General features: G+C 41.8%; 5 protein-coding genes across 13 annotated transcripts; 3 read left to right on the top strand and 2 right to left on the bottom strand.

Annotated features, from left to right (window-relative positions):
• The first annotated feature begins 12,066 nt into the window (after nucleotides 1-12,066).
• Nucleotides 12,067-35,560, top strand: pde9aa (phosphodiesterase 9aa). 2 transcript variants are annotated; one of them, XM_086267388.1, is made up of 16 exons: nucleotides 12,067-12,103; nucleotides 12,507-12,573; nucleotides 14,621-14,691; nucleotides 22,295-22,379; nucleotides 23,465-23,519; nucleotides 23,922-23,996; nucleotides 24,569-24,655; nucleotides 24,805-24,909; nucleotides 25,543-25,625; nucleotides 27,477-27,633; nucleotides 28,509-28,622; nucleotides 28,974-29,078; nucleotides 29,296-29,424; nucleotides 34,864-34,959; nucleotides 35,065-35,126; nucleotides 35,210-35,558. In XM_086267388.1, exons 3-15 carry the CDS (start codon nucleotides 14,670-14,672, stop codon nucleotides 35,110-35,112), a joined length of 1,161 nt encoding a protein of 386 aa, XP_086123514.1. In that variant the 5' UTR covers nucleotides 12,067-12,103; nucleotides 12,507-12,573; nucleotides 14,621-14,669; the 3' UTR covers nucleotides 35,113-35,126; nucleotides 35,210-35,558. The 2 variants fall into 2 exon arrangements, with proteins under 2 accessions (XP_086123514.1, XP_086123513.1); XM_086267387.1 differs by lacking the exon at nucleotides 12,067-12,103 and having other exon boundaries at nucleotides 12,488-12,561; nucleotides 35,210-35,560.
• wdr4 (WD repeat domain 4) lies at nucleotides 35,488-48,923 on the bottom strand. The gene is made up of 11 exons (XM_086267390.1): nucleotides 48,770-48,923; nucleotides 46,209-46,277; nucleotides 45,883-46,029; nucleotides 45,643-45,799; nucleotides 45,263-45,375; nucleotides 45,101-45,161; nucleotides 43,406-43,510; nucleotides 41,537-41,601; nucleotides 39,488-39,674; nucleotides 38,983-39,052; nucleotides 35,488-37,588 (listed from the first exon to the last, which is right to left on the bottom strand). Exons 1-11 carry the CDS (start codon nucleotides 48,850-48,852, stop codon nucleotides 37,401-37,403), a joined length of 1,245 nt encoding a protein of 414 aa, XP_086123516.1. The 5' UTR covers nucleotides 48,853-48,923; the 3' UTR covers nucleotides 35,488-37,400.
• A 2,872-nt stretch (nucleotides 48,924-51,795) lies between these two features.
• On the top strand, nucleotides 51,796-61,490 carry LOC147310871 (uncharacterized). 2 transcript variants are annotated; one of them, XM_086267021.1, is made up of 4 exons: nucleotides 51,803-52,037; nucleotides 55,088-55,193; nucleotides 56,597-57,628; nucleotides 61,199-61,490. In XM_086267021.1, the coding sequence occupies exons 1-4, from the start codon at nucleotides 51,993-51,995 to the stop codon at nucleotides 61,363-61,365; spliced, it is 1,350 nt and encodes a 449-aa protein (XP_086123147.1). In that variant the 5' UTR covers nucleotides 51,803-51,992; the 3' UTR covers nucleotides 61,366-61,490. The 2 variants fall into 2 exon arrangements, with proteins under 2 accessions (XP_086123145.1, XP_086123147.1); XM_086267019.1 differs by lacking the exon at nucleotides 61,199-61,490 and having other exon boundaries at nucleotides 51,796-52,037; nucleotides 56,597-61,192.
• Nucleotides 61,491-61,942: 452 nt separating this feature from the next.
• pknox1.1 (pbx/knotted 1 homeobox 1.1) lies at nucleotides 61,943-77,707 on the top strand. Of its 7 annotated transcripts, none has more exons than XM_086267380.1 (11): nucleotides 61,955-62,016; nucleotides 63,374-63,486; nucleotides 69,946-70,076; nucleotides 70,977-71,148; nucleotides 71,809-72,009; nucleotides 72,202-72,352; nucleotides 72,462-72,559; nucleotides 72,980-73,108; nucleotides 73,197-73,273; nucleotides 73,798-73,949; nucleotides 75,889-77,707. In XM_086267380.1, the coding sequence occupies exons 2-11, from the start codon at nucleotides 63,436-63,438 to the stop codon at nucleotides 76,068-76,070; spliced, it is 1,344 nt and encodes a 447-aa protein (XP_086123506.1). In that variant the 5' UTR covers nucleotides 61,955-62,016; nucleotides 63,374-63,435; the 3' UTR covers nucleotides 76,071-77,707. The 7 variants fall into 7 exon arrangements, with proteins under 7 accessions (XP_086123509.1, XP_086123506.1, XP_086123508.1 ...); XM_086267382.1 differs by lacking the exon at nucleotides 61,955-62,016 and adding an exon at nucleotides 62,241-62,924; XM_086267381.1 differs by lacking the exon at nucleotides 61,955-62,016 and adding an exon at nucleotides 62,241-63,033.
• On the bottom strand, nucleotides 77,101-100,019 carry tmprss3a (transmembrane serine protease 3a). The gene is made up of 12 exons (XM_086267386.1): nucleotides 99,854-100,019; nucleotides 99,263-99,379; nucleotides 98,677-98,793; nucleotides 98,000-98,123; nucleotides 96,862-96,981; nucleotides 96,098-96,144; nucleotides 89,929-90,094; nucleotides 84,771-84,940; nucleotides 83,771-83,866; nucleotides 83,515-83,657; nucleotides 82,702-82,854; nucleotides 77,101-77,893 (listed from the first exon to the last, which is right to left on the bottom strand). The coding sequence occupies exons 1-12, from the start codon at nucleotides 99,885-99,887 to the stop codon at nucleotides 77,864-77,866; spliced, it is 1,317 nt and encodes a 438-aa protein (XP_086123512.1). The 5' UTR covers nucleotides 99,888-100,019; the 3' UTR covers nucleotides 77,101-77,863.
• Between the last annotated feature and the right edge of the window lie 7,431 nt (nucleotides 100,020-107,450).

Raw genomic sequence — 107,450 nt, 5'->3', positions numbered from 1 at the left:
CCTGATGGGACTCCTCCTTCAGCCTGATGGCTTATTTTATCTCTGGCGTCCACTATTTCATTCGGGTTTACCAGAGGTGTGGACTCGAGTCACATGACTTGGACTCGAGTCAGACTCGAGTCATTAATTTTATGACTTTAGACTTGACTTGAAAAAATGTTCTAAGACTTGTGACTTGACTTGGACTTTTACACCAATGACTTGGGACTTGAATTGGACTTGAACCGGTTTACTTGAAAAGACTTGATATTTTACCCCAAATATAAAATTTAACATGCATATTATATGGAGATTGAAAATGTGACGTCATTCACGGGTAGAACCGCAAAGGATTCTGGGAACTCGTGGCAAGCGGTACTAGCGCACGCAGGCTTTCAATTAAAATCAGTCACACAGCGATAAAAAGAAACACAAAAATGGCAAGAAGATGTTGTATTATTAACTGCAATAGCCGGTCGCATGACAGCCACGGGAAGCCGACGGGTAAAGAGATCGGTTGTTATCGGATTACGTCGTTGAAGAGAAATTGTTCGAGCCATGTTTCCGAAGTAACAAAGAGGCGACTGGATTGCAGCCATTCAAAGATCAAATATAACGTCCTAGAACACTCCAGCTCACAGGTTAGTCTGCTCCAAGCATTTACACAAAGGTCAGTCTGCTGTTGTAGTTAATGCGTCATTTTCATAACATAATTGGTGATATAGGTTACAAGCAAGTCTGGCGCTGAACAGAAATGGTCGCGCTATGCTCCTTTGTTTATTGTGCATAAATAGTGAATTGTCCTGACACAATATTGCGTTTCGCTTCTGTTATTATGGTACATTGACAAAAACATATACTTTTATTCACAGGATAAAACAGGTTTTTTGTATCACTAATTGCCCAGTACGATTACAGCATACAATATTATTGTCACTGCTACATTTCTGTGATGCTACCAGAAATTATTTCCACTACTAATTAATTACCGTTGAGCTCAAAGATCCTATTAATAAACGGTTAAGGAATGTGTATTTATGAAGACGATTTGTGAGACTGGTAAACTTATGATACGTACGATGGTCTTTCGTTCTACACGGTGCATTTCAAGGTCCTGCACCCATCCGTCGGTAAACTGTACCTGGGCTTGTTGCAGTGACCGGAAGTTACTAAACTTCATGAGTGTATGCACTCACTCCAAGAACCGTATAATTATAAATATGCATATAAATATGCTACGATGAGATAGCTGACTTCATCTAACTAGCAAATGTTGTCCAGGCTACGTTGGTGATACAGTTTTTTTTAATGTGTATGATATTTTTGTCATGCGATTTTAAAGCCGGTCCTACAACCGCATCCAAGAATAACATGCAGCTTATCTCAGAACTGTCGGTGAAAATTATTCTTGGAGCTAGGTTTAATTGAGCTGCATTTTAAAGAGGTGCAATTTCACAATTTGTGTATATTTTCTAAGTTCACTATTTTGTATGTGTTGAGAAAAACACAGATTTTAAAATTACATGGTCTAATATTTACATTTAGCATAACTGCAACATTATTTTTTCGTTTGTTTTTTTTAAAGACTCGAAAGGACTTGAAATTCAAAGTTTCAGACTTGTGACTTGACTCGGACTTTTACACCAGTGACTTGAGACTCGACTCTGACTTGCCTGACATTACTTGAGACTTGACTTGAGACTTGAGGATAAAGACTTGAGACTTACTTGAGACTTGCAAAACAATGACTTGGTCCCACCTCTGGGGTTTACCACCATAACAGACACCAACCACCTTGTGGCCGCAGTTCAGAGAAGCTTCTTGAGCAGCAGAGATGCTGAACATGGTCCCTTTGGACTCAGTGTCCCCAGTCTCCCTCAGAATGCTATCGAACCTCTGACAGAGGTGGACCGCGGACCGGGGCCTCTGCCAGGTGTCCCCAGGGCACCCTCACTATACATTTAGGTGCGCCAGGTCTGTGTCAACCATCCTCTCCTGCCACCTGATACAACTCACCACCAGAGCACCCCGCTCAGGGACTCCAAGAAGGCCAGTACTCGAACGCAAATAAGCTCAGATGACAGTCAGGACATGTTCCCTGATCTGAAGCCGCAGGGAACAAACCCTCTCATCCCCAAGTAGCTGCGTTAACAGGGTTGGGCCCTGATAACCCTATCCCGATCAGCATGAACTGTTCAGTTGATCGTCTTCTCGTAGGGGTTTTTTGAATCAGTCTTTGTCTGATCCCTCACCCAGGACCATGTGCCATGGGAGACCCTACCAGGGGGCAAAAGCCCCCAGACAACATAGCCCCTTGGATCTCTGAGACATACAAACACCTCCACCATTATAAGGTAGCGATTCACGCAGGGGGTATGACCAGCATTTGTTAAGTTAACCAGTTGGCTGATTGAAAGGCACATTCCCTAACTGACTATATTTCTCAGTCTGTCTCTTGCTCCTTCCTCTGGCTACAAATCACCATAAAATGCCATCAGCAGGTTTAGTAGCTGTGTTTATCAAGAGCGTTTTAATGAACATTTTCAGTTAATAATTTTAAGTACCGTATTTTCACGACCATAAGGCCCACTGTGCTAAAAGGCGCAGTCTCAGTTATGTGTGCCCTTACTGTATTTAACACACACATAAGGAGCACTGGACCATAGGGCGCTTACAAGTAGCGTATGCGTATTTAAAAATAAAGCGGGAGCAAACCTGAATTCGGTACCTTACTCACATTTCTATTGCCGGTAATCGTCATCATCAACAACACACAAGCATACAAGTGTGCGTATTTAAAAATAAAGCGGGAGCAAAACGAAGTTTGGTACTCACATTTTTATCATCAATCAAACCCATCGAAGTCCTCATCCTCTGTGTCTGAATTGAACAGCTGCGCTAAATCTCCATCAAACATGCCAGGTTCACTGTCTTCACCGTCAGAGTCACTTTCCGTGTCGTGCGGCTCCTCGGAAACGATGCCGGCTTTTGCGAAAGCTCGAACAACAGTGCCAGCAGACATGTTAGCCCAAGCATCTACAATCCATTGGCAAATTGTGGCGTAACTCGCCCGGCGCTGCCTTCCACTCTTAGTGAAACTGTGGTCTCCACCGGTCATCCATCGCTCCCAGGCCGCTCGCAGCCTTACTTTGAACGGGCGGTTCACACCGATGTCCAGCAGTTGGAGTTCCTTTGTCAGGCCTCCCGGAATGACAGCAAGCTCACAGTTCATTTGCTTCACAAGTTTTTTCACATCGGCTGTGAGATGGGCACGCATAGAGTCACAGATCAACAGCGATGGTGATGCGTGGAAAAAACCACCTGGTCTCCTTACATACACCTCCCTCAGCCACTCTTTCATCATTTCCTCATCCATCCAGCCCTTTTCATTTGCCTTAATGATGATTTCTGCTGGAAACTTCTCTTTAGGCAAAGTCTTTCGCTTAAAAATCACCATAGGCGGCAGTTTCTGTCCATTAGCATGGCAGCCAAGCACAACAGTAAAAGAAGACTTTTCATACCCCGTTGTGCGTATCGCTACCGTGCTGGTCCCCTTCTCCACAGTGTGACTCACCGGGATGTCAAAAGTGAGCGGGACCTCGTCCATGTTTGTGATGTGGCTGGGCTGGATGTTTTTGTCACCGATGTGTTTGCTGCAGTAGGAGCGGAAGATGGCCAGCTTTTCCTTATACCGGTAATCCGCTGGAAGTTGCTGCGCTACCGTAGTCCTGGTCCGGATGGAAAAATGGCACCGTTTCATAAAACGAAAGCACCAAGACGGACCTCCTTGGAAATGTTCAATGTTCATCTCTTCAGCTAGTGAAACTGCTTTTAGCCGAATGGTGACCGTCGAAACGCTTCTCCCGCTCGCTCTTTGCTCGATGATCCACCGCTCGAGTCTTTCCTCCAACTCGGGCCACCTCGCCTTATGTCCGTGGAAACTCAGCTGCGTTTTCTTGACCTGCCGGAGCTTGTTTTCCAGCTTCCTCCATTTGCGAACCATCGATTCGTTAATCTTAAATTCTCTCGCCGCTGCTCGATTTCCATGTTCCTCCGCGTAGCTGATGGCCTTCAGTTTAAACTGTGCTTCGTAAGCGTGTCTCTTTGCCATTTTCAGGGTTGTTAAAACAACGATGTCCTGCATAATGCACATACCTGTTCTTTTATACAGGTATGTGCGATTGTCCCGGTATATACGATCAACGCCCACACTTCACCCTTTAACGTTCTCATGGTGTTCTCTACTACGTCCTCCTTACAACACATAGGGCGCACCGCGCTATAGGGCGCGCCGCACTTTTTGAAGAAAATCTAAGACTTTTAAGTGCGCCTTATGGTTGTGAAAATACGGTAATTAAACTATTCAATTCACTGGATTTTTATTTATACAGCACTGAATCCAGGGTCACTTTTGCAGGAAAATTATGTAAAACACTTTATCCAACAACCACGTTATAGAGGTCCATCTCTTTCACTAGCTTTCCAGTAGTGAAAGTCTAGTCAGTTTCTTCATTACTCATGCAAATGATTTACTAGGAAGTGGAAAATCACAAGCTTCATCATAAAAGCGCTCATGAAACTTCTCTTTGCAGTGTTCTTTGTCAAAGTAAAGGAGAGCACCAATGATGGGTATGTGCATCCACACACTCTGATTTCAGTTGTGACTTGTTACCAAAGTAACTCAATCACTTACATTATGGTGGCAAATTCATACATTAGTCAGTTATAACCACAGGATCCAAGATTAGACTGCATGAGTAGTTCACCAAGTATACTTTACCTTCAGCTTCATGTTGAAATGGCTACTTGCAATCACTGGAGACTTTTAGGTTGGAATATTTTCTAATTTCTTAATCAGTGCGTTAGTTTGTAATGGTTCACTTAGCAAATCTTAAATATAAAATGACAGCTTTTTCTTTTCAGTTTGTTTTTGCATGTTATGCTCTAAAGATGAGTGGAGTATCTAAAGCAGAAAGTAATGAAATAACTAGATTATGCAAACTGAAAATATTGTAACTCTTCATTTGGAGGAGAAAATTGTTCTTTCTGGCATTTTATTATCTGGTTAAGAAACTCTTAAACTTCTTGGAAGTTCACTTCCTCAGTTCAAACACTTTTTGACCTTAGGAGCTCTCTTAAGGGCTGAGATGCTTTGAATAACTTCTACCCCAGGATTTATTGCTAAAGCTTGAGGGGAAATTCTTTTTCTAATTCTAAGAATTTTGTACTAGATTAACATCACTAAGCGCAGTTCTTCATACTAGGAAACTGCGTGATTATAGCCCTTGCTCGTGGAATTCACAGAGGTGATTCCTGGTAATGTGTTCATTTCTCATTTATTTTTATTGTGATGACATTTTATGCATGATATTATTTAACAATTCTAGGTGTCACCTGTGTCAGATGCTGCCGATAGCCCTGTCAAAAACAAAATAGGGTAGAAAAACCTTCACCTTTATTCTGCTGCATTTTTCATATGGTATACATATTATATAAATCCTTGTCTGGCACAGCTTTTTATAGTAAAACTACTGATTCACCTGCAAAGGTAATTTACTCCCATACTGTAAGATTGCTTGGACTGCACTCTGAGACCTAAATAAGATTCATTTATGGCTATGGCTTTAATTCATCTTAAGTCATCATGAAGTAAATAACTAGAGCAATAAATGTTTTTTCCTGCTTCCTGCTTTAATTCCTGCTTTAATTAAATAAAAATGTTATGCAATAAAAATGTACTTTATATAATTATATTCTGTTATAACAGTAGAAAATGTCATGCATAATGTATAATTAGAAAGCTGACACGAGCAGTTTGCTTTAATTATCTAAACACCTTATTTCTGTAAACAAAGGCCTCAGTTCAAGAAATAGAATTGAATTGAAATTGGAGTACAGGGTACAGAAACAGAAATCTATCACCAAATAACATGACATGAAGTGAATTGTCACTTCAAAGAAATGAAGAAATTCAATTTCTGAGAAAATCATACATCTCAAAGCAAGACACGTTAACACACATCAGGCTGGAAACGATTACAGAACCAAAACATTTGGACCCAACCAGTTCACAGTCAGAGGTTGAATAAACAAATGCAATTCAAGACCATTGTTACACTCGAAAGAAGAGGTAGACAAACAAAATCGCTCCAAGAAAGAAGACATGATCGTCTTGGAGGCTATATAACTTTTAAGAAGCTAAAAGCATTTGTCACATACTTTAAAAATCGCTAAACTTCAAGGGTCCATCATAATGAGAACAGGGAACAACCATCCTGTGCAAACTTGACCAGATGACACCTAAACTAGAACTGTCTGATTTGAGAAGCATTTCGTTTGGAGACAGTAATAACACTAACCCATGATTGGCCTCAGTGCCATAGATTTGATCTTTATCTTTCTAAGACTGCTCGCTATCACGGATGGAAATTGGTTCAGTAAGACAGCAATGCTCAGTATACAAGATATTCCATCAGGAATCCAAGAGGAATAAAGTCAGTGTTTTAGAACAGCCAAGTGCTGACCTTAATCCAAGAGAAATGTAGAAAAATGAAGCGAGCAGGTCATTTGAGGAGACCCTCCTCAATCCCAGAGTAAAAGCTTTTAAATTCCTCCAAGCCCAGGTTTAGGACTGCCCAGCGGTTACTATGAATGCTAGTTTCAGTTGTGCCTGCACCAGGATGTCTCACCAGATGCTAAAAGCAGATGTTCACATACCTTTGGCCCTCGGTGATATGGATAATTTTGATATGGTGATGTGGAAATGTCAGACAATTTTCAGCAATGAATAAAAACCACGTCTAAAATATAAGGTGGCGGTGATGCTTTGAATCACAATTTTGCAGAAATATTTGAGAAATGTAAAGAAACTTTAAACTTTTTAACAGTATATGTTAGAACAGAAGAGAGCAGGGAATACTATGGCATTAAAGCAAAGGAGAAGATAACCTGAAAATTATAAAGTCACCAGAGTGCACTTGAACTTTTTACTTAAGTGAGGAAATAAAATATTCACAGTTTGCTTTGCTTAATTGATGATGGGATTCCCTAAAACTTAAATGCTTATTAGATATGTACTCCTGGCTACATTATATCTTTCTGCCATTTTCTTAACTCCTAAGAAAAACTAAAAGTCCACTTCCTCACGCCTAACAGTTTTTAACCTTTCAGAGCTCTATTACAGACTGAGATACTTTGTGAATCACTTTTAGGCTTACCAGGATTTACTGCTAAATTTAGAAGGAAAATTATTCTAATTCTAGGAATTTTCTTAGAATCCATCACTGGGAGCAGTTCTTAGTACTACCTTACAGCCCTGGCTCATGGAATTTGCAACTATAGTTTCTCACAAGATAGTTCCTGGTAATGAGCTAATTTCCAATTTCCTTGTAGTGCGGTGACATTTTATGGAGTAAGTAAGCAAAGTTTATTTAATTACCACTTTTTGTAGACAGCCAGTCATAAAGCGCTGTACATGAAGGTTAAAATAAACAGAATGTTAAGTAACAAAATAGACAATATAAACAATACAAAAGGTTAAATGTAAATAAAAATTCAATGATTTTAAAAAAAGTATATTTAGCCATTTTCAGTGTCACCTGTGTCAGAAGCCACTAACAGAAGAAGAAAATCCCAAACTTTTATTCTTCTGCATGTTTCACATACGCACGATATAAATTCTGGTCTGGTGCAGCTTGTCACAGTTAAACTACTTATTCCCCCTCAGAGCTGCAAAGATTCCAGTGTACTGTAGTTTGTACTGTAATCTACTTGCATTTATTTAGTGTTTTTCTAGTCTTACTGACCATTGCTAAAGACTGAAAATCACATTTTAATCAGCACATTTTTTTATTTTAATTGTTTTACTTAATTCTACACACTTTAAGCATGTGACATCACATTTATAGCCAATTTAGAAAGACAAATCTACATATTGTGCATATTTTTGGACTGTGGATGGAAGCTCGAGTACTCGGAAGAAAGCCACATAGTCACAGGCAGAACATGCAAACTCCACACAGACAGGCCCCAGTCAGGCTTTAGGACTCTTCCTGCAGTGGGGCACTCCACCAATAATGGAGAAAATATGATGGGGTTTAGCAAATACATGTACAGCCAGTATGATAGGTGCCAAGACAGGAATGATGGTACTGCATAAGTCAGGAGTGGCAGAGAAATATGTAAGGGTGGTGCAAGACATGTATGAGGACAGCGAGACAATGTGAGGGTGTGGTAGGAATGAGAGGTGGGTTAAAGGTGGGGTTGGAATTATATCAGGAATCTCCTCTGAGTCACTCCTTAGGAAGGCTGGCTCTGTGGTCGACAGTGGCAGAGAAGAGGACACCAAAGAAACTGATGGAAATTATGGGCAATGCTGGGCATCCTCTGCATATGGTCATAATAAACAACCAGAGGAGTCTGTTCAGTGACAGGTTGCTTCTCCCAAAGTCTACTACCAACATACTTAAAAACTCCTTTGTCCCACACGCCATCAAACTGTTTACCTCCTCACTGGAGGGGAGGGGGACAGGAGGACAAAGGAGGGCGGGGACAACTAAGCTGTAGAGTTTGCACAACCAAACACTAAATAAGAACTAATCACTGTGCAGTGGACTGAAAAAATGTGCAGAAAATCTGAAAAAATACTAAATCAACACTTTAAGTCAACTTTGAATATTATGCCTGAGTCATTTTATGAATGTGTTTCAGCATTGCATTTCAGCCGGTGTTGTTGGGGATCTTCTCAAATTTGTATGAATTATGAGTGCAGAAGAGTGAAGTCAGATTTTGATCCATCATGCATTACTGCCTGGTAAACATTGTTTTTCCAACTGCTCTTTTGTCAGCATGACAGTGATCCCAAACACACCACAAATACAGAGAAAGCATAACTGAAGAGAAACATGCACGATGGAGCTCTACAAGCGATCTCCCCAAAGACCAACCTCAATACCATCGAACCAGTGTGGAATCGTTTTGACGAAGAACAGAACAAAACGACGTCATGTGTCAAAGAAGAGCTTTGAATGTCTCTCAGGAAGCCCGGAGAACGATTTCTGAAGACTACTCACATAAATTACAGTAAATTACACAAAGCTTGGTTGAGGTAGTTCAAGCTATGTTGAAGAATACAGCCGGTCGTACTAAACATTGACTTTTAAACTTTGTTGCCACAAACTCTGTTTTTGTATTCTATACACCATATCCCTGAATATTTGTGCATCCATCCATCTTCTTCCGCTTATCTGGGGCCAGGTCGTGGGGGCAGCAGCCCACGCATAGAAGCACAGACCTCCCTCCTCCAGCTTGTCCAGGGGAACACCAAGGACTTCCCAGGCCAGCCAAGAGATATAATATATGTCCATATATGTATATGTGCATGTTTCAATAAGTTGCTGAAAGTATTTCCCATTTTCCTGGCTAAATATAAAGACTTGAGACTTTTGCACAATGTCATAGATCAGTGATCAACAAACAAAAACAAATTCCACTGGAAATGGTCAGGTACAAGGACGGTCAGGTACTGGACTGAAAACAAGTGAAAAAGCAATATCGTTGTTTTTTCAAAGTTGCCCTTTACTCTAAAAGCTGCAAGGTCTGGTTGCTTGGAAACAAAAACTAAACAGAAAAGAGCAGTTTCAGAATTTTCCACAGGACTGTACATGCATAAATATCCGTCACACAGCGATACCGTCCGGTTTCTCTCCTAGCTGTTCCATACTTACCTATTAATTTCTTAATAATAAGAGGGTAAAAATGCACTCTTTGGAATTTCAATGTAGTGGTAATATCATAATAATGATCATTGCATTTACTGTGTTCATGGAAAAACAAGTGAAAAATCACCTTGACTGGTGAACTAATGCATCCACTCTATAACTGATCTTCATCACCATCGTTGAGCTCAGAAAGCCGTTCTTCCAATCCGATACCTTAGAGCGGGGCTGGCCCACCGAAGTATCCAAACTGGTCCACTGGATATCTTTGGAAAAACTGGGAATTTCAGACAAGAAGGGCATAAATATTAGACCTGTAAGTCTTCTTTCGGACAGAGTAAGTAACAGACAGATAATTCATTGACTTATGAATTATGACTGTTTTCCTCTCCTGAGTTAGTTTGCCAGAATCTCATCCAGGACGACTGCTGTGGTACCGGCCTGCTTCAAATCCACCTCCATCGTCCCGATACCCAAAAACTCCAACCCATCAAGCCTCAATGACTACCGCCCAGTAGCACTCACCCCCATCGTCACAAAGTGCTGAGAGCAGCTGGTCAACAACACCTACGCCAGAATGCTGTTTATAGACTTCAGCTCAGCGTTCAATACAATCCTCCCCTCACAACTCATCAGGAAACTGACAGGCCTGGGCATCAGTTCTCTCATCTGCAAATGGTTACTGGACTTCCTGACCAACCGGCCCCAACATGTCCGGCTGGATAACCGCTGCTCATCTACCATCACAATGAACAGTGTACCATAAGGCTGTGTGACGAGCCCTTTCCTCTACTCCCTCTTCACCCACGACTGCAGACCTGCTGATGGTTCCAACACCATCATTAAGTTTGCAGATGACACCACGGTGATTGGCCTCATCAATGACGAAGATGAGGCTTAGAAATGTGCTTAGAAATTTCCTCCTGCACCTCACCTCCATCATCAATAAAATCATCCATTTCTGAGTCATACTCATCTTCCTCATCCTCATATTTCCTCTTGTATGCAACACCGAGAAGACCAAGGAGCTCATCGTGGACTACAGGAGGAATGCTGACCCACATCCACCCATCCACATTAAGGGGACGGCTGTGGAGCGTGTGAGCAGCTTCAAGTTCCTGGGAGTCCACATCACATTTCTGTATAGTTTTCATATTTATATCCTTTTCATAGTCTGTACATAGCTTCTACACCACTACAGCCTGTACATACTTACAGTTATAGCATATTCATAACTTCCTACTGTGTACACTGTTACATACCATAATAGACCCATTTCTGTAATGTATTTATATATCTATACTATTGCTAATATATATTTGTAATATATCTATATCATGGCTAAAGCACTTTTGGATAGATGCGAACTGCATTTCTTTGCCTTGTACTTGTGACACGTGCAATGACAATAAAAAATTCAAAAGCATCATAAAATTCCTCTCACACCACAATTTTGCTTTAGCAACTGATACCTAAGAGGTATCTAGTACAAATACGTCCAGTTTCCTGTGCACATCAAAGTGATGTGTAACTTTCTAATAAAAACACTTAAAACTAAGGTTTCACTGCTAAAAAGCAGCTTCAGCTCAAAGTGTGCAATATGCTGTTGAAACTTGTGCATTCTGCCTGCAGATTTGATTTTTTTAAAAGCTGCTTTCAGCTATTTGTTGTGGTTTGGCAGAGTTTTATATGAGACGCCCTTCCTACCACAACACCTGGGGCTGGAATCAAACCACTGACTCTTTGCCTGTTAGGCAAATGTGCAAACCACTACAATATGGAGTCACACGTGTGTTATTCCTGTGTTAATAACTAACCACTTTAGTAGCACTTAAAAAAATAATAATAAGGCCACTAAGTCACATCTCTGCTGCTGTAGCTGACGAGTGTTTCGTGCTGTGGAGAGGTTGAGTCCCACAGCAGACGAGTGAAAAAAGTGTCAGTTTTGCTTTTCTTGTGCGACTTGAGCCCACGTGTGAAACTGTTGGAATAAACTACTGTTGTGCTCACACATGAGATGTTGATGAAACGTTACAGAAGATCTTTTCATTTAACATCTTTTGTCACCCCTGACATGGCGCGAGCTGTGACTGTCTCCACACGATGATGAAGCAGTGTGTTTGAGTTTTCGCTCACACACACTAAACACTGGGTTCATCTAGACACGCATGCTCCACCATGTTTCAGCTGAGGCGTCTTTCCAATCACTTCAGCTGAAACAGTTTAACTAAGCACACAGAGCAATGCTGTTAACAAGTCTCCTGTCTGCAATGACCTGAGTGGATTTTTTTACAATTTCTTGTAGCGCTTAGTTTATTGGCCTGTGGCTTTGAACTTTGCCCACAATGCTGGAGCTTTAAGGCAGTAACAGGACTCTGTTTGTACATCCTGCTTGTTCCCACTGTGCGGTAAGAGGAATCAGAAGTGGCTTGTTAACACATTAAGCTGTCAGTAAGTCTCTGTTGTCTTCAAACACTATGTTAGTCACCAACAGCTAAGCCAAAGGGAAGAGGACACACTTTATTTATCTGTTCTGCCCCTGCCTTTTGTTGCTTGGCCTCTGTGACTGGTTTACACAATCTCTGTGTGTTCGTGCCTGTATGACGCAAAGAGAGAGTGTGTATTTATCCTAAATATTCATGCACAGCTCTTCTCGCTGCATTTTGTATTCACAATGAAATATTCTCCCTGAGTGGACTGAAGTTGTTTACACTAAGCCCTCAGTCTGTGTGTGTGTGTGTGTGTGGGGGGGGGGGGCTGGGGTGGGAGGGGGTAGTACGTAACACCGCTCCATGCCTACTCTCTCTTCAGATAAAGAGGAACTCTTTCAGAATGTACTGACGCGAGCAGCAGAGCAGTTTTCAAAGTAAGCAGATAGGTGAGTGCGCATGTTTCAGTCTAAATTTACTGTAAATGGTTTCTTTACACTCTGTTCTAACACCGTCTTTTATATTCCTTCTTTCAATTAGCTTGGCTTGGGGGTTTTGTAGAGCATTGTCCAGAAAACAGAAAACCTTGTATCTCCAAAACCTGAAACAGAATGATGAAAATGTCGGTTTTATAACTGCTGTGGCTTTTCTTTCATGTTCTTCACTTTGTATTAATTCAACGAGGCTATAACCCCACCTCGAGTTAACAGCAGCTGCAACTTGTTAATGTTACTGCTAGTTATCTGTTGTTGTCGTCGTATCTCTTCATCCGTATCTGCCTCTTTGAACTTTCACTTGTTGTTCCACAGATGATTCTGCTGCTTTTGCTCTCATGTCATTTTCAAGCCAATGAAACATTTACGCAGTGTTGTTAGTGCTGTAATTCTGCAGTAGAGCAGAGCTTTGGTGGTTTGTCAAAGTCTGAAGCTGAAATAAAGGATCTTCATGTCTGAAAATAAATTTGCTGTGAGCAGTGAATTTGCACCTGCTGTGTTTTAAGACGAGCAGAAGAATATTTAACATTATTTGACTTACTGTCACATTTTTAATACAATAACATGTTTATGTATCTATGTAGCATTCTGCATGTGCTTCCTTATGACAGATGAGGTATGAAGACGGGCACCTGAAAGAGTTAAAATACAGCGACAGGCCAAAAATGAATAAACAACGGATATGGATTAATGTGAACACGTTCACAAGAATATAAATACTCTTGCTCTTACTAAGACAAAAACTATGTGTAAACATAACTGTTCATTGATCATTAAGCTTCTCCATGAGCTCCCTCGCTCCTTTATGAACTGTCAAGCTGGAGCAGTCATGCCAAATCTTGAAGCACCTTAATCTTTGAAGATATACTTACTGTAGACATTAGAAGTAAATATATGGAGTAGAGCAGTGCAGGAATGTGCAGTTCGGTATCAGTATTTGGACCATGACACAATTATTTGTCCTCATGACACCACAGTGTAATTTCAGGTTGAAAGGGAGACTTTGTCTCAGTGAGGAGACTGTGTGGAGTGGAGAATAGGGGACACAAAAGCAAACAATACAAAGCATGGAAATAAGCTTAATATTAACTGAAAGCGAGCCGTTTTATTACAGGCTGGTTTTAACTGTACAAAACAAGAGCCGAAAGCAAAACTAAACACTACATTAAACTGGGTGAACTAAGGATAAACATAAGAAACCCTGAAAGTGAATATGAAAACATGAACCGTGAAGACTTGGCATAAGTACATGAAATCCTGGAAAACATGGCGTGAGCATAGCAGGATAGCAGACAATCAGTCAAGGAATAAATGCAGACTCAAGGACACACAGGATGTGATCAGGGCAAACACATGTGGAAACAGCTGGGTGGAATGAACATAATGATGCCACAGGGGAAGTAGAACTAAACACAATGAACATGGGACACCAGACCTCTTCAAAATAAAAGAGGAAAGATGAACACATGACACATGACAGTCTAAGACACACAGACTTAACATAACAAACTGACGAGGAATACGCACATTATAAATACACACAGAGGAAAAAGGGAACTGGAGATGAGACATAGACATAAGCACGCACAAACTGAACATGATGGGTGCGGAAACACACACATGATGGATGGAAAGGGACTTGAGGGAAAACATGTAAACAAGAGGAGAAGACGGGAGACAAGGACATAAACACAAGGGCCGAAGACACAAGAGGAATCTAATAGAAAATAAACTATAACTGGGCAAACTAGGCAAAATAGATGAGATAAAGATAACTGCATGAACTTAAACATAAATATCAAAATAGATTAAAAAGCAAAGCGCTGGGTCAAATGAGCCAGGATGGTGGCAGATTTTCACCTTTAATTAGTGACTTTTTTAGAAGCTGTTAATTGTTGATTTGATTTTGATTGTTTGGTTTAGAGTCCCAGATGGTGGCCTTTCCATTTTCATTAACAACTTCTCCATTTCCTATTTCCCACCTACTTCCATGTGTCTGCAGGGCATTCAAAATCAACAAGCTGAAGACCGAGGTCACCAACCGTCTCACAATGTTGGAAAAGAGAGTAGAGCGTAAGTTCGTTCCCACCACTCTACAGTCACATTTACTGTCTTCCGTCATCAGCTGTTAATCTTGGATATAAAAGACACATTTGAAAAAGGAATGCAGTGTTTGATTAGTCATCACTATCCTCGTGACTTATAGCCAACTCACCGAAAAGTCAATGATCATATATGTCACATAGAAAGTGACACATTATGTGTTTATAGCCCCATTTTGGATTTGGGAGACAAACCTCCAACAGGTTCTGCTGAAGGGTTCTTCCTGTTAAAAGGAAGTTGTTCCTTTTCACTGTGCTTGCTTAAAGGGGGTCATATGATTGTTTGGGCTTTCTCTCTATTATTGTTGGTTCTCTGTCTTATAATATAAAGTGTTTTGCAGCACTCTTGTCATTTGGTGCTATATAAATTCAATTGAATGGCCGAGGCACCCAGGATCTCTCTTCTGGACTATACCCCTCCCAGTCCACGAGACAGGCCAAACATCCAGTAACCTCATCACAGAGTAGGCAGGTAGTGGCCAGAGGTCACAGACGGCTGGAACAGACTGGTTTAACCCTCGATACATTGCAAGACTTACAAATGTTCATATTTCTGGGTAATTTGAGATGCATGTGACGGGATTTATGACTGACTGAAACCAGTGAAACTGGGAGACAGTTCCCTTGACTGAGTGCGGAGAGGAATGTGTTTAGCAAATAACGAGACTTTCTGACCTGGAAAATATGTTGGAACAGGAAGACAGTGATGATCGATTTGTTGTCTGTTCTGGGAGGAAGTCCTGACCAGTGTGGTTCCAGTTAATTTTCCACAGACGTCTTCAGCGACAGAGATGAAGTTAAACAAATGGGACACTGAGATCAGCTTCTTGGGATGGGAACAGAGGTAGGCTGGAGCCTATTGCAGCTACTATAGTACAAGAGGCAAGGTACACCCTGAACAGGTCACCAACCTCACACAGGGCTAACACATAGAGAGAGACACACTTTAGAATCACCAGTTAACCTAATCTCACTACCTGCATTTGGACTGTACCCAGAGAAAACAAAACGGGGAGAACATGCCAACGCCACAGAGAAAGGCCCCGGCCAGATGGTGGAGTTGAACTGAGGACCTTCTCGCCCTCTCGGCAGGTGTGGCAGGGCATCTAGCATATCACCTACTTCAGAGGGCAGACCCATGCAGAAGAACTGTCTCATGCCTTGACATCCTGGTCAGGAAACTGTCTGAACTGGGATTCCCCCCTCCCACTTGCTCTTGGTTCTTTAGCAACCTTCCAAACTCAGTCCACACCTTTCCTCTGCTGAGCACTGGCTCCCCACAAAGGTGTATGTTGAGCCTATGGCTCTACAGCCTCTACACCTCTGTCTGCAGACCTGCTTACACCAGCAAGACCATAGGGAAGTTTGCAGGTGATGATGATGACTCTGCCACAGAGACGATGTAATGAATCTGTCTGCATTATGTTGAGTAGACAGTGAACACCACAATGACACAGGAGATGATCCTGGACTTCAGAAGACACAGAGCAGACCACCTTTACCTCTACATAAATGATGACCCTGTGGAGAGACTTCAGGATTTCACATTCCTGGGCACCGTGATCTCTTCCAACCTCTCCTGGACTGTAAACACCTCCTCCATAATCAGGAAGGCACAGCAGTGTCTGCAATACTTCACAGTGCACAGAAGAAATAGCATTTGTAAGAAGACCGTCTAACGCTCCACTCATCCTGCATCTCACCTGTTCAAACTGCAGCCCTCTAGGAGATGCTGCACATTCATCCAAACCAGGACCAGCTTCTTTTGACAAGCCGTCGCGGTACTGAACACACACACACACATCACCCCAGCACAAGACGAGTGCAATACTTCAGAGCAAACCTTGGACATCTGTATAGTCTGGTAGCCCAACTCCTCCAGGATCACAGAGCAAAACAGTCACCATCTACCGGAACCAAATTCCTTGTATGTGTCTGCACATATACTTGGCCAATAAACACAACTCTGATTCTGACTCTGATTCTTTCTGATTACCAGAAGGTTTGCTGTGTCTTTCAAAGTATTTTTGTTTATGTCTGCCAGCACAGCCTCAAGCAGATATCAAAACATGCCATTATCAGAAAATTTGCTGCATCTTTCCCAGCACAGTCTCAACAGCATGGAGGGAATTCCAGGAGACAGGCAGTTACTCTAGCACAGGAATGTCAAAGTCACTTTACATCACGGGCCAAGAACATGCTTTAGGTCATGGAAGATGAAGGCCCTAACACCGCTGGCTGGCACTCACACTTGACAAACTAAATCCAGTAAAACACCTCTGAGATATTAAATCAAACCATAACTGAGCCTCCACCGTGACAAAAGGCTGTAGACACTTACTATTTTGTAAGTGTACATATTTTATATTCACTTCTTAATCCCTGTTTAAGGCTCCGTCGTTTTTTTTCTCGATGTTTCCACTCCTAAAGAATGACGTCTTCTCAGTCACTCATCCACTGAGACAGGTTCTGATAAATCTATTCATGGATCCACAGGGGCGTAATTTCCAGGGGAGTTAGGGGGGTTGTGACCCCCGCAATAATCAGACCCAACCAATATAGCCCCCCCAATAAAATTATGAATTATCTTGTATAAATAGGCTGTTGGTTTTCTTTACTCATTTCAGTTATTATCAGCAAAATAGTTGCATGTTTAATCATCTGGAAATTTACCCAGATTTATTTATTTATTTATTTAGACAGAGACCTTGACTCCCCCAGTGTTCAGCACACCGTCATGGTTCTGGGTCTTCGTCCCAGAATTTTCAATTTATGTTGTGGTCTCATGATTTGGTTTCTTTTAGGATTTGAGATGATTTATGATCTATTTCTATATCTTGTACTTTGGAGGTTTAGATTGTTCCCTAGTTTTGTTTTCTGTGCTCTTCTGAAGATGATCTTAGTTTCTGTTTTTGTGTAGTCCATCTTAGTCTTGTCTCTGTGATTGTATCCCTTTCTGTCCCCATTGTTGTGTCCCTATGTCCCTGTGCTTTGGTTAGCTAGCACCCTGTCTCTGTGCTCACTGTTTAGTTCTGTCAGGTTAGTATGTTTTAGTCCTGGTGCCAGGGATTATTACTTCCTGTTTTATTTTGATAGGTCCTCTTGTGAGCTATTGTCTCCTTGTCTCATTAGTTAGACTGAGTTCAGCTGTAGTTCCCAGTTGTCTTCACTCTGCCCTCCTCTTGTGTATTGATGACCTCCATTTGCCTCTGTTCTGTCACATCCTTCTTCTTGCTGTGTGCCTTGTGTGTTCCTCCAAGTTCCATGGTTTCCATTAAAGTGTGAAAGTTTTTGGTGTCTATGTTTTGACCTTCATTATTTTGTACTCTATTTTTAACCAGATATGGACTTCTATTTATTTAGAAGCCCACATCTGGTTTGTTGTGTTTAATGATTATGATTTGAATCACCATTATGAGACTAAACACACAGAGAAATATCAGAACCTAATTGATATGGAGCTGGAAAAGTTGCTCATGAGGCTACACTTTTTACTGAGATTTACACCTCCATTGATGGAGTTGTCATGTCATTCTCTGTTACGAGATTATTAAAGTGTTTACTGTCCCTCTAATATGCTCAGAGAAAAAAAAGAAGAATCTGAAAATGTGCCCCTCCCCAGGCAAGTCATAACACACAGAAGGCATCTGTAACTGAAAGAAAAAAAATAATTGGGCAAGAGAAACGAATCACAGTCCTACCCCTACATTTTTTAGGGGCAGAAAATGGTGACAGAGGCTAGCAGACAGCTGTGAGGAGGACTGGCCTGGAAAAAATGTTAAAAACAACATGGAAGAATGAAAGATGTGGAAGCTTACTCATTGTTCATGTGACACGCTTTGCATTTCCACCTCAGATACTGAACATGGCTTTAATACACTATTGTCCAAGCTCAAAAACAGGCTAGATTTCTCTTACTAACCAAGAAAAAACCCTGAAAACACATGAAGTAAATAAACTACAAGTAACATGACTATAGCATTTTCTATAAAGTAGTCTTTGAAATGTTGCAAAAATATGCTCGTTTCTCACAACTCTTTTGGCGAATGTTGATTAAATACTAATAAAATGTTGATGTTATTACTACACCTACAGTATGTCTATTTACTAAATAAATATTAAGCAGAAACGAGTTTAGCTTATTAATGCGACTCCACAGGACTTGCAGTTTCTCATCTCTCGTCTGTTTCTCAAGGGAATTTCTCCCAAGACAATTGAGCAAAGAAACAATTTGAAATTATTTATTTAGGCACTTTGTTACTGACAGCCTTTTGCAAAAACACATTATTAGCATTAGTTTAAGAGTGCATATTTATGCAACCAGGTTTTTATACGTTTTTCATTTTTATTTTCCCCCTAAAACAGGGGTGTCAAACTCAAATACACAGTGGGCCAAAATTCAAAACTGGAACAAAGTCGCGGGCTAACGTTAATATTTATTGAAATATATTTATTGAAATATATTTATTCCTCCAGATATAAGAATGAATCTTTTCTTATTGACTCAAACACGTTTTGCTGAAAAACTGAATATGGAACAAGCAAAGCTTAATACTAAACAATATATACATTAGCTGTATAATACCAGTAGGCCAGCTCTAATAGTAATTTGGTATGGCTTCGCGGGCCAAATGTAATTAGGCTGCGGGCCAAATTTGGCCCGCGGGCCAGAGTTTGACACCTATGCCCTAAAAGATTGTTTTGCAAAATGAACTGTTTTCTCAAATGTCATAGCAATTCTCTGGAATTCTGTGGCTAAAAACAGGTTTGACATGAACCTCTTTCTGTATGGAGATTTATCAGATCATGGTGTTGTGTCAAATTATGTAGTTAGATTTTCTGAAATTCAACTTTCTGCAATAGAGGTATAAAACTATAGAAAAGACTTCACCATTAGATTACTGTAATGCTCAGCCTCATTCATGCACATTAGCGTACAGGTAACCGAGCACCTTCAATGCATTTTGTCTGAAGTTGTGTTCCTCTACAGTTAATGATACTGTGATTAGATAAGTTGATGCCCCACTGTGTGTGTGGTCTGCTAACCCACCTTGGGAGGCAGTTAACTTTGTGAGATCATTAGAGTCTATTGAACATTGACCTGTTCAGAGTATAAAAGTGTGTGCTGTCATTTTATACTTACACAACATCCAATGTAAGGTCATGCACCAATGCCATTTCCTCTAGCAAGCTTCTACCATTTTATTAAGTGCAAGCGGGAACTTTGCACTTCTGAGGCTGCCGAATTGTTCACCGTGCTGCTAGACTTAGTTTGACCAGCTTGTCTGATGGCGTCTTGGCAGGCAATACAAAGTTATGCAATATGATCAATGAATGTTGTGATCGTCTTACTTTTCTTATTCTTTTATCTTTTATAATATAGGAGTTTATTGTTAAAGTAATTACCAGCAGGAACATTTATTCTGTCGTTGTTTAGCAATGATTGCAGTGATTCAAGCAAGGCTATAATTATAGGCTATAATCTCCCGATAACAAACGTGCATTTTGTGTTTATTTGTGCTATCTTTGATATTTACATTTGTTTGATAATCTAAACATTTAAGTGCAACAAACATACAAAATAGTAGTAAATCAGGAAATGTAGTTATCACACCTGTTTTATTAACTGTGTGTTAACACTTTATATTAAGGTACCACCATAAAGTTCCACATGACTTATTAGCATAGCATGCAAAAAACACCAAAGAAAAAAACCATAAAAGCATAACTAGAACAGGGTTCAAGATTGCGTGATCCAGTAAGCTTGTAAGCTTTTCAAAAAAAGTACATTTGAAACTTAAAAAGTAAAGTTTAAAAGTAAAGACTGTGTCTGTTTTCTGAATCCAAGATGATCAAAGTGGTAGAAACACATTTTTTCTGTTGTATTGCAAATAAAGCTAAAGTAGTTATTCAGAGCAGCTAATGAAGCTCACTAACTCTGTGATGCATGATTTCTGCACTGTGAGGGCATCTTAGTGATGTAATCATGTGTTCAGAACAAAGTGAAGGTTTTTGCCATTTTTTGATGCAACAGCAGCAGAACAACTCAGCAGGGCGGACATCAAGAGCATACCATGAATTATGGCTTTAAACACAGCTGTTCAAACCTCATTAAATCCTGACTGTGATGACCTCTCAACATCACACTTTGGCAAAACACAACTCAAGATTTCTCCATGAAAGATATGAGAGTGCATCCTCTGCAAGTGCTCTGTCTCTATTCAATTCAATTCAATTCAATTTTATTTATATAGCGCTAAATCACAACATAAGTCGCCTCAAGGCGCTTCATAGAAAAACCCAACAATCACATGACCCCCTATGAGCAAGCACTTTGGCGACAGTGGGAAGGAAAAACTCACTTTTAACAGGAAGAAACCTCCGGCAGAACCAGGCTCAGGGAGGGGCGGGGCCATCTGCTGTGATTGGTTGGGGTGAGAGAAGGAAGACAGGATAAAGACATGCTGTGGAAGAGAGACAGAGGTTAATAACAGATATGATTCAATGCAGAGAGGTCTGTTAATACATAGTGAGTGAGAAAGGTGACTGGAAAGGAAAAACTCAATGCATCATGGGAATCCCCCGGCAGCCTACGTCTATTGCAGCATAACTAAGGGAGGATTCAGGGTCACCTGGTCCAGCCCTAACTATATGCTTTAGCAAAAAGGAAAGTTTGAAGCCTAATCTTGAAAGTAGAGATAGTGTCTGTCTCCTGAATCCAAACTGGAAGCTGGTTCCACAGAAGAGGGGCCTGAAAACTGAAGGCTCTGCCTCCCATTCTACTTTTAAATACTCTAGGAACAACAAGTAGGCCTGCAGAGCGAGAGCGAAGTGCTCTAATAGGCTGATATGGTACTACAAGGTCATTAAGATAAGATGGGGCCTGATTATTTAAGACCTTGTATGTAAGGAGCAGGATTTTGAATTCAATTCTGGATTTAACAGGAAGCCAATGAAGGGAAGCCAAAACAGGAGAAATCTGCTCTCTCTTTCTAGTCCCTGTCAGGACTCTTGCTGCAGCATTTTGGATTAGCTGAAGGCTTTTCAGGGAGTTTTTAGGACTTCCTGATAATAATGAATTACAGTCGTCCAGCCTGGAAGTAATAAATGCATGAACTAGTTTTTCAGCGTCACTCTGAGACAGGATATTTCTAATTTTAGAGATGTTGCGCAAATGGAAGAAAGCAGTCTTACATATTTGTTTAATATGTGCGTTGAAGGACATGTCCTGGTCAAAAATGACTCCAAGGTTCCTCACAGTGTTACTGGAGGCCAAGGTAATGCCATCCAGAGGAAGAATCTGGTTAGATACCATATTTCTAAGATTTTCAGGGCCGAGTACAATAACCTCAGTTTGTTATAAAGAGAGCGATACAGTTATTTCAGAAATGCTCTTCCTTTGCTCGTGCTCCCTCATATGAATAAAGGTCAGTGTAAACTATAGCATAGACTGAGCATGTTGCTGCAATCCTTCATAGCAAGAATGGTCACTGAAGTTAAGTGTTGTACACAATACCTTGCAAATGCTAACTTTACAGGTCTGGCATGGTTTTAACGAATAACTCTGTCTGCAGTGGAGGGGATGAAGGTGATGGAGATTGAGAAGTGTCGCAATGACATCAAGAAGCTCCGTGAGGAGATCGCATCCAGAAACAACAGGTAACAGCAACACAATGAATTCTCTGCTCCTTTGAGATGACACATTAGTATTAGTGTGCTAAGCCCAGTGATGGTGATAGTTAATGCACTATTGGAACAATTAAAAAAAATTAATCAGTCATTATAAAATCAGTCAACTACTATTTGTAATTTGTTTGGCTAATTTAACCTTAATAGTAGTACATGTAGTTCTTCTTTTAGCTGCTTTCTTCAGAGGTCAACACAGTGGATCATTTTCCTTCTCCCTACCCGATCCCTGGCATCCTCCATGGTCACACCAATCATCTGCATGTCCTCCTTCAGGACAAACCATCCAAACTTGCCTCTTTTGCTTAATATCCAATTTGCTCAACCTGAGCTTGTCATGGTCGGCTGTGTGGCAGGCAGGAGTGGTGGACCCAAAATGCAGGATTCTTAGGAAACGAGGTTTCAACTGAAAATGCAGCTTTATTGCTGGAACAAAACATCAAGATAAAAAAACTCACAAAAGCAAACAAAACTCTAAACTGAGATGCAGGAGGACTGGAAATCATGAACACAGAGCAAGTGAAGGTGAACAGACATTAACGACGCAACGCTGACACAAAGACACACTGGGCTTAAATACACTGAGGGAGTCATCAAGGAATTAGAGACAGAAGGGGGACAGAGCTGGGAGAAATAAGACCTAACGAGACAGGGAGAGCAAAGCTGGAACACTGACATCAGACAGGAACAAGAACCTTCAAAGTAAAACAGGAAACAAAACACACTTTACTAAGACACGGACTAGACAGAGAGAGACAGACTTGACACTGACCAAAGCCTACTAAATAATCATCATAATCAAAACAGTATCACTGATAAATCAAATCATAAATCATAATCTAGAAAAACACCAAAGCATGAAAAACAGAAAGCTGGGTCAACATGACCCAGAACCGTGACAGAGCTGTCCCTCTGACTTAATGTCATGGAGCAGCAACACTAACAGAAATAATTAGGAGTTCATGTAAATGATGAAGGTTATGCTTAATAAAATGGTCTTTTGTATTATGATTAATATTACAGACATAAACTGTTGTGATGTTTTTTTTCCTTTTCAGTAATTTTTTGGATGACAACAAGAAGCGGAGTCCTTGCATTCCCTCTGACCCCAAAGTAAGGCTTTTACTCCATTTTATGTCCGTCACACCTCCACAGTGCTCAAATCACAAATCCACAAATGGAGATGAAATTTGTCAAGACAAAATTTAATGTGTCTAATTTTCAGAGATTGGCCACCTTTATTAACACTGATCAGGATAGAGTCGCTGTCTCTTAGTTTGAATGTGTAAAGAGTATAATGAGTGTGGATCGTATTTATGATCCATGCTTACTTACTATGCACCCCAAGCCAGATAGATGTAAACAGGGTTAACTGCAAATCAGCTGCCTGCAGTGCATGCTGTCACAGCAGACCTGTGGAGGCAGTGAACCCACATCACCCACAATATGTGTCTCTCCTCTCTTCTTCTCTTTGTGACTCCTGTGTGTCCTGTTGTCCTTTGTGTGTGTGTCAAGTGCCATCTGTCTAAGGAGACAATGGAAGCTCTTACATTGCCTACGTTTGATGCTTGGCAGTGGGAGCCCAATGAGGTGAGATTAATACATTGATTATTTTATTTATCAATGACGGGTGATTAGCCAGTGAATGTGATTTTAACAGTTTTCTGACTGTTAACTAGTTAGCACTTGTTTTTGAGTCATGGCTTAAAGTAAGAAAGTAGACGGACATTATCACTTAAAGAGAAGTCCACAGAGTTATCACCACCTGACTAGAACTGTGCCTTACTTGGGATGAGCAGTTTAATAAATCTTTCTTGTTCCCATTTTGATTGTGATGTTCCCTATGTTTCCAACAATGTAACCTGCTTTACAGAAGTTTAGTCAGTTATGCTAGGACAGTAAACATCCCTGGATCAGGTCCAAAGCAGAAGATTTTATGGTAAAACTTGAGATCAAAATTCTTTCCTATGCCTGAAAACATAATAATAATAATAATAATAATAATAATAATAATATAAATGACTATATAATTATACATAATTATATATTTATACTTAGTTTTATGTTAAAATTGTTAAAGGACAGTAACATCTGTTGAATTTTAAGAATAAGCCAAAAATAACATCCTATACTCTGCACTAACAAACTCCTTTGCTGTCCAGATGCTGAGCTGTCTGGAACATATGTACCATGACCTGGGCTTGGTCAGAGACTTTAATATAAATCCCATCACACTGAAAAGATGGCTGGTGAGACCTTGACCCCGTACAGTTGGCTCTACCTTTTTTCTATAAAATAAACCTTACCTGAACAGAAAATAAAGAAATAATTTCCAAAAGCTAATATTTATGTTTAGGGAATTTCTGTGATGAAACTGCTGCTTTCTCTCTCACTGTAGCTGTGTATCCATGACAACTACAGGAATAACCCCTACCACAACTTCCGCCACTGTTTCTGTGTCACCCAGATGATGTACAGCATGATCTGCCTCTGCAGCCTTCAGGTAATGTGATTCTCAGAGACTTTACCACGAGTTTTCTTCCGCTGTACCCGTCATGGCCCTTGGGTCGTTGACCCAGGATTTAGAGTTTGGGGATATTTAGGGGTTCTCTGATTTTGTTTATATTTGTTTTATAGCTTTGTATTCTGAAATCTCGACATGTTGTCTTTTTGTTATGGTATTATGGTTATATTGCAGTTATCTAATTCAGTTAAGTTCAGTTGCATTTTATTTTTATAGCGCCAAATCGCAGCAACAGTTGCCCCAACAATCATATGAGCCCCTATGAGTAAGTGCTTTGGTGACGGGGGAAGGAAAAACTTCCTTTTAACAGGAAGAAACCTCTGGCAGAACCAGGCTCAGGGAGGCTGTGGAAGCCAGAGATTAATAATTATTAATTAAACACAGAGTGGTCTGTAAATAGACCCAGCAGCTTAGACCTACTGCAGTGTAACTAACTATATATATATATATATATATATATATATATGTGTGTGTGTGTGTGTGTGTGTCAGCCCTCCCTTGCCCTTAAGAATTTTATTTTTGGATTATGTACACCTTTTTCCCCAGTAATAAAGCTTTTTGGTGTTTTACTTTTTTAAAAAAAATAAAACCAATGTTTATATTATGTTTTAGGAGAAGTTTACTCAGATGGAGATTCTGGCTCTCATGACAGCTGCTGTGTGTCATGACCTCGATCATCCTGGATTCAACAACATGTAAGAAAAGACACAGAAATGCAGCAATAGATGGTGCTTCTCTGTGTCATCTGTCTTCTTTTTTGCCCGTTCTATTCTTGATCACATGGAGCAAATACATGCAGACACTGGAGTCATGCCGGTTACACAAACAACAGATCAATTCAATAGGACAAACAGAGGTGCAGTATTAAACTGAGAGGATAAGTCAAAGGGATAGAAATATAAAAAAAAAAAAAAAAACTACATCAAAATAGCACAAATAATTGTAGTAACAGGATAGAGGATGAAAAAAAGAATAACAGGTATGTGTACAAACAATTTGTAAAAGACAAGTCTACACACTGATAGAGAGCTGAGAAGGGAATGAGACATCCCATATGGAAAAGAAATAGTAAAAACATATATGATTAACTCATGAAAGTGGCCACTTTCTCATTACTTTCATATATTTTTTGTAAGTATCCAAAACATACAAGTTTCATTATATAATTTTTCAAGGGATCTTATATGTGTTTTCACTCTTGTATGCTTTTCATACAAGTTTCATACAAGACAGATAAAAACTTTATAAGATTTATATATATCTTTTTCATATGGGATAGGCTGTGTCCCAATTCAGGGTCTGCACGCTTGAAGTACGCGCACTACGTGTACTACGTACGGTGCGTACTATAAGTACGCACCTTAGGGTCCTAAGGCTAGACCCCCTATGCTAAGCAAGCCTACCGCAGACATGAGCGAGACATAAATATGAAGGCATGCCGGCTCGGACGTCGCCCGGATCAACAAGGTCCGCATCAGGTGTTGAGGAACCAGGGCACCCTGACGAAAAGTGGGCTACTGGAACAAGAAGGCATCGGTGGGCAAGAGACGAAAACAGGGCGTTGTTGGAATGCAACTACGCAAGTAACCCCGGCGGAAGGGGCTACATGAATAGGATGCGGGACCTATGGATTCTTCGATACCCAACATCCACAATGACGGCGAAACAACCAAGGGCTCAGAGAAGAGCTCGAGAGGATGTGGAGGGTGAAGGTGACGGTGGTCCCCGTGGTAATCGGAGCACTAGGTGCGGTGACTCCCAAGCTAGGCGAGTGGCTCCAGCAGATCCCGGGAACAACATCGGAGATCTCTGTCCAGAAGAGCGCAGTCCTGGGAACAGCTAAGATACTGCAGGACCCTCAAGCTCCCAGGCCTCTGGTAGAGGGCCCGAGTTTGAAAGATAAAACCGCCCGCAGGGGCGAGCTGGGTGTTTTCTTTTTCTTTTTTTTATATAAATATGTGTGTGTGTGTGTGTGTGTGTGTGTGTGTACAGTTAATGCTGAAAGTACAAACATCACTAATGTCACATAACTTTGCCGACATGTGGCCAACAGTAATGTTTTAATGTTCTTCGTTATTAAACATTCGCACATAAATAAGTGACATCATATTCAGTACTTACTTTTGACAGTTCACTCTTCAGCCGCTCCCGTCTGCCGTATTTTGCGGCAAAATTATCCACACCCACCGCCGCGCTATGAATTGTGGGATATATGGGACCACAAAGCGTGCACCGGACCACGCTTGATATTTGGGGAAATCGATGGCGCATTTGGAGTATGCATTTGAAGTACACTTCGAATTGGGACAGCCGTCGTCGCGTGGCGGTGACGTAATCACACTTAAAATGCGTACTTCAAGCGTGCAGACCCTGAATTGGGACACAGCCATAGAACATGAGACAATTACCTTTCAAACTAAAACAGGAAGTTCTTTGTGTTTTCAATTTTCTATTAACTCAGTCTTCAGTCTCTCTCCTCCTGTCACGTTTGTCCCTGTGCCTCTCACTCCTCTTATTGATCCTCTTTGTCATAATTCCCTCCGCAGGTATCAGATCAACGCTAGAACGGAGATGGCCCTTCGCTACAATGATATTTCTCCTCTGGAGAACCACCACTGTGCTGTGGCCTTCCAGATTTTCTCCCAGCCTGATTGCAACATATTCTTCAACTTTGACCCTGAGGCCTTTAAACAGATACGACAGGTACTTATGTGCAGCTGCAGAAACAGAAGTATTGTTTGGGTTAATACATGCACTACAATGGCAAAAATAATTATATTATTATTTGATGAGACCCTGCACAAAATATTTAACAGGTGCTTCAGGACTCTTTCTGCTTGGGACAGTGATGTACAAGGCCTTCATCTTTGTTCGATCTGGGTTTTATCCCTGCTTCTCTGACCTCATGTCTCTTGAGTCTCTGAAAGTCAAGATAACCTGATATTCTTTCCACTCAACCTTTCAGTGAGAGGGGTAGTTGTAGTTCTCTAGATCTAGATTCCCAGCCACCTGCTAAGGTACTTGTTGATCTTTTACTTCATTCCTTTCAGTACAGTAAATGGGACAGCATGCACTGTCATGGGCTACATTAACCTGGGGAACAGGCCATGTTGGCCTTAAACTCCCATGTAATCCACATCTATCAGTGTTCTTCAGCCATCCTTCTACTTGCTTCTCAGTGCTATGGACATTGTGGCTGTCCCTAGTGGCTGGGGTGACTGTAGCTCAGGGGGTAGTGCAGGTTACTGTATGTGCTAATAAGAAGGGCGGTGGTTTAAATCCTGGCTGCTCCAGTCTGCATGCTAAATAATCTTGAGCAAAATAGTAACCCCAAGTTGTCCTCTGATGCATCTATGAATATGTGTGAATGTTAGATTGTGGTAATATGACATTTACAATTTGCATTTTGTTTTAATTCACATTTTACATCCAACTGTTTCAAAATTAGATTTAAATGACTAATTAAGACTATTTCACACCATGCTCTTTATCTTAAACTACATCTACAGAAAATAGCATAAGACACTGAGTTCTCCGTGTCTATACTGATGATTTATTTCCTTTGTCTTGTTTATCAGGAAACTATCACATTGATCCTGGCCACAGACATGGCACGCCACAGTGAGATCCTAAAAACCTTCAAGCAGAAAGTTGACAACTTTGACTACACAAATAAGGAGCATGTTGCCTGCGTAAGGACACATTTATAAATAAATCTTGGTGCTGTCACCTACAGTTAGGATCAGCTAATCTCAACCAACAAATACATGAATTATAACACATGAATTAAAGATTAATGTGGAAAACTCAGTAACTGGACAGTTAGTAAATAAAGTATCAGTCTTGCAAGGACAGACAGTAAAATGAAAATAATGTGATTGGTAACTCCTGCTTCACTTTGCTGAGCAAACTGGAAGAGAGAGAGAAGATTAGTTCGTTCCCCAGCCTGTCCAATGGAAAAGATTACTGAAAAATATGCAAATGTGCTTAGCTACATCAGCATTCATGGTAGCCTTGATCCTCTGACCCTGTGTTGTTTGCAGCTGAAGATGGTACTTATCAAATGTTGTGACATCTCCAATGAAGTGCGGCCCATGGAGGTGGCTGAGCCTTGGGTCGATTGCCTGCTGGAGGAGTACTTCATGCAGGTAGGTATAGCAGTCAAGGAGCATTTGAATACAAGCAGGCAGCATTCCAAAGTCTGTTTCATTTGTACACAGAAAGTTCTGGTTAGCTGTGATGCTACACAAGGTTAATAAATAACAATGAGACACCTGCAGTCACTTGAAGTCTAGCCTCATTTACTTTAGTAGGAGGACAAAAAAAGTGAGCTGCTTATGGAAAATATGTGTTTGTGCTGCTCAGAGTGACAGGGAGAAGGCTGAGGGACTTCCTGTGGCTCCGTTCATGGACAGAGAAAAGGTCACCAAGTCAACAGCCCAGACTGGCTTCATCAAATTCGTCCTCCTCCCCATGTTTGAGACTGTGATGAAGGTGAGTGGACGGTGACAGTCAAGGACAGACAAAATAAGAGAGGTGTAAGATAGGAGTGGGTCCTTGCTCTCCTTTATAATTCTTCAAATTGGGTAAAGGGTTCAAACTGAAAGGAAACTAGCTGCTGCTTTAGGCTAACTGCTTTCCTATTACACCTGAAGCGAGACGGCTATCTACTTTGAATTCCTGAATTTTCAGTATTACCCTGCTAATTTTAAGAATGTAGCAAACAGAGATACATGTGAAGGTCTACCGTGTTTATTCCTCTGCATATTATTAGAGCTTTTTTATAATTTCATGTTTTGCATTACAATACCACAGAGACACAACAACTGACATATTTAAACTGTACAGTCTGAGGCAGAAATATTTCAGTAGCTAACACATTTATTCAAACTGCATGTCACTGCTGTTGTACATTAAAATCATTTGTGGAAATAGTGTCCTGGACTTTTACAAACAATTCTACAAGTTTAGCAGGTTCATTTGAGAGTGATGATGATAGACCTGAAAAGACTCAGCTTAATGATTCCTCTGCAGAAATGAAGCTCTTGTTCCTGCTGGAAAATGTTAACTGCTAAAAGGAAGATGTTTCAGATGAATCGAAGCAATATGTCCCAGGGGTGTTCTGTTGGATTTTGGTCAGGGGTCCAGTCAATGGTATCAAATCTTTGATCTTTACTGGCCTACCACCAAACCAGTCATGCAGACCGTGTCACCACTGTCACATATGCCCGGGTGAACCTGCCAGTGGCTGACCTGCCAATTCTGGTATTCTATGGCAAAGTGCTGCGCAGTGAGCGCGGAGCCCAGTAGAGGATATCGGACCTTACCTTATGAATTCTGTTTGTGATCGTTTGGTCAGAGACATTCACAGCACTGGCAACGCTAAGCCTGTTCTTCCTTCCACAAGCAAATCCTGTTTAGGCACTAGGGACCTTGTGTTGCCCTGCCCAGCTTTCAGAGAGTAACTACCTGTGCCCTCAATTATTATTATTATTACTGTATGTGAAATCCAACAGGAGTTGGACTACCTCCTGTCCAGCTTTGTGGAGTCTTTTATAAACTGTTTACGATCAGTCTGGAGAGGGTCCCAGTGCTGTGGAAGCTGTTATTGCTTGTTCCTGTACCAAAGATGCCACGCAGCAGGTTTACAGATCTGTGGAGTTAATTTAAGACATCATGCAGACCCTGGATAGGCTGATCCTCGATCAGCTCTGACCTATGGTCAGGCCACATCTGCTTACCAACCCCACCTCGGAGTTCAGAACTCCATTACTTGCTCAATCATGTCTATGCCACTTGGAACAGCAGGTGAGCACTGTGAAGGTCATTTTTTCTTTTGTACTTTTCCAGTGCATTCAACATCATCAGACCAGTCCTCCTGAGTGATAAACTAACAGCCATGCCTGTCTCATGCGCTGGATTATAGATTACCTGGCAGAAAGACCACACTATGTGTCTGACAAGTTGATCAACAACACCGGGGCACCACAAGGGGCCGTCCTCCCCCGTTACCCTATCCCCTGTTCACCCTCTACACCAGGGGTGTCGAACTCCAGGCCTCGAGGGCCGGTGTCCTGCAGGTTTTAGATCTCACCCTGGGTCAGCACACCTGAATCAAATGATTAGTTCATTATCAGGCCTCTGGAGAACTTCAAGACACTTGAGGAGGTAGTTTAGCCATTTAAATCAGCCGTGTTGGATCAAGGACACATCTAAAACCTGCAGGACACCGGCCCTCGAGGACTGGCGTTCAAGACCCCTGCTCTACACCTTGGACTTCAGCCACTGTACAGAGACCTGCCATCTACAAAGATTTTCTGATGTGGTGGATGGATGCATTAGTGGGTTTGGTGAGATGATGCACCAACCTGTGGTGGACTCCTTTGTCATGTGGAGTGAGTGGAATCACTTGCAGTAACAAAGAACAAGGAAATGACTGTGGACTTTAGGAGGATCAGGAAACCAGTGACCCATATTTCAGTTCAGCGGGTCAACACGGTGTGACAGACGTTCCTGCGGTGGAGTGGGTGCTGGGGGCTGCTGCTTTTGGGGGAGGCACAGATGGGGGCTCTGAGCCTAGCGCTAGTCAGGGGAGCTTTGCAGATACCTCCAGGGATGTCTTGGACTGGGCAGGCCTCTCACCAGAAGAACATTGCCAGTGGTTCAGGAGAAGCCAGATGGCAGTGGAAGATTGGCCTTTGGGATGGGGCTACACGACAGCGGAGGCCACACGACTCAGGGGCAAGGTGGCTACGACCTGAGCGACCAAGAGAGAAGCGCAGGTGTTAGGGCAGGTGGTCCTTGAGCAGTTCGTGGAAGGGCTCCCCTGGGAGACAGCACGGTGGCTTTGCTGCCACCAGCCGGAAGAGGAGGACCACCTGGCCATGCAGCCAGAGGAGGCAGAGGGTCACTGGAACTGGTCTCGTCCCACTGGCCGGCTGGCTCCCCAGCCCTGCCCTGGCAGAACCGCCACTGCAGCTACAGCCCACTAACCCCTTTCTCCCCGATCTGCCTCCCCAGGACCTGGCAGCGACAAACACCACGCAGGGCGGCACCGATGCCAAGGCAGGGGTGTTGGGGTTATGGGCGGCAGGGACACCTGTGGTGGGAGTGTGCCCACTGATAGACATGGAGCAGGTGTTCAGCGTCGCAGGGGCTCCAACACCCTCCTCCGGTCCAGGAGGGCCACACAGTGTTCCGGTAAGGTGCCCAGGGGATATATGCCAAGCTTTGGTGGAAATGGGCTTCACAGGCATTGTTGGACGCAGAGTGGGTGGAGGTCAGGTGTGTGCATGGAGACATTCACAAATATCCCCTGGTGGCGCTGGCTGCAGATAAAGTTTCAGGGCAAAACACATAGAGTAAAGGCTTCAGTTCTGGGGACAGATTGGCCGGGGTTTAAGAATCTATTGGGTCAGTGTGTGGGGATGCATCTACAACCTGTCTCGCACACTAAAAGAACTGTACAAATTAACTGGCATTAAATCTGTTCGGACCAGTGTCTACCACCCTAGATCGACGGTTTAGTGGAGCGACTGAATAGGACTTTAAGGTCCATGATTCGTAAGTTCATTCACAAGAATGAACACAACTGGGATCACTGGATAGAGCCTCTGTTGTTTTCAGTGCGAGAGGTTCACCAGGCATCCATGGGATTTTCTCCCTTTGAGTTACTGTTCGGCAGGAAGCCAGCAGATCCAAGCCCAGCTAAGAATGAAATTCAATTTTGGACCTGAGAGCAAAGCTGCACACTTTGGGGAGGTTATCATGAGAAAAGGTGTGGATATGAACCGAGTCTCACAGGCGGTTTGATACATCAGCATTTATGGTAGCCTCGACCCTCTGACCCTGTGTTGTGTGCAGCTGAAGATGGTACTTATCAAATGTTGTGACATCTCCAATGAAGTGAGGGCCATGGAGGTGGCTGAGCCTTGGGTCGATTGCCTGCTGGCAATAATACAAAGAAAACTGAGAAAACCCTAACAATGATATGATCTCCTGTGAGCAAGTGAATTGGCAACATCATGGCAAGATTCGTCCAGATGCTTGGCTACAAGATGAACAGCCACAAGAAGCAGTATCCTCCATGGAGAAGGAGACTAGAGGCCACACAGAGGGAATGCTGGAGATGGAGATAGAGCAATATTGGAAGAGCACAAGGAAGGAGGCCAGACTTAAAGCCAATTGCACAAGTTGCCATCAAGTGTGGGATTTACCAAAAGAGATGCTTTTTCCCCACTTCTGTTCTGCATAAGTCTGAATCCACTCATTCAAATAGAATGGCTACAGATACCAACTACAGAATGGGATCTGTAGTTGGTATCTGGGATCCTCTTTATATATATAAAAGAGATGGCCGCAACCACCAAATACCTGCAGAGGGTCAGCCAAGTCCTGAAGAGCAGCTGAATGGGAAAAACAAGATCTGGGCAATCAACACCTATGCCCTGCCGGTGATTAGATACCCTGCTGGGATATATACCCTGCTGGGATATATACCCAGCTGGCCAAAGAAGGAGATAGACGGCAATGTATGCTAAGCGAAAGGAAGGAGGCCAACCACCGATGAAACAACGAACATCCATAAGTACATCGGGAAGATGGAAACAACTGACATGTGCTTAGTGAATACCTCAAGCAGCAGAAACCCAAGAAAGAGGAGGAACAAGGAGAGGAACCATCATGGAAGGACAGTATGACCACTGACAGAAGCGACTGACATTGAGAGATCTTACCAAAGATGGACTGAAAGACAGCACAGATAGCACGGGCACTAACCGCGGCAGCACAGGAACAAACTCTGAGCACAAGATTGTGTCTAAAATTTTGAAGTGACCTAACATGAAAAATGTGGACTAAATGAAGCGCTGTGAATACTTCCCAGGTGTTCTGTATGTGCTGTATGTTCTTCCTCAGATGTTACACTAAATTTCTTAGATAAAGTGAGTGTTTTCTGACCAAGCGTCTTGTTCAAACAACAAACAACATTTCCCTCAGATACGATAATGTCTTTTATTTAAACTGATGTTTGGTCTCTGAATTGTAAGTGGAGACCCAACTCCAATAACACTAATCAGAGAAGTGTTTTGATGCATGCTAAATCATCCCAAAACATTGATTCTGTTCATCTAGAATCAACATTTTCAGTGGGAGAAACATTTCATCACTCATCCAAGTGACTTCTTAAGTCAAAGTTGGTTAAAGTTGGAAACTAGAACCACTGGTGAGGTCAGTTTCTTGATCATAAATATGCAAATTGTCATGACCACTGATCAGTGACCATTGATCAATAACAAACACATTTTCCCTAAACACGGTGTCTCTGTGGCTTTCAAACGCCAAATCACACTGCGCCAGAATCGAGGAATTGTTCACCAGTGGTGCTAGTTTCAGTCATCATGTAAATGTATCCTTTATACCCTTTATAGTCAGAGAAGTTAACACTTGCTCTCTGTGTAAGTGTGCAAGAATGGGAGAACAGGAAGTGGTGCAGAGGTCCAGTAGCAGATGGCCTTAAAGGGAGATTAGCCAAAATAGATTTTTTTTTGGTGATGGTGCAGAACTTTTTGATCACCTATAAGAATGAGTATATAAAGCAGTTTAAACTAGTTCCACCTCAAGCACCTGTTACCGTAAATGTGTGCTTTAGCAGTGACACATCAGCAATAATGATAAAATGGAGGATAATGCATAAACTGTCAAAGCAATAATTATAAATTCCAACCAGGAAGTTCCTGCTAAAATTCCAAAGTGTTACATTTTACAAGTGTAAACCTGTCTGTGCTAAGGATCTAAATGGACTGCTTATTGTTATACACTGTTACACTGTCTCTTGACTTCACACATTTTGACTCTTAAGAGTTACATAAACACAAAATAATGAGGCGTTTGCAGCTTTAATACTGACTGCATGTGTGTGTGTGCATCTGTTAGCTGTTCCCACAGATTGAGGAGGTGATGGTAAAGCCACTCAGAGAGTCAAGAGACCGGTACGAAGAGCTCAAACAGACTGATGATGCCGTGAACGAGGTTGGATGATTTTTACAAGTGTGTGTGTTTTTAAATGCGGCTGCATTTAATTTATCCGATTGGTCCTGAGTGTACTTTGTAACTGAGAAAGTGTGTTTCCTTCAGGTGCAGAAAAAGAAAAGTGAGAATTTAACAATGGATGGTGAGAAGTGAAAAGTTCTGAAAAGGTAGGAACCAAACACAAGTGTTTGCTGCAATGTTTCAGTCAGACTATGCATGAACCACTTTCTTTGTGATCCGTGTGTTTCAGGACCAGTGAGCACAGAGCACAAGTACAGTGGAATAATGAGATGTGTTGTTCCACTGGGAGCTGTAAGACCTTCCATCACCCTGTCCACTCCTCACATGGAGCAGCATGAAGGGTGTTGTTGTTTCCAGTGTGCCACAGGAAGATGATGGCCGATGTTTAAGAGCAGCTTCTTGAGCTGCTACAGGACTTGAGGACCAGAGGGACTCTGAATTGAGTGGTTTTAGCTGAATGCTAGCATTCGAATACCACAGACTACTTCAGTGAACAATATTTAGATATAATTTGTGTATTGTGTTTGTTTTTACATATTTTTATTGGCTTTTGTTATTTTATACAAAAATTAAAAGTATAATCTTAATAGCAAAGTTCTGTCTAGACTGTTTCTTTTATTTTCACACAAAATAGCCAATTATTCGTCATGGAAAGGCAGCAAAAGAGAAGAGGAAAAAAGGAGGGCAAAGATAGACAAGGACAAAATACAAGAGAGGGAGAAGCCAAAAGTTAACGAAATGCAGTGAAATGAAATGCTTCCTAATTCTTCTTGTGATTGCTCCCTCTCACTGGATCATCTGCATCCATCTTACCCTATCCTCCTCTGTCACACCCTCTGCATATCCTCCTTAACTTCATGGGTCATTGTGGCGCCAGTGTGTATGGCATGCCATCTGCTGCATCTTTTGCTCTCCACTTTGTTTTTGTTGTTGTGTGTCAAGCAAAATGTCAAGTGTCTACCGATGTATGATCACCAGACAGTTCTAAAGCTTTTTTCTACCAACTTCCGTGCTCACCTCACTGGAAGCGGCACAGACGTCAGGGTAAGTGAGGTGGGCGGTTAGCTAAAACGCCTGTTTGGCCTGCTGTCCCAAACTTTTCCTGGCCCAAAAGGAATCGGCTCCTCACCTCTTTGCTTTGTTGCGCTCGTTGGATCAGGTCTATCACATCGATCATATCTTGTGTTGTACAATGTGTGGTACAACACAAGTCTGTGGGGGGTGTGGTGACAGTGTGGGTACCTTTGATGGTGTGATGAAGCCCTGGGAATGTGACGAATCTTTCTGACCAACTGTGAAGTACTGACATCAGCTCATTTGATTTACAGCAGCCCTGCTGTGATAATACATGTGGGCTACGTACCAGTGGATATGTAAACGTAATGATGTATCAATAGCAGAATACCCATATGAGGTCCCGTATAATCTAAATATATACACACACACACACATAACTAACCATCCACTCTGAGTTGATTTAAGTCTTATGTACATGTACATGAAGTACACGGACACACTGCACAGGTGGTTTCATGTCTGCGCAGCTGCTTTATACGTGTGCTGTGGGGAGTGGGCAGGCTAGGCAGAGTGTCTTAAAGAAGTATCTACACATCCAACCAATGGGGATCATTCCCTGTACATATGGAATATGTAACGGAGTGGAGAGAGAGTCTCGATGTGATAGAGAATAAATTATTTGACCAAAAAAACCCCAAAACACACACAGCACAAGAGCAAAAAGCATCTCAGCAGCTGTCTGCACTGTGGTGCACAGGTAATGATGTGAGCTTCTTTTCTCGCCGCCTGACCTGGGAAAGGAGGTGTTGCAGTAACTCAAACTCCAGGCCTCAACCCTACAGTGTCAGGACAGCTATGCATAAACCATGTAAAACAGAAGAGGCCCAATTTCCTTCACAATTATATGAAACAGTCATTGAGAAAATGATTACTTCAATTTATTGCTGAGAGGCTGTGAAGCCCAGAGTGTTTAATTAAATCCTAGTCTCATATTCTTTTTAAGCTGTGGAACACATTTTCCTGTTTCATTCATTCTCATAACTCACTCAGCTTTTCCTACACGTCAGAATCCTGCTCTGGAAAAACTCTGAGGAAGTTTAGTAGTCACTTCCTCAGCTGCTGCTAACACACACTGCAATCGCATGCAATCAGAAATGTGAACAGAGAGCAACTCTAACCCGAAGACAGTGTGAGTGCATATGGTTCCGTGAACAGCATGTTTCCTTCACTGGTGATGGTGGAAACATAGGGCAGACTTTAATGATAATGTTTCTACAACATTCTTCTTTAAAAATAAGAGAAATTTGAGTCAAACATAAGAACCCCTCATCGGGCCTGTGTGGTGAAGCTCACACATTTTATCAATGCATCAAAACAAGGAAATAAATGTTCTTCAAGTGTCTTCAGGCAAATGGCTGAGTCACCGACTCAGTTTCCTTCTTGACCTTCTTGTTGCCCTTTGCTCTTTGACCCCCGCTCCTCTTCAGGTGCTGCTCCTCCAGCCTTTGTTGTTTCCTCTGGAGGTACACCGCCACATTGTCAAAGGTCACCTTGTGCAGCTGCTCAAACCGGTTATTAGTCCTTAAGGAGGCTGGTATTTAAGAGAAGGTACAGTAAGTATATGTCTGCGTCAGTATATGAAAAATATAATCATACAGACAGATGTCCTGATGCAGGCTCAATCATCCAGGTAAGGAAATCCCAAAAGGTTGATTCTGTTCAACCCAACGTAGCGTTTTCAGCAGGAGAAACATATTGTCACTCATCCAGGTGACGTCTTCAGTCTCAGCTGACTGAAGGTTTCCAACTTTATAAACAGTACATTTGCACAATGACTGGAACCGGCCCACTGAATGAACAATGGGCTGGGAGGTCAGTTTCTTCATCAATAATTTGCAAATTTTAGGCAATTTGCAAATTGCCTAAAAATCTTAGAAATATGGTACCAGCCAGATGTTTACTCTGGGTTGTTTTGCCTTTGAGGAACCTTGGAGTCCTTTTTGACCAGGACATGTCCTTCAACGCACATATTAAACAAATATGTAAGACTGCGTTCTTCCATTTGTGCAACATCTCTAAAATTAGAAATATCCTGTCTCAGAGTGACGCTGAAAAACTAGTTCATGCATTTATTACTTCCAGGCTGGACGACTGTAATTCATTATTATCAGGAAGTCCTAAAAACTCCCTGAAAAGCCTTCAGCTAATCCAAAATGCTGCAGCAAGAGTCCTGACAGGGACTAGAAAGAGAGAGATTTCTCCTGTTTTGGCTTCCTGTTAAATCCAGAATTCAAAATCCTGCTCCTCACATACAAGGTCTTAAATAATCAGGCCCCATCTTATCTTAATGACCTTGTAGTACCATATCACCCTATTAGAGCGCTTCGCTCTCGCTCTGCAGGCCTACTTGTTGTTCCTAGAGTATTTAAAAGTAGAATGGGAGGCAGAGCCTTCAGTTTTCAGGCCCCTCTTCTGTGGAACCAGCTTCCAGTTTGGATTCAGGAGACAGACACTATCTCTACTTTCAAGATTAGGCTTCAAACTTTCATTTTTGCTAAAGCATATAGTTAGGGCTGGACCAGGTGACCCTGAATCCTCTCTTAGTTATGCTGCAACAGGTGTAGGCTGCCGGGGGATGATGCACTGAATGTTTCTTCACTCACCACGTGTGTTCATACACCTCTCTGCATGTAATCATTAGCTATTATTAAACTGTGGCTCTCCTGCACTGCGTGTCTTTTTGTCTTCCGCCCTTCACCCTAAAATGGTCGCAGCAGATGGCCCCGCCCCTCCCTGACCCAGGGTCTGCCGGAGGTTTCTTCCTGCTAAAAGGGAGTTTTTCCTTCCTACCGTCGCCAAATCGTTTGCTCAGTCTGACTGTTGGGGTTTCTTTCTATTACTGTAGGGTCTTTAACAATATAAAGCACCTTCAGGAGATTTGTGTTGTGATTTGGCGCTAAATAAATAAAACTGAATTAAACTCACCTTCAAGTGTCTCCCAGTGTGGCCTGAAGGCTTTAGTCACTCTGTTAAGTTCAGGTACATGAACAACACACTAGAGAGACCCAGAGAGCAGACACGTCAGCCAGAGTCAACACACCCATACACATTTATGGGAGAGAATTAAACAGGGAATTAAACGATAGCAGCAGACTATATTTATGACTATATACACTGAAACACTGGCCAACATCCCTGGAAGAGAGAACAATACCATGGCAACCATAAAGGTACAGCTGTACTGCCCCATGTCATAGGATCTGATTCGCTGAGCCTGTGTTTCATCAGAGTTAGTGTATCACAAAGAACAAACTCGTTTTCAATACTTAAAACTATTGTCATATATCCAATATGGACCCTGGATGTGTCCAGTCTCCAATCTTGTGTATCCAGTGTATGAATGTAACCAATACAGAGACTCCAATCATCTGAAAATATCTGAGTGCAGTTTCTTCTCTACATATATTCATTATGAATTATGGCATTGTACCTCCCAGGAGCTGTGTGTCAGTGAGTAGATTTGAAGTGGTGCATCACTAGAGTCCATCAGCACCCACAGTCGTCCTTCGGGGTCAAAGTTCACGTCCAGGGGACAGCAGGGCAGGGAGATCCTGCTGTGTGGCACAAGCTTCTCCTTGCCCTTCTGAGTCAGTGTGAAAAGCTGGAGTATGGGCACGCTGAGAACACACGGGGCGCAAGCAAATCATCAGTGGGACCCCTCCGTAAGACTCTAGCTTTAATTCTGAAACTGGATTAACTACTACAGAGACTTGGCTTAGTCTCTGTAGACCACATTTTTTCCTGACAAAAGCCAGATGCTAACTAAATAAAAAGTAAAGCACAAGGATAGAAACTGTGATGAAATATACTGACACTTTTTGTCAATGTTTAGAAACGAGATCGAATCAGAACTAATGTGTAGCTGTGTAGAAAGGCGGCCATTCTTATATTTTGCTTGTTTTTATGTTATTGTATTTTTGCACACGTCTGTTGCTTGTGAAGCTCGCACAAGAATTTCACTCACATGTACTGTACCAGTGTACCTGCACATGTGATGTGACAATCAAAGTGATTTGATTTGAAGTGCTTGGTGTTGGCTCTGCAGTAACATTTCCTGTTACAAAGCACAGCAGTGTTTTATGTAGCTTACGTGTGTAGCCCATTTAATTAAACACTTTTACATAACGTCTTATTTGATAGTGCAATTCACATTGGTGCCCTGCGCGAATGCACAGGATGGGTTTAAAGTTGCTGTAGGTGGGAGCTGGCAGCTAAACATAGACAGTGGGTCCCAGGACTGTCAGCAGGATGGAGAGTGCAACTGATTCTGATAACAAAACTAAAGGTGAAGAATGTTTGATCTAATGTTTGGAGAAATCGTTATAAACAAAGAAAGTAAAGGTAAAGAGCTGGACTTTGCTGCACTTCTCACAACACACAAAGTGCTTGTGTTTAGTTTTCAGTCTTGTGACTGACCCTGGTGGGCAAAACATTACTCCATTGTGACCACAGTACCACAGTCGGTGGTACTGCAGGACAAAATGTTTTGTTATTTCCTCATCTGTCTTGAGCCCAGACTACTTGGATTATCTATCAATGGAGGAAAAAACGAACACATGCATAGAAACTACGACTTTTGGGGAAGTGTGATCCATATTCTTCCCCAGCAGCTTTATTTAAATCCCTGAAAATGGCATCTCTCACAGAGTGACATATACAGCCATGATAGCAGCCTTCAAAGTAAGGACAGCAACATGTAATTTTGATCTGGATGGTTAAATAGTGCCATCATGTAGGAGGTGAAGAAGAAATGTTTCATCGTTAAAGCAAAGGTAAGCCTTACATAACTAGCTTAAACCAACTACCACACATAAGCTAGCTACTCCTCAGCCTCTTCCTCGGAAGCCTAAACAGAATCGCTCAGTGCACCACTCCACACGTCCATCTGGCCTTTACTTGGAGTTTCTATCAGATTTCTCAGGTTTTTTTTAAATCCGATTTAGTGCTTAGATTAAATTAAAGAATTATTGTGGGTGATTTTAAAATCCATCTCAACACAGCATTTAATCTATTAAAATATAAGAAATAGCTGTAATATATACAAATAGCTTAATTATAAATATCAAGACTATAACGGAGGTGAAAGAGATTTTACTCCAACCTGTAAAACTTCATTTGTTATTTTACTGTAGAGCAAAAGGGTAAAACTGCTGCACTGTGTATTATATAGAAGAGTTGTACAGAGAGACACAGGCAGGAATCATTTCCTGTGTCGCTCAGTGGTGCATTATGGGTAATCTGTCTCACTGAATGTGCTCCTGTGACTGGCCAGCACGTCACAGAGTGGGTGGGAGGTATAGTCCAGCATTGTCCTTATCTTAGATGACCTCCGCCTGCCACTGAGCATGATGATAAATGATAACTGTATTTGTTGTTCCATTACTCATTTTTCCTTTAATTTGGCGCTCATCTGGTTAAATTTGTAAAGTTGTATATAGTGCACAGTCCAACAACAACAGAGTCACACACGGGGACTCACCTGTCACACTGCACAGCTACATACTGACCGTCACTCGAGCTGGTAATTCGGCACACTGTTGTATCCTGAGCATTGAAATGAAAAAAACAGACAAACATACGTTGGATTGGTTCACTCTGACTACTTGGCCTTTTAACAAAGCGACTTGTTTCGACAGTCCCAGGATTTCTAATATGAAAATGTTTGGTTGGTGAGATAAATCCACAGGTCTTTTTCAGCAGTTTCCCCAACGCCTCGTGACAACTGTCATGATGATCCATGGATTTAACTGTAAAAACGTTCAGATGCCTCCTAAAGCTGTACAGCAGCAAACAGACAACTGTCAAGAAGTAAGAAATGTTTCAGACTTGGATGTCTCTGAATAGGTTTCAGTGATGTGCTACACTGACACCTGTGTCTGAAACGGAGAGAAAAGTGCTACAAATGTCTACCGTATGATCCATCAGCAAAAACTAGGAAGTGTGCAATGATTTGTGTGTAATGTCTAAGGACTCACAAGCGTGTGCTTTAATCTGCATGCAAATACTAACCAATTTGAGCACACACAAACCAATTTTACAAATGCGTGTACCCAAAGTGATCACAGTTCAAGTTCAGCTTCATAAATCGGATCATTTTTCTCTGAAAAAGCCGTCTGTGCGTGCACATATGTAAAACTACACACACTTCCCTTTCGCTCACAACATCTTAAATGCAAGTGGACGAATCGCCTCACACGCACAGATCACTTTGCACGCCCATGTAGGGTTGTGAGACACACTGCCAGCTTCGCACAGATCCACACAAATGTGTTCAAGTCCCAGTGTGAAGCTCGGCCTTCTGCTTTCTTTTTCCAAAAAAGTGGACATTTCTTTCTCTAAATAAACAAAAAAGCTCTACTAGAAAACAGATTTGCCAATTACAGACACTACACCAGGGGTAGGCAACTCCAGGCCTCGAGTGCCGGTGTCCTGCAGGTTTTAGATGTGTCCATGACCCATCACAGCTGATTTAAAGGGCTAAATCACTCCTCAGCATTTCTGAAGTTCTCCAGAGGCCTGGTAATGAACTAATCATTTGATTCAGGTGTGTTAACCCAGGGTGCAATCTAAAACCTGCAGGACACCGGCACCCGAGGCCTGGAGTTGCCTACCCCTGCACTACACAGTTCAAAGATTAACAAATGGCTCAGCTGCTTCTACATGCTGGGCGTTTTTCTGCAGGGAAAAGTGCACAGCTGCAGAGGGAACATCATATCTATACAGAACATCACTGTGGCTCAACTGGAAGAGTACGTGTATATTTTCAATATAGATATAATCCAGGTAATGTGTGATAGCACTTTGAAATTAGGTTACCATTTTCTGATAAAAGCAGGCTACCATTGATATTAGCTTAATATAAATCCCAAACACTTCAGGATGTAGCAGCAGGTTATTCAAACCATATATTAATCTTTAAAGTTTACTGTCTACAGTCTGTAATATGTAAACCTATGCTTTCTAGTAGAAGGATCATTATAGGCCACTTTATGGCCATATACAAAATACAGGTATGAGTGGAAGCCCAGATGTCCCAGTTTTACACCGGGACTTGAACGCAGGTTACATTTATGTGCACAGGAAGCTTTTTGAAAGAAAATGATGATTCATGAAGCTGAACTTAATAAATCCTGTGTAAATCATCACCAACAGAACTGAAACACATGCAGTCCTCAGATGTCACACACATCACTGCACACTTTAGTTTATATGCTATGCATTTTTAACACTTCTGAGGCAATTTCTCTCCATCCAGCTACATCGTGCAGCTTTAGAGAAGCCACACAGGTTAGGTTAGGCTGAACCTGTGTTGTAGCCTCAGTGTTACAGGATGAAACACACTGGATACCTTGTCTTTGTCAGCCTCAGAGCTTGTGGTCTCGTCAAGCTGTCTGAGGTCCAAACTCTGCAGCTCAGAACCAGATTCATAGTCCCACAGCTTCAACGTCCCATCCTGGTGAAGAAGCACACTGACACTCAAACTGCACAGTCAAAGTACTTCAATAAAATCCAACCCCAGCAAATGTGCATTTTTGCTGTTTTGACTTGTTATTTTTTCCAATCTCATTCACATGATTTGTTCATCAGTAGAGTACAGTGTGTCAAAAGACACAAAACAAGACATTGTTTCAATAAAACACATTTATGACCCTTCTATTCTATGACCACTCTTTTTTTTAATGTTGATGTAGAGTGAAGCTCATGGAGAACTGCCCATGACAGGTAACAATGGCCTGACATGCTTTACAACAGTGGGACAAACTGTGAGAAAACTCATACATAGGGGTGGGCGATAGAAACGATATAAATTTGGCCAACGATAGAGATTTTAACTATACCGCTCTATCACCATAGCGCATGTTGATGATGTCATCAAGCTGCGCCTGTTTTGGTCGAAAGCATCGCAGCGGCTACAACCATCATCATCTGCAAATTATGCCGACAGTCACAGCAAAGAGATGAAGCACTTTTGAAATATGGGGAAAGCCAAAAACTGCGCTTCCTCCACTTCCGTAACATTGATTCATTAATGTTGAATTCTCTTGCAGCTGCTCTATTCCCATGTTGCTGCAGTATATTAATAACTAACCTCGTATTGTGGATGAATAATCTTAGTTGTCCAGACTGAAGTTTGGCCCGTGTACAGCATCCTGCTATGCGACTGCATTTGTCCCTGACCACCAGAATCCCTCACGTTAACTTTTATCAGTGGAAAAAAAGTTGGCGTTCAGCCTCCAGCTTCACTGTGCTAATGTTATGCTAACATAGCTGTGTCGCTAGCAATCAGGTAGCACAACATTATATACCAGGTAGTCCAACTTCAGTAACCCTGCAAACGCCACTGCTGTTTAGTTTTCTGTCTTCATTTATGTTGGAAGTGGTAGCAGAGCTGTACGTTTGAATTAGTTTCAGAAATCTCTCAGTCAGAACATGCTATGTCATGTTTAGGTGTAAACTAGCGAGCTAACTTCCTGTTAACTTCTACAGTTAACAGGAAGTGAAAACAGAAATTTAATAAATTCTGTTTTCATGGATGCCTGGATGTTAAACTTAATTGTTACACCCGATAAAGCAGCAACGCTGATGATTTTATTAAAGATGAAAGAATTTAGACCATTTTTAACTCTCAGTGTTTGTTTGACTTTGGGACCTGAATCGGACGGAGTTTTGGACCCAGCTTACTCCACGAAGCTCCTCACTACGGCAGCCGTAATGCTCTGACAATCCATCAAGCAGTGCGGCTTACCAAAGTTGTACTAAAACATTTTTTAACAGATTTCTGCAGCCAAAATCTGTTCAAGGTCAGTAAGCACAACCGGAATTCATACATAAGGAACACTCTTGATTTTTGAGAAAATTAAAGGATTTTAAGTCCTTACAGTGTGGAAAATACGTTATACAGAAGAAGAGAATATATCGCGTTACATATCGTTACTGCACATGCTTCAAATTATATCACGATATGAATTTTAGGCCATATCGCCCAGCCCTACTCATACATATACTGGGAGAACACGCAGACTTCATGTTAGATGTCACGTACCCCTGATCCAGACAGAAGCCAGTGTGGATGTGCTGACAGGATCTGCAGGGCGCTGACAAACCTGAGAGAACACATAAAAAACACTGAAGCAAACCTCACCTACACGCTGCTACAGTGAAACCGTGCACAGACAGTGTTCTCCCTTTCTGTTAACACACTCACTGACGATGTCCCAGGCAGAAGGACTGGATGTTGTATGGAGACCTGAGATGGCTCACTCTGATCTTCTCATCACGGTCAGCTGTGATGATGTACTTGTCATCCAGCGCCACTGTCTGAAAGACGGCACAAGAGCATCTTTAGCAGACATTCTGATAAAAAATACACTGATGACTACCCAACGGCAGATTTCAGTGCAGTATGTTGTCAGACAGCTGCCACTAAAGGCAAGAGCAACATGCTATAAATGACTGATGGAAACGCATACATAAAACACACATACTGCTAACATGTTTGTTTATCCACCGTGAGGAATCAGCAGCCAAAACACTTCTTTTGATAGACTTATTTATAAGGCACTGAATGATAGTGGTGTTTCTTACTAGAGCTAGCAGCATAGATAGGTGGCCCATCTTCAGCTCGCCTTCTTTCTGTGGCTCAACCACCGAGAACACGTACACATCTCCTGATTTGTCCGCCACCAGCAGCTCCTCCTCAGCCTGGGTGAACACCAGGGACGTGCACCTCCTCACCACCCACCTGTTAGACACACAGCGCCGTTCTGAACACTTCCGTGCAGTAGATGAAGCTACTGAAACTGAGTGACAGAGGTGAAGTCATACCTGATGCTGATGTAGTGCCATGAAGGCTCACAGCGAAACAGAACTAGTCTCTTGTTGTCATCAGTCAGTGCCAGGAGCTTTCCAGATGGAGATACAGCAAAGGCGAGGACTTTATCACTTCCTGTTTCTTCTGAGGAACCACCATCACTGATGAACAGAGCAGATACGTTATAGCTATATCCTAAAGCCTGACGGAAACTTCTGTGAGATTTCCCACAGCAGTCTAAATGCTGCATAAATCTGCTTCTACTCTGCGTCTATTTTTCTCTTGTTCATATTCTTATTTTCATTTGCACAATACAAACACATTACCAGCCCATTTATACCTGTTCTTCTCATCCTTTGTATTCTTAGGCTTCTTCTCAGCAGTGCTGCAGTCAAACACAAATGGATCTCTGTGATCAAGGAGAGTAAATCAGTTACAATTCCATCTGAAATTTTACTGCCCGTTATCCACTCAACAATCATATATTTCAGCAGCAATAAAGTAACAGGACAGCTGGCAGATGACTTGTTTCTGTGTTCCTATTATTTAAAAGTGTCACATTTGGATTTAGTTCATGTTAATTTGTCCCAACACAAGTTGCTGATGCAAATGAAATAATACTTTCATTAGGCTGGTAAAGAAAAAAAAGCTTATAGGAGAGCAAACACCTAAACATCCATCCATCCATCCATCCATCTTCATCCGCTTTGTCCGGGGCCGGGTCGCGGGGGCAGCAGCCTAAGCAAAGAGGCCCAGACCTCCCTCTCCCCAGCCACCTCCTCCAGCTTGTCCGGGGGAATACCAAGGCGTTCCCAGGCCAGCCGAGAGATATAATCTCTCCAGCGTGTCCTGGGTCTGCCCCGGGGCCTCCTCCCAGTGGGACATGCCTGGAACACCTCACCCAGGAGGCGCCCAGGGGGCATCCTCGCCAGATGCCCGAACCACCTCAGCTGGCTCCTTTCGATGTGGAGCAGCTGCTCTACTCTGAGCCCCTCCCGGATGGTCGAACTTCTCACCCTATCTCTAAGGGAGAGGCCAGCCACCCTTCGGAGGAAGCTCATTTCTGCCGCTTGTATCCACGATCTCGTTCTTTCGGTCACTACCCACAGCTCGTGGCCATAGGTGAGGGTAGGGACGTAGATCGACCGGTAAATTGAGAGCTTCGCTTTTACACTCAGCTCCCTCTTCACCACGACGGACCGGTGCAGCGTCCGCATTACTGCAGCTGCAGCCCCAATCAGTCTGTCGATCTCCGGCTCCCTTCTCCCATCACTCGCGAACAAGACCCCGAGATACTTGAACTCCTCCACTTGTGGCAGGAACTCATCCCCGACCCGGAGTGGGCACTCCACCCTTTTCCGGCTGAGAACCATGGCCTCAGATTTGGAGGTGCTGATCCTCATTCCCGCTGCTTCACACTTGGCTGCGAACCGTTCCAGTGCGGGCAGTGGCTGAAGCAAAAACTTGGGTGTGGGAGGAGTTCGGAGAGGCCATGGAAAAAGACTTTTGGACTGCCTCGAAGAGATTCTGGCAAACCGTCAGGCATCTCAGGAGGGGAAAGCGGTGCTCTACCTGCACTGTGTATAGTGCTGGCGGAGCGCTGCTGACGTCGACTGAGAAAATTGTCAGGCGGTGGAAGGAATACTTCGAGGACCTCCTTAATCCCACTGACACGTCTTCCGAGGAGGAAGCAGAGTCTGGGGATGAGGGGAATGACCCGCCAATTTCCGGGGGCGAGGTCACTGAGGCAGTTAAACAACTCCTTGGTGGCAGAGCTCCTGGTGTTGATGAGGTCCGCCCCGAGTTCCTGAAGGCTCTGGATGTTGTAGGGCTGTCCTGGTTGACACGCCTCTGCAATGTTGCGTGGAGATCAGGGGCAGTACCTGTGGACTGGAAGACCGGGGTGGTGGTCCCCATCTTTAAGAAAGGGGACCGGAGGGTGTGTTCCAACTACAGGGGGATCACACTCCTCAGCCTCCCTGGGAAAGTCTATGCCAGGGTGCTGGAAAGGAGAGTTCGTCCGTTAGTCGAACCTCGGATACAGGAGGAACACCTAAACATGTACCAACAATTTGTTACTTTTTAGCATTTTATCTGTAGATAGCAACACTTAAAGAGGAGCAGAAAGAAATCACAGGCTGCCAGATACCAAGCAAACCTAGGCCTCTGTAACAAGAGCTCAGTGTTTCATATACAGACAGCTCAACCAGGAGAGCTACAGCAGTATTTTCCAGATGTCCAAAGTCAAAAGATGCCATCATGAATGTACTCAGAGGTTTGAAGCAGCTGAAGGTGGTGGCAGGCGGCAGAGCATCTCAGAGGAGGAAACTATTCGCTAATGTTCATCGGTTCCAGACTTCAAGCAGTCTTTGACGCAGAGGATGTTAATCTAATGTTCAAATAACCCTCATAACTTTGCCGGCTCAGTTTCTGTTGAGCCTGTGGAAATGGAGGAACCCCTTTAATTAAAGCTGAGAGCTTTCAGCTTGTTTTACATCACTTCCCCTGTTGGTGTTTGCAGGAGCAACACTGCAAAAATGTGATCCCCGTACACGTTTTTGTGGAACCAAGTGTAATTCGTAAGTGGCGGTTTTTATCATTTGAAACCATCGTTGTGTCATGATTTATATATCTCTACACAATAAACAAGAGTTACCCCATATTCACAGATTTTCTTGTATGATTATCCACAAGTATAGATTGAGCAAGGAGAGCGCTTGGTTGGGTGGGGTGTAAGGGTAACAGCACTTTCTTTAAACAGTATAATTAAGTATGACCTCCTATTTTAGAAAGCCCTAAAAGCAAGCTAACCATACGTCCATGTCCCAGTGTATTCGCTCTAACGTGAAGAGCTGCGAGCATTTCTAACACGGAGCCAATGAAAGAGATTTAAAGTCAAACCTGGTTTCCTTTGTATGCACTGCAAACAGTTTTTTGTCGCAGGTGATAATAATCCAGTTTCCACAAAAACCTACAGCACTCATGATGCTTAACGCGACTGGGCACCCATGTGTGCGACGGGAAACTGCCGTATTTTGTCGCGTACGAAATACGTCACGGAACGCCCCTTGAGTACGGGACGCACATAAGAAGCGCGGCCGTGTCCACAGGAGAAGAAGTACGAGTAAAAATAACTTTAAAATCGGAGCAAAACCTTGAAAATTAAGATTTAAAGACTGCTCATACTTCCAGCACAGGTAGCGCTTAGCTTGAAAGGCGGGGAAGTTTATTATTGATGTATTTTAACATTGCTGTGATGCAGCTGTTCAGGTTTAGGGTCTGTTGTTTTAGTGAATGGCTCATTGTGCCCAGCGCACGCAGGCTGTACAGAAATATGTACAACAGCTCGAGCACTGGGGCCTGGCAGCATGGCAGCCCCACCCTGTCAACATGGCATCTGTTGTTACAGTTTTGCTCATATCCATCATACCCACGGGGATACCCACAGTGAATACTTTTTTAAACGGCATTTGTGGGAAACTTGCACCATGTCACTGAGATGGCATCCAGCCACAGGGAGGGATACACGGGGCAACGCAAGCAAGCTCTAAATGAAACAGTTTCCCTTGTGAAATAGAGCAAGGTGCTGGTGAAATTTCTCCATAAGACCCAGTGACAGAGAAGCCTCATAAGAAACTGGGTCTGTTGTCAGCTGTGGCTGTGGCTCAAATAGTAAAGCAAGCTGGAAGGTTGGTGGATGAATCCCTTGCCCCTCCTGTCCTGTGTCAAAGTATCTTTGAGCAAGATGCTGAACCCTGAGTTGCCCCCAGTATGTCCAAAAGAGTATATGTATGTGAATGTTAGGGTATGAGTGACTGTGTTACTCCCTCTCCATGGCAACCAAGGGACCCGGGGGATTGCATCCAAAGCTGGTACAGCTCCACCCTCGCTGGGAGACAGACTGACCTGTACTTTGATTTTTCCCCCTTTTTTGAACATACTGCACCCTTTTATTTATGTCTGTGACAGCGTTGTTCTGCACCTCTTTGTGCAGGATGGCTTGACACATCGGCGCAGTTGGCAACAACTGAGGCAAAACACTTTTTATCGTAATGTCTCTGTGGACCCTGTTGGTGGGACACCTGGTCCTCAGATGCCTGGAAAGGAGGACCCTTAAAGCCTACATTAGCTTTTTCTCAATTCAGGAGCTGCATCCTTCGGGGGACCCGGCCTTCACAGTCTACGTGGGCCAAGTCCTCCGAAGACTGAGAATGCTGGAAGTGAGTGGCTGTGAAAGGGGACGGTCTAGCCTTCAGATTTGTGTCACCAGCTGTCTCAGTGGAGTTTAATAGACTCAGCCGTCTGCTCCTTGTTACTTAAAATATAACAGGACACTGGAGTAAATTCTCTACCAACTCCAAAAGTAGAAAAGTTGTAACACTGTGTAAAATATAAATAAAAACAGAATACAGTAATTCATGATTATAATTTCTCATTTTGAATTTGATGGCAGCGTCAGCTCTTCGAAGTTGGGGTGGGGAGAACAAAAAGCTGGAAAAGTAAGTGACATCAAAAGAAATATCTTTTGCCATTGATTATGTTAACTGGCCAGGTCAGTGACATGATTGGGTATAAAAAGAGCAGCTAATGCATAATTTATGGTCCCAGAAACACGTCTGTCTACATACATGTTCTAACAGCAAGAGCAAGCTGTTCACCCACTTCAGATGTGCTCCCATGAAAGCCTTTAAGATCCTAATTGTACATCGCTGGGAGCAGATGTAAAACTAAATACAGCAAGAAAAGCATAGACAGCATCTGTCGTGGACATTTTTTCATTACAATTAACAGTCAGTTTCACTTCAGCTCTCCAGGTACTTTCGTATATCTTCCCTCTTCACCGCCCTGGCTGCTTACTTTGTACAGCACAAGCAACAGTGGCCCACAGACTATTCATACAAATTGTCATATACAGATAACATTGTAGCAACATTTAGTCCTATTGAAATTCTTAGATGCGTGTCCCCCAACTTTACATGAACATATATAAAGTAAACAGGTATATTAAAGAAAAAATAATAATACTAAAATTAAAAATGTAATAAAAATACTAAAAGTGTTAAAAATTATGGAGAATTTAAAACAAATAGTTTAGCATTTACAGTTTGTGCAAAACTGTGCAGTGAGCATTCAAAGTGGCATTGTTTAAAGTGACAGTGTGTAGAGTCCAGTAACTGTAGTGAGTGTGTACAACACAGTAAAGCACTGTGTTGTACGGATACACAGTGGCTGTGGTGCTCATGCTCAGATTTAGGTTTTATCAAGTCTGGCAGAGATGAATTTGTATTTAAGCTGATGATGCTTAGATTAATTCACTGAACTCCAGCTGTACACTGTCAAGTGTAAAGACAGTATAAACTGTATAGTGTCAGTGTGGGGGATGAAACTGCTGACATCTTGTTAAATTCAGTTGTTTAAGGACACAGAGAGCAGCAGGTCAGCAGATTACAGCATGTGCATAAAGAAAATCTACAGAAGCCCACAGTAGAAATTGCTGGGAGTCGATCCTTCTCCCTATGTGGAGCCATTACAGCCAGTGTTAGGGTTTTCTGACCTGCTGAATCCTACTTGGAAATGCAGCTGGAAACCTGTGTGCTTATTGCAGCAAACACAGCAGTCTCCTCTCTGTGTGTTTTACTTTATAAACTGATTTATTGTAAAGAGCAGCACGATTGTTAACAGAGGGAGAATCCATTACAGTCACAGCTTGTTGTCTTTAACAGTCTCAATATTTTTGTTTGTTGTTTGTGTGGATTTCTCCGAAATTTGTGTTGAGTTATTCACAGTCACAGTATAATAAGCAGTTGTGACCACAGCCAAATTGGCCAGCAGGTGTCACTGTGGAGATGGGTTTCATCTCCACGGGGATAGATGGAGGCAGGTGATCCGCTGTGGCGCCGCCACAAGAGTGAGTCTCGCTTATTTACACGAGGAGAAGCCTCCAAATGTCTGTACTGACACAACCTAAATCACTATATAGTAAAAGTAAAAAGAAGGCCTATCGAATCACGTCGCTTTTAAATCCTTTAAAATCAAAACATTGTTTTTCAAAGTTCCATTGGTATCACGGAACTCTTGTATTTAAGCCCAGTTTCCGACCGGAGAATAATATTGGGAACACGAAATGGCGACTTTCTTGTTTCGCATAGGACGATTGGGTCCTCTCAAGGTAACAAGAACTGTACTAGCTCTCAGTGTTTTACTGTATCGGTGTCGTGTTTAGTTGTACTAGTACAGATACAACACTTGGACTCAGTCACATCAACGCTGGCGTCTGTAGTACAGACCAGACGGCAACTGTCGGAACAGGACAGGCCAACCGCAGCACCGACACATGACCCTGAAACTGTCACAGTTACAGGTCACATCGTTTGTTCCTGTTGTTATTGGAAAGAGGCGAACCACTTTGAAAAAGGGGAAATAAATGATCTCTGTGCTCTGATAGTTTAAGCCGGTTTTTATCACGGTTAGGACTGATTTTTTTTCTTAGGGGGGATGGATTGCACAGCATACAGGCACAAAACTGAATTGTTGGTGGCTGATGGCTCCTGTCAGATGATGATGATGATGATGGTCCTCACGTACTTTTTGTCCCTTGGTCCAAAATGTGAACATCGGCATCCTTTATGTGCAGGTGTACAACTGAGTCTTACGCTGTGGTGGCTCTTCCATGTTGTGGGATGGCTGTTTGGTTTCTCCTTTGTAGAGGTCCCAGCATTCCCTGCTGCACTTGACTGTATACATGTTTTATACATGTTTTTAGCTTGTGTTTGGGAGTGTTGGCCTTGGGACCGACTTTTAGAACCCTTCCCAGGCGTGTCAGCCCCAACTCACACCTTTCCTCGGTGACTTGATAAAATAGGTGATAAACGAACATAATAAAGCTAAAATGTCTTCACAGTCTGATTTTATGAATAGATGAATTTACTCATCAGGCATAACATTATGATCATTGACATGTGAAGTAAAATTTTGATTTGCTGACCTGATTTGGAATATATTTGGGAGTAAGTGGACATTTTCTCCCCAAGGATCATGTGTTAGAAGCAGGAAGAAACGGGGAAGCATGAGGATTTGACTGTTTGATAAGGGCCAAAGTGGGATGGCTAGACGACGGGGTCAGAGCATCTCCTAGTGTGACGGCAATGTGATGCTTTGGGTAAAGTTCTGCTGGGAAAACGTGAATCTTTGTGGGTATTCTCTGATGGCCGAGGTAATGCATGCTGCCACGGAGCAAAAAGGTTCAGAAATGGTTCATGGTTCACAACAATGATTTTGAGGCGCTCACTTGGCCTCCAAATCCCAAGATCTCAGTTCAGTCGAGCATCTGTGAGACGTGTAGGACAAAAAAGTCAGATCTATGGAGGTCCCAGCTCGCAGCTTACAGGACCTGAAGGATCTGACATGTTGGTGCCAGATTCCACTGCGCACCATCAGGAGTCTGGTGTAGTCCATGCCTCGGCCTGAAGTCAGGGTTGTTTTGGCAGCTGAAGGAGGACCAACACTATGTTAGGAAGATGATTATAATGTTACAGTTGATCAGTCTAAGTAAGAGCGCTCAAAACGAGCAGTGTGTACAGTTTAGGTCAGAAGTTTATATACGCTCATCACTGGGCATGAATGTCACGCTAATTTGACTTGTTCTTTTTTCCAGGGTGGAATGATTGTACAGCATATATCTTTAATGGCTTTAAAGTTTGAATTTATTTTGGATTTTCCATACACAGTCAAAAATATACATACTGGCTTGAATATATGCAAACACTGACACCTCAACCAGATGCTTTTGGTAGTCACCAGTAAACCTCTGGCATAATTCTGGCTGGTTATATGACCAATCTTTCTGGTACAATTGGTAGAGTTTATTTAAATTGGTTGGATTCCTGGGATGGATCCAACTTTTAAGTGTAGTCCACAAATTTTCAATAAGGTTGAAGTTGGGATCTTTGGGAAGGACATTCAGTAAGGCTGCGTTCACACTGCAGGCGAAAGCGCATCAAATCCGATTTTTTTTTTTTTTGTGACCCTATTCGACCCATCTATCCGATCATGGTGTGACAGTGTGAACGGCACAAATCCAATCTGGGTCACTTTCGTATGTGGTCCTGAATCCGATACATATCTGATGTTTTAGAAAGCGACTGCTGTTTGATGGTCATGTCGCATTAAATCCGTCTTTTACGTCACTGACACAAGACAGACACTAATTATCAGCTCCGGAGAAGACATCACGAACGCTTCCTGGCCATCCAGCGTAGATGTCAGTGAAACTGTTGGGAAGACAGCGTTGGAGAAACGTGAACATTTTATTTGTACTGTATAATCTGCAGATTCTGACAGAAATCTGCAGCTATCCTTTGAAGCACCGCTCCTCTAAAACAGCAATAAGGATCATTATTAGGTTATTTACATTATTATGTCAATAACAAAATAACTTAAAGCAAAAATTGGAAAACGTAAAGTCTGAAGTCTTTACATTAAGGCCATCAGTCAAACATGCTGTTGTTCTGGGTCTGAACAGAGCGCGTTGTGTGTGACGTCTTCTTTTGCGCATGCGGCCGCTTTGAGCGTTCACACTAGAGCGCGTTTGCTGTCGCATTTTATTTGTAGTGTGAACGAGCAGACAAAAAAATCGGATTTGGTCAAAAAATCTGAATTGAGCATTAAGACCTGCAGAGTGAACGTAGCCTCAGTGTGATGTTAGCCTGCTCTATCCATTCTAAAAACACTTTTGATGTGTGTTAAGGATCATAGTTTATTCAGACGTGTTGCAGCAGGGACACATTTAAACGTTTCAGGACTCCGGCCCTCGAGGGCTGCAGTTTGACACCCGTGCCCTAGTGTGTCCAAGTTTCAGGTGGTTTGAGGTGAAGTCGGAGAATTTGGAGGTAGACCAGAGGTTTCTTAATAGGTCAGCACCCTCTCAGACCATGACAATGTAAAACTCACTTCACGGTGGACAGTGTTGATGGTGTTCAGGCAGTTTCCTCTTCGTGGCAGACTTTAAAATTGGTCAGATAAATAAATGCTTAGTGGTGGTGGATGCAAAAATGGTGCAGATAGACTTAAAGTGACTATAAAGAAGTTAATGTGTGTCAGGTCTTTTCAGACAGGATTAAGAAAATAGGACACTGCGAGAACCAGTGAAATGATCACAAAAACGAGCCTGAATGTGTGGTTCTGTACTCTCACTGGACAATGTTTTGTTCTCTTCTGCAGCGTCTCCAGTTGGAGAACTTGGGAATCCTGAGGACTTCTCCAGCTGCTTCGTTCTGCACCAAGACTGAAAAACCAGCAAAACCTGGGAAGAAGACCAAGAGTGCAGGCAAGAAAAAGACCTTTGGGTTCTGTTAACTGCTTTACGCTGTGGCTTTTTAAGTTGTGCTGGGTGGTTGCTTTTGTTCATTCATACAATAATGCATATGTGCATGATGAGTATATGTGTACTTTCAGTTATGATGCCTTTAAAGCGTAACATGCACCTCTTTCCACAGTGAAGCTAATGTGCCATATGGTCAAAGGAGCTTGCAAAGAAAAGCGTCTGGACTTCTTTAAGTTGCTTGAAGACGTTTCACCTCTCATCCGAGAAGCTTCTTCAGTTCTAAGGTCAAATGGTGGAGAGTCCCAGATATAAACCTAGTGGGAGTTTCCCCCCACAGAGGGACAAAAGGACCCCCTGATGATCCTCTAATCGCCTGAGCCAAGGTGTGAAACTGGGTGTGGGTCCCAATCAGCCAGAGTTTCGGGTGAAGAAGCTTCTCGGATGAGAGGTGAAACGTCTTCAAGTAACTCAAAGAGGTCCAGACGCTTTTCTTTGCAAGCTCCTTTGACTACGATGACCTGGATGACTGAGAACCTTCACAGACAATGTGCCATATGATTTTTACATTTTAGAGCATGTGGTACATTTGAATCATTTTAATTGAATTCACTAGAAGTCTGTAAGGGAGAAAGCTGCTGCTGTTTTACTCTGTGACATGTTGTTAGTTTTGTGGTCCTTCTGTCTAATAGCCAATTTTCTAAATTTGTACGACGCTATTCTGAATGATCTTAAACATGTTATTTCTTGATAATCAAAATTCCCCTTCTCCTATTTTAGTGTAGAGATGCAGACTTTGGGTCGTCCCTCTTCTCTTCAGTGTTCATGCCCGTTTTAATGTTGTGGAGCTTGAAGCCCTAAAAATCCAGTATTTGTTTGCAGCACGTACCTGCTTAGAGATTCTCTTAATTCTGATTCTTTTGATGATACCATGAACTGACGCGATTTCAAAGTCTCCATAATTTTACGTTATACTGAAATCGTTCCACAGTTTGCAGAGGCAGTTTTTAGAAGTTGGTGATCATCTGTTCATCTTTGCTTCTTTAGAAATTCGACCTCATTAAGATGCTCTCTTCAATCATGTCACTGACCTGTTGCCTGTTAAACTAATCGGTTACAAAATATTTTCCCTGCCATTTCTTTTTTTAGTAACACTTTTCAAAAAAGCTTATATTGTTCATAAAATTGTAAGATGTGTCGGAAAACATCAAATGTTTAAACGATGTTCTGTTACGTATACAATAGGTTTGTGAGGTAACAGTTCCAGATTCTGGGATTGGGGAAGTACATTTGATTCGAAGTGGGATTTAAAAGTATCTAAGAGGAGTTGTGAATGCACACCCACAAATCAAATTGAATATATTATTTTATTATTTAACTGTTCATGTTATATTTACCATTTTCTTCAGCAACAGAGGCTCCAGATGAGAGAGCAAACCTGTTAGCCTACAAGACAGCAGTTGCCTTCCCAGTTAGACTTTCAGGGCCTGGATGTTTCCCAGCACAGTCTGTGGATGGAACGGGACCAGCGGTTGTCTCCACTGCAGAAAGCATTGTAGCTGCACAAGCCATCACTCCTGTTACTGCTGCCAGTGAGCAAGTAGCTGCTGAACCAGCAGCCGACTCCGATTCGGACTCTACCGACTCCGATTCGGACTCTACCGACTCCGATTCGGACTCTGACTCTGAGGATGAGAAGAAGAAAGAAATCAAGGGCTTTGCACCAGAGGCAGAACCCCAGAGGATCACAGTCACAGGAGTAAAGGCAGGCACTATCGAAGCTCAGAATGAATATGGGGCTCCTATCACACCTGGTGTAGAAACACCAGCACCCTTAGGAGCAGCTCAAGCTACAGTGACTGTACCCAGTGTTGGTTTTGAGAAGCTGGTGAAGTCAGGCCCAGAAATCATCACTCGAGAGGTGACTGGGTCTGACGTTTCAGCCAAAACTGCTGCAGGAGTGACAAAAGATGCTGCATTTCCTGTTGATGCTCAAATAGAAGCCATTGGTGAGGCTCTAAAAGACCCAAGGTCTTCCTCTGCTGAAGCTGCTCCTGTGGCTGGAGGCGAAGCTGCTGAAGCTGGAGCAGAAGACGCCCGTCCTGCTGAAGCTGTTGACGCTGCTGCTGAAGCTGGAGCAGAAGACGCCCGTCCTGCTGAAGCTGTTGACGCTGCTGCTGAAGCTGGAGCAGAAGACGCCCGTCCTGCTGAAGCTGTTGACGCTGCTGCTGAAGCTGGAGCAGAAGACGCCCGTCCTGCTGAAGCTGTTGACGCTGCTGCTGAAGCTGGAGCAGAAGACGCCCGTCCTGCTGAAGTTGCTGCTGCGGCTGAAGCTTCAGTCTGTGCAGGGAGCACCGAGGAGCAGATGGACCTTGCTCCTATTGTAACTGAAACTGCAGGAGAGGAACTGCAGACAGAGGCCACAGCTGAACACTCTAAGGGTACACACTACACTACCCTGACCCTTAAATCTTTACCTCCCTCTCTTTTTATTTATGGCTCTTCTAGAAATGACCATTGTTTTTCTGCCTGTGCCTCCAAACACAGTCTGAGTGCTGTTGCTCTGTTAACCAGGCGGCAGCTTCCCTCACATGTAACAGTTCATGTTGTATTTTAAAAGTATCGTCCGTGTTTTCTATTTAATGGCCTCCTTTAAGCGTCTCTAGGTGTTGGTTTTATTATCAGAATGCTACTATGTTTAGCACCGTTTGTCCAAGACAAATTTCCCATGTGGGACAAGAGGATAAGAATAAACATTATTAACTTAGAAGTTACAGCAACTAAAGCAATATCTCTGATCCCAACATAAATAAGGGAGATGCAGTAGTTTAAACTTGTCTGTAATATTAGAGAGTACTTTGGGATATGCAACTTGTTTTTCTCTGACAAACCCCAAAACACTGGCAACAATGATGTTCAGGTTAAAGACAAACGTCGGAGGTTTGTTGTTCCTGACATTAGAATATGCCAACTTTACACTGATGTTGATTGTTTTAAGTTCCCTGAAAGTTCTGCTCATCCACATAAGAGAACTGAAAAAGTAAACGGGATGAAAACCTCTATGGAGGTCATCTTTGCAGATTGAACTGCTTGCCAATTTAGTGCTGGCAAACAATAACGGGACTAGAAAGTAGACTGAAATCATCTCAGGAACATACTGTAGGCACATGAAAACTGGCACAATATCATGTTTGTGACAGAAACAAGCTTCATTGAGTTTTCTTCGTTCTTTCTGGGATCGATTATATTGGAGTGCATGATGCCAGATAGTGTTTTCTGCAGCTCCTGACCCCTCCCACACCCTCTAGTCACAGAATGGCTAAAATGCTTATTTCCTGCTAATAACATTGAAGCGATCATATAGTGGACATATAGGGAACACAGGTTGAGCTGATTTCAGTTGTGCTACAGTGGTTACTGTACTCTAATGTGGAACACTTCTTTTTTTCTTTTTTTAATATACACTGCCGGTCAAACGTTTTAGAGCACCACAGTTCTTCCAGTTGTTTGTTGCAGTTCAAGTCATTCAGGTCCAATGAACAGCTTGAAAATGTACAAAGGTAAGTGGTGAACTGCCAGAGGTTTACAAAAAAAAAGTTACCCAAAACTGTAAAATAATGTACAGAATTATACACAAAGGCCTTTTTCAGGGAACACAACATAGGTTAACAATTTAAGGCTGTTGTGCAGCAAAGGAGGTTGATCAAGCCTTGAAAGCTGCTGCTACTAATTCCTACAGGTGTTCCAACCTTTCTGGATTACTTCCCCCTCTGCCTGCATAAAAGCAGTGTTGGAACACACTGTGGTACCATACCCTCGTGAGCATCAGTTGAACTGTATTGTACTGCTGAAAGTAGAGTGTTGCTACAAAAATAGCGAGAAACAGGCAGTTAAAAATGGAAGAGAGATGGACCATCATAACACTTAAAAATTTCTTCTACAGAGAAACTGCAAAGAAAGTCCAGGTGTCAGTGAGTAGTTTCTTTCACCATCCAAAGGCTCAGAAACAAACTGTGACAGGAAGAGGTCTGCAGACCCAAAGACACAACTGAATCAGAGGACAAGTTTCTGAGAGTTAACAGCTTGTGTGATGGCGGCTCACGGGACAACAGCTCAATAGTAGTCGTAGTAAGCCCCAAACCCCATCGAGCTGGTTTGGGATGAACTGGAGAGAAGAGTGGAAGCAAAGCAACCTACAGGTGCGACATTTATGGGAACTTCTGCAACAGATATTGGAAGAACTTTGTGAAGAATATTTGATTTCTATTGTAGAGAGAATGCCACGGGTGTGTGCTGCTGTTATATCTGCCAAAGTGGCTACTTTGAGTCAAAAGTTTAGAATACATTTTACTCTGTAAATTGATTCTATGATTTGTTTTTTAACTCAAATTGCTCATTTGTACCGTTGTTTCATTTCAGAGTGCAATGAGACATTGAACTGCATAATTTCCACTGAAAATTGGGATGTTCTAAAACTGTTGACCGGTAGTGTATATCACGAGGTGGAATCTTTTAACTTCCTGTTAATCATGATAGAATCATTTTAAATTGGAATAAGTAGTTCTTCTCCAGTTGTGCTTTCTACTGTACACACTGTGGGTCGATGCTTGTAGAGCTTTTGGGCTCTTTTCATCCATACTCTGTTATGCTACTGTTGGAGGATTTACTTGACTTGTATACTCAAACTGAAGTTAATTGTTGTGGAGGATCAAGGGCAAAGGTGTATGTGATTAAAGGTTTGTCATCAGATGAACTTACTTCTTGCATACTGCTACACTAAACCTGCTTGTGCAGTCTTCCTTTTGACTTTGTGACCAACTGAACTCTTTCACAGTTTGAGTGTTCTTGTCCTAGGACTGCTAACAGTGTCTGTTTTCCCTCACAGAGTAGTTGACTGCTATTTTCTCATGTTAACGTCTGTTCACATGGGCTCATTTGCACCCTTATCTTTGTGTGTATGGAATGTGAGTTACAGGTGCCTGAGGTAATGTTGAGGTCACAGATCATTAACCCTGGTGCATCAGTGGCTCATGATTGTAGTGTAGATGAATATACTGCTCTTCCCTAACAGCAGCTGGACGAGGAGAAGCTGGGAGTGGCTGCAGTTGGTGGGAGTACTCCAGGAATCAGGATTGCAGGCCCTTTTTTAAAAACTGAGTCCCAAAAAAGAAGAGTGCAAATCCTTTCAGATGATCCAACTACACAGCTGTTAGATGTGTTTGAAGTTGGAAGTGTCCCACACATCCCAAGACTGTATTCCTGCTTCCTGAAGTAACCTTCCTTCCCCACTCCTCACCTTGCACCACTTGTTTATTTCACATTTTGAAATCTTAGCTTTTGGTTTATCTGGAATCATATTCGTTAAGTGTAGGTGGAAAAAAGTTTTTAATGTGTTTTCATTTAAAAAAGAAAAACAAAACTTTACTGTCACAGCATGCTGGCAGATTTACAGGAAATCCCTCTCTCTTGTATCTCTGTTTAAGAGTAACATAGCGCTGTGCGGGTGTCGGACATCCCCCCCCCCCCCCCCTTTTTTTTTTGGACTTGTTCCATTTCTTTTCTTACCTCTGCAGTATCACTCTTTCTCTATGATGGGCTGTTTTACTCTCTGGAAACATGTTTTTCTTGACATCCTTTTTCCAGTCACAAACATGATCCTTGATGCTCCTTATGCTAGTGTCTCCATACTCCATTGGGGGTTGCTGCCACTGTAAAATGTGGCCACAAACCTCCTTGGGTTGGCATGAGTAATGTGGAAATGTGCAGTCCCCTCAAAAAACTCTTACAAAACTGCATCTTTGTTCTCATTTTTAGAAATTATCAAATGTGGTGTGATGAATCCCTTCAAGCAGCAGTTACTACTTTAAAATCAGTAACAGGGACACAGGACTAAACCTAGTACTGCATTAACTGACCTGGTTTTATTTCTGTTCCCAGACAAGACATTTTGTAAAGCTCACCCTTCTACCAGTTTTCTTACATCTTTCTTTCCCTCCCCCTCCTTACTGCAGAAGCTGCAGCTGTGCCTTCGGAGCCAGAAGAACTGTTTGATAACAGCACTTACAAAAACTACCAGCACCACAGCTACAACCCCTACACATTTGCAGACCTGGATATGCAGATGGCCAAGTTTCGTCTCCCTCAGCCCTCCTCTGGCAAGCCTTCACCCAGGCACTAAAAAGAGCTGATATGACCATAAGTTATGGCTTAAAGATGACAGTGATGGCAGTGTCTCTTTTTTCATTGTCCCCCTACTTCTGTTGTTTTTAAAGTAAATCATTAAAGTCCACACATAAGAATTGAGGTCTGTTTTTTGCCTGACTTGGTTGTTTTGTCTTGTATAAAGCAATTGGTGTATAAAGAAATGGGAAAGATCAAACAGTTCTTTTATCGTGCTTTTCTGCCTTAGGGGCATCATTTGAATAGAGCTGAGTGTGCAAGTGGTTTATCTGTGGTTCTATTTTAATGATTACAATTTTGACTCGTTTAGCATGCCTGCATGCACATAATGTTCAAATTATCCATACGCATTCGTTTAGGAATAAGCACTCAGCAGTCTGTTGTCTTTCACGCATTAGTATGTTGATGATTAAAACGCGTGTATATAAAGGAACGAAGCATAAAGCGAGGGAAGTGAATCGCTTTTGCTAAGACAAAAAAAAACAGCAGGGCGCAGGACTCGCAGGCAGCAGAACGTCATGTCTCCGCCCACCTAATACATAATCATGAGTCCTGCGCCCCTGCGTGCCCTTGCGCGATGACGTAACGCAACAACTGCGGGTCCCGATTGCTGCAGCCGCTTGTCAGTGTGACGAAGATTGGCACTCAGGTAAGCTGTCACTCAAAGTCCCTCTTTTTCCGTTCCCTATCAATCAAACAATCTGGGCCGCACGCAAAAATGTCCCGGGGCGAGGAGCGCGGACTTAGTCAGGGCAGCAGAGGGTGTTTTTTAGAGGAAACAGAAGCGGCAGAGCTCTGTGAAGGATAAAAAAAACTGTATACATGGGAGGGGGGGTTAAAAAATATGTCGGCGTTTTGGGGGCTGAGGAGGATTGTGGAAAAGCAAAGGGCGAGCGCTAGAAACGAGGCCCAACACTTTACCACGTAGGGGAGGGGAAGTAGAGGGCAGCTGTCCCCGCTTGATTGATTGACTGAAAAGGGGAGGAATTTAGGATCAACCGGGCTAGCAATCCAATACTTAATAATTTCTTTGCTGCCCAATTATTTCATATAGCTGACAAGAAATATAATTTAATTTTAAATGCATACTGTTAAGCGACCGACGCTGTCTTATTATTTGGTAAAATGGCTTACTTCGTATCAATCCGCAGGAGGGTCTTTTTCTGTACCTGGCTAGATTGGTCAGCTAGCTTGTTTTTTGGCCGCGATTACCTTCGCTAAATATGGCGCTTTGCGTTTTGGTTGCACTACCAACACGAATACACTTTGAAGTTAATACTTAGCTACGTCGAAGACGTTAGCTCGGCCATATGGTTGCTTATTTGACTGAAGCCTAGGTTGGCTTCGTGAACTAGCGCAAATGTGTCGTTTACGTTACTGGATAATTGTTAGCTGTACGAAAACGACCGTTTTTCCAGTCGGGCTGCTTTGTTTACGAGTAACGTTAGTCGGGTTATAGGAGAGTAGGCTAATATTAGCCCAAAGGATTTATTTCACTTTAATGTCCCCTTGCCGCCACGGTTGCCACAGCTAACACGAGCTAAAGGCTAAATCGTGGTGGGTGTGTTAACATCAATTGCAAGACACGCTAAGATATAACATCAGCATTATTATTTGTACAACACCCCTTAGGTTCATGATACCAGCTTCTTCTTGGCTTTTAGAGGTGAGCTGGATAAGCTATATGCAAAGAAGAGTAACGTTGGACCCCGTAGTGTGCTTTCGCTACTAGCACGTATGAAGACAACATTCATATTCAACATATCATTAGCCCCTCTCCATTTCTGTTCTAATATTGACATTTTGTATATATTTTGCATCTTGGTGTTACAAAGGGGAACGGTATTATGTCCATACTTCTGTATTTTACCGTAACAATGCCAACCTAATTAACAAAGCCAGTAACACTGATAATAGTTTAATAATGAAATCAGAACAGTTCTGTCATTTGAAGCTTATGTGCAAACACCTGAGGCAGTCTAACTGAAACTGTGTGTACTGTGTAGGTTGGCCACCAGTCCCTGCACTCTATAATGCCCCAGTGTTTGCAGCATCTGCAGTGAACGTGATGGCAGCCCACTCAGTCTCCATAGATAAGTACCCAAAGGGAGAGCAGCAGGTGGGTGAGAGGGACAAACTTTGCTTGGACCTGCAGGGAGCTATAGTCTGCTCTTTTGAGATACTAGTTAACTAAAGAGAATAAGCACAACAGCAGGACGGGATACTGTTTATAATTGGGACAGCTAAACATTCTAGGCTAAAACTTTGAGTGTTCTGGACTCTGCCTAATAGATAATTTATTTTTAGTGGTGAGAAGTCAGCCTTGGTAGCAGAATAACGTGAACACGCAATCGGTGTCAATGCTGTTACACCAGTTTGAGTAATATATAGACTGTGAGTTTGTCTCTGAAACGCAGTATGGGAGACATCAGTAATGCATTGTAAGCCTCATTTCCTCCTAGTATTTATCTGTATGCATATTTGTAAATTGCTTAAAAAACATCTTTATTTAGGTGCTAAAATTTGTGGGTGTTGAGAGCTAAGAATGAACTATGACTAAGAAGAAATGTTCCTCCCTACGCAGGCAATCATTTTTGGTCTATTTGTGTTCAATCTAAGTCATTGTTGGCTGCAGTCACATGGTTGGGGATGCTCCTTGAAGGGACTGTGTTGCCGGTAGGCAGGCACAGTGTAAAAAGGGAGAAAGACTTTGCTCAATAAAGTATTTTGCAGAGCCTCTGCTCACATTTCAATTCAATTCAGTTTTATTTATAAAGCACCAAATCACAACTACAGTCGCCTCAAGGTGCTTCATATTGTAAGGTAGACCCTACAGTAATACAGAGAAAAACCCAACAATCATATGACCCCCTGTGAGCAAGCACTTTGGTGACAGTGGGAAGGAAAAACTCCCTTTTAACAGGAAGAAACCTCCGGCAGAACCAGGCTCAGGGAGGGGCGGGGCCATCTGCTGTGACTGGTTGGGGTGAGAGAAGGAAGACAGGATAAAGGCATGCTGTGGAAGAGAGACAGATTAATAACAAGTATGATTCGGTGCAGAGAGGTCTGTTAACACAGGTGTATAGAAGTTGGGGGAGTGTATTCTCAGTTGTTATTCTTTGGACACCAGAGATGGTAGTGTTTCACTTTCTGGATCATGAGGGTTCTGCCAGACCTATGCACTGGGGACTTAAAAAAATATTTCAGAAAAGGGTTACAACCTAATGAATCTTAATAGCTTTCCATTTCTTTTAACAGTTTGTTTGAAAAAAGTATGGAGATGTTAACAAAGGGAATGGAAGTAGTGACTCTTAGTGGAGGAGTTGTTGATCTCCTGTCTACAGCCCCACAGGATGTAAACGTGAGCATATCCCATGTGCTTTTTATGTAGCCGGGGTTGTTCAGTTTTAACATCTCTGCTGGTGGTTTTACTGCTCCTCAAGACTCAGGAAATTAAGGCAAATAAAGCCATGTTGGTTTAATTAAAAAGGCACACATCTTACCATACTATAGTTGTATACAACATCTAACATCCTCCTCCTTCATCCTTGCTAATTTGTTAGTTGGATTAGCAGTTAGCACACACACTGTTAGAAGCTTGTTGTTATACACCAGTGTTGCTCATAGTCGAGATGTTTGACTTATTAGTCAGTGTAACTTTGTTATCCTGACTTTAGACAAGAGAAATGACAGCTACATACACACCTCAGAAACACAGTGTTACTGTAATTATCTAAAGATTCAATGTTGCCTTTTGAGATTTTAACATAAAGAGAACTGGAGACTTGCACTCTCTGAGCAGTATAATTTTTTTCTTTTCATTTAACAACATGACCCAGAGTAGTAGTAGTTTGTTTTTTAAATCAACAGCTGCATTTACTCAGCTAAAAACAAGTGAGGGAGACTATCAGAGCCAACTGGGTCTGGATTCTTGGGTCCAGTGATTTGTAGAAACCTACTATTCTTACAACACAGCTGTCCTGTGCCAGATGTTCGTTTGACCCACTGAGGCAGACATCGTGTCAGAAACATCAGGAGGACTGAGGTTCATTAGAGGGATCAAGAAGAGCTCAGGCTTCAGCATCAGCTCCCTCAAAGGGAAATCTTCAGATCTCCACCGTAGGCCTAAAAGGAGGACAAACCCAGCACTTAAACAGTGTTTCTCAACTTTTACACAATGGTGTTACATTTAGTTCAGTAGAAAATTATTTAAAATCTAAACATATAGTAATCACAGAAGTGTTGCCCTAATATGTACAGAAGCTGAGCACAGCGGACATCATCAGTTTTCTTGAATCCCAAACTGAGTAACTGTTTATGCGCCTAAAGGTAAAGAGGATAACGGTACATATGATACCAATTACATGGATATATAATCCCTTTGACTTTCTTTCATGAACTTCCTCAGTAAGACAGCTGCAGCCTTCACTGACGGTAAATAATCTGGCAGTTTAGCCTTTGTTCTTTTTTAATCAGGTCATTTTTGAGTTACTATAATTTTGCTCCAAAGTTAAATAAGTGAATTTAGCATAAAGAGTGGGCTTATTGGATGATTCGTCTGTCACTGGGTGGTGCTGAGAGCAACTCCTGTAATCAAAGAATCATTGCAGTCAAATGTGAAGTTTATCCTTTAAAGCTCATCCTTTCATTATCCTGACACACTTTGGTTCTGAACGTCTTATATATTTTACAGTCTGCAATTCTGATGACAGCTGACATGCAAAGTGTTTGTTAAAAAACAAAGCTTTATATAGAGCAATACAATAAGCATTAGTTCTTTCCATGGATTTTTAAATTGGATTCAGGTCGTGTGATTGGCTGGCCCTGATGGCAGTTGATTTTTATCAGGAGTGTCGGTATATTTTTCCATTCATCCTTCCTTCAGATATATGAAGTGTGCGAGTGCCGTATGCTGGAAAAATGGCCCCACACCATGATGTTCTCACCTCCAAACTTCACTCTCGGTTTGGGGTGTTTGACTTCCAAACATGGTGTGTATTACAGCCAGTGTTGGTCAAGTTACTTGAAAAAAGTAATCAGTAACTAATTACTGATTACAATTCTACTTTTTCTGCATAATCCATCATGCAAAATGTAATCAAATGGAAAAGTCTCTTTTTTTTTTAACTTGTTTTATCAGTTTTAATCTTTTAACTTTATGCATCAAGCAAAAATTAAATTATATGCAACATTCTCTGACTGGAAGAAATTAGTTTAACATTTAAACCTATTTTCTGCACATTCCAGCGCATAAAATAAAATATTTTTTGTGTCTACACTCAGTCTTTCAAAGTAAGTAAGTAAAACACAGCAGAAAATAAATAAAGTCAAAGACTAGTGGTCCTGTTGCTCTATTTTCACCTGTAAAGTAGGAGTGGGGCAGGCGGAGGTTTACCCTGGTGCAGGTGTGCCGCAGCGGCCAGTGGAAGAATCCGCGAGTTTTTGTGAATTTCCCATTACGTCGTTGTGCACTCGGTGCTTGTTTAGGGGTTTTTTTCGCTGTAAAAAGAAGTTTTCTTCCCACGCACAACTGACACTAATGTTTTTGTCACTTTTTATGGAATCAAACTCAAAGTAAGGTCAGTACTTCCACGCTTTAAACGCTGCACGCTCATACTCTCTCCCGCACTCGATATATTATCCACTGTTGATCTGCACACAGCTGTTGTCACGAACGTCGCACTCGCTTACGTCACTGTCTTGAGACATTCTAACGCATTACTGCCCATCTCTGATTACAGCATCCAAAGGTTTCAGTTTTGGTCTCGCCTGACCAGAATATGTTCTCCCAGTATTTGACAGGCTTGTCTAAATGTTGTTTAGTCAGGCTTAAAACACACTTCAACATGCTTTTTCTTCAGCGGTGGAGTCTTGTGTGGTCATTGTGCATACAGGCCAGTCGTACCTGCTAATTCCAGATCTCTTCTCATAATTCTTTTGACTCCTCTATGGGCTCAAATTGTGGCCATAAATATTTTGTACTTGTAAATCAGTTTTGTATGTGTAAAAAAAGATTTGTGTGTGGACTTAGCCAAAGAATACATGTGAAACTCTGCACTCAAGTTTCAAGTTACAAGTACGAATTTTGATCCTATTTTTCTTCCTTTCATCTGATTGGTCAATGTCATGTCAATCACAAATGTAACTATTCAATCAGAAAACAGATGGGTTTGGCTGTCGGAGGGGCGCTTTTTTGAACTGCAGGTCCTTGAAGGGTGATACAGTTTGAAGCTGGAGGATCTCTATATAAATTAGAGATGGCACGATACCACTTTTTTATGTCCGATACCGATATCATAAATTTGGATATCTGCCGATACCGATATGAATCCGATATAGTGTGTTTTTTAATCAATAAAACTGTTTTTTTAATATCTTGCTGCTTTTTGTATAAGTTCATACTCAAGTTAAAAAAAACCCCAAAAAGCACTAAAGCTATTCTGTTATACCTGTATGCCAAAAATACACTGCACCCAAAATATTTCATAGTTCAGCAACACTGATCAATCTAACAAACTTAAACCTGCTCCATCCTCCCTATTCTGGTATTTTAAAGAGTAAGCAAGCTAACTAATAGGGTCCTAAAACTCCCAGCAAAAAAAAAAAAAAAAAGGGAACCACCCCCCACCTCATGATGCTTAATCGACGTAATCAACTTTAATTTGATGCAGTGTGAAAAAAAAAAATGCACATAAATCAATTATTCTTTTCAAGAATAATTAAATAGATTCAATAGATAAAGTACTATAGCTTACTGGGGTATATTAGACTTAACAGTTACTATATACAGTAATGGACTTCTATACATTTTACATCAGATTAAAACTTTGGGTGTAAGATTCAGATAATTATTTATTAAAAGCTCGACATTTTAAATGAGAATAAGAAAGAAAAGTATGTCTTTGTGCCCCCTTTTCCCTGTTCATGCCCTATCGGCCCCCCTGACTAAACTTTTCTAGATCCGCCCCTGCACAGTTACCAGCCGTCAGCTGTAGAAAAAGATCCTGGTGTAGAAAGTAATATTAAATACATTCTAACAGCAGCTGATCAAGCTTAAACGTGCTGCGGTTGTTCAGCCGCTGGTTTCCTCTTTCTGGCGCGAAGTGGGCCAAAAACAAAGAAGAGAGACGGACTCGCGACAGAAAAGCCGATCAGCTGATCATTGATCAGTGTCACGATTGAAGTAGCAGCAGGAGAGGGAGGGAGAGAGAGGCAGTCGCTCCATATCGGTTGTTAAGCTTAACACAGGAATGCTTTACAAACATTCAGAGATGAACTTACACACTTGCTTTACTTCTCTCTGGGAAAACTTCCTCGGAGATAAAATGCTGGTTTGGTAGCGAGGCTACAAATACACACAGTCTCTCTATCACGTGAGCATACTGCTCCAACGTTCTAAGGTTATGAGCCGAGTTACGCCATGTCGCAAGTTTTGTGAGGTGCTTTTTTGATATTTAATGGATCGGATTACATTTTTTATTTCTCTCAAATATCCGATCCAGGAATTTACGTCAGTATCAGACCGATACGTAATATCGGATCGGTCCATCTCTAATATAAATATCTAGCAGCTAGGTCCCCTAACTTTCAGCAGCTGTTGAAAGGATAAAGTTGTGGTATATCTAGTGGTTAGAAATACCATCATTAATTTTGGATTAGTTTAACACAAAGTCAGGGCTGACCCGGGACCATTGCTGTGAATCACAGTGCGCAGCATAAAAGTCCTTTCACATCAGAGGCAGCATGTGCTGCTAATGCTAACTAAAAGCAAAGGATCCAGAATTTGTTACGCTGGCTGGTGAGCTCTGTGGGGTTTTGCAGCAGCTCTACCTGTATTAGATGCACCTGCTCCTTGTCGCTTCTATCTCTGACTTCATGTCCTCTACAAGAGTTTGGTTTTTTTGCTGGTTCTTCAAATGTTCAATAAAACCATGTATGCTAATTCATAACGAAGAAAGCTTTGTAACTATCCCCACCAGTGAAGACTGTCATTTCAAAGCACTTGAATTAATATGTGTAACTGGGTGTAGAAACATGTTCTTTCTGTTAGTCCAGTTTCCTTATTGTCAGTTTGAAACAGCAGGTTGTGGTTATGGAAGGTAAACAGACCTTCTCTCAGTATCTAGACTCTGCCTCCAGTTCCCAAGCAGATACACCCAAATTTCTCTAACTGTTGCTGCTAATCAGACTTCTAAGAAAGGTGACTCCTTGAACCCAAATCAACATGAGTAGTAGTAATGGCAGTACTAGTACTAGTAATCTGAGGTGAACTTCTTTTGTTTTTGTTTGAGCCCTGCCCCATTTGCTAACAGAGAGGGTGGGCTTTATGACCTGTACTGCAGCCTCACACCAGGGGGCAGTAGATACTTTTTGAGGAGCTGTCAGGTCGTCCAGGTTTTCTGTAGTCATTTGTTAGTAACTTGTGGATCTCAGAAAGTAGTCTTTTTGCTTGAAAATTCCTATGACTTTGAAAAGGAGTGCTATTAAAATGAAGCCACACGCTGTCACATGTCATCTTTGTCTTGAACGCTTCGTGCTGTAATTGTCTGTTTCTTGTCTGTTCTCACCTTCCTTGCAGATGCAAGGCATCATAAAGGTAGACAGTGATTCGGAGCAGAAGTTTATGGAGGGTACGTTGGGAGAGGTGCCCAGCCCGGCACCAACAGAGCCACAGACACCCATGGACGCTGACAAGGCATCCATATATCGGTAGGAGTGTATGTTTGTTTAAATAGAAATAGAAAATCAGACATTCTCAACAGTAACAGTATATGCAAGCTGTTTAATTAAAATTAAATCAAACTATATATGAACAAAAGTTTGCACATGCATATTTCCTCTGGAGAAGGAAGCTTCTCCACCACTGCTCTCTCTCACACCTCTTTTTCTCTTCATCCTCACCTCCAAACTGACTTCCTGAACTGAAGTCAAATCTTTAATACATGAAAACGTGCATAGACATGATTATTTATTCCAAATGTTGTCCTAATTACATATCGTCAGCAGATTAGACTTGTAACCCTGCTGCCCCCTGATCGCTTACAATGAGCATCATGTTAGCTTATAACCATTGTTGTTTAGGCAGCAACAGTTGGTTATAAGCTAACATTATGTCAGCTGATGTTAGGCTAGTGTCCTAAAAGGGTCCAGACAAAGAGTTTGGTTACATCCTCACATCAAATGAGAGTTTATTTTCCAAGTGTTAGAGTCCAACAACGTGAGCTCCACTTCGAAGAAAGTTTCACCAAGTTCAGGATATCCTCCACACCTCACCTGAGGAGGGAAGCAGGTTGAACGGTTGAAAGAGTTTAGGACTGTGTGTGTATGTATTTGTGTGTGTAAATATACATATATTAAATGTCTGATGTCAACACAGAGTTCTGATTCATTTAGGTCTCATGTCCTGCTGCTAATACTTTCTTTGTTTTTCCCCGTCCTTGTGGATTTTCCAAGTTCTTAATGATGAAGCTTGAAGTGATCCTTTTTCTGTGTGTGTGTGTGTGTGTGTGTGTGTGTGTGTGTGTGTGTGTGTGTGTGTGTGTGTGTGTGTGTGTGTGTGTGTGTGTGTGTGTGTGTGTGTGTGTGTGTGTGTGTGTGTGTCTTTCGTAGGCATCCTCTGTTCCCTCTGTTGGCCCTGCTGTTTGAGAAGTGTGAGCAGTCCACGCTGAGCTCTGATTGCATCACCTCAGCGAGCTTTGATGTGGACATTGAGAATTTTGTCCGTAATCAAGAGAAGGAGGGGAAGCCTTTCTTCAGTGAAGACCCTGAACTTGACAACTTGGTGAGACATTGTTGCTTCAGAAAGCTAAACCTTATTTCACAGCATTTATGTTTGTACATGCAGAGGGCTGTGTAACCTATCCGAACACGCTTGCATATTGTCTTCCAAACAACCAACAACTTGGAGCTCAGCAGGGATGTCGATACACCGATTGGTTGAAAAGAAAGGGAGTGACAGAAGGTCAACACAAACCACAAAAACTAAACTATAATAAAAGATAATCAAGAACAGCATGAAAGGCTTTAGTGGACACTTTTCATTGTTTTCACTTCAGCTCTTTGTTTGTTGATTTCACTTCTCTCTGAAGGGCCAGCAACAGTAGAAGCCCACAGACTTTTGTGACAGTAAACGGCTACAGGGGCCAGAATCGGCCTGTTAAAGACAGCCCACGGGATGGCTTTGGAAATGTGAAGGAGGGCATAAATTTGAGACTTTTTTAGGTGTATTTTCCTTCTGAGAAAGACCTTGTGCTACAACAAATAAGTAGTAATTAAATCTTCACAGGGTGGCATCGTGCTGTATTGTAATTCTGTGCTGTGATCGGAAGCGACTGTCATAACTGGACCTGACCTTTGACCTCCCTGTAATACCCTCAGGTAAACATTTGTTAAACAGAAAGATGTTGAGCCTAAGAACTCTTTCCATTCCTTCTATCTGAAGATGGTGAAAGCCATCCAGGTGCTGCGGATCCACCTGCTGGAGCTGGAGAAGGTGAGCGACCTGTGCAAGGACTTTTGCAGTCGCTACATCGCCTGCCTCAAGACTAAGATGAACAGTGAGACTCTGCTGAGTGGTGACCCGGGAAGCCCATACTCGCCTGTACAAGGCCAGGCCCAGAGCTTCTCACCCACCAAGTCTCAGGTATGCAGTGTAGGTGAACTGCAGGCGTCACCACCAAATGCCTCAGGTGAAGAGTTAGCTACCACTGATCAGTGCCCCTGCTGGGGTATATTAGCCAGCTAAATGGGAATACTTTAAAAATGGCGTTATAAGAGTTAGTAGCATGGAAGACATACATGCGCCTACTTTATGTATGCATGCTCTATTACACAGACCCCCAGCTCCATATCAGGGACCATTAGTCCCCAGGGTCAAATTGTAGTTCCAGCATCGGCCCTGCAGCAAGGAAACGTTACTGTGACAACTGTCAACCCCACCCAGGTGGTCGCAGGTATGTCATCTTGGCGTACGACCCCTTCCTCAGGTACTGCACTAATGACTGTAGCCCAGATATTCACATGTACCAACAGGACTCTGATTGAGTCTTCTGCACTCAGCTGAGCAGGTTAGAAAATTGTGTGTTTGTATTTCAGGCGGGACTGTGTACCAGCCAGTCACAGTTGTAACTCCTCAGGGCCAGGTGGTAACACAGGCTCTTTCTCCCGGGACAATACGCGTCCAGAACAATCAGGTAATACATCTGTCTATGTTGCTGCCGTGCTATTAAGTGGAATCCCTGTCATTGAATTTTACTGCTCCCACTTGTGGTTCCTAGAGTATTTAAAAGTAGAATGAGAGGCAGAGTAAAAGTTAATTGAACTAAATGAAGACAAGCTTAGAGGTGTTGGAGGGCTTCATGTTGTAACTTTGTTCTATAACAATGTAACAACAACCTTTGCTGCGTATTGACTATGGCAGATAATGTGTTGTCTGCTCCTAATATCAAATGGTGTAGCTTTTTAAGATCGGTGCTCTGTCATTAAGGGCAAATAATTCAAAATTAGAGCTGAGGTCCTTGGTTAAATGATGTGGAACAGTATTGTAATTTAACATAACCTTTCATTCTGTTGAGATAATTAAAAGATGGCTAAACAAACATCTGTGTACTCAGCTTCAGCTGCAGTTTCACCAGGACTTGAACCTCTTTAGTCATGAGGACAACTCAACCAAGAACAAGCGCGGCGTTCTTCCAAAGCATGCCACAAATGTCATGCGCTCATGGCTCTTCCAGCACATCGGGGTGAGTCTCTGTGCATAAATCATCTGCCTGTATAGAACTCAAGTCCTTACAAAATAGTGATGCATTTCAACCCTGTTCTGTTGTGCAGCATCCGTATCCCACAGAGGATGAAAAGAAGCAGATTGCTACTCAAACAAACCTGACACTTCTGCAGGTCAACAACTGGTGAGTTGCTCTTTACCCAAGAAAATACTAACTACATCACTATTTACAGTCATGTTTGTGATGGCAGGCAATTTTCCACTAATTGTTGTAGTATAATTGGTCAGCCAGGTAATTGTGCAGGGCTTCCTGCGATCAGCTGAGGGTTTCTTCTTTGCTCATCTCGTTTCACTTTTCACTGATGAAACTCTGACTTGTTCCCATAGTTTGCCATTTGACCTCTCTGCTTTTTTGCCTAATGAAAACAAAACAAAAAAGATGATATTTAACTTTGCCCTAAGTTAATAACTGCAACTTCTTTAAGTAAAGGTGGGAAGTGTCACCTTTTTAGCTAAGTTTAAGGAGGTTACGGTGTATTTAATATGTACAGGACATCAGACAGTTCCTATTCTTTGTGTCCTTTGAGTCAGGGTGTGTAAAATCCAGCTAACCATACAGCTGTCCATACCTGACAGTGAGCCTAATCAGCACCTGTTAGCATTTGAAGTGCAAAGGTCTGTACAGCCAGCATCACCCTGTGTCTGCAGGTTTATAAATGCACGGAGACGGATCCTGCAGCCCATGTTGGATGCCAGCTCTTCAGAGACACCCAAAGCCAAGAAAAAGACACCTCAAAACCGGCCACTGCAGCGCTTCTGGCCTGATTCCATCGCAGCAGGAGGAGGGGCCATGCCTGATGGTAGGCAGCACAACACCGTATCGAGATGCTTTCGTTGTTGTACTTGGCCCATATATTAGAGTTAATGCAGAGAAACAAACACTAGTCAATGTAGTGATACCAGCAGACTTCCTGTCCGCTGCTGCTGCTGCTGCTTAACAAACTGTTGTTCTAGTTTGGCAACAAATGTCATCACTGTATCACAAATGTTGCTGCTTTTAACAAATTGCTGACAATGTCACTAGGACTGCAACATTTCACAACTTGATTGTTTAAAAATCCTCGACACAAATGGTTTGATTCAATGCTTTAATGTACAGCTCTGTAGCACTCAGGTGTCACTATTAAGTAGCTTAATGTGGAAAGCACAGAGGAGTTGGTACTGTTACAGAGACGGTGCACTCAGGTAGAGAAAAAAAGATTTTTCCATCATCCAAAACAACAGTGCTGTCGCTATGACAGGAAGTTTTACTAGGAAAAAGCTGGCAGGAGTTCTTGAACAAACCACCTGATCAACAAGCTCCAGCATGAAGAACAGCGAACTTTGTAAGCTGCTCTGGCCACCCCCGTTTGTTTTACACAGAAAAAAAATCTGGACTACAGACATTAAACAGATGAACTAAAGACTCACTGCTGCTCTAATTTGGTGGTCCAACTTAAAACCAAGGTCAGTAACAACAGGTTTAAAATAGATTTCCAGAGGTCCCAAATCTACAGAGGACGACTTGCAGGGACCACTAGGTCCAAACACCAACAACTCTGTTTTATTTTCATTAAAATTTAAAAAGTTTAGAGCCAACCAAGCTTTAATGTCATCTAGACATGTCAAGAGAGGTTTTATGGAGATGCCACCTTTCTGCTTCAGTGGCAAATAAATTTGGCAGTCATCGGCATAACAATGAACTGCGATCCCATGCCTTCTAAGGGTGGAACCCAGAGGCAATAGATACAATAAAAAGAGCAGAGGCCCTAAGATTGAACCCTGTGTCCCACAGGCCGCATGACAGAGGAGCAGAAGATGATTCGGAACCGAGAAGGCTGACAGAGAAAGTTTCTCTAAAACCTTGGAGACTAAAGGCAGCTTGGAAATAGGCCTATAGTTCACTTAAACTGTGTGATCAAGGCCAGGTTTCTTAAGCAGTGGCTGCACTACTGCATGCTTGAAATTTGCAGGAACCACACCAGAAGGCAGACTGCTATTAATAATTTCAAGGACATACTGTCATATACTAGGAAAAATTTCTTTAAAAAATTGTGGAGGAAAAGGATCCCGAGGGGAACCTGTGGGCTTAATATGGCGAACCACAGCCTCTAAAGTGGAGAGCGTCACAAGCTCAAACTGAGTGAAAACAGCAGCGCGAGGGACAGAGACAGAGGGTCAGAGTCAGGAGCTGTGATAAGAACCCTGGTGGTGACAACCTTTACAATAAAAAAGTTAAAAAATCATTGCAAATATCAGGAGAAACTTCCAAACAGACATTCAATGGAGTATTTAGAACAGTGTCAATGGTCCTAAATAACACACGTGGGTTATGACCGTTGTAGCAGGAACAAACTTGGCAATGACAGACGAGCAGCCACACACACCGGCGCCATCTTGTCAATCCCAACTTAGTCTGATACAGTTTGAGTTTAAACAAAGATGCTGAAGGCTCACAGCAGCTCTTCTACTTCATGTAGTGAGATGAAAGAGGACATGAGGTGTAACAGACCATATTTATTTCAAGGCTGCAAGGCAGATTGAAACAAATACAGTTTTAATTCAACAAAAACAAAACTGTAAGATCATATGTGTGTTTTACATGATACAGCAGAATAAAAGCACACAAAGCAAACGTTTGTCATTTCCTGGAAAACAACGAGACATGTTCGTGACTCGTGTCGGGAGTTTCCAGCCACAGCTTTTCCCTTCTGACTTTTTTGGTAATAAGCTTTTAAAAAAACTGTCTCAATATTTTAGGTACAATGGTGACGATGAACGTGGAGGGTCTGCAGAGCCTGACATCAGACGGTGCCACGCTGGCAGTACAGCAGGTGATGCTGGGAGGCCACAGTGAAGACGAGTCGGGGGACAGCGGAGATGAGGACAATGACGCGGACATGGCGGGCCTGGGCCTGGACAATAGCAACTCATTGCAGTAGAGGACAAGCACCGCCCACACGCAGAGGACACACAAAATGAGTTCGACAGAACAGAGGTGCGTCCGTTTGATTTCCACAGAGCACAGGACACACTGGGATGGACCCTGCACTCTTCCAAGCCTCCACCCTGCTGAACGGCGGTTGTTGCTGCACGTGTATGTCAGGAGTGTCATTTCACAAACAGTTTTTTATTGTATAAATGATGTAGGTGAGTGCACTTTTTGTATATTTAAGCTCAAAAAGATGAAATCAAACTGAAAAAAACAAGTGTTAAAAACACCTGAGACAAGTTTGTATACTCCGTTAATAAACGTTGACTTTTTTTGTCCCCGCCCCCGTCCCCCCCTGCTCCCAGCTAGATTGTCATTTTGGATGAGACCACTTCTGTCTTGTTCTTGTGTCTCTGGTTTGTCTTGACTTTTGCATGCTTGTGTTTTAAGTAGACGTGTGTGCTCTTATGACTGACTCCATGGCTCACACTGCCCCCTGCAGGCAGAGTAGAGCACAGGTGGAGAGATTAAAAGTAAATTAGAGGAGAGATGCTTATTTTTCTATACAAACATATGAAATGAGTGTTTTTTTTTGTTTGTTTGTTTTTTGGTTTCATTTTTGTGTTCTCCTGTTTTGTAAGAAATATTTATGTACAGATTCATAATAAATGCTGTGACCCTGTTTTCCAGGGTTCTTTTGAAGTTTTCTAAAAAACAGAAAAAGGAATTGAATGCTGATGAAAATTACTATTTAAATTGGTTTTAAGCTTAAAATATTAACAAGGCCTTATCTGTGTTCTTTTCTAAAATAAATCTTACCAAGAAGCACAAAAAGGAAGTATGACCCTTGGAGAAATTGGCCAAAAAGACACTAAACAGTGGAACACTTGTGGCTCCTTAAAGCATATTTTTACTTTGTGTACTGCAGTATCACAGGAACCCTCTCCAGCAGCAAAGCGACTGCAGCGTTCCCGTCTTTGTTTGGCCCACAATGTGTATACCATACATTGTCTTTTAACCATTTTACAGTAGTAGCATAGGTGTCACTTTCTAAAATGCACAATCCAGAACACTATGCTAACCACACAATCAGGAGGGGTTACGGACTCCATCAATAAGAAGCAGTGGACTTTTTGCACGCATTTAGCTTTTATTTTATGTACACGCTACATACATGCTGTTGCATTGAAAACAGAGCAGCTGGAAACTTGGAGTCATTGCCCTCCTGAAGGAATGATCCCCAAGGGCTGCAGCTGCGACCATGACCCCCCACCCCACTACACACACACACACACACACACACACACACACACACACACACACACACACACACAGTGAAGGATCTGAAAGCTCCATCAGTTTGACATTACTGCACATAATGGGGTGCCTCTTGTTTAAATAACTGTAATGCTGTACTGTAAAACAGTTGTTTGTAAGTAGTTGCAGTAACTTGGTTTTTATCCTTCTTGTAAAGTTAACTTTGTTCATTTGATTCAGCCTGAGGGTTTAATGGCTACGCGTTGCCCTCGCTGAACTCTGTCACCTCTGTCTAGCTTTTTATGAAGCATTCACTTTTCTCTTGTACTTCTCGCTCGTCTGTTTTGCCTTAGAGCTTTCTATTTTGGAATAAATGATGCCTAACTCTGCTGTCCACTGTCTCTTTACTCCTTTTCCGTCATGTTCTCCACCAGACAGGACTGCTTCAAAGTCTCTGTGATAATGTGTACAGTTTGTCTCTACAGGTACTTGTTGCCAAATGTGGAGACATGTGGATAGTCCGGTGAGAAGTCACTGTGGGGGGATTCAGTTTCCTGTTTTCAGAGCCTCTTCTTTCTGAAATGTACAGAGGCGCTTATTAATACATAAAATGCACTCGATATGTTTTAAAACATGCAGTTTTATCTTTACTCCAGGCTGCAGTGCTCAATTTGAAATCCTTGTGGCTTTGCACAAATGTTAACCATGTTCCTAAACACCAAGGATCACAGACCTTAATGGCTGTTGCTCTGAGGTCTGTACTCGTGAAGACATTTGAGCGTCTGGTACTATATCATCTCAGATCTATCACTGACCCTCATGTGGACCTCCTTTTCACTTACAGAGCCAGCAGGTCAGTAGGTGATGCTGTTAACATGGGACTGCACTGGAACCTATGCAAGTGACATTTCTTAGTACTGCTTTGAATACAATCATCCCGCCTCTGCTGCAGGACAAGCTCCCCAGCTGATTCTTCCTGCTCCCACCTGCACTTCCTGTCTGACAGCAGGCAGCATACGAGACTGGGCAGGCACGTCTCAGACTTCCAGTGCATCAGGGCTGTGTACTTTCTCCTCTGCTATTCTGCCTGTACACAGGGTTCGTACGGGTGCTTGAAATCCTTGAAAATGCTTGAATTTTAATGTTGTCTTTTCAAGGTGGAAGTATAGCTGTATTTCATTCACCACAAATAACTATCTGATTGAATAGTTTTCTTATCAGATAGAGAAATAAAATGAGTCGCAAAATGTAAAAGCAAATTTTCCCCGCCTGGCTGCCTTGCGTCTGTTTCAACGTGTGACCCCGCCCCTCCCTCGGACAGTCGGGGATGAGTGCGCTAACATACCTGTAGGCCGCTGTTTTAATGAGTGTTTGATGGAAAACAACAATGGTGGAGTTTGCGCTCTCCAGTCGCATGATAGGTGAGTCCTAGTAAATAATTTTCCAGTACGTGTACGTTACACATGCTATTTTTTAAAATTATGATTATTATTACTATTAATACAACAGTGGCGTTTACTCCGGGAAGAAACGGTAAAAACGGCGTTTTCTAAGGAGAGCGCTAGCAGACACGCTTTGCTTGTGAGTGAAAAAAGAAAAGGAAAATACACACTACTTCCCTATTGGTGGAAAAATATACCACGTCGACCAATCAAAAAATGATATGGCAACATGTGGCATCTGGTTTGGGAAGAGGGGGAAGTTTTAGGAGTGACCGGCAAGAGAGAGTTTTGATACATGAGACATTTGTGACGTTTACCGTGTTTGGAGTCTCAAGTTAGTGTGTTGTCTTGTGTAGTTAGTGTGTAGTGTAGTCGTTGTTTTGTTTTGTGTGTCAGTTCTACAAGTGATTGTCACAGTTGCTGCAAAAAAGGCAGATTGCAGTGTAAACGCTGAGTGACACACCTGCTGTCAGACCTGCAGGTTTATCCCTGTGCTGTTCTCATCTGTGTTATAGTGACACAAACTATTTTTTGGAGTTGCATAAATAATTTGTGTGCCTTCTTCTTTGATGCAGAACAGCTGATTGTTCTGTAAATAGTTTTAAAGGGTTATATAAAAAACGTCTGAGCCTTGGCTGCATTTTTAGGTAAATACTTTGTTTGCAAAACTTGTGCATATTTTTTAAAAATGTACAATTTCTATTTGCATTTCAAGTTATGAAAATGATTCATTAAACATGCTTCTGGTTTTTACAGTCAAAAATATCACTTTCTACTCTTATTTTAAATTTTGTCTGAATTTAGATAAATTGTGCTGATACAGTTTGTCAAAATGAGTAAACAACAGATTGGCAAGATAAACAGTTTTTAAAGGTGAAATATAGAGGCCAAATCAAAAGTAGTCATAAACGGCCAATTGTACCCTGGACCCCAGAGGGTTAGAGGCTAAAAGCAAAGTTGTCACCAAGTACTGTTTATATTTGTGTGTATAGCTGCAGCTTTTTTGAGTATTAACTTGGTGCCTTTGGGTGAAATAATGGTAATATGAGTGATCCATATGGTCACAAAGAATAGCCTCTTGTTTCTGTGCCACCAAAGTTCCCCGGCTTTCATTCAAAATGTGTTTATCGTCAGCACCGACACATTAAACTACTTAAACATTATAAATGTCTTCAAGCTCACACTGAGGCCTGTGGGGCACAATCAGCCACTGAGACAGTTCACACATTTATATGTGTATTTGTATATGAATATTTCATATTTTAAGGCTGCCTGTTTAAGGCAGATGAACAAAATACACTGGATTTGTACAAAATAATATCACAGATGATAAATTAAATAGATTTTAAGTGGATGCTTGTGCATCCTTAAAGTCTTATATGTTGAATTGAACTATGTGATCTGTTCAAAGCCTCCCAGTCAGTGCTGTTCTCCATGCCTGTCTGACTGTGCATGATGTTATTAGCACAAACACTTTAAAGGTGACGTTTAGGACTTCAGCAATAATACAGACAGCAATGTAGTTAGCAGTAAAACAGTTAGTTTTATTGGGAATTACCTTAAAAAACAAACAAACATCTGTCTCCTATTTTTTTGTCGCACAGGAAAGAAGCATCAATATCTGATGAGAAGACTTATTTATTCTTTTTTTGGGGGGGGGGTCAACAGGAGATGAATATCTCTAACAAGTTGATTTGTTCACATTTTCACATCTTAATTTTTAAGTGAAATGTGCATTTTGAGTTTATACACGATGTATATAAGGCGACCGTTTCCATTTGCAGTATTTTTGTGTGGTGCGTTTTTCTATGTCTTAACAAAAGGGGAACAAAGGTGTTTAAGTTCACCTAGGATGATTTGTCTTAATTTTCACATGGTCTTTATGAGGTGATGTGAATTGAAACATGCATTCTTTTTTTTTGGCGGGGAGGGGGGGAATGTGCTGCAAAAGTTTGAAAAGGGACCTTGAAAGTGCTTGAATTTGACCCTGAAAAAGGCGTATGAACCCTGTGTAAGACAGTGAAGTCCTTACACTTACACTTTAATTGGCTGCAATCTGCCTTCCCTACAAGACCTATTTAGGGATTTATCTACCTTTAAAAGCAGGGTCAGACCATCCGCAGCTCTTATTACGCTGCCTTGACGATGTCAAAAAGTGGTTGTCATTAAATTTTTTAAAGCTAAATGAAAATAAAACTGAGGTTGTCATTTTTGGAAACTTAATCATATCGACAGCACTCTGGGCCTCCTTTCCTCGTATTGTAAAACACATGTAAAAAACCTCGGTGTCTATATTGATGGTTCTTTTAAATTGAATAAGCAGGTGAGTGCAGTAGTTCAGTCCTGCTTCTTTCAGTTAACGCAGCTAGCCAAGGTAAAGCCATACCTCCCGGCTAACATCTTTGAGCGTGTTATTCACCTTTTCCTTACTTGCAGATTAGACTACTGCAATTCATTGTATTATGGTCTAGATCAGGCCTCCATCCATCGTCTTCAGATGGTTCAAAATGCAGCTGCTCGCCTGCTAACTGGTACCAAACGGAGAGAGCATATAACCCCAGTTTTAGCTTCTTTACACTGGCTTCCTGTCTCCTACAGGATCCAATTTAAACTTTTACTTTTTGTTTTTAAGTCACTTAACGCCCGAGCCCCTCCTTACCTGTCTGAGCTCCTCTGTGCTTATGCTCGAGGAAAAACCATGAGGTCTAGCTCAGAATTAATGTTGTCCATCCCACAGACTAATCTCAAATCTCGTGGTGATAGATCCTTCTCTGTGGCAGGTCCCAGACTTTGGAATAGTCTCCCCTTAAATATTAGATCTGCACAAACACTTGAGCAATTTAAATCATTAATAAAGACACATTTTTATGCCCTGGCTTTTAACACACTATGACCCAAGCATTTTGATCTTATTTGAAATAGTTTTAGTTATTGTTTTAATTCTTTTATAGTCCTATTATTCTTTTATATTGTTATTGTATTACATTGCTGCTTTTTAATGCTACTTTTATATTGTTAAGCACTCTGTGCAGCATCGGCTTTTTGAAATGTGCTCTATAAATAAATTTGACCTTGACCTTGACCTGCACACCTCCAGGACACTGAAACGGGCGAAGAAGATTGCTGCCACTTTGCATATCATGCCGTACCTTATATATACCTTGCATACATATTTCTTCATTTCTAATTTGTGATCTATATCTGTAGGTAGTTAGTATATATTCTCTTTGTGTGTATTTCTTTTTCATATTTGTAATATTTACATAGAAATGTACCATATATTCTATCTCTGTACCACAACAAACAGTGGTACAGAGATAGAATATAACAACGACAAATTCCTTGCTTGTGTTCAAACTTCGCAATAATAGTGATTCAGTTTCTAAATATAGCGTTGTGGTGGAATTAAGGCACGACGGGACCACAGATCCATGTTTTCTTTATTTAACATTTGCATCACACCACCACAACCACCACCAACCCCTGAGTCCCCGTGTTTTAACACGGCGGGCGTGATTGCGGATGCCGTGCAGGTGCGTCCGCACAGCACCGCAGACCACGCCCCACCACAAGCGTCTTAAACATTAACATGAGAAGTAATTGCATCTTTGTATATGCATGTTGCAAACTTTGAATAAGTTATGTGGATGATGACATCTGATGCATACATTTTTGCATTTTCATTGCATAATAAAACGCTTTGTGTATCTGCTCACAAGCTAATCAAAACGCACGGACTAAACCCGCTATGTGTGTAAAGACATTTAAACCAGTTGCGCGTAGATGAGCCTCAAGAATGCTGCATGTGCATTAATAGTAATATTACATTCATAATCAGTCTGAATCCATTTTTAGACATTGTCTGCTGGATGTGACAGACAGGATTAGTACTTGACTCAAGTCAAGATTTGCTACATCGGGACCTTAAATATGGACACTGACCTCCATCTGTTTGTGGATCCAGCTGAGAGCGAGTGTGATGCGGGTGTAAACGCCCGGCTTGTTTATGTGAGCACAGCCAATGCCCCAACTGGTTGCTCCCACTAGCTTCCACACAGACGAGTCCTCACAGGCAAGCGGACCGCCGCTGTCCCCCTGGAAACACCAGATAGGTGAAAACATACATACGCCCCTTTTCCATTATTACCTAATCATGTCAACTTGCCACGGATTGTGTCATGTATTTAATATATAATCTTAGTGCTTATTGTCTGATTATATTGTTTTATGTATGCCAGACCCAGATGAGAACTATGTTAAGGGTGACAGGTTGCCCTGGCAACAGACTTTAGAAAGAGGAAGTGCAAAGCTGCACCGGAAATTTGACACAAAGAAAAGAGGAACTATATAATGTTTGTATCGAAACTGGGTGTGACGTGCTGCAAAATATAGCAAGACGGGGTGCTGATGCCTCAGACTTGGGCTGGCGTGTTTGTGTGTCTGCTCAGTCTCCATTTTCCGGAAAATGTAAAATTAAAGATCATTTTTTGAGTTAGACCACTTTGAGCCGTGTCTTTCTTTGCCGTTAGAGAATACAAAGAACGGAATTTAATAATAGACTCGACTCGACTCGGATCGACTGGTTTGCCATTACAACCCTTGTACCTTGTTTGCGTGCTTGTGGTCATAGCAACGCGTACAGTAGTTTAAATCTGTGCTCTGTCATTCTCCCTTTCAGACTCTCATCTGTGCAATCCACCTCCTCCCCATAAAACTAATATATCTCATTTTAGTGCAAAAGGAAACTAGCTCTACCTGACAGGAGTCAATTCCACCTTCCAGGTATCCTGCACAGATCATCCAGGAGGAGATTAAGCCCTTGTAAACCTCTGGTTTGTTGCAGTTCTGGTTGGAGATAAGTGGTACCACAGCTGAGCGCAGAACAACACTAGTGTCTCCTGTTAAAAAGAAGAATTTCAACCATATAAATGTGGCCCCATCCCCACAAAAACACCCTAAACAACACCTAACTAAACAGAATACAAAATAAGCTTTAGATGTCTACACTCACCATCTTCCTCTGTTGCACCCCAACCAGAGATCCAGCACAAGGTGCCCTCCTTAAACTCCTCTCCATGGCTGGGCAGGCAGATGGGCTGCACAGAGCCTGCAGGGAAAAGTGTTACTGATACATGTCAGACTTATTCATACAATCTGATCTATGGGACTCCAAGGTCAGGAAGAAAATATCCTAGGAGAGAAAGTAAAGCAGAATGGTAAATGGTAAATGGCCTGTATTTATATAGCGCTTTACTAGTCCCTAAGGACCCCAAAGCGCTTTACATATCCAGTCATCCACCCATTCACACACACATTCGCACACTGGTGATGGCAAGCTACATTGTAACCACAGCCACCCTGGGGCGCACTGACAGAGGCGCCCCAGGGTGGCTGTGGTTAGGGAAGAGAGTGGAAGAGAGTGAAAGATCCCTAAACAGGACTGAAAGGAAGATTATCTGATAGCTGTCACGTATTTTAAGTTTGCCAGACACGGAACGATCTTTGATGCAGTGCACTATGCAGTTTATAGGTCTAAAAGTACAATATGGGAAAAAAATAAGGCCGTCAATAATTTAGATTTACCAGTGAACAGAGAACGTACACCAACTCATGGGGCAACTGGTGTTCAGTGTGCAATCACTGTTGGGAACCCATTTGAAGTGGGATGTGTTCTGATATGTGCTTTTCTATGTAGTAAAATCTATACTAATAAGGATGCATTTACTGTTGTATGTAGTAAAATGTATTTGCATAGCCATGCTCATTGTTCGCTTGCAGTATGTGCTGAAGACATTCTAACAAAGATGCACTTACAGGAATATGAAGTAAACTACAAAGAATGTGAATAACAAAAGTAGTAAATCTGCCTGGTCTGGGGATTGAACTGCATCCTGTGAGTCTGCCAATGAAGACACCTGGATCACTCTAGCTTTGGCTATAAATAATGAGTGTTAGGGAGTGTTGTCAAGGAAAAAAGTTGTAGCGAATGAGAGGTTGAAGGATACTAATACCATTAACTTCAAGTTGCTTGGCCAGTTTCATCAGTGCGATGTCATAGTCGAGTCCTTTTTGTCGGTAACGATTATGGTATACGATTTTCTCAACAGCCAAAGCCTGGGCCCCGTGAAGCGGCTGCTCTGTCAGTCCCACATAGACCGCCCACATGGAGGAGTTTACAAACCTGAGCACAAACAGCAAGAAAAGATCCGGGGGGTGGGGGGGACAAAACGGAAAAAAGACATGAGCACACAACAAATAGGGTAGGCTCAGTCTGTCCCAGTCGTTCCATCAGCCTCAGTGTGATCTTATAAGTGCGGCAAAGTGTGAACAATAACAGATGATAACTGAGAAAAGCTTACGTCAATCTAAAATGTTCCTGATGTTTGCATTTAATAAATAAACATACTGAACGTGACCTCAGCCGTTGTTGGCCAGCAGCGTGGTACATTGACTTGTTCTTATAGAGCCTTTCTGCTCTACCTGTACACTCAAAGCATTTTAGACAACATCAGTCATACTCTGATGGCTTCATCAGAGAGCAACTTTGGAAATGATCAGTAGCTTGCCCACAAGTTTTTGGCAAGCAGGCTGGAACAGTCACCAAAATAGCAACCCTCTGATTAGCAGATGAGCTGCTCTACCTCCTGAGCTACAGCCACTCAGCGTGGAAATTATGTTACTGAAAACAGAGTAGAAGGAGAGGAGGAAAACCTGTTTGAGATAGAGAAAGAAAAGGAAACATTGGAGAAAGGAGGAAAGAATCAGGGCTATGACTGGTAAATAGAGCGAGCTGGCTGATATGGTTTTCAGGCGCCTCTTCCGTGGGACCAGCTTCCAGTTTGGATTCAGGAGACAGACACTATCTCTACTTTTAAGATCAGGCTTCAAACTTTCCTTTTTGCTAAAGCATATAGTTAGGGCTGGACCAGGTGACCCTGAATCCTCTGGAAAAGGAAAAAGTTTTTCCTTTCCAGTCACCTTTCTCACTCACTATGTATTAACAGACCTCTCTGCATTCAATCATATCTGTTATTAACCTCTGTGTCTCTTCCGCAGCATGTCTTTATCCTGTCTTCCTTCTCTCACCCCAACCAATCACAGCAGATGGCCCCGCCCCTCCCTGAGCCTGGTTCTGCTGGAGGTTTCTTCCTGTTAAAAGGGAGTTTTTCCTTCCCACTGTCGCCAAAGTGCTTCCTCATATGATTGTTGGGTTTTTCTCTGTATACATTATTGTACGATCTACTGTACAATGTATGGCGCTTTGAGGTGACTGTTGTGATTTGGTGCTGTATAAATAAAATTGAATTGAAATTGAATATTGTTGTTTTGGAATGCCAGGAGACATCTTTTTCCAATGTCTACTGAACATCTAGTGTTGTTGTCTGTACGACCTCCATGTATGGGCCAAAATGTGGTTGTTGTGGACGTCTTTTCACTGTCAAACTTCAACTCATTACAGACATGTTTTTATACTGCTTTGATAGGCTCTGTAGTCTCATGTTTCGAGAGGGTGGAGGGCATGTTTTATGTACCGAAACAGTTATGTGTGAAGGAATGCAGAGTGATTAGCGGACAACTCCAAGATGCTAAAACAAAAGTGAGCAGCTGCACTGTGGATTTCGAGCTTCTCACAGGCGGTTTGCAAAATGTGTGCATGGACACGGACTATCAAGCAGTCTGGTTCATACAAATACAAATCTTCTTGTAATTTCCGTTGCAACTTCTCTCAATCCTGCTACCGATCACAACCACATTCACTTCTTCTTACAAAGCTCTTCACAATAAAACAGGATGCTTGTAAAATTGAACCATGATACAAATGCTCTTTTAAACGTATTAAACACAGTGTACTCCATGTTTTGTGCTCTATATTTCCCCCCTGGTCCAAATCATTAGGCATTACAACAATATTTCCTATCATCTCTATGCTGATGACATTCAGTTACACTGTTCTTTCAAAGTCTGAGTTTTAAATGGTCTCGTTTAAGTAATTGCCCGGCAGATATCAAGCAATGGTTAAACAACAACTTCCTTGCCAGGAAACTTTAGGTTTCACTTTAAAATGTTGGTTTTAACCTTAAGGGCCCTGCATGGTCAAGCTCCCCATTTTATATCTGATCTGCTGAAACCTCATCCCTCTTCCCGAGCGCTGAGGTCATCAGGTCAGAGGCTGCTGTGGATAGTAGTGATGTGCAGATTGATATTGAAATATCGATTCTTCCAATACCAGTAATTTATGTTCTAGAATCGATTCTCATCGATATTTTAGTACTTTGGGGTAAATTTGTAGTTTATCATTAACAGGAACACAGTGGAAAGAAACTATATCATTCGGATCGTCTAAATCGGAAGGAACTACTTCCTCTTCCGCCTTTCATAGTCATGTGCGAAACACGGCTGTATAAATGTGTTGCAGCCACTGGCGTGCGCACTCACAACAATGGCTGAGTGAAACGGAGTCATGTGTGGACGTATTTTATCTCCACAAACGGCCACGACACGGTTTGCGATACATGTGGCAAGAAAGTGAGATGCTGTGGCAACACCACTAACCTCGTCAAACACCTCAGAGTAAATCATATCACAGAATAGGATGAAATATGTTGAGGCAAAGTGAAGAGGAGGACAGGGACAGGTGCTGCTAGGGCGAGACAGACGTCTCTCACAGAGTCCTTCAGTGCTGCAGGCAGGCAACGTGTTCAAATAGCCACAACTTCAGTTTTTTATTTCCATATCACAATTCTGCATTATTAAGCTATTATTATTATTATTATTACGCGATTACCAGTTTGTGGTTTTCTTTTTTACAGACACAAAGAGTGAGAGAGATCATGTTCTACATTACTTTAAAAGAAGAAGAAGGGATTTTCAGAGCTGTACATATTTGAAGCAGACATCATAGAAACATGGGTCAACCCTGTTTTTGGCATTGAGTGTTAAATTGTGAGAGTTTGAAAAAAACTTGCAAGTTCCTACATTTACACTGTAGAGCAAAGAAAAGTTAGACGATGCGTGTACTATTGAGAATAACTATATACATAAAAACCACGTAAACAGACATGAAAAAGGATGTGTCTGTAAAACTGTCTGTAACCTCTGAGAGCTGTAAGATAGACCGTTTCTGCTATCAAAACAGTTTGTGTTGTTTAATCCTGAACCATTCTTGGTCAGGACACTTACATCATCAGAGAAAGCTCATGTTACTCCACACACAGTTAGGAAATCACAATGTTTGACCATAAAATCCCAGAATCATTCTGGGACAATCATTTCTGCAGCAGCAGAAAAATCTTTTTCCATGCCACTGTGCTTTGAAAACAGAAAATGTTGAAACTTTTTTAAAATGTAAAACATAAAAACAACAAAGACTTAAAATGTTGAAGATGTACTGATGAAATCTGTGAATGTTTAGATTCATTGGTGTTTCTACAGAGCAAACACAGAAGTTGGGTTTTAGAAATACAAGATGGGAACACGAGGCCGGAGAAGTAAATGCATCACAGAAGCTCCCTGCATGTGTTCAAATAAAGTACAAGTGATTTGCAATAAATAAAAAAGAAGCTCCATGAGACTGTTCACATCATCTAAGAAAGACTCGAACAGAACCTCGAATGTTAAAGTTCACTTCCTGTCTGTGTGGTCATTGTATTTTTATCACCTGAGCTAATGTGAATGCTGTAAAAGCACCCTGGCTTAAAAAGAAGCACACATTTGGAGAAATTGTGCTGTAACTTCAAGTTTTCCATCTTTTCTTTGATAAAAGAAAAACAAGTCATAAACTCCTTGGTATGTTGATATCATGTCAGTAATTCACACAGACATGGTGTCATAAAGGCGAGCTTAACAGATAAGGTACGGTCCTCCATACAGCCTGTACTTCAACATAACCCTGACTGCCGTTTGGAAATTTAAATGACATTACAATTATTGTACATTACTCTAAAATCAGTGCTGTGAGAGTGACTTTAAGATCACATCCAGCTTTAAAACTGAATCTAACATCAGCATTCTTGGAAATAGCTCGAAGATATTAAGAGAATATGGCAAATGCAATCACAGGATGGCAAAAAAAAAGGACTTTAAAATGAGATCTTCTTGTTTCATTGGAACAGAAAAGTACCACAACAAAGAATATGTGCAGCTATGTAAGAACAAGCATCTGCTTTGGAGTTTTTCATGTTTTGCATGCAGACTCAGGGCTGCTGGTCTCCTCTTGGCATTTTCTTATTTAAACGTTAGAACCTCAACACTGCATTGCCTTTTGCCATCAAACATTTCTTTCAGCCATCTGAAACACTGGGTTGTGGGGCAGCTGGTAAGGACTTGTGTGTTTCTGGAGAGTCTGCAAAGCTGTTTTGGTTGAAAAAAACTCTGCACGCTTCACTCGTCAGAAGGCCGTAAATTCGGCTCATTGGTCAGATCAAAACCATCTCCAACTCTCTTAGTGGCCGAAGCGAGAGCCCGCCTCTCTGAAAGGACTTTTCAGGTAGGCCTGGTGGGCGTGTCCTGTCTAGAGGATGGCCACACCTGAAGTAGATGATCACATACACCTGCAGCTAATGAAGCGTCGTTGGGGAGCTTCTTAAGACTGTGGCTGAGTGCTCCTCCTTGTTGTGTGAGACTCCATGTTAGTGGTGATAAATGTTAAGTCCGGTGAGTGCATGCCTGCGGTAGTCGAGTGTCCTGACAAGTTGCCTCTTTGTTATTTTCTCCAGCAAGGAGCAGGGAAGACAAGAGCAGCGAGCACAGGGTGCGAGGGCACACAGGAGAGGAAGAGCACGGACTTGTGGGTGAAGAGACGACACGGAAGTCAAGGGGAAAACACGGGGATTTATTCTGTGAACTATTACACCACTGTAAATAAACACACTGCCTTCATCATTAAGTCCTGCATCTTGGGTCCTCATTCCTCTCATCCCCACGGTCTGCCACACAGACCGTGACAACCTGAAGTGGTTTGGACATGTGCAGAAGAGGGATAGTGGATACATTAGGCAAAGTTGGAGCTGCCAGGCATTAGGAGAAGAACCCTTGGATACAACAAGGACTTAACAGACATAAGCATAATAGTGGTTTTATGCCCGCTCAACAAACAGGCCTTTGTTGTCAGTATTAAGAAGAACCAGATGTTTGTAGAGAATGTAAAATATCTACATCTGATTGACTCACCCATACACACAATGTGCTGCAGTGATGACCCAGTATGGTGATATGATGGAGCCTCCACACAGGTGTTCATTCCTAAAATGGAGGCTAACTTGCCAGGGGAACTGGCCTTGTTTCGTGATGTTACCTCCAACAATACGTGTCCTGTACTGAGGCCTGAGACCGCAATCTGAGGGCACAGAGAAACAAAGTGTCAAGCAGTTATAGTGTCACCACCAGAAGGTTAGTACTGTCCTATAGTGACAGTGTGTCGGCTGGGAACGAAATTTCTTTTAGAGCTTTAGTTTTTTCTTTCTTTCCTTTCTGTTTTTTTTCTGTTCAAGTTGTCTGTGTGATTGGTCGACTACAGGACATCAAATAGTCATTGCTATGCACTGAGCAGGAAGGGGAAGGGCGGGGGGAGGGGTTACAGACTCAGCACACACAAAATAAAAAGGGGGGGGGGGGGGCTGAGACAGAGAAAGAGTATAGCACTACAAAGATAACAAGCTGGAAAGGTGAGGAAATAAGTGATACACTTCAGTTGTTAAAATTGTTACATGGATGCTTTTTTTGAGTTTTACATATTTTAATTTATGTTATGTTGTTTGATCTTCTGTGTTGTTTCACTGTAAATAGTTCAAAGTTTATGCATATTGTACATACAATCAGTGAATGGATCTTTTCGTCCACCTGATTATAAACTGGTTTGGTATTTATTTTTGTACTTGAAAATTAATTTTTTTGCAGCATTGTCGTATGTTGAGGTTAATAAGCCAAATAAATAATAAACATTTGATATAATGTCTCCTGGGCTTATCCATTTCAGGGTCACGGGGATCCTGGAGCCCATCTCAGCTGCCATATGGCAGGAGGAGGGGCTTACCCTGCCCAGGCAGTTGCAGGGCTGACACAGAGAGACAGACAGCCAATCACACTTACATAACCCAGGACTTTCTTCTGTGCTGACCACTGCATCTTGAAATAATGCGTGTTTTGTAAATTAGTAATTTTACAGAGTAACGACAAACTAATGCAACAAGTAGCGTAAAGAATTTGTTTTTCCAGTGAAGAATTAAGGAATGTAATGGATTACTTTTAAGAAAATGTTACTTTTAGTAAATGTAATTAGTAGCAATGAAAGTGATGAGTAATGTGTAATACCTTACATTTGTGGGGTAACGACTTCAATACTGCTGACCAAAAAAAAGCCACTACTACTGCTACTTTGATGAAACCTTGCTCTGTACTAAACATTCTTGAAGGAGAAGGTCTCGCCTTCAGTTTAGGCCCTGAATCTTAAGCCCTTAGGCCTTGATTATGCAGCAGGTATGATCTGAAACATGCAGCAACTCCACTGCTTAAAGCCTAAAAGAAGGGGAAAAGAAGCAGATTTTGGAATGCCTGGCCTGCTGAAAAAACAAATTTCTACCATTTATACCGATTTAAGCATCACATTTAAGCATTTAAACAATGCTTAAATCGCAGCAAAACAGTTAAATTTGGTTTATTAAACATTAGGTCTCTCTCTTCTAGGTCCCTATCAATAAATGATTGGGCAGATATAGAGAGATAAAAGTCAGAAGGATAAACCAGATGTTCTCCATTAAACCATCCAAGATGTTCTTTCAGTGCCAGAGGAACAGTCTGAGAACATCATCACCAGGGCAGGAGGTGCAGCACTACTGGAAGAGCATATGGGAGAAGGATTGCATAACAATAATGCTCAGTGGTTGGTGGATCTAAGAGCAGACCATGGTAATCTCCACCCTGAACATGCTTCAGTCACAGTCACAATGGGAGACATCCAAGAAACAGCATGAAGAGTTGGACAGGACCAGGGCCTGCTCTCCAACTTGCTCAATAAGTTAACTGCACTCAATGAGTGTCTGGCAGCACAAACTAACCAGCTGCTAATGCATTTGATGCACCCAGAATGACCAGCTGCAGGCCAGATAGTCCTGATCCTCAAGAATCTCCAAAAGGGACTGGTCCCATCCAACTACTGGCCAAAAATCTGCCTCAGCACAACACGGATGCTCCTGGCATCATAGCGGCTAACATGAATAGGCACATGGTTCATATTCTAATATCTAGAACTGTACAAGATTAACAGGACCCTAAGAGCCGTCATCAAGAATAAAATGAAGATGGGCGGAAAAACACAAGAGGTTAACTGTTCGGTGTAGGCCTAAACCCCCCCCAGCCAGATCATCAGCAAGTCTGGCTACAGATACCGAATTCCGAATGGAGCAAACACCCTCTACATGGATGACATCAATCTTTTCGCCAGGAGTGAACGAGACATCAGTTCACTGATCCACACCACTAAGATCTAACAGAAGTGACATTGAAACTTCATCCGGTCCGGAGAAGTGTAGTCAGATGGTAACAAAGAGTGGGAGAAGACAACATTACAGACATCAAGGACCTCAGAATCCCAAAGGCAAATATGAACCATGAAGAGGCTGCTAGAAAAGCTGTAACCACCAAATACCTGCAGAGTAAGGTAAGTCCTGAGGACTCAGATGAATGGGAAGAAAAAGATCCGGCCAACACCTGTGCCCTGCTGTTTGTCAGATACCCTGCTGATACAATAATTGGTCAAAGGAGAAGACAGAAGACACTTACATCAGGTCAAGAAAGCTCCTTACCATGCCACGAGGGTTTCACCCCAAGTCCAGCAGAAGCAGAAGAAAGGAGGCCAAGGACTAGTGTGTGTCTAAACCACTCTCCATCAGCAGAAACCCAAGAAAGAAGAGGGGCAAGAAGAGAAACCATTATAGAAGGACGTGCCCTTGTACAACATGTACTGGCAGATAGAAGAAGTAACTAATATTGAGAAATCCTAACAATGGCCGGACAAAGCTGGACTGAAAGACAGGACAGAGGCAATAATCATGGCAGCACAGGAACAAGCTCTAAGCACAAGATTGAAAGGAGCTGGAGTTTACCACACCAGGCAGGGCATACATGGAGCGCCATAACCTAGTGGCTAGAATAGTACACAGTGACATCTGTGTCAAGTATGGCTAGGAAGCCCCTTGGAAGTGAAAATGGGATATGCCCCCCAGGGTGGTTGAGAATGACCAAGCTGAGATCCCGGGGGACTTCCAGATACAGACAGCCAATCTGGCATTGACACTGCATGAAGAGTAGGCTAAGTATCAGGTTATGCTTTATAAGCAGGCAGTATATGAGAAGGGATTTGTACTCTTCTGGATTTGTTTGTACCCTGGAAGCAGCAATGTTTGGGTTTTAGCATGACATGTAGAGGAGGTCAATTGATCCTCTGACTCGTGTGTTGTAAAAATATGGCTAAATAGATTCCTTTATTAAGGCTTTTATCTCATTAATAGTGATGATCAATAGTAGATCATTATGAGACTGAGATTTGACAAGAGGTTTATGGACACGTTTAAAGTATCCAAGCAAATTTAAGTGAAATGGCTGTTTTGATTCATGTACAAGGGAACTTGGTTCAGCTGTTCCTAGTTCTTCTCTGCCAGGTGTCAGAACGAGTTGCAGTAAAATGAGTTGCTTAAATTACTGCTAGAACATGATGCAAGGAAACAAAATGCAGAAAATGAGAAGCAGTTAGCAATGGAGAGAATGTGTTTTGAAAGCTGCGGAGAGATATAGGCTATATTTGATTAAAAGTGGAAAACTGAAATCTTGTTGAGCTGCGGTATTCTTTATTTTACCATTGGACTGAAAAGTATTATATTTTGTGCAACCTGACACTGTTGTCAAAATTTAATGAAAATGATTCAGAAAACTTTTTTCTCCTTGCTCGAACATGTTTCACATCAATGACAGTAGTTCGATACTGCTGACACTAATGCTACAGTTTGCACTGGAAGTTTACTAGAAAGACAAAGTTCAAGGTTCTTTATTCTAAGTTATTATATTGTAAAAGCAGCTTTCTCTACGCTTACAGGGAACGATTTGGGACTTGGAAAAAAAGGAGGACAAACAATCTTGAGTTTATCTGTTCACATCAAACCCTGTAGGCTGGGTTAGGCTTACGGGGTTATAGTCTTGGATCAGTTTAAAATTTGGATTCTTGAGGCTATAGTTGCACATCAACAATTAAAAAGCAAACACTGCTACTGAAGCTGCTGCTCTAGCAGAAGATTATATGGTGGCTCATGAGTGTGTTTTGGGGGATTCTCATAACCCTGGTACTACACTTGAAGCTAGTGCTGATTCTGTTAGTGTTTCTGACCAGTCAGGTGGATCAGAGGTCAACTTGTACAACCTGGACAAAGTCTGTAACTTTTGTCATAAAAAGGGCCACTGGAAGGCTGCTTGCTATGCTCTTAAAGCTAAATCTAGACAAAATAGTTTTTGTCTAGAGTAGTTTGTTTAGACTAGTTTTCAAAGGAGAGTGACACAGGTTCCTCTCTCCTAATTGTAGGGGATATATATATTTGCTCTATATATATATATTTTATAGCTTTATTTCAAAAAAAGCAATGAAGGATTAAAATCGATTAAATTTAAGTTTTCACCTCACGCCTTTCTACATACAATAAACTCAAAATTCTTGCAAATTTATTGAAAATAAAAAACATAAAATGCACAGGATTGTATTGAGGGATAGATCAGGGAGAGGGTAAAGAAAATGTTCCACAACAAAGAGCACAGCAGCCACCATCATTCATAAATGAAAGAAAGACCATGACTCTTCCTACAGCTGGCCAACCAGCCAATCTGATCAATAAGGGTAGAAGACCATTAGTCATAGAGGTGACCAAGAGCGTTGCTCTGTAGAGAAGGACTGCAGCTCTTCACCACTACTCAACTACTCTTTCAAGGATGTTTGATATAAAGGAAGGTTGGAGATTGGCCTATAATTAGCTAAGACTGCTGGGTCTAGAGATGCTTTTTGAGTAAAGGTTTAACTACAGCCAGCTTGAAGGCCTGTGGTACATAGCCGATCATTAGAGATAGGTTGATCATATTTAAGATCGAAGCATTAATTAATGGCAGGACTTCTTTGAGCAGTTTTGTAGGAATGGGGTCTAAAAGACACGTTGATGGTTTGGAGGAAGTAATTATTGAAGTTAACTCAGAAAGATCAATTGGAGAAAAAGAGTCTAACTTAACATCAATGGTACTGAAAGTAGCTGTAGATAATATTACATCTGTGGGATGATTACTGGTAATTTTTTCTCTAATGATTAAAATTTTATTTGTGAAGAAGTTCATGAAGTCATTACTAGTTAACATTAAAGGGATTGTTGGCTCAGCAGAGCTCTGACTGTTTGTCAGCCTGGCTACAGAGCTGAAGAGAAACCTGGGGTTGTTCTTATTTTCTTCAATCAGTGATGAATAGTAAGATGTTCTGGCTTTGTGGAGGGCTTTCTTATAAAGCAGCAAACTATTTCTCCAGGCTAAATGATGATCCTCTAAATTTGTGACACGCCATTTCCTCTCCAGGTTACGAGTCATCTGCTTTAGGGTACGTGTTTGAGAATTATACCACGGAGTCAGGTACTTCTGATTAGAGACCTTTGAGCTACAGTATCCAGAGTCGTACGTTGTTAAAACAAGATCTAGAGTGTGATTAAAGTGGTGGGTGGGTTCTTTTACATTTTGAGAGAAGCCAATTGAGTCTAATAACAGATTAAATGCCATGTTGAGGCTGTCATTTTTAGCATCTACATGGATGTTAAAATCACCCACAATAATTATTTTATCTGAGCTCAGAACTAAATTAGATATAAAGTCTGAGAAATCAGACAGAAACTCTGTGTAAGGCCCAGGTGGACGATAGATGATAACAAGTAAGACTGGTTTCTGAGTTTCACAGCTGGGTTGGACAATGTTAAGCATCAGGCTTTCAAATGAATTAAAGTCTGTCTTGGTCTGTGGTTGATTAATAGAGGAAAATAGGTGTGGCAAGCTTGTAGCATCATACTTGAAAAGATGTAAAACTGTAAATCCTGTCCAAGGTGCTTCAACAAAGCATTGAGCAAACACTGTGAATACTTAAATACGCATGTTATATTTTTTCCCTTTTTTTGTCATGATGGGGTATTGTTTGCAGAATTTGGAAGTGAAAAGCTAATTTAATCCATTTTGAAATAAGGCTGTAATATGACAAAACACAGAACAAGCAAAGTGTGTGGAAAACTTTCTTATATAATAAAAACATCAATAAAACAAATGCTGCATGCTTTCTCACCTAGACATTTTAGAGTTGTCACCAGCCCTGAGCTGCACTGTGTCTTACTGTGGTGAAATAGAAACCATAGGTCAAATGACACGGAAGCTCAGCCGAACTGAACACGTACAACAAGTTAAAACACTCTTATACCTTAAAACGAAAGCTTCAAAATACTTTGATGGTGTACTGGACTAAAAGATCTTTTATTAATCTCGTTCCCTCTAAGCTTTAATATGACCTCTTCTACTTCTTCTCTTTAAATGCTCAGCCACTGGACAGCTGTAGATCACGAGGTAATTGGTGGGTTGTAATTTGATGTCTGGCTCCTCTGGTCTGTATAGTAAAGTGTTCTTGATACTAAAGCCAGTGAAGTGTATGTTTGCACACTGTTTTACCCAAAGTATTTGCTTTGGTTGGGTGAGTGAATACTTTGGCAGAATTGATTTCAATAGTGTTCTGTAGCAGTCTGTGGTCATCAGAAGTCTTTGATGTTTTCATGCAGGGTACGTCTATAGAGTTCAGATGTGGCTGATATAGTAACAGTTTGTCTCTTTTGAATTTGTAATGTTTTCATAGTTTCGTGAAAATATTTATAGCGCTCATTGCTGTGTAACAGACCGTTTTTGGAGAGTATTTTGTTTGACTGGTTAATATTGAGGCGCAATTTCTTCTTTTCTTTTTTTTAAATTCTGATTGGCTAATTGGATGACAACAGCAGTGTTATCACTTTGGGGCAAATACACACTTTCCATTTACTCAAACAGGACAAAAGGTGTGTACACCTGATAGATGGGGCGTTCTGAAGCTTGATTATCTGTGACTTGTTCCAGTGAAAAGACATCAGGTCAGTCTGAAGGTCCTTCTCAATGTAGGTCAGAGAGATGAAGAAAGACTCTAAATAACTGAAAAACAAAAGGGTCAGGGTTATGTTCATATATCTTCATATATCTATCCTTCATAGTCTGACATCCTGTGAGACTTTCATGTCTTGGATCTGTTACGGCTCACACAGATACATTTCAGGGTTTGACAGTCCTGTTTGTCTTTTCCCCTGAAGGTGATGCACGTTGCAAAATTGTCTCTGTTAAACCAACGGTTACTGTTGTTTCAAAACCATAATTACTCTGTGACCTAAACCATCTATTTCTTACTGTAGTTGGAATGATAAAAGCCCTGTAAACACAGTTGTTTTCAGCTCCAACTAAACTCTAACTGTACTCTCTTATGTGCAGTAAGAGTTTAGTTTCATGACACTTAATGTCTTTTAAACGTGCTATACAATTAAAGCTGACTTGACTCTTACTTTCATTTTTAAATACATTTTTGGTTCAGCAGTCTTTATAATTTATCTTCTGCTGCCAGCATAAACCAAACTAGCCAAATTCATTTTGCAGCATAATAACAAGCCCGAACATCGAACCACCGTCACAGAGAATCACTGATGTGAACAGAGCAGGGACACAAGGAGGGAGGGTTCAAGGTAACAGCCATTTAACCAAGTAAGCAATCCTTTCCTTCAAGCATTATTTTGAAGTGATGTCAGTTGCAGATGACGTTGGACACAACGTCACTGAATAAGTTTTCTTCATATTTTTGGACATATAGTATCTCTAGTACTATATTATCAGTATCTCAGATGTTACAGTATTCATGGATGTTCCATCTTCCACAAGTTAATAAATAAAATACATCCCAGACAGTTTCCCAGTCTATTGCAGTAACTGTACTGTAATTTAATTGGAGATAGTTTACTCTGGTCAAATGGACCACTGGTCCACCACCTTTGGAGCAGTGGTCCACTTTTTAAAAGTCCATCCAAAACAAGAAAATGTGCTAAACAAAAAAAGGACACGAATAAGAAATGTATCATCTCAGCCTGACAACTAGACACTGCAGAAATGAATGAAACATTGGTGTAACCTGGAGTATCCAAGCTGCTTGCAGGCAGCTCTGCCCAGCCTGTTGTTCCAATCTTCTGAGCAGACTGTCCTCCATTTTCCCTGGATCTGAACCTGCAGGACTGAACTTCTGCCACTCAGACGCACTGAGAGACAGACACATGCGATACAGACAGGAAATTACAAGAAGGGAGACGGTACACTATCCTGTTTTCTAAAACATAGAACTGCTGTTCTGGCATCTTCAGTTAATGCCAACTGAGCACATCTGAGCTCAGGAGCTAAGCAGAGCCAGGCCTGGTTGTATGGGAGTCCACCTGAGATCCCCCAGATCCTGTGTGTTTGTCCTGCAGGCTGGCATTGCTGTGAGCTGACCACACGGAGAAACTCACACAGTAATATGAAAACAGTGTCATCCCACAGCCTGTTTACACCCTCAACACATCCTTTTTTCTTCTCATGCTTGTGGTGCTGTAGATGTCACTAAAGTTATGGCCACTTCATTTCAAACTGTTAAAAAATCCCAGCAGAAGCACAAATATTTCTGCACAGTTTGCACAAAATGTGTCTGCTAGCTAAACGTACAGTTGCTGTATTTCCACATGTGGAAATATTAAAAAACTAGTATGGCTGTGTGTGTGTGTGTGTGTGTGTGTGTGTGTGTGTGTGTGTGTGTGTGTGTGTGTGTGTGTGTTTTACCACAGCCAAGCTCGTCTTCCCCATTTTTGCAGTGAAGTTTTCCGTCACACAGGTAAATGCTGTTGATGCACTGAGACGAGGAGCCACACTGAAACCTCCCCGAACAGCTCAGGCCCACTGTAGGCACAGATGAAACTGTCGATAAGGAAGGTTCTAGAAGTACTGAATGATCTTGTTCAGTGTTCGGTAATACTGCAGACATAAAGAGAAAAGATGGGCAACCTGCATTGTTTCCTGTGGGCACCAGGCAGGAACACCTCTGCTGGTCTGTAATAAGTTGCTTGTGTGGAGTAAATGTTATTTTTGTTTCAGTATTTTTTGTATTTATTGATTATTTACTGAACATTTTATTAATTTGTGTGATTCTGTCTGAGTTGCCATGTTAAGTTTTGTGAATTAGAGCTTTGATAAATAAAAATAATGCTCCACTAAATTCTGCCTCTGTCATTCTTGGTCATTCTTCACACAGTCCTATTAAGGTTGTGACCACCAACCACGTGACATATCGAACGTGCAACAATCCTGACACTTCAGTGGCTCCATTTTTGCAAAATGTAGAGAGTTACCACAGCACTGAGCTCCTTACATCCAAGGCCAACGCTGAGCAGGACAGCCACCCCGAGGATGCAGCAAACAGCGAATATCAGAACGGCAAAGCGATGGGCTAAGATTCTGCTCTTCCAGCTTTTATCCATGTCATCTTCTGTGGACAGACGGGGTTAGTGAAAATTCGCTGTGCCAACAATATACAATATGAGCACCTGAGTTTCAAAAGTTTTTCATCTCCAACACTAAATGGCTCTTAAGTTTAGGCTTTATTACACTGACTGTGTGCTTTATTTAGTCATCGCATTTTACATCCGAGGAAACACACTGTGTCCCTTTGCAAACACTGATCTAGCAGCAAGATTATTTTGACATTTTTCAAGACGATTGTCAAAATAATTTTCTTCAATATTACTCAGACCTTTTTGGTAGAAAGCAAATTGTAAAAGTCATTTTAAAAAGGGAGACGTAAAGACGTTCATGTAAGAAAGAGCTGAATCTGTAAAAGATCTTTTGCATTGTATTTAGTTGGATTTTGTGCTGATCTCCTTTTAGTTTTAGCCTTGAACAGTAATATTTCCATTATGTCATGCAAGTACATATTCACCCCTGGAGTATCACAGCATCTCACCATGCATAAATGGCTGCACTTTGGTAATGGGCATGGCTGGACTGGGTGGAGGTTGGGGATCTGCGGGTTTAGTGCAATAGTTCCCTGACTGTGGCTCAATGACAAAGCTGCCCAGGGGGCTGATGTTCAGACTGGTGGGGGTCTCGACAGTAGGGAGGTCTTCTTCTGTCACCGAGACCACATCTATCGTGGAGGAGCCTGGTTGCTCCGGTGCGTCTTTCTTTGGTTCCTACGTGTAAGATTGAAAAACAAAAAGGGCAAATCAGATACAATACAACTATAACAATGTTCAGTTTATTTGATAAACTATGTGACATTTACAGCCAACACAAGACTTGCTAGAAAAATGTTTGTGTTATGTGTGACTGTCAAACTAAAACGTCTAAATACCCAAATTTGCTGTAAACCAGAACTAGCTTGGGCTAGCAGCAACATCTGGGCCTGATGATTAAATAGTTGAATTGTTTTCCTAATTGAACTATAAGTCATGGACATGACTGCTCGGGCCCACAGGTCAGCTGACACTGGCCACTATAACTGTTTTAAACACTGGATTAACAAGTATGCAAGTGTGTGTGTTAAAACTATATAAGTAATGAATGCTGCTTGTTAATCAAACTGGCTAAACAAGGCAGATAACAAAACACTCCACCCTCTCATCAAAATATGATAAATTGTAGCACAAACAAACAAACAAACAAAACGGTCCCTGCCAAATTGCTAATGTTGAGAACTTAAAATGCAAATTCCAGTGGTTATGTCCACCTGTCAACAATTTACATGAACTTGAAACGAGTCGTCACTCATCCAGGTGACTTCTTCAGTCTCAGCTGACTGACCCCAATCTTATAAACAGTACATTTGCACAATGACTGCACCATTAGCACCACTAACGAACAATGAGCTGGGAGGTCAGTTCCTTGATCATTAAGATGCAAATTTTATGACCATTGATGAACAACAACAAACATCCTTTTCAAAAGGTGTTTGAATGAACTGAGAAAGCTCATCTAGCTCAGCAAGAAAAGTCTAAGACCAGGCAACGAAGGACGTTTGACTTATTTGCTGCGTGCTGTTCGTTTGGCTTACTTATTGTAATATGGCGCTCACATCACTTAGTAATGACAACAACGTCCAGCAGACATGGGTAGGTGCACAATTCTGCCAAACTAGAAAGACTATCATGAGAAAACTTTGTGAGACGTGAGAGATGGAGGCAGATGAAACCATGGTCTTGTACGATGTTACATCTCTCTTCACTTGCATCCCAGTCACTGAAGCGTTGGGGGTAGGTTGTAAGAGATTACAGGATGACCCCAACCTCAGCAACAGCACCACTCTCAGCATCAACCAAGTGCGTTTGCTTTTGGAACGGTGTCTTCTCTGTGAATGGTTCTCATGGACATTGATCATTGGTTGCTGATCAATGTCCATGAGAATTTGCATACTAATTATGAAGGAACTGAACTTACTGCCCATTGTTCCTTCAGTGGGCTGGTTCAGTCATTATGCAAATGTACTGTTTATAAGATTGGAAACCTGCAGTCAGCTGAGACTGAAGACGTCACCTGAACGCTACGTCCAGATGAACTGAATCAACCTTTTGTGATTTCCTTACCTGGATGATTGAGTGTGCATCAAGACAATTTACTTGAACAGACCTCTGATTAACAGATGAAATTCTATTGGCTGGGATTAGATGAGCCATCATGCCGGGGGACAAGTGTGATGTAGGGAGCAGGTTGTGGTGAATGTATTAATCTGTCAAACGCTCTTTATCCCGAGTTGATTGGGGTTTGATTATAACCAAAACAATTCTTTTTTCGGATTAAATTTATTTACATTTTTGCCCTTATTATCCTCACTTTTCACTTTCAGATTGGCACAAAAATCCCTTAAGAGAAGGAAAAGATTGACAGTCTGGTCGTAAAATTTGGAGCTTTACAAGATTAACAACAAGTTTTACGAGAATCTCTGGCAAATAGCCCTGAAATGAAATATCTCTCTTGTTACTTTCAGATAAAAGCCTGACTAACAAAGCGGTGTCTGGTCACCTTCCTGATAAAGACACGTGTTACTCAGCTTTTGGCAGCAATCAAAGCTTGGTTTATAGCATATAGCATATACTTAGGGCTGGATCCTAAAACCTTCCTTTGTTACGCTGCAATATGCAGGGGACACGCAACCTCCGGGTGGCTTCCCCTGATGTACTCAATCACCTTTTTTACTGTCTATGAGCTCACACAACGCTTTTCATTTAATCATTAGTAATTACTAACTTCTGTCTCTCTTATTAATTTCTGTCCCGTGTCTCTCCACTCACCTCCAACTAGTGGTGGCAGACGGCTGCCCCTCCCTGAGCCTGGCTCTGCGGGAGGTTTTTCCTTCCCACTGTCACCAGGTGCTTGCTCATAGGGGTTGTTTAATTGTTGGGGTTTTCTCTGTACTATTCTAGGCTCTTTACCTTACAATATAAAACGCCTCGATGTGACTGCTATTGTGATTTGGAGCTATATCAATAAAATGGAATTGTTTTTAACAGAATTGTCTGAAAATGACAGATGTCTTTATTTTTCTTGCTTTGCAAAAACACGTCTCGTTGTTGTTGCCTTGTGAATGCAGATTAATGAGATTTTGAATATATGAATTTAAATTTTTATTTATATCACTAAACATGTTTATAATTCAGCGTTCAGATCGATAACAAACTGTCAGGAAATTATTTTAGTGAAAATATGTTCAAACCACAGCACACTCCAGAGGGTCATCAACATGGCCCAAAAAATCATTGGACATCCTCTTCCCTCCCTGAAGGACCTGTACAGCACTCGCTGTCTCAAGAGGGCACGCAGCATCCTACGGGACTGCACACACCCAGGATACCGGGTGTTTAAGCTGCTGCCGTCTGGCAGGAGGTTCAGGCTGCTGAGGTCCCGAACAAATAGACTCAAGGACAGCTTTTACAACAGGGCAATAGCCCTGATCAATGTAAATAGCTGACCTGACTGGATACCTCCCTGGACTTTTTAGGGGGAGGTAACAATGTTTAAAACGATAACAATAATTTTTATATTTATAACAAGGTGCAATAATAATTAATGTGCAATAATAACAGTGTGCAATACACATACACTTATTCTTCTTTTTTATACTAAGTTAATATACTGTGTTGTGTTGTTTGTTACGTTGTGATGTGTCATATCGTGTCGTGTTGTGTTATATGTAGTGCCGACGTAGGACAGTTTTTCCAATTTCATTGTACTACTGTACTATGTATGACTGTGCAATGACAATAAAGACTTATCTTATCTTATCTTATCTAAATGGCTTAAAATAATGTAAAGTTTATTTATATAGCCCTGCTTAGGAACACAATTCACAAAGTGCTTTTAAATACAGAATAAGAAACAGCGATTAAAATGGTGTAAATAGTTAAAACTAAATAAAGGAAAGCCTGAACAGCCGTGTCTTCCAAGTGAACTGTATATGATTATAGTTTGTTATTTACATTTACAACCTTTAGATTAAAACACAGTAGCTTTGTTAGTCACTCTGAAGCAGTAACTCATGTCTAAGGCATGGATGTTACATAACCCCTGGTGGCCTTCAACGAAGAAGAAAATACAACGTTTCTCATGCACTCGATTTTGTCCACTTACTGTTGAGGTGGATGATGTGTTATCAGCACTAGCAGCAGGACCTGTGGGAATAAAGAGACAGCGCTACAGAGAGGTAACTGGAGATGTTACTGACAGAGTAGATATAAATTCCTAAATAGATTCCTAAATTCGAAATTATGTCCAACGTACTGATCTTCTCACAGTCTTCAGTCATCATGCCATCGTCCACACTCAGCTACACTTTGACTAAGACCATAAGACCTCAAACTCCCTAATATCTCTTCATTATGATCACTGTCTTTTTCCTTTTTCGTCTTTGTCCTAATGGCTGCCCTCCCGCTGTGCCTCCGCTCTGATACAAACTGACACCTGAGCAGGTAAATGTTCCCACACAGCATGAAGATCAGGTGACACTGTATCTCCTGCTCTGTGGGTTGGGTTACAGAGTGTATTCGAAGCATAGAGACAAGTTTGGGAGGAAGAAGGCTGTTGATCACCTGAACATTGATTCCTGCAAACAGACCTCTCTGAATAAGCAGGAAACAGCTGGAGAGTAAGTAAAGCACATACACCTCTTTGTGAACTGTGAATTCAATGAAACAGTATTTACATATTGCCAAATCACAACAACAGCTGCCTTAAAGTGTGTTATATTGTAAACACTCAAAGGGTTTACACGACATGCACTCCCCAAACATACTCTATACTCCCAGGTCCAGGTATCACCGCCCCCAGGGGGGCAATCAGGCCCCAGACCCAGGAGATGTTACCCTTTTCCCTGGGTAAATTCAATTCAATTCAATTTTATTTATACAGTGCTAAATCACAACAACAGTCACCTCAAGGCTCTTTGTATTGTAAGGTAGACCCTACAATAATACATACAGAGAAAAACCCAACAATCATATGACCCCCTATGAGCAGCACTTTGGCAACAGTGGGAAGGAAAAACTCCCTTTTAACAGGAAGAAACCTCTGGCAGAACCAGGCTCAGGGAGGGGCGGGGCCATCTGCTGTGATTGGTTGGGGTGAGAGAAGGAAGACAGGATAAAGACATGCTGCGGAAGAGAGACAGGTTAATAACAGATATGATTCAATGCAGAGAGGTCTGTTAACACATAGTGAGTGAGAAAGGTGACTGGAAAGGAAAAACTCAATGCATCATGGGAATCCCCGGCAGCCTACGTCTATTGCAGCATAACTAAGGGAGGATTCAGGGTCACCTGGTCCAGCCCTAACTATATGCTTTAGCAAAAAGGAAAGTTTGAAGCCTAATCTTGAAAGTAGAGATAGTGTCTGTCTCCCGAATCCAAACTGGAAGCTGGTTCCACAGAAGAGGGGCCTGAAAACTGAAGGCTCTGCCTCCCATTCTACTTTTAAATACTCTAGGAACAACAAGTAGGCCTGCAGAGCGAGAGCAAAGTGCTCTAATAGGGTGATATGGTACTACAAGGTCATTAAGATAAGATGGGGCCTGATTATTTAAGACCTTGTATGTGAGGAGCAGGATTTTGAATTCTGGATTTAACAGGAAGCCAAAACAAAGGAAGCTCTCTCTTTCTAGTCCCTGTCAGGACTCTTGCTGCAGCATTTTGGATCAGCTGAAGGCTTTTCAGTGAGTTTTTTGGACATCCTGATAATAATGAATTACAGTCGTCCAGCCTGGAAGTAATAAATGCACGAACTAGTTTTTCAGCGTCACTCTGAGACAGGATATTTCTAACTTTAGAGATGTTGCACAAATGGAAGAACGCAGTCTTACATATTTGTTTAATATGTGCGTTGAAGGACATATCCTGGTCAAAAATGACTCCAAGGTTCCTCACAGTGTTACTGGAGGCCAAGGTAATGCCATCCAGAGTAAGAATCTGGTTAGATACCATATTTCTAAGCTTTTCAGGGCCGAGTACAATAACCTCAGTTTTATCTGAACTAAGAAGCAGAAAGTTAGCGGCCATCCAGGTCTTTATGTCTTTAAGACATTCCTGCAGTTTAACTCATTGGTGTGTGTTATCTGGCTTCATGGACAGATAGAGCTGGGTGTCATCTGCACAGCAGTGTAAATGTATGCTATGTCTTCTAATGATGCTGCCTAAGGGAAGCATGTATAATGTAAACAGAATTGGTCCTAGCACTGAACCCTGTGGAACTCCATAATTAACCTCAGTGTGTGAAGAGGACTCTCCATTTACATGCACAAACTGGAGTCTATTAGATAGATATGATACAAACCACTGCAGCACAGTACCTGTAATACCTGCAGCATGTTCTAATCGCTCTAATAGGATATTATGGTCGACAGTATCGAACGCTGCAGTGAGGTCTAGCAGGACAAGCACAGAGATGAGTCCACTGTCAGAGGCCATAAGAAGATCATTTGTAACCTTCACTAAAGCTGTTTCTGTGCTGTGATGAGCTCTGAAACCTGACTGTCCATCCATCCATTCGCTTCCGCGTATCCTTTTCAGGGTTGCGGGAGCCTATCCCAGCTGTCATAGGGCGAGAGGCAGGGTACACCCTGGACAGGTCGCCAGTCTGTCGCAGGGCCAACACACAAGGACAGACAACCATTCACACTCACATTCACTCGCACATTCACACCTAGTGGCAATTTGGATTATCCAATTAACCTATCCCCACAAGCTGCATGTCTTTGGACGGTGGGAGGAAGCCGGAGTACCCGGAGGGAACCCACGCAAACACAGGGAGAACATGCAAACTCCACACAGAAAGATCCCGGCCTGATGGTGGAATTGAACTCAGGACCTTCTTGCTGTGAGGCAACAGTGCTAACCACCGTGCCACCGTGCTGCCCTGAAACCTGACTGAAACTCTTCAAATAAACCATTCCTCTGCAGATGATCTGTTAGCTGTTTGACAACTGCTCTTTCAAGGATGTTTGATATAAAGGAAGGTTGGAGATTGGCCTATAATTAGCTAAGACTGCTGGGTCTAGAGATGCTTTTTGAGTAAAGGTTTAACTACAGCCAGCTTGAAGGCCTGTGGTACATAGCCGATCATTAGAGATTGAAGCATTAATTAATGGCAGGACTTCTTTGAGCAGTTTTGTAGGAATGGGGTCTAAAAGACACGTTGATGGTTTGGAGGAAGTAATTATTGAAGTTAACTCAGAAAGATCAATTGGAGAAAAAGAGTCTAACTTAACATCAATGGTACTGAAAGTAGCTGTAGATAATATTACATCTGTGGGATGATTACTGGTAATTTTTTTTCTAATGATTAAAATTTTATTTGTGATGAAGTTCATGAAGTCATTACTAGTTAATATTAAAGGGATTGTTGGCTCAACAGAGCTCTGACTGTTTGTCAGCCTGGCTACAGAGCTGAAGAGAAACCTGGGGTTGTTCTTATTTTCTTCAATCAGTGATGAATAGTAAGATGTTCTGGCTTTGCGGAGGGCTTTCTTATAAAGCAGCAAACTATTTCTCCAGGCTAAATGATGATCCTCTAAATTTGTGACATGCCATTTCCTCTCCAGCTTACGTAAAAACCTCTGTAACTTTGCTCTGCTTCAGCAGCATCAGGTAATGTTCAGATGTTGATTCATGGTTTTCTTCAGTTTTTGTTCTACTGCAGAATATTTTTAACCTCCTAGGACCTGGCGTCCACATATGTGGACATCACATTTTGGGTTATTTAGACCAAAATACTCAATTTTGCTCTACAAGGGCCTGATATCCACTTACGAAGACATTATAATGCTACAGTTCTAATGAAATTTTAAACGAATATCCTCATATGTGGCTCTCATTTTTCTTAGAAACAAAAAATAGGTAAAAAAAAAAAAATCTGCTAATTCTTTGTTTTTACACTCATCAGGTCCCAATCAGCCCAGATATCAAAGAGAAATTAAAAATGCATGCCGTGGAAGAGTTCGGGTCTCAGGAGATTAAGGTTATCTGCTATAAAAAGCCAGACCAGGAAAATCTCCTTAATGTTTTTCTGTTTTATCATCA

This window comes from Aulonocara sp. 'chitande type north' Nkhata Bay, linkage group LG16 (genome assembly GCF_057382095.1).
Source record: "Aulonocara sp. 'chitande type north' Nkhata Bay isolate Kocher_YH1m ecotype deep benthic linkage group LG16, A_spYH_male_GT1.1, whole genome shotgun sequence".
Taxonomy (NCBI): Eukaryota; Metazoa; Chordata; class Actinopteri; order Cichliformes; family Cichlidae; genus Aulonocara; species Aulonocara sp. 'chitande type north' Nkhata Bay.
This window is presented reverse-complemented; position numbering and strand designations above follow the sequence as displayed.

Bases quoted from the DNA above. Each gene is read 5' to 3' on its own strand.
- pde9aa (XM_086267387.1), top strand. From the start codon at position 12,488: ATGCCTACTCTCTCTTCAGATAAAGAGGAACTCTTTCAGAATGTACTG. The intron at 22,380-23,464 runs GTAACAGCAACA...TTTCCTTTTCAG, and splicing joins ATCGCATCCAGAAACAACAG to TAATTTTTTGGATGACAACA. The intron at 24,656-24,804 runs GTGAGACCTTGA...CTCTCACTGTAG, and splicing joins TCACACTGAAAAGATGGCTG to CTGTGTATCCATGACAACTA.
- wdr4 (XM_086267390.1), bottom strand. From the start codon at position 48,852: ATGAGTGCTGTAGGTTTTTGTGGAAACTGGATTATTATCACCTGCGAC. The intron at 46,278-48,769 runs GTTTGACTTTAA...CCTTGATCACAG, and splicing joins GTGCATACAAAGGAAACCAG to AGATCCATTTGTGTTTGACT. The intron at 39,053-39,487 runs GTACAATGCCAT...GGGTCTCTCTAG, and splicing joins TGACACACAGCTCCTGGGAG to TGTGTTGTTCATGTACCTGA.
- LOC147310871 (XM_086267019.1), top strand. From the start codon at position 51,993: ATGGCGACTTTCTTGTTTCGCATAGGACGATTGGGTCCTCTCAAG. The intron at 52,038-55,087 runs GTAACAAGAACT...TCTCTTCTGCAG, and splicing joins GACGATTGGGTCCTCTCAAG to CGTCTCCAGTTGGAGAACTT. The intron at 55,194-56,596 runs GCAAGAAAAAGA...CATTTTCTTCAG, and splicing joins GAAGAAGACCAAGAGTGCAG to CAACAGAGGCTCCAGATGAG.
- pknox1.1 (XM_086267380.1), top strand. From the start codon at position 63,436: ATGGCAGCCCACTCAGTCTCCATAGATAAGTACCCAAAGGGAGAGCAG. The intron at 63,487-69,945 runs GTGGGTGAGAGG...CCTTCCTTGCAG, and splicing joins ACCCAAAGGGAGAGCAGCAG to ATGCAAGGCATCATAAAGGT. The intron at 72,560-72,979 runs GTAATACATCTG...CTGTGTACTCAG, and splicing joins TACGCGTCCAGAACAATCAG to CTTCAGCTGCAGTTTCACCA.
- tmprss3a (XM_086267386.1), bottom strand. From the start codon at position 99,887: ATGCCCATTACCAAAGTGCAGCCATTTATGCATG. The intron at 96,145-96,861 runs GTGTACACACCT...ATTTCACCACAG, and splicing joins CAGAACGCCCCATCTATCAG to TAAGACACAGTGCAGCTCAG. The intron at 77,894-82,701 runs GTCAGTGTCCAT...TGTACATTTCAG, and splicing joins GGATCCACAAACAGATGGAG to AAAGAAGAGGCTCTGAAAAC.